Source organism: Lactuca serriola, chromosome 5 (genome assembly GCF_051521515.1).
Source record: "Lactuca serriola cultivar US96UC23 chromosome 5, Lser_US96UC23_V15, whole genome shotgun sequence".
Classification (NCBI taxonomy): Eukaryota; Viridiplantae; Streptophyta; class Magnoliopsida; order Asterales; family Asteraceae; genus Lactuca; species Lactuca serriola.
In genome coordinates this window covers 342,223,050-342,367,228 of record NC_136412.1, presented here as the reverse complement: position 1 = coordinate 342,367,228, position 144,179 = coordinate 342,223,050, and the positions used below count along the sequence as shown (strand labels likewise).

The window sequence follows — 144,179 nt, the reverse complement described above, 5'->3', positions numbered from 1 at the left end:
TTAACGGAAAATACAAATATATATTAAACTACTCTTAAATCATTCAGTATATACCCACAGTAGGACTTAAACCTTCGACCGCAAGGAGAGAGGACAACACCGGATACCACCGGGTTAGAAGCTTTTTGGTAGCAATTAAGGATACATATACAGTTTCTTAAAGAGAAATTAAATATCTTTTTATTTCTCATTTTAATTATCTTCCTATTTCTTATCTATTTGAAATATGACAAATGTTCTCAAATATAATTAATTTTATTAAATATGACATATATATATATATATATATATATATATATATATATATATATATATATATATATATATATATAGGAAGATAAATAAGAAGAAATTACAAAAAGATATTTAATTTCTCTTAAAGGAATATAATATATCGAGATAAGATAACTCGAAAACCTTATAAACAACACTTTAGGGAAATTACACGCGGTTTGGGGTTATTTGCGTAGTTGGTCCCTAAAAAGATTTTTTAATTCGGATGGTCCTGCTTTTGTTGCACGTATGGTCCCAGGTCGATATAGAAAGACAGTTTTACTATTTATTTTATTTTACTTTTTGTTATTTTATTTATTTTTTTATAAAAGATAATGCAAAAGGGGCCCACCTTACCCCTTATCTCTTCCAACTATTCTTTTCTTAAACAACCACCATGTACCATCATTCTTCACCTTATACCTCCACCATTCCCATCGGGAACACACCATCTTCACCCTTCTTCCACTCAATAAACACCTTCTTCATCCACCCTCTACTACCACTAACCACCCAATATAACCTTTCTCCATCTCTATTCCCACCTCCCTAATCATCCTTCATCCACCTTAACACCACCTTCATTTATTGAATCTAGCCAAAACAGAACCCACTGCACAACCATCGTCGAAGACCCTACACCACCTTCCTTTCCACCATCTTTCTCCCTGTCACCACCATTGACCCTTTCATATTGATCCCCTATTCTTGTGTTACTACTGACCTGGAGTTTCAAATCAGAACAAAAAATTAGAAAGGGGAAGGAGACCTGCTATCGATTCAAGAAGATACAAAAGTGTCGATTGAAAGTGAGAAAAAAAAAGAGGGAAAACAAGATCAGTTTGAGTGGTGGAGAGAAAGAAGGTGAAACCTGTGATCGACTTAGAGAGGAGTTGAGATATTTGGTATCGATCGAATGTTGAGAAAGAAAAAGGGGTTGATTTAAAGAAACAAGCAGCACCAAATCAAAACCTACATGTGAATTGTTTTTTTTTCTTAAGGGAAGTTTCGAGCAAGGGCTTTAACGAAAGCACTCTATGGCGATTGGATACTTCATAAATTCTGAACACCTCTGAAACAAATCCATGGAAGCAAAGAGATAGTAATTGAGGCTCATAAAAACCACAATTCTAGTTGCAATCGACCAGGGGGATGTAAGCGACCGTGAAAAGGCGAGAGGAAGGAAGGGTGGTGGAGGCAGCGTAGGAGATGACGATAGATAAAAGGGAAGAAAGGGAGAGGGTTATGGGTTGTTCTTCAATGTTGGAGATATATAGCAAGAAGGGGAAGGATACGAGGATCATGGGGTAAAATTGGCAGTCGATGGTGGCTATAGAGATGTTTCTGGCAGGTGGGAGGAGATGCAGGTAGTAGACGCGATGTAGGTGGAAGAAGAGACAGAGTGAAGAAGAAGGGAAAGAGTCATACGACGACTTTTTTTAGAACCGGCAATTTCAGGGCATTTTTTTAATATATGTTTGTTGTTTTTAATATATTAATAATATAAAACGAGTAAAAGAAAAGTAAAAAATATTTAATAAGGGTAATATAGTCTTTTTACTTTGAATAGCACCAAACGCGTAACAAAAATATATAATGACTTTCCGAGTTAAAAAAGAAGTTTAGGGACCAAATATACAGATTATCCTAAATCATAAGGACCATTTGTGTAATTTACCATAACACTTTTATGAGTAGAAAGGAAGTAACGAATACTTAATGATTTTCTTTTATCTAATAGATGAACTGTTGAAAATGTCATAAGACAACAAGGTCAACACGCAAATTGACCAAAATATCATGATTTTCTCGCGAGAAAATAATACCGAATTTAAACGTTATGGAGAAAGTGCCAAGATTGACACAGACGGAAGAACGACGAAGTGAAATCAAGGAGCGCACACAAAAAGAAATTCCGCCGTGAGGATCAACGGCCGTCGATTCAACCTCCGCCGCCTCCTCCTCCTCCGTTGTCCGACGCTAATTCCGGTGTCTCCATATTTGTGACGCATTGCGAGCTTTTTAACGTACATATTATATAATTTCAACGTCAATTACCTTTGCAATAGTTTGACATTTGCATTCCTGTTGCGAGACCTAGTGGATCAAATGGATGAGTTCGGTATGTTAGCGAAAGATTTTGGGTTTCGGCCTCAAGGAAAATCTGCTCCGATGAAATCGATTGGTGGAGATCGCCGGAGCCGAAATTCACCCTCATCAGCAACATTCGCTGCCGATGGGAAGGATATTTTTAACGACGTCTTTGGCGGTCCGCCTAAATACACCAACAGCAACTCGAAATCGACATCTTCAATGTCTGATTTCGATTACGATTCGATTTTCAAGGACTCTGTATCGCCTAGTAATAATGAAACTAAAACGAAACCTACGTCTTCGAATTCGCCGGTTTATGATAAGCCTGTGTATGATGACGACATTTTCGATGGATTGCCAGGGATAAAGAGCACGCCGGTATCTTCTTCTTCCCCGAGGAGGTACGATGATAACATTTTTGCATCAATGAATAGTTCACCGCCTAAACCGAGTCCACAGAGTGGTCATTTTGATGATCTATTTAGTAGTTTAGGACGAACAGAGAAGGCTCAACCGAGCAAGAATCAAAGTAATAAGAGTCCAGGTGGTTTTGATGATTTGATCCCTGGCTTCGGAAGCGGCAGTCCTGCATCTGGTACCAGGTATTATGCTTTGCTTAAGCAGTTGTTCACTTAATGCTTACTAATGAACTACTCGTTTATACATATTAATCAATTAGTTTACCTCGAGCATAAAAAGCACAATCACTAATATTATGAAAATTATTTGTACTTGGCTTTGAGATTGTATAACCATCAAGTGCCATTGATGTATTATGTATAGTTTGGTTGTCCAAGGAATCAGTCATTGAAGTTAAATCAATATTTGGGACTAGAAACCTATATGAGTAGCCGAGTAGGATTATGTATTTTAGCTTTACGAATGAAGGTATTTGTTTGTATCTAGTAGCCCCATTTGAGAACAGTGTCCTAAGCTTGTCAAAAGTTACCATATTTGCAGAACATGTTGAAATCAATGGCACAATTCTGACCAGGCACCCTGGGTTTCTCAGGTGCAGAGCCACTGACTACCCCCTTTGCATCTATGGCACAATTCTTAAAGCATTTGTTTCTTCATACTAGCTACTAGTGCATTAGATCACATGTCAGGGAATAAAGATATATTAAGCAATCTCTTTTTCTTCAGTCATCCTCCAATTAACATAGCCAGCAGCACCACTATTTCTGTAGGTGAGTTAGTCTCAGTAATCTTAATCCAATATAAGTTTGTCCAATTTTCTTTACACTCCTACCTTTCTTGATAGGCTTTTATCTATAAGCAAATTTACTGAAGAAATTAATGGCTCCATTTTATTTCTCTTCATTGTTGTGCATTTCAAGAGATTGGGAACTCTTGAATAATGGGAACATGCCATGAGCTTCATGATCTGTGTGAGCTGGATGCTCCATCTTATACATAGCCCACAAGGCCATTCATCCTTGAAAATTTTATAGAAACTCCAACCAGGAAATGGTTCACTTTATGTCTTGCATTTTAAGTCATTTTTAGATGGGTAATTGTACATCTTATCCATCTAGTAAGTCTTGGTTTCACAATCCTTTTGGTATTGTTCATTTTGATCTGTTGAAACCATCGGTGGTTCTAAATATATATATTTTTTTACGTTGGATGATGAACTTTCGTGTTACCAGGTTCTATATACTTCATTCTCGAGCTGATTTTTTTTTTCTTTTTGTTAAATGTTGTACATATGTTCAAAATCAATTGGGACTCCAAATTAAAACTTTTTGTAGGTTGTAGCAACAGAACAAAGGAATACTTTCCAAGGGATTTAAGAATTTCATAAACATGGTTGGGGGGATATATTAATCATCTTTTGCATACACTCACATCTCCCTAGATATAGAAGATCGGTGTGAAATTTGAACTATCTCAAAATCATGACACCAAATATGAGTTTGTTGGTGAGTGTTGCAAGACTGTTAATCATCTTAACTGCTATCGATGATTTATGTTTTAACTGATATAATTATGAGAGTGTAAGTATGCAACATGTAAATTCTTTTGTTTCACGTAAGTTTCTGATAAAAGTATGAAAGTGCATTAACATGGTTATCTATTTTCATACTTTTAGTTGTATGAGTAGTCAAAGATATTGGTGACAGATGAATAATCTGAGCTGGGTATTATACTTTTGTAACAGATGGAATTCAGATCCAAGCCCAAAATCAGCTATCAAAAGAAAGGAAAAATCCAATGCAACAGATGACCCATTTGCAGTGCTAGAATCTATGTCAACCCCTATTGCTTCAGCTTCATCCCAGGGTCTTTTCACAGATCCACTAGAAGAGATAAGCAGAATTAGTAAATCCAAGAGCACAAAAAAAGGTGGGGATGTGTTTGGTGACATAGACTCCCTTAATGGTTTGAATAAATCTTCTTCACCTTCATCCGCAAAGGAGACAAATAACAGGGGAAAGGGTTCAGAAGAAGGCTCCAGTATAGGCAGTGCACGAAGCTCTATAGAAGAATCATTCTCACAGAAGTCACCTTTTGAGGATCATCAAAGCGTCTTTGACATGCCAGCTGTTTCTAGAAACTCTCCCACATCACATACCGAGACAAACTCTCAGGCGGGCCCATCCCCAAAATCAGAACATGGCGATGACATATGGCTGACTGTGTCAGAGATCCCTCTGTTCACAGCGGTTACTAAAGCTCCACCACCTTCAAGACCCCCTCCTCCTATACCAAGTCCAAGGCAATCATCTTCTCCGTTAGATGAGCTTGAAGGTTTTGTAAGGGAAAAGGAACACATGAATGCTTCTAGAAGTAAAGAAGAGGAACAAGAGAAAGAGAGGGTGAGGGAGAAAACCAGACAAGCTGTAGAGAGGGCTACAAGGGAAGCTCGTGAAAGAGCTGCATCTGAAGCTCGGTTAAAATCGGAAAGAGCTGCTGTTCAGCGAGCTCAAGCTGAGGCTCGTGAGAGGGCGGCTGTTGAGGCTAAGGGAAGAGCAGAAAGAGCTGCTGCTGAAGCCAGAGAAAGGGCTTCAGCAGAAAAAGCCACTTCAGAGGCCAAAGAGAAAGAAGCACGTGAGAAAGCTGCTGTTGCAAAGGCTCAAGCAGAAGCAAGACGTCGAGCAGAGCGTGCTGCTGTTGAAAGGGTCACTGCCGAGGCTCGTGAGAGAGCCGCTGCAGAAGCTCGAGACAGGGCTGCTGCCGCTGCCACCGCCGCTAAGGTGAATCAACAAAAGAATGATAACGATCTTGATTCCTTTTTTAACATGGGTTCCCGACCAAACAGTGTGCCAAAATCAAGGACATCTTCTGTGAGTAGCAAATGATATACATTTTTTTTTTTTATAAAATAAGTAATATTTAGGAAACGATTGTTGGTTATGATTATCTGGTGTATGTAATAAATACATAGGACTCTGCAACTGATCCACTATCTCAGGAGAGACGAGCACCAGAAGTGGCCCACAGGGCTTCTTCCAGTGCTGGAGCTCCTTCCAATGTGAGGAAAACATCTCCCACCACCAATTTTGTTGATGATCTTAGCTCAATTTTTGGAGGTATAATTTCATTACAAGTTAGCTCTGTGAGGGAAAAACTTTTGACTAACACTGAAGCGTTGTTATTCAAAAAGCTGCTACGCCAGGTGTAGAATTCCAAGATGTTGAAGGGGGGGAAACTGAGGAACGAAGAAGAGCTAACATGGAAAGAGACCAACGCATCGAGGAACGAGTGGTAACATATTTTCATGATTTATTTTCAATGACATTATCTGAAGTGGAATGAAGAATGTACATGTGGTTTTTGTTTATAGGCTAAAGCACTGGCTGAAAAAAATGAGCGAGATATGCAATCTCAGAAGGAACAGGAAGAAAGACAAGTGAGTATTGTATTTGTATTGTGCACACGTACACATCTCCTATTTTATTTTGTTGCATCTTTATTTGGTTTTCTGACTCTCTGTATAACCTTTGAATGGTGTGTTTATCTCAACAGAGGATTTCTGCAACTTTAGATGTTGAAATCAAGCGTTGGGCTGCAGGGAAGGAAGGAAATCTGCGAGCAATGCTATCAACATTACAATATGTATATGTCTCCTTATCTAACTTTTTTTTTTTTTTATTAAGAAATAAGACATCTTAATTCTGAGATTTCCATTCCAGGTTCTTTGGCCTGAATGCGGTTGGCAGGCTGTTTCATTGACTGATTTGATCAGTGGTGGGAGTGTTAAAAAAGCATATAGAAAGGCTACTTTGTGTATCCATCCTGATAAAGTGCAGCAAAAAGGAGCTACTCTTCAACAGAAATATGTTGCCGAGAAGGTTTTTGACCTCCTTAAGGTACTCTACTGTTACCCTATTTTCTGATATGCTTCTATTATACTTGGATTAACATTAACATGAATGATATTAGGAGGCTTGGAACAAGTTCAATTCAGAGGAGCTCTTTTAGTCTCTCATACAGTTAATCCGTAAAAATATATACACAATCTTCACGTGAGCTGGGATATCATTGTACATGTATGTGTGTTCATTGTTGCATATTGATCGTATGCAAAAAGGTGATGCTATCTCTTCTTCCTTTTTTTAAACTTTTTTGCATCTCTTTCGAGATTCTGGTGTTAATTTTCATATAAATCTTCAGGTACATTTCTTCTTGGATTTCATTTTTTGTTTTTCTAATTTAATTGTATAATTTTTCCCCCTTTTAGTCCTATTCTTTTGTTCATCGATTGACCTAGGATGATAGAGATTACTAATTCCATAGGATGGATAGCTCTTTATTTCTTTTATTTTGTTATTCAATTTATATGGATTGTTCATATCATCAGTTAACACGAATTTTATTGTAAGGCATGTACTTTTAAAATCAACATTTAAGAGTTTATGTTATAAATTTAAAATCAGATAAAGGGATTTGGTTATCAAAACTCAATTTCTGTTTACGTCATGGGATCATTGATTATATAGACTTCTGATAAAAATTATTAAATATTAATATAAAAAAATTAAATCGACTAAAAAAAATGCAATTTGACTTGCAATTTATAATAATGTCGTACATTTTGCAAGTGCTAAGTAATGATGAATAAAGTTAACAAATTAAAATCAACTTAACCTATCGTCATTCTTTGTATCTTACTCAAAACTAAATTCATAATAATGATAATCCTATGGGACAAGTTTTTTAAACCGAAAGATTTTTAACACAAGTGCTCAAAAGATACTGGTTTTTTAGATCTCGGTTAAATTCCAAAACATTGCTTTGCAAGATGATTATTGTGACTAAATAATCAGTTAGTTTAAATACGTATCAATAACTAAGATTATTTTCACATCTGTTTTCAATAATTGGCTTTCTGTATTGCTTCTTTATTTATAGGGCTTTTGCTAAAATTAATTATCAATCCGTATCGGCATTACACAATCCGTAAGGTTGTATGGGTCGTGGGTCGGCATATGGGCACACACATTTTGTGAACGGCCGTTGTTAATAATTAGATAATTCAGGATGGCCAACTTTTTAATTAGTTATCACCAAATGACCATGCGATTTGCAAATAATGGTATGCAAGTTTCCAAAACACCTTTCTAACAAAGGTGATAAAAGGGAACTCGTGGATAACTTGCGGTTTAATGTGTGGTTTCTCATGAGTAGGCTCCCCCGTGACTAATTTCAATCTTTCCTCATGCAACTTTCCCACCATGTTAACGAAAAGTAGTTCGATGATAGTCAACCAAGTACCCCCTTTCGCCAAATCCCATATTTTTAGTCTTCTACAATTAGGTTGAGTTTCAACGAAATGGACCAAACTTTCTTGGAATAAATTAACAATATTAACGACTAGGAAAATTACTAACAGTTGCAATACCAAACTTCCTACTTTTCAAGTGGTTTGACTACTTCAAACAGTTCAACGAATAAGCCAATTTATGTTTGTTACCCAGATGTTCATCTTGATCCCGAGATGACTATGAAAGCATGTTGGGGGGATTTTAGGTGTTGCAAAAAATGGATGTCACTATATCTATATGGATCCTACGTACCTAGACTATTATGAAAATGCACCTTGCAGTAATCATTAAGGTGCTGTTTGTTTAAAAAAAATTTAAAAAAAAAAACAATCTCTTCTAACCATTTATTGTTGCGCCGCGCAGCACACGTGCAACACTCGACCCTTCGCATCTGTTTGTTTTTCAGAAGATTTTTGACTTAAAAACTGCTACGCGTGTGCTGCGTGCCGCAAAACTTGACCCTCTGCTTCAAACCTCTTCACGTCTTACTTTAACTTATTGCACAAGTCTACAAATGTTAAAAAACAAACAAACTTTTTATTATATGCTGCAGCCGTTTGGTCCCCTTCTTCTGCTACAAAGGGTTGCAAAGACGGTAGAAGCCTTCATACATTTTCACTTCTAAAAAACAAACGGCACCTGAGTGTCCAACTTCCTGCTTGCCAAACTCCACAACCTCTACAACTTTCTTGGAAGATACACTACGGTGTCAATACCTACAACATACCCCTCAGAGAAAGAAGGTTGTTACCTATGAAATTTAGGCTATCGTATATTAGCTCGTGGATAATTCGCACCAACGGATTTCCAACAGAATACGGACAACATAAAATCACTGACGGAATATGGACAAAAGTGAGTTTGATCTGATTTAACCAATTTACTGGAAACCGTTATCAACGAAATTGCAATGTAATAGAGATGAAATGTGGTTGACCTTGTTTAACCTTTTTACCAACGGAACCTTTTACCAATGGAATTTCTATCACTAATACGTCGGTAATTTTAATTTATTTTAAAAAGGTTGAAAACTTTTAAAACATTACAGTAAAAATGTCAAATACATACAGTTGTCTCATACAATTACAAAGTTTTTACATACATAAAGCTAAGAAATATCACCGGATGGATTACAAGACACATTGAATTGTCTTTTAGACATCTCCATTTGTTCTTGTAATTGCTCTTGTACTTGTCGCACGTTAGAAACTTCCTCACAAAACCTTATCACCTAAAAAATGATAAGACTGCCATATATAATTGGTAAATATACTTAACTTTTAAACCATAATGACAATATACTTTAGTTTATTATAAATTCAGTTCATAATACCAACATACTACTTAACTTTTAAAACATATGTACTTTCATTTATTATCAATTTAACTCATCATAACAACATACTACTTTAACTTTTAAACCATAATATCAATTTACTTTAGCTTATTATAAGAACATGTTATCAATTTAATCCATAATAACAACATATTGCGGAACTTTTAAACCATAACAGCAATGCATTATAGTTTATTAAATAACATGTTATCGATTTAATCCATAATAGTAACATACCACAAAACTTTCCAGATTTGAATGCTCTCCCTGAAAGTATCTCTTTACTTAGCCATACTGTGTATCAAAAACATGCTTTGGCCGGGGATTGAACCCTGACCAAAGCTTTTGGGGGCAGGGGCAATTGACTTTCCACTTTGGCTGCTAAGCCTCATTAAAAAACATGGTATTTCAAATGCTTTTGACTTAAATGTTTTCCATTTCCTAATTATTATTATTATTTTTGTAATCTAACGCTCGGAAAATGAAGAAAATGTTGGTAATGTTTAGGTAATTAGCGGAAAAGACAACACGTAAATGTTTATATGAGAGAGGTATACATATAGGTTTGTTCATAGATTGAGCAATCATATATGATTAGGACAGTTGGTGACGGAAGAGGTGGTGGCGGTGGTATAAGTGGCGGATGTAGCAGTAGCGGGGTCGGGTGGTGGCGGAGGAGAAAGGAACGGACAACGCTATATAATCATTTATGATTATAACTTACCCGTCGCACCAGTACGCTAGAGAGTTAGAACAACAGATGTGAAATATGGTTGAATCTCAAGAGTGACCTCCTAACAGATGGCTCATTTTTCTTAATCCTCATATAAAAACACCACTGATTTTTAAATTCTTTCCAAGAAAAACAACGAAAGATGAAAAAAAATATATATTACTCAGAAAAACCATAGAAATAGTTTATAACATAAAGTCAATTCTGGATTTATAGATCCATATCGACTCTTTCTTATTAGAGACGGCTTTAGTCAACATAACAAGGACATCAGCATCCAATGCAACATCATTCAACTTTGTAGAGGTCAGATCGTCTAGGAATTGGAAGAGTTTACATCATTCAACTTTATAGAGGTGAGTCAGATCTGTCGTTTCAGCAACAAAGTTTTACATCATTACAAACAAGTAGTCTCCTATTAATAGGAATCGCTGAAAAAGTATTCCAACCCAAAATACAATTCAAAGTCAATATTAGGGCTAAATGTGAAAGTATTGAAACCTTACAGAGTCTTAATATGGTAAGTAATATGAAAAAACAAATAAAAGAAAAATATCTTAATAGGTTGTGAGGGTAGAAACAGAAGTCATTCTACTTCGCTGAAACCATGTAATAAATTTTGAATAGTGTTGTAGTTTGTGAGGGTAGAAACAGAAGTCATACAAGCATTGGATTTTTTAAGCAAGTTGTGCAATGGGTTGTTGAGTAGTTCCACCAGCTAAGAAAAGGATTCACACATTCTGACAGAATTGGAATTCGAGATTCCTTTTCAAGACATGTTTGACTGACAAGACATGTTTGAAAATCATAGCTATGAATTAGAATTGTGGATTCCGGTGGATTTGGAATTCAAGATTCCATTCAATGGTGCATTTGGTCTGTCCAATTCCTTCGAATTTCATATTTGATGGACTTGAACCATTCATAGGGGCCGGTGGAAGGATTTCAGTTACATTCTTCCTTTTTTATTAAATGACCAAAATTCCTTTTGTTATATAGTTAGATAGAGGGAGGACCTTTGATAATGCAAAGACTTGAGAGTGCATGCCGTTTTGATCACAGTTTAACTTTGGACTTGATCTTTCCATTATTAGAGAGAGGAGATCACTGACCTGTGAGGAGAAAAATGGTTTATTTCAAATATTAGCAAAATATTGTGTGAACGATTAAAAACACAAAAAAAAGTAACAATTAAGTTTAGGTTCATCCCTGGCACCAACCTTGTTAAAAAAATGAATGATTACTTTCAAGTAAAATGATTTTTTCCCCTTATCTTCATCTTCCCAATCTCCTTACTCATAAATCATAAAAACCAAACCACACTCAATCAAAACCCAAAACTTAAACCAAAATCAAGATCTAAAAAATCTAACCTCATAATCTTTTTATTTTGATGCTCATGTTTTTTTTTGCAATTTGTTGGTACCCCGGATCTTCATTTTGTTTTAGTTTTAGTTTAATCTTTGGTTTTAAGGTGGAGATTGAGGAATTTTATTATGGTTAGGTGATGAAGGAGAAAGAGATAGAGGCTAAATAGTAATTTTACTTGGACTTCATGGACAACTTGTAACACCATCAACGTTAGGGACAAACCTTCCAAAAAAGCTATACTTTATAGACCACTTGTGCAACAAATGAAACATCTAGGGACAAAATTGTAATTTACTCTATAAATAATAGGGACATGTGACCTGGCAATAACCAAGATCAAAGTTGTAGAAAGAGTAAGCCAACAATAGATCATGCAAAAGGCGAATTTTTGGATTATCATCACCCTCATGGAAACGACAATGACCTGTCAATCCTTACCATTAAAAAAAATACTTAAATTTTTTTAAAGAAAAAAAAACAAAAATTTTAAATAATTTGAAATGTATGGTACTTTTCACACCAAATCTTTCTCTACAAGATAAAATTGCAATAAATATAATATGTTGGGAGAAAGAAAATTGAAGGGCAAAATAGTTATTACCTGCCATTGATTTTTTTGAAAGTCATGTACTCTGATGTTTTAACCGAGACAATATACCACCTCTCTGCATATGTCGAATCGTATAAATAAGATCCCAATAAAAATTCCCAAACCTGGAATTACATGTCATTAACAGATTCAGTTAAAATTAGCCAAAAGGGTAAAAGCGTAAATTGTACCAAACTATATAAACCTCTTTTCGCAAGCTGTATTCCACCTCCCCAAAAAATATTCTCTTTTTTAAAGCATTAGGATCCATGACTAGGCCTTCATAATCCAAGAAGTTTGACCACTGTATAACATATATAGAAATAACATTACTTAATATTTTTCTATTAACTTTAATGAGTATACAAAATTGCATCGAAAAGCAACGTACTTTACTCATTTTACCAATTTAGGCAATGTAAACTATTTTTTACACATAACAATGCAAGTATTTTTTTAACCCATAATAGCAACATACTTATAATTTTTTACCAATAGAAGCAATGTACTTTGTTTTTTATTAATCAATATTGGCATATTGCTATTATTCGTAAAGATCATAAGAGTATTGGCATAATGAGTGCAGAATTGTAAGTATGATATGATTGGTTAAAAATTGCTATCGTTGGTAAAAATAAAGTATATTTCCTATATTGGTAAAAAAGAATGAGGCATGTTGCTATTTCCTGAAATTTACCCTAAAAAAATAAACTAAAAACAAATGTGAGTTCCTCTTCAACCACCAAAGGATGCTTTAGCGATAATTTATCAAACTGCCAAAATAAATGAAAAATTATTTTGTCATGAGAGTAACAAATATATGAGAGAAAAGCCTGATTACTTTTTATTGAAAGTAGCTTTTCTTAATTATAAATTTCACATCAATACCTTTTAATTTAAGTGAACTTTTAACGTAAAAAAGAAAAGAAGGGTTATGAAACTTTAAGACATCATTATCCAGGTAGCACTTTATCAGTGCAGCACATACTGAAAAAAGAAAAGAAGGGTTATGTAAGGAACTGTAAACAACTTTTTTTTCCTAAATTCAGTTGGATATGCGAACACATCAGATGTTGTAAGAAAGATTTAAAGTACAGATTCAAGAACCTGGATGGAAATATATAAAGGAAAAAGGCAGAATTTTTTGGGAACTACAGGGGGCATTTTGAGAGGCAGCTGAGCCAATTGTTTCTCCTCCTTTCATTTTGACCATAATTTTGACTTTGGGTATTTTTTAAGTAGCAATACTAACAATTTGTCCCACATAGCATAGGATATGAATTCTAGCCTGAAAGATTCAATAATATCACACAGAATATATTCTTTAAAGTATCGAAAGCTAAAAGTGCTGAAGAAAGTTTTGTAAACTGTTACCCTTAAGTAGTTCTTGCCTCTTCACATTGTTAAACAGTCTTTTCTCTCATACCACCAGATGACTTCACTGCATTTATAACACTGCAATAACCACACACTAATAGAACATCAACAAGCCTTACTTATTGAAAAATACATAAATTTATCATATACTCTATTATGTAATCATGGAACACAGTAGGTCACAACTCCGCCATGTCATCCAACAGTTTCAAGTTGAGACTGCTTATACTTACACATCCAATGGATAGAAGTTAATTTCAAGACTTCCAACAACAACACTTGCAATCAGGTTTTCATGGGACACTGCTACATCCCCCTTACTATGTAGGGAAAGGAATAAGTAGAAAGAAAAGATTCAACTTTGGTATACTTGAAAAGAAAAGGCATAAGTGAATAAAAAGTAGAAACCTTCCGTGTCCCATTGCACTTCACCGCATCCGAAGCTGCAAGATTGGGCATTAACTGCAGTTTAATACATTTGAAGCATAAAGAAAGATGATTTAAAAACTCTGAGAATATAATAGGGGACAAACCAAGGGTGTCATATAAAAGGACAAGGATGTATGAAATGCATGCATGATCAACAACTAGCCACTCTGGTCTGTTGATAAAGTATAGACTAATAAGGGATCCTGCTGCTGCAATGTTATACATTTGAACTTATAAGACACAATATAACAAGGAGAAATTGTACCCTTGTTCTACCACTACCACAGCAACAAATTCAGTAACTATGGTGATGAAATGTAGAGCAAAACAAGAGGGTTTACATAGAATTGAAATCTAGATGATGATTGAACAAACTACTATCAATTCCTAACCTTCGTGAGTGTCCTTCAAAACATAATCCACATTAACCCCATGTGTAAAACGCATCAACCACTCATGTCTCTAATTTGACAATCTTCCCCTATTAATACTAATTTCGTTTAGAGTTTTTAGAAAGCTAACTACATAGATGCATACTCACATTTAATAAATTACTTGATAGCCAAACCACCATAATTCCTCTATGGATATGCATCTTAGAGAGAGAGTTACCAGTAAAAAACTCCCTGACTAAGAAGGTGATGTGGTGTTGCACCTTTTTATTTTTCTAAGAGACTATCAAACAATGAAAAAAGAAAAAAGAGTAGTTACATTTGTCAAATAATGAAAAAAAAAATACAAGCCACAATTTTCAACATACGTTTCATTGCCACATCAAACCCTCCAAGAGAAGCATATCGCATGTGTCTGAAGAGGGTAATAACGTAAAACAAATTTATAATTCGAGGTAAAATCCTATAATTAGTAAAAATGGATTAATAGGTTAGATATCAAAAGTATAGTGCTATATGAGAGAGTATAAAACTATAATCCATAAGAATTTAATCATACAATGTCATACCTGAAAAAAAAAACATTAAAAAAATAGGGACATTGAAAGCATAATGCTATAACTGAAAGTTGTAGTGCTACTATTAGGTAGGTTTTTCAAAGCATAATGTTTTAACAAGAAAAGCTTAAAATAAAATGCTATTTGTAACAAAAATCAAACAAGTTTTCAATGTACAATGCCGTAATAGGAAAAAAAATTGAAAGTAAAATCCTATAGACAGTAACCAATATCAAAAATCTTTAGATTTTCAAAGTAATATCAAAGTACAATATCTTAGAAGGAAAAAAAATTATAATTTAACAGGTTAAATTGTAAATTTATAACTTTTGAACTGCAATGTCTTCATAAACCATTTATCAAAGAACAATATCTAAATAGGGGAAAAAGGTAAACAAGTGTAGATTTTCAAAATGAAATGACTTAAGACAAAAAGTATATTATCTTAATAGATTTGATACTGAAAGTATAATGCTATATATGAAATTATAATGCCACAACCGGTTCGATTTTCAAAGAAAATTTTCTAATAGCAAAATAAATAATATATAATAATTTAAACTGGTAACCATAATCAAAGTGCATTGTCTTAATAAGAACGTAAAATTAAAATGTCCTAATGGGAAAAATTAAAATGACAATCACTCACAGATAGGTCCCTTCATGGGACACTAATATAGCAATGCTTTTTTCATTATTACACTATTAGACAATTTGCATCCATATTAATTATTAAGTAAGTAGAGTTTGGTTTTGTACCTTTGACAATTTAGTGACCACTGGCTTTTTTTTTCCAAATTGCTAGGAGCTCTTGACTGCTTTGGTTGTCCTATTAACATAACCATGAAAATAAGATGTGTCAGATGATAATGATTGATACATGTAAAAACAACATAAATTCGGATTGGTTATGCAACTTTACAATCTTCATATACTTATGTCAGCAAAAAACCAAGGTAGCCCTACAAACTTGATAATTCTAATCTTGAAAAAGATATTAGTTTCATCCTTATTTTCATCTGAAAACTGCAATTCCAAGTGATCCATTACTAATTAAGGATGATACAGGAATTTAAGCATCAAAAAGATTTTATACAAGTTGTAACAACTAAAATAAGTTGTTGAGTAGTTCCACCAGCTAAGAAAAGGAATCGCGGATTCCAACAGAATTGGAATTCAAGATTCCTTATCAAGACATGTTTGATTGACAATTAAGACAGAATTCAGTTCTGTCGGATTTCTTGAAGTATCATTTTTGAAAATCGCAGCTATGAATTAGAATTGTTGATTCCGGTGGAATTGGAATTCAATATTCCATTCAATGGTGCATTTGGTTAAAAATTTGGACCGGATTCAACTCTGTCAAATTCCTTCGAATGTGATATTTGATGGATTTGAACCATTCATAGGGGCCGGTGGAAGGATTTCAGTTACATTCTTCCTATTTTATTAAACGACGAAAATACCCTTGTTCTATAGTGAGATAGAGGGAGGACCTTTGATGATGCAAAGAGTTGAGAGAGTGCATGCCTTTTTTTATCACAGATGGATCTTTGGACTTGATCTTTCCATTAAAGTAAGAAAACACCAGAAAGCTTATGATTTATCTTTCATGATTGATGAACAACATTATTAGTGAGAGGAGGAGATCACTGTCCTTTGAGGAAAAAAAATGTTTATTTCAAATCTCCTTACTCATAAATCATAAAAACCAAACCACACTCAATCAAAACCCAAAACTTAAACCAAAATCAAGATCTAAAAAATCTAACCTCAAAATCTTTCTATTTTGATGCTCATGTTTTTTTTTGCAATTTGTTGGTACCCCGGATCTTCATTTTGTTTTAGTTTTAGTTTAATTTTTGGTTTTAAGGTGGAGATTGAGGAATTTTATTATGGTTAGGTGATGAAGGAGAAAGAGATAGAGGCAAAATAGTAATTTTACTTGGACTTCATGGACAATTTGTAACACCATCAACATTAGGGACTAACCTTATAACAAAGCTATACTTTGTAGACCACCTGTGCAACAAATGAAACAACTAGATGAAAACCATAACTTTTGAAATACCACAAGGACAAAATTGTAATTTACTCTATAAATAATAGGGACATATATGTTACCTGACAATAACCAAGATCAAAGTTGTTGAAGAGAGTAAGCCAACAATAAATCATGCAAAAGGCGAATGTTTGGATTATCATCACCCTCATGGAACGACAATGACCTGTCAATCCTTAGCTTTAAAAAAAATACTTAAATTTTTTTTAAAGAAAAAAAACAAACATTTTTAATAATTTGAATCGTATGGTCCTTTTCATACCACATCTTTCTTGATCAAACCCTTCCTTTCTCCAAATTTTGTAAACCTTTTAGCCTTTTCCGGGGGGAAATACTCTACAAGATGAAATTGCAATAAATATAATATATTGGGTGAAAGACATTGAAGGGCAAATTAGTCATCACCTGCCATTGGTTTTTCTGATGTTTTAACTGAGACAATATACCGCCTCTGTGCATATGTTAAATCGTATGAATAAGATCACAATAAAAATTCCCAAACCTGGAATTACATGTCATTAACAGATTTATTTAAAATTAGCCAAAAGGGTAAAAGTGTAAATTGTACTAAACTATAAAGACCTCTTTTGGAAAGCTGTATTCCACCTCCCCATAGAATGGTTTCTTTTATGAAGTATTTGGATCCATGATTAGGCCTTCATAATTCAAAACATTTGACCACTGTATAACATATATAGCAAAAATCTGCTATTATTAATAAAGAGATATAAGAATATTGCCATAATGAGTGCAGATTTTTAAGTATGGTATTATGGGTTACCCATTGCTATCGTCAGTAAAAATAAAGTATATTTCCTATATTGGTAAAAAAAGAATGAGGCATGTTGATATTTTCTGAAATTTACCAAAAAAAAAAATTAAAACCAAATGTGTGTTCCTCTTCAACCACCAAAGGATGCTTTAGCGATAATTTATCAAACTGCTAAAATAAATGAAAAACAATTTTGTCATGAAAGAGTAACAATTATATTAGAGAAAAGCTTAATTACTTTTTATTAAAAGTAGCTTTTCTTAGAGTAAATTACGCGAATGGTCCCTGTGGTTTAGGGTAAATTACACGCTTGGTCCCTAACTTATTTTTCTAACTCGGACTGTCCTCAACTTTTAATTATGTAACCCGCTTAGTCCCTATTCTCACATTCCGTCAATTGTTTCCGTTAGACACCCCACGTGCCTTGCACGTTGGGGGTATAAAAGTCTTTTCACATTTCCAACGATCTTCAAATACTAATTTTTCATCAGGATCGAACCTAATTTAGAGTTTCTTTCAACCCTCCATCGTTTGAAGCGGTTACACCTAATCTCCTTCAAATCAAGGATGGTTCAATGCGATTGTGGGCGTGCTGCTGTAATTCGGACTTCAACTACTAACAATAATCCAGGAAGACCCTTTTACGCATGTCCAATTAAGGTATGTTGTAGTTGAGAATTTTGTAATCGTAACCCTAGATGGGGATATCACTGTATGCGATTATAGGTATTGTAACCGTGGCTTTTGAAATTGACAGGAACCACGTAAAGGATTTATTGCTTGGGTAGATGATGATGAAAAGGATCATGGTGACAGATTAACAAAGCTATACTTTGTAGACCACCTGTGCAACAAATGAAACAACTAGATGAAAACCATAACTTTTGAAATACCACAAGGACAAAATTGTAATTTACTCTATAAATAATAGGGACATATATGTTACCTGACAATAACCAAGATCAAAGTTGTTGAAGAGAGTAAGCCAACAATAAATCATGCAAAAGGCGAATGTTTGGATTATCATCACCCTCATGGAACGACAATGACCTGTCAATCCTTAGCTTTAAAAAAAATACTTAAATTTTTTTTAAAGAAAAAAAACAAACATTTTTAATAATTTGAATCGTATGGTCCTTTTCATACCACATCTTTCTTGATCAAACCCTTCCTTTCTCCAAATTTTGTAAACCTTTTAGCCTTTTCCGGGGGGAAATACTCTACAAGATGAAATTGCAATAAATATAATATATTGGGTGAAAGACATTGAAGGGCAAATTAGTCATCACCTGCCATTGGTTTTTCTGATGTTTTAACTGAGACAATATACCGCCTCTGTGCATATGTTAAATCGTATGAATAAGATCACAATAAAAATTCCCAAACCTGGAATTACATGTCATTAACAGATTTATTTAAAATTAGCCAAAAGGGTAAAAGTGTAAATTGTACTAAACTATAAAGACCTCTTTTGGAAAGCTGTATTCCACCTCCCCATAGAATGGTTTCTTTTATGAAGTATTTGGATCCATGATTAGGCCTTCATAATTCAAAACATTTGACCACTGTATAACATATATAGCAAAAATCTGCTATTATTAATAAAGAGATATAAGAATATTGCCATAATGAGTGCAGATTTTTAAGTATGGTATTATGGGTTACCCATTGCTATCGTCAGTAAAAATAAAGTATATTTCCTATATTGGTAAAAAAAGAATGAGGCATGTTGATATTTTCTGAAATTTACCAAAAAAAAAAATTAAAACCAAATGTGTGTTCCTCTTCAACCACCAAAGGATGCTTTAGCGATAATTTATCAAACTGCTAAAATAAATGAAAAACAATTTTGTCATGAAAGAGTAACAATTATATTAGAGAAAAGCTTAATTACTTTTTATTAAAAGTAGCTTTTCTTAGAGTAAATTACGCGAATGGTCCCTGTGGTTTAGGGTAAATTACACGCTTGGTCCCTAACTTATTTTTCTAACTCGGACTGTCCTCAACTTTTAATTATGTAACCCGCTTAGTCCCTATTCTCACATTCCGTCAATTGTTTCCGTTAGACACCCCACGTGCCTTGCACGTTGGGGGTATAAAAGTCTTTTCACATTTCCAACGATCTTCAAATACTAATTTTTCATCAGGATCGAACCTAATTTAGAGTTTCTTTCAACCCTCCATCGTTTGAAGCGGTTACACCTAATCTCCTTCAAATCAAGGATGGTTCAATGCGATTGTGGGCGTGCTGCTGTAATTCGGACTTCAACTACTAACAATAATCCAGGAAGACCCTTTTACGCATGTCCAATTAAGGTATGTTGTAGTTGAGAATTTTGTAATCGTAACCCTAGATGGGGATATCACTGTATGCGATTATAGGTATTGTAACCGTGGCTTTTGAAATTGACAGGAACCACGTAAAGGATTTATTGCTTGGGTAGATGATGATGAAAAGGATCATGGTGACAGATTAACAAAGCTATACTTTGTAGACCACCTGTGCAACAAATGAAACAACTAGATGAAAACCATAACTTTTGAAATACCACAAGGACAAAATTGTAATTTACTCTATAAATAATAGGGACATATATGTTACCTGACAATAACCAAGATCAAAGTTGTTGAAGAGAGTAAGCCAACAATAAATCATGCAAAAGGCGAATGTTTGGATTATCATCACCCTCATGGAACGACAATGACCTGTCAATCCTTAGCTTTAAAAAAAATACTTAAATTTTTTTTAAAGAAAAAAAACAAACATTTTTAATAATTTGAATCGTATGGTCCTTTTCATACCACATCTTTCTTGATCAAACCCTTCCTTTCTCCAAATTTTGTAAACCTTTTAGCCTTTTCCGGGGGGAAATACTCTACAAGATGAAATTGCAATAAATATAATATATTGGGTGAAAGACATTGAAGGGCAAATTAGTCATCACCTGCCATTGGTTTTTCTGATGTTTTAACTGAGACAATATACCGCCTCTGTGCATATGTTAAATCGTATGAATAAGATCACAATAAAAATTCCCAAACCTGGAATTACATGTCATTAACAGATTTATTTAAAATTAGCCAAAAGGGTAAAAGTGTAAATTGTACTAAACTATAAAGACCTCTTTTGGAAAGCTGTATTCCACCTCCCCATAGAATGGTTTCTTTTATGAAGTATTTGGATCCATGATTAGGCCTTCATAATTCAAAACATTTGACCACTGTATAACATATATAGCAAAAATCTGCTATTATTAATAAAGAGATATAAGAATATTGCCATAATGAGTGCAGATTTTTAAGTATGGTATTATGGGTTACCCATTGCTATCGTCAGTAAAAATAAAGTATATTTCCTATATTGGTAAAAAAAGAATGAGGCATGTTGATATTTTCTGAAATTTACCAAAAAAAAAAATTAAAACCAAATGTGTGTTCCTCTTCAACCACCAAAGGATGCTTTAGCGATAATTTATCAAACTGCTAAAATAAATGAAAAACAATTTTGTCATGAAAGAGTAACAATTATATTAGAGAAAAGCTTAATTACTTTTTATTAAAAGTAGCTTTTCTTAGAGTAAATTACGCGAATGGTCCCTGTGGTTTAGGGTAAATTACACGCTTGGTCCCTAACTTATTTTTCTAACTCGGACTGTCCTCAACTTTTAATTATGTAACCCGCTTAGTCCCTATTCTCACATTCCGTCAATTGTTTCCCGTTAGACACCCCACGTGCCTTGCACGTTGGGGGTATAAAAGTCTTTTCACATTTCCAACGATCTTCAAATACTAATTTTTCATCAGGATCGAACCTAATTTAGAGTTTCTTTCAACCCTCCATCGTTTGAAGCGGTTACACCTAATCTCCTTCAAATCAAGGATGGTTCAATGCGATTGTGGGCGTGCTGCTGTAATTCGGACTTCAACTACTAACAATAATCCAGGAAGACCCTTTTACGCATGTCCAATTAAGGTATGTTGTAGTTGAGAATTTTGTAATCGTAACCCTAGATGGGGATATCACTGTATGCGATTATAGGTATTGTAACCGTGGCTTTTGAAATTGACAGGAACCACGTAAAGGATTTATTGCTTGGGTAGATGATGATGAAAAGGATCATGGTGACAGATTAACAAAGCTATACTTTGTAGACCACCTGTGCAACAAATGAAACAACTAGATGAAAACCATAACTTTTGAAATACCACAAGGACAAAATTGTAATTTACTCTATAAATAATAGGGACATATATGTTACCTGACAATAACCAAGATCAAAGTTGTTGAAGAGAGTAAGCCAACAATAAATCATGCAAAAGGCGAATGTTTGGATTATCATCACCCTCATGGAACGACAATGACCTGTCAATCCTTAGCTTTAAAAAAAATACTTAAATTTTTTTTAAAGAAAAAAAACAAACATTTTTAATAATTTGAATCGTATGGTCCTTTTCATACCACATCTTTCTTGATCAAACCCTTCCTTTCTCCAAATTTTGTAAACCTTTTAGCCTTTTCCGGGGGGAAATACTCTACAAGATGAAATTGCAATAAATATAATATATTGGGTGAAAGACATTGAAGGGCAAATTAGTCATCACCTGCCATTGGTTTTTCTGATGTTTTAACTGAGACAATATACCGCCTCTGTGCATATGTTAAATCGTATGAATAAGATCACAATAAAAATTCCCAAACCTGGAATTACATGTCATTAACAGATTTATTTAAAATTAGCCAAAAGGGTAAAAGTGTAAATTGTACTAAACTATAAAGACCTCTTTTGGAAAGCTGTATTCCACCTCCCCATAGAATGGTTTCTTTTATGAAGTATTTGGATCCATGATTAGGCCTTCATAATTCAAAACATTTGACCACTGTATAACATATATAGCAAAAATCTGCTATTATTAATAAAGAGATATAAGAATATTGCCATAATGAGTGCAGATTTTTAAGTATGGTATTATGGGTTACCCATTGCTATCGTCAGTAAAAATAAAGTATATTTCCTATATTGGTAAAAAAAGAATGAGGCATGTTGATATTTTCTGAAATTTACCAAAAAAAAAAATTAAAACCAAATGTGTGTTCCTCTTCAACCACCAAAGGATGCTTTAGCGATAATTTATCAAACTGCTAAAATAAATGAAAAACAATTTTGTCATGAAAGAGTAACAATTATATTAGAGAAAAGCTTAATTACTTTTTATTAAAAGTAGCTTTTCTTAGAGTAAATTACGCGAATGGTCCCTGTGGTTTAGGGTAAATTACACGCTTGGTCCCTAACTTATTTTTCTAACTCGGACTGTCCTCAACTTTTAATTATGTAACCCGCTTAGTCCCTATTCTCACATTCCGTCAATTGTTTCCGTTAGACACCCCACGTGCCTTGCACGTTGGGGGTATAAAAGTCTTTTCACATTTCCAACGATCTTCAAATACTAATTTTTCATCAGGATCGAACCTAATTTAGAGTTTCTTTCAACCCTCCATCGTTTGAAGCGGTTACACCTAATCTCCTTCAAATCAAGGATGGTTCAATGCGATTGTGGGCGTGCTGCTGTAATTCGGACTTCAACTACTAACAATAATCCAGGAAGACCCTTTTACGCATGTCCAATTAAGGTATGTTGTAGTTGAGAATTTTGTAATCGTAACCCTAGATGGGGATATCACTGTATGCGATTATAGGTATTGTAACCGTGGCTTTTGAAATTGACAGGAACCACGTAAAGGATTTATTGCTTGGGTAGATGATGATGAAAAGGATCATGGTGACAGATTAACAAAGCTATACTTTGTAGACCACCTGTGCAACAAATGAAACAACTAGATGAAAACCATAACTTTTGAAATACCACAAGGACAAAATTGTAATTTACTCTATAAATAATAGGGACATATATGTTACCTGACAATAACCAAGATCAAAGTTGTTGAAGAGAGTAAGCCAACAATAAATCATGCAAAAGGCGAATGTTTGGATTATCATCACCCTCATGGAACGACAATGACCTGTCAATCCTTAGCTTTAAAAAAAATACTTAAATTTTTTTTAAAGAAAAAAAACAAACATTTTTAATAATTTGAATCGTATGGTCCTTTTCATACCACATCTTTCTTGATCAAACCCTTCCTTTCTCCAAATTTTGTAAACCTTTTAGCCTTTTCCGGGGGGAAATACTCTACAAGATGAAATTGCAATAAATATAATATATTGGGTGAAAGACATTGAAGGGCAAATTAGTCATCACCTGCCATTGGTTTTTCTGATGTTTTAACTGAGACAATATACCGCCTCTGTGCATATGTTAAATCGTATGAATAAGATCACAATAAAAATTCCCAAACCTGGAATTACATGTCATTAACAGATTTATTTAAAATTAGCCAAAAGGGTAAAAGTGTAAATTGTACTAAACTATAAAGACCTCTTTTGGAAAGCTGTATTCCACCTCCCCATAGAATGGTTTCTTTTATGAAGTATTTGGATCCATGATTAGGCCTTCATAATTCAAAACATTTGACCACTGTATAACATATATAGCAAAAATCTGCTATTATTAATAAAGAGATATAAGAATATTGCCATAATGAGTGCAGATTTTTAAGTATGGTATTATGGGTTACCCATTGCTATCGTCAGTAAAAATAAAGTATATTTCCTATATTGGTAAAAAAAGAATGAGGCATGTTGATATTTTCTGAAATTTACCAAAAAAAAAAATTAAAACCAAATGTGTGTTCCTCTTCAACCACCAAAGGATGCTTTAGCGATAATTTATCAAACTGCTAAAATAAATGAAAAACAATTTTGTCATGAAAGAGTAACAATTATATTAGAGAAAAGCTTAATTACTTTTTATTAAAAGTAGCTTTTCTTAGAGTAAATTACGCGAATGGTCCCTGTGGTTTAGGGTAAATTACACGCTTGGTCCCTAACTTATTTTTCTAACTCGGACTGTCCTCAACTTTTAATTATGTAACCCGCTTAGTCCCTATTCTCACATTCCGTCAATTGTTTCCGTTAGACACCCCACGTGCCTTGCACGTTGGGGGTATAAAAGTCTTTTCACATTTCCAACGATCTTCAAATACTAATTTTTCATCAGGATCGAACCTAATTTAGAGTTTCTTTCAACCCTCCATCGTTTGAAGCGGTTACACCTAATCTCCTTCAAATCAAGGATGGTTCAATGCGATTGTGGGCGTGCTGCTGTAATTCGGACTTCAACTACTAACAATAATCCAGGAAGACCCTTTTACGCATGTCCAATTAAGGTATGTTGTAGTTGAGAATTTTGTAATCGTAACCCTAGATGGGGATATCACTGTATGCGATTATAGGTATTGTAACCGTGGCTTTTGAAATTGACAGGAACCACGTAAAGGATTTATTGCTTGGGTAGATGATGATGAAAAGGATCATGGTGACAGATTAACAAAGCTATACTTTGTAGACCACCTGTGCAACAAATGAAACAACTAGATGAAAACCATAACTTTTGAAATACCACAAGGACAAAATTGTAATTTACTCTATAAATAATAGGGACATATATGTTACCTGACAATAACCAAGATCAAAGTTGTTGAAGAGAGTAAGCCAACAATAAATCATGCAAAAGGCGAATGTTTGGATTATCATCACCCTCATGGAACGACAATGACCTGTCAATCCTTAGCTTTAAAAAAAAATACTTAAATTTTTTTTAAAGAAAAAAAACAAACATTTTTAATAATTTGAATCGTATGGTCCTTTTCATACCACATCTTTCTTGATCAAACCCTTCCTTTCTCCAAATTTTGTAAACCTTTTAGCCTTTTCCGGGGGGAAATACTCTACAAGATGAAATTGCAATAAATATAATATATTGGGTGAAAGACATTGAAGGGCAAATTAGTCATCACCTGCCATTGGTTTTTCTGATGTTTTAACTGAGACAATATACCGCCTCTGTGCATATGTTAAATCGTATGAATAAGATCACAATAAAAATTCCCAAACCTGGAATTACATGTCATTAACAGATTTATTTAAAATTAGCCAAAAGGGTAAAAGTGTAAATTGTACTAAACTATAAAGACCTCTTTTGGAAAGCTGTATTCCACCTCCCCATAGAATGGTTTCTTTTATGAAGTATTTGGATCCATGATTAGGCCTTCATAATTCAAAACATTTGACCACTGTATAACATATATAGCAAAAATCTGCTATTATTAATAAAGAGATATAAGAATATTGCCATAATGAGTGCAGATTTTTAAGTATGGTATTATGGGTTACCCATTGCTATCGTCAGTAAAAATAAAGTATATTTCCTATATTGGTAAAAAAAGAATGAGGCATGTTGATATTTTCTGAAATTTACCAAAAAAAAAAATTAAAACCAAATGTGTGTTCCTCTTCAACCACCAAAGGATGCTTTAGCGATAATTTATCAAACTGCTAAAATAAATGAAAAACAATTTTGTCATGAAAGAGTAACAATTATATTAGAGAAAAGCTTAATTACTTTTTATTAAAAGTAGCTTTTCTTAGAGTAAATTACGCGAATGGTCCCTGTGGTTTAGGGTAAATTACACGCTTGGTCCCTAACTTATTTTTCTAACTCGGACTGTCCTCAACTTTTAATTATGTAACCCGCTTAGTCCCTATTCTCACATTCCGTCAATTGTTTCCGTTAGACACCCCACGTGCCTTGCACGTTGGGGGTATAAAAGTCTTTTCACATTTCCAACGATCTTCAAATACTAATTTTTCATCAGGATCGAACCTAATTTAGAGTTTCTTTCAACCCTCCATCGTTTGAAGCGGTTACACCTAATCTCCTTCAAATCAAGGATGGTTCAATGCGATTGTGGGCGTGCTGCTGTAATTCGGACTTCAACTACTAACAATAATCCAGGAAGACCCTTTTACGCATGTCCAATTAAGGTATGTTGTAGTTGAGAATTTTGTAATCGTAACCCTAGATGGGGATATCACTGTATGCGATTATAGGTATTGTAACCGTGGCTTTTGAAATTGACAGGAACCACGTAAAGGATTTATTGCTTGGGTAGATGATGATGAAAAGGATCATGGTGACAGATTAACAAAGCTATACTTTGTAGACCACCTGTGCAACAAATGAAACAACTAGATGAAAACCATAACTTTGAAATACCACAAGGACAAAATTGTAATTTACTCTATAAATAATAGGGACATATATGTTACCTGACAATAACCAAGATCAAAGTTGTTGAAGAGAGTAAGCCAACAATAAATCATGCAAAAGGCGAATGTTTGGATTATCATCACCCTCATGGAACGACAATGACCTGTCAATCCTTAGCTTTAAAAAAAAATACTTAAATTTTTTTTAAAGAAAAAAAACAAACATTTTTAATAATTTGAATCGTATGGTCCTTTTCATACCACATCTTTCTTGATCAAACCCTTCCTTTCTCCAAATTTTGTAAACCTTTTAGCCTTTTCCGGGGGGAAATACTCTACAAGATGAAATTGCAATAAATATAATATATTGGGTGAAAGACATTGAAGGGCAAATTAGTCATCACCTGCCATTGGTTTTTCTGATGTTTTAACTGAGACAATATACCGCCTCTGTGCATATGTTAAATCGTATGAATAAGATCACAATAAAAATTCCCAAACCTGGAATTACATGTCATTAACAGATTTATTTAAAATTAGCCAAAAGGGTAAAAGTGTAAATTGTACTAAACTATAAAGACCTCTTTTGGAAAGCTGTATTCCACCTCCCCATAGAATGGTTTCTTTTATGAAGTATTTGGATCCATGATTAGGCCTTCATAATTCAAAACATTTGACCACTGTATAACATATATAGCAAAAATCTGCTATTATTAATAAAGAGATATAAGAATATTGCCATAATGAGTGCAGATTTTTAAGTATGGTATTATGGGTTACCCATTGCTATCGTCAGTAAAAATAAAGTATATTTCCTATATTGGTAAAAAAAGAATGAGGCATGTTGATATTTTCTGAAATTTACCAAAAAAAAAAATTAAAACCAAATGTGTGTTCCTCTTCAACCACCAAAGGATGCTTTAGCGATAATTTATCAAACTGCTAAAATAAATGAAAAACAATTTTGTCATGAAAGAGTAACAATTATATTAGAGAAAAGCTTAATTACTTTTTATTAAAAGTAGCTTTTCTTAGAGTAAATTACGCGAATGGTCCCTGTGGTTTAGGGTAAATTACACGCTTGGTCCCTAACTTATTTTTCTAACTCGGACTGTCCTCAACTTTTAATTATGTAACCCGCTTAGTCCCTATTCTCACATTCCGTCAATTGTTTCCGTTAGACACCCCACGTGCCTTGCACGTTGGGGGTATAAAAGTCTTTTCACATTTCCAACGATCTTCAAATACTAATTTTTCATCAGGATCGAACCTAATTTAGAGTTTCTTTCAACCCTCCATCGTTTGAAGCGGTTACACCTAATCTCCTTCAAATCAAGGATGGTTCAATGCGATTGTGGGCGTGCTGCTGTAATTCGGACTTCAACTACTAACAATAATCCAGGAAGACCCTTTTACGCATGTCCAATTAAGGTATGTTGTAGTTGAGAATTTTGTAATCGTAACCCTAGATGGGGATATCACTGTATGCGATTATAGGTATTGTAACCGTGGCTTTTGAAATTGACAGGAACCACGTAAAGGATTTATTGCTTGGGTAGATGATGATGAAAAGGATCATGGTGACAGATTAACAAAGCTATACTTTGTAGACCACCTGTGCAACAAATGAAACAACTAGATGAAAACCATAACTTTTGAAATACCACAAGGACAAAATTGTAATTTACTCTATAAATAATAGGGACATATATGTTACCTGACAATAACCAAGATCAAAGTTGTTGAAGAGAGTAAGCCAACAATAAATCATGCAAAAGGCGAATGTTTGGATTATCATCACCCTCATGGAACGACAATGACCTGTCAATCCTTAGCTTTAAAAAAAAATACTTAAATTTTTTTTAAAGAAAAAAAACAAACATTTTTAATAATTTGAATCGTATGGTCCTTTTCATACCACATCTTTCTTGATCAAACCCTTCCTTTCTCCAAATTTTGTAAACCTTTTAGCCTTTTCCGGGGGGAAATACTCTACAAGATGAAATTGCAATAAATATAATATATTGGGTGAAAGACATTGAAGGGCAAATTAGTCATCACCTGCCATTGGTTTTTCTGATGTTTTAACTGAGACAATATACCGCCTCTGTGCATATGTTAAATCGTATGAATAAGATCACAATAAAAATTCCCAAACCTGGAATTACATGTCATTAACAGATTTATTTAAAATTAGCCAAAAGGGTAAAAGTGTAAATTGTACTAAACTATAAAGACCTCTTTTGGAAAGCTGTATTCCACCTCCCCATAGAATGGTTTCTTTTATGAAGTATTTGGATCCATGATTAGGCCTTCATAATTCAAAACATTTGACCACTGTATAACATATATAGCAAAAATCTGCTATTATTAATAAAGAGATATAAGAATATTGCCATAATGAGTGCAGATTTTTAAGTATGGTATTATGGGTTACCCATTGCTATCGTCAGTAAAAATAAAGTATATTTCCTATATTGGTAAAAAAAGAATGAGGCATGTTGATATTTTCTGAAATTTACCAAAAAAAAAAATTAAAACCAAATGTGTGTTCCTCTTCAACCACCAAAGGATGCTTTAGCGATAATTTATCAAACTGCTAAAATAAATGAAAAACAATTTTGTCATGAAAGAGTAACAATTATATTAGAGAAAAGCTTAATTACTTTTTATTAAAAGTAGCTTTTCTTAGAGTAAATTACGCGAATGGTCCCTGTGGTTTAGGGTAAATTACACGCTTGGTCCCTAACTTATTTTTCTAACTCGGACTGTCCTCAACTTTTAATTATGTAACCCGCTTAGTCCCTATTCTCACATTCCGTCAATTGTTTCCGTTAGACACCCCACGTGCCTTGCACGTTGGGGGTATAAAAGTCTTTTCACATTTCCAACGATCTTCAAATACTAATTTTTCATCAGGATCGAACCTAATTTAGAGTTTCTTTCAACCATCCATCGTTTGAAGCGGTTACACCTAATCTCCTTCAAATCAAGGATGGTTCAATGCGATTGTGGGCGTGCTGCTGTAATTCGGACTTCAACTACTAACAATAATCCAGGAAGACCCTTTTACGCATGTCCAATTAAGGTATGTTGTAGTTGAGAATTTTGTAATCGTAACCCTAGATGGGGATATCACTGTATGCGATTATAGGTATTGTAACCGTGGCTTTTGAAATTGACAGGAACCACGTAAAGGATTTATTGCTTGGGTAGATGATGATGAAAAGGATCATGGTGACAGATTAACAAAGCTATACTTTGTAGACCACCTGTGCAACAAATGAAACAACTAGATGAAAACCATAACTTTTGAAATACCACAAGGACAAAATTGTAATTTACTCTATAAATAATAGGGACATATATGTTACCTGACAATAACCAAGATCAAAGTTGTTGAAGAGAGTAAGCCAACAATAAATCATGCAAAAGGCGAATGTTTGGATTATCATCACCCTCATGGAACGACAATGACCTGTCAATCCTTAGCTTTAAAAAAAATACTTAAATTTTTTTTAAAGAAAAAAAACAAACATTTTTAATAATTTGAATCGTATGGTCCTTTTCATACCACATCTTTCTTGATCAAACCCTTCCTTTCTCCAAATTTTGTAAACCTTTTAGCCTTTTCCGGGGGGAAATACTCTACAAGATGAAATTGCAATAAATATAATATATTGGGTGAAAGACATTGAAGGGCAAATTAGTCATCACCTGCCATTGGTTTTTCTGATGTTTTAACTGAGACAATATACCGCCTCTGTGCATATGTTAAATCGTATGAATAAGATCACAATAAAAATTCCCAAACCTGGAATTACATGTCATTAACAGATTTATTTAAAATTAGCCAAAAGGGTAAAAGTGTAAATTGTACTAAACTATAAAGACCTCTTTTGGAAAGCTGTATTCCACCTCCCCATAGAATGGTTTCTTTTATGAAGTATTTGGATCCATGATTAGGCCTTCATAATTCAAAACATTTGACCACTGTATAACATATATAGCAAAAATCTGCTATTATTAATAAAGAGATATAAGAATATTGCCATAATGAGTGCAGATTTTTAAGTATGGTATTATGGGTTACCCATTGCTATCGTCAGTAAAAATAAAGTATATTTCCTATATTGGTAAAAAAAGAATGAGGCATGTTGATATTTTCTGAAATTTACCAAAAAAAAAAATTAAAACCAAATGTGTGTTCCTCTTCAACCACCAAAGGATGCTTTAGCGATAATTTATCAAACTGCTAAAATAAATGAAAAACAATTTTGTCATGAAAGAGTAACAATTATATTAGAGAAAAGCTTAATTACTTTTTATTAAAAGTAGCTTTTCTTAGAGTAAATTACGCGAATGGTCCCTGTGGTTTAGGGTAAATTACACGCTTGGTCCCTAACTTATTTTTCTAACTCGGACTGTCCTCAACTTTTAATTATGTAACCCGCTTAGTCCCTATTCTCACATTCCGTCAATTGTTTCCGTTAGACACCCCACGTGCCTTGCACGTTGGGGGTATAAAAGTCTTTTCACATTTCCAACGATCTTCAAATACTAATTTTTCATCAGGATCGAACCTAATTTAGAGTTTCTTTCAACCCTCCATCGTTTGAAGCGGTTACACCTAATCTCCTTCAAATCAAGGATGGTTCAATGCGATTGTGGGCGTGCTGCTGTAATTCGGACTTCAACTACTAACAATAATCCAGGAAGACCCTTTTACGCATGTCCAATTAAGGTATGTTGTAGTTGAGAATTTTGTAATCGTAACCCTAGATGGGGATATCACTGTATGCGATTATAGGTATTGTAACCGTGGCTTTTGAAATTGACAGGAACCACGTAAAGGATTTATTGCTTGGGTAGATGATGATGAAAAGGATCATGGTGACAGATTAACAAAGCTATACTTTGTAGACCACCTGTGCAACAAATGAAACAACTAGATGAAAACCATAACTTTTGAAATACCACAAGGACAAAATTGTAATTTACTCTATAAATAATAGGGACATATATGTTACCTGACAATAACCAAGATCAAAGTTGTTGAAGAGAGTAAGCCAACAATAAATCATGCAAAAGGCGAATGTTTGGATTATCATCACCCTCATGGAACGACAATGACCTGTCAATCCTTAGCTTTAAAAAAAATACTTAAATTTTTTTTAAAGAAAAAAAACAAACATTTTTAATAATTTGAATCGTATGGTCCTTTTCATACCACATCTTTCTTGATCAAACCCTTCCTTTCTCCAAATTTTGTAAACCTTTTAGCCTTTTCCGGGGGGAAATACTCTACAAGATGAAATTGCAATAAATATAATATATTGGGTGAAAGACATTGAAGGGCAAATTAGTCATCACCTGCCATTGGTTTTTCTGATGTTTTAACTGAGACAATATACCGCCTCTGTGCATATGTTAAATCGTATGAATAAGATCACAATAAAAATTCCCAAACCTGGAATTACATGTCATTAACAGATTTATTTAAAATTAGCCAAAAGGGTAAAAGTGTAAATTGTACTAAACTATAAAGACCTCTTTTGGAAAGCTGTATTCCACCTCCCCATAGAATGGTTTCTTTTATGAAGTATTTGGATCCATGATTAGGCCTTCATAATTCAAAACATTTGACCACTGTATAACATATATAGCAAAAATCTGCTATTATTAATAAAGAGATATAAGAATATTGCCATAATGAGTGCAGATTTTTAAGTATGGTATTATGGGTTACCCATTGCTATCGTCAGTAAAAATAAAGTATATTTCCTATATTGGTAAAAAAAGAATGAGGCATGTTGATATTTTCTGAAATTTACCAAAAAAAAAAATTAAAACCAAATGTGTGTTCCTCTTCAACCACCAAAGGATGCTTTAGCGATAATTTATCAAACTGCTAAAATAAATGAAAAACAATTTTGTCATGAAAGAGTAACAATTATATTAGAGAAAAGCTTAATTACTTTTTATTAAAAGTAGCTTTTCTTAGAGTAAATTACGCGAATGGTCCCTGTGGTTTAGGGTAAATTACACGCTTGGTCCCTAACTTATTTTTCTAACTCGGACTGTCCTCAACTTTTAATTATGTAACCCGCTTAGTCCCTATTCTCACATTCCGTCAATTGTTTCCGTTAGACACCCCACGTGCCTTGCACGTTGGGGGTATAAAAGTCTTTTCACATTTCCAACGATCTTCAAATACTAATTTTTCATCAGGATCGAACCTAATTTAGAGTTTCTTTCAACCATCCATCGTTTGAAGCGGTTACACCTAATCTCCTTCAAATCAAGGATGGTTCAATGCGATTGTGGGCGTGCTGCTGTAATTCGGACTTCAACTACTAACAATAATCCAGGAAGACCCTTTTACGCATGTCCAATTAAGGTATGTTGTAGTTGAGAATTTTGTAATCGTAACCCTAGATGGGGATATCACTGTATGCGATTATAGGTATTGTAACCGTGGCTTTTGAAATTGACAGGAACCACGTAAAGGATTTATTGCTTGGGTAGATGATGATGAAAAGGATCATGGTGACAGATTAACAAAGCTATACTTTGTAGACCACCTGTGCAACAAATGAAACAACTAGATGAAAACCATAACTTTTGAAATACCACAAGGACAAAATTGTAATTTACTCTATAAATAATAGGGACATATATGTTACCTGACAATAACCAAGATCAAAGTTGTTGAAGAGAGTAAGCCAACAATAAATCATGCAAAAGGCGAATGTTTGGATTATCATCACCCTCATGGAACGACAATGACCTGTCAATCCTTAGCTTTAAAAAAAATACTTAAATTTTTTTTAAAGAAAAAAAACAAACATTTTTAATAATTTGAATCGTATGGTCCTTTTCATACCACATCTTTCTTGATCAAACCCTTCCTTTCTCCAAATTTTGTAAACCTTTTAGCCTTTTCCGGGGGGAAATACTCTACAAGATGAAATTGCAATAAATATAATATATTGGGTGAAAGACATTGAAGGGCAAATTAGTCATCACCTGCCATTGGTTTTTCTGATGTTTTAACTGAGACAATATACCGCCTCTGTGCATATGTTAAATCGTATGAATAAGATCACAATAAAAATTCCCAAACCTGGAATTACATGTCATTAACAGATTTATTTAAAATTAGCCAAAAGGGTAAAAGTGTAAATTGTACTAAACTATAAAGACCTCTTTTGGAAAGCTGTATTCCACCTCCCCATAGAATGGTTTCTTTTATGAAGTATTTGGATCCATGATTAGGCCTTCATAATTCAAAACATTTGACCACTGTATAACATATATAGCAAAAATCTGCTATTATTAATAAAGAGATATAAGAATATTGCCATAATGAGTGCAGATTTTTAAGTATGGTATTATGGGTTACCCATTGCTATCGTCAGTAAAAATAAAGTATATTTCCTATATTGGTAAAAAAAGAATGAGGCATGTTGATATTTTCTGAAATTTACCAAAAAAAAAAATTAAAACCAAATGTGTGTTCCTCTTCAACCACCAAAGGATGCTTTAGCGATAATTTATCAAACTGCTAAAATAAATGAAAAACAATTTTGTCTTGAAAGAGTAACAATTATATTAGAGAAAAGCTTAATTACTTTTTATTAAAAGTAGCTTTTCTTAGAGTAAATTACGCGAATGGTCCCTGTGGTTTAGGGTAAATTACACGCTTGGTCCCTAACTTATTTTTCTAACTCGGACTGTCCTCAACTTTTAATTATGTAACCCGCTTAGTCCCTATTCTCACATTCCGTCAATTGTTTCCGTTAGACACCCCACGTGCCTTGCACGTTGGGGGTATAAAAGTCTTTTCACATTTCCAACGATCTTCAAATACTAATTTTTCATCAGGATCGAACCTAATTTAGAGTTTCTTTCAACCCTCCATCGTTTGAAGCGGTTACACCTAATCTCCTTCAAATCAAGGATGGTTCAATGCGATTGTGGGCGTGCTGCTGTAATTCGGACTTCAACTACTAACAATAATCCAGGAAGACCCTTTTACGCATGTCCAATTAAGGTATGTTGTAGTTGAGAATTTTGTAATCGTAACCCTAGATGGGGATATCACTGTATGCGATTATAGGTATTGTAACCGTGGCTTTTGAAATTGACAGGAACCACGTAAAGGATTTATTGCTTGGGTAGATGATGATGAAAAGGATCATGGTGACAGATTAACAAAGCTATACTTTGTAGACCACCTGTGCAACAAATGAAACAACTAGATGAAAACCATAACTTTTGAAATACCACAAGGACAAAATTGTAATTTACTCTATAAATAATAGGGACATATATGTTACCTGACAATAACCAAGATCAAAGTTGTTGAAGAGAGTAAGCCAACAATAAATCATGCAAAAGGCGAATGTTTGGATTATCATCACCCTCATGGAACGACAATGACCTGTCAATCCTTAGCTTTAAAAAAAATACTTAAATTTTTTTTAAAGAAAAAAAACAAACATTTTTAATAATTTGAATCGTATGGTCCTTTTCATACCACATCTTTCTTGATCAAACCCTTCCTTTCTCCAAATTTTGTAAACCTTTTAGCCTTTTCCGGGGGGAAATACTCTACAAGATGAAATTGCAATAAATATAATATATTGGGTGAAAGACATTGAAGGGCAAATTAGTCATCACCTGCCATTGGTTTTTCTGATGTTTTAACTGAGACAATATACCGCCTCTGTGCATATGTTAAATCGTATGAATAAGATCACAATAAAAATTCCCAAACCTGGAATTACATGTCATTAACAGATTTATTTAAAATTAGCCAAAAGGGTAAAAGTGTAAATTGTACTAAACTATAAAGACCTCTTTTGGAAAGCTGTATTCCACCTCCCCATAGAATGGTTTCTTTTATGAAGTATTTGGATCCATGATTAGGCCTTCATAATTCAAAACATTTGACCACTGTATAACATATATAGCAAAAATCTGCTATTATTAATAAAGAGATATAAGAATATTGCCATAATGAGTGCAGATTTTTAAGTATGGTATTATGGGTTACCCATTGCTATCGTCAGTAAAAATAAAGTATATTTCCTATATTGGTAAAAAAAGAATGAGGCATGTTGATATTTTCTGAAATTTACCAAAAAAAAAAATTAAAACCAAATGTGTGTTCCTCTTCAACCACCAAAGGATGCTTTAGCGATAATTTATCAAACTGCTAAAATAAATGAAAAACAATTTTGTCATGAAAGAGTAACAATTATATTAGAGAAAAGCTTAATTACTTTTTATTAAAAGTAGCTTTTCTTAGAGTAAATTACGCGAATGGTCCCTGTGGTTTAGGGTAAATTACACGCTTGGTCCCTAACTTATTTTTCTAACTCGGACTGTCCTCAACTTTTAATTATGTAACCCGCTTAGTCCCTATTCTCACATTCCGTCAATTGTTTCCGTTAGACACCCCACGTGCCTTGCACGTTGGGGGTATAAAAGTCTTTTCACATTTCCAACGATCTTCAAATACTAATTTTTCATCAGGATCGAACCTAATTTAGAGTTTCTTTCAACCCTCCATCGTTTGAAGCGGTTACACCTAATCTCCTTCAAATCAAGGATGGTTCAATGCGATTGTGGGCGTGCTGCTGTAATTCGGACTTCAACTACTAACAATAATCCAGGAAGACCCTTTTACGCATGTCCAATTAAGGTATGTTGTAGTTGAGAATTTTGTAATCGTAACCCTAGATGGGGATATCACTGTATGCGATTATAGGTATTGTAACCGTGGCTTTTGAAATTGACAGGAACCACGTAAAGGATTTATTGCTTAGGTAGATGATGATGAAAAGGATCATGGTGACAGATTAACAAAGCTATACTTTGTAGACCACCTGTGCAACAAATGAAACAACTAGATGAAAACCATAACTTTTGAAATACCACAAGGACAAAATTGTAATTTACTCTATAAATAATAGGGACATATATGTTACCTGACAATAACCAAGATCAAAGTTGTTGAAGAGAGTAAGCCAACAATAAATCATGCAAAAGGCGAATGTTTGGATTATCATCACCCTCATGGAACGACAATGACCTGTCAATCCTTAGCTTTAAAAAAAATACTTAAATTTTTTTTAAAGAAAAAAAACAAACATTTTTAATAATTTGAATCGTATGGTCCTTTTCATACCACATCTTTCTTGATCAAACCCTTCCTTTCTCCAAATTTTGTAAACCTTTTAGCCTTTTCCGGGGGGAAATACTCTACAAGATGAAATTGCAATAAATATAATATATTGGGTGAAAGACATTGAAGGGCAAATTAGTCATCACCTGCCATTGGTTTTTCTGATGTTTTAACTGAGACAATATACCGCCTCTGTGCATATGTTAAATCGTATGAATAAGATCACAATAAAAATTCCCAAACCTGGAATTACATGTCATTAACAGATTTATTTAAAATTAGCCAAAAGGGTAAAAGTGTAAATTGTACTAAACTATAAAGACCTCTTTTGGAAAGCTGTATTCCACCTCCCCATAGAATGGTTTCTTTTATGAAGTATTTGGATCCATGATTAGGCCTTCATAATTCAAAACATTTGACCACTGTATAACATATATAGCAAAAATCTGCTATTATTAATAAAGAGATATAAGAATATTGCCATAATGAGTGCAGATTTTTAAGTATGGTATTATGGGTTACCCATTGCTATCGTCAGTAAAAATAAAGTATATTTCCTATATTGGTAAAAAAAGAATGAGGCATGTTGATATTTTCTGAAATTTACCAAAAAAAAAAATTAAAACCAAATGTGTGTTCCTCTTCAACCACCAAAGGATGCTTTAGCGATAATTTATCAAACTGCTAAAATAAATGAAAAACAATTTTGTCATGAAAGAGTAACAATTATATTAGAGAAAAGCTTAATTACTTTTTATTAAAAGTAGCTTTTCTTAGAGTAAATTACGCGAATGGTCCCTGTGGTTTAGGGTAAATTACACGCTTGGTCCCTAACTTATTTTTCTAACTCGGACTGTCCTCAACTTTTAATTATGTAATCCGCTTAGTCCCTATTCTCACATTCCGTCAATTGTTTCCGTTAGACACCCCACGTGCCTTGCACGTTGGGGGTATAAAAGTCTTTTCACATTTCCAACGATCTTCAAATACTAATTTTTCATCAGGATCGAACCTAATTTAGAGTTTCTTTCAACCCTCCATCGTTTGAAGCGGTTACACCTAATCTCCTTCAAATCAAGGATGGTTCAATGCGATTGTGGGCGTGCTGCTGTAATTCGGACTTCAACTACTAACAATAATCCAGGAAGACCCTTTTACGCATGTCCAATTAAGGTATGTTGTAGTTGAGAATTTTGTAATCGTAACCCTAGATGGGGATATCACTGTATGCGATTATAGGTATTGTAACCGTGGCTTTTGAAATTGACAGGAACCACGTAAAGGATTTATTGCTTGGGTAGATGATGATGAAAAGGATCATGGTGACAGATTAACAAAGCTATACTTTGTAGACCACCTGTGCAACAAATGAAACAACTAGATGAAAACCATAACTTTTGAAATACCACAAGGACAAAATTGTAATTTACTCTATAAATAATAGGGACATATATGTTACCTGACAATAACCAAGATCAAAGTTGTTGAAGAGAGTAAGCCAACAATAAATCATGCAAAAGGCGAATGTTTGGATTATCATCACCCTCATGGAACGACAATGACCTGTCAATCCTTAGCTTTAAAAAAAATACTTAAATTTTTTTTAAAGAAAAAAAACAAACATTTTTAATAATTTGAATCGTATGGTCCTTTTCATACCACATCTTTCTTGATCAAACCCTTCCTTTCTCCAAATTTTGTAAACCTTTTAGCCTTTTCCGGGGGGAAATACTCTACAAGATGAAATTGCAATAAATATAATATATTGGGTGAAAGACATTGAAGGGCAAATTAGTCATCACCTGCCATTGGTTTTTCTGATGTTTTAACTGAGACAATATACCGCCTCTGTGCATATGTTAAATCGTATGAATAAGATCACAATAAAAATTCCCAAACCTGGAATTACATGTCATTAACAGATTTATTTAAAATTAGCCAAAAGGGTAAAAGTGTAAATTGTACTAAACTATAAAGACCTCTTTTGGAAAGCTGTATTCCACCTCCCCATAGAATGGTTTCTTTTATGAAGTATTTGGATCCATGATTAGGCCTTCATAATTCAAAACATTTGACCACTGTATAACATATATAGCAAAAATCTGCTATTATTAATAAAGAGATATAAGAATATTGCCATAATGAGTGCAGATTTTTAAGTATGGTATTATGGGTTACCCATTGCTATCGTCAGTAAAAATAAAGTATATTTCCTATATTGGTAAAAAAAGAATGAGGCATGTTGATATTTTCTGAAATTTACCAAAAAAAAAAATTAAAACCAAATGTGTGTTCCTCTTCAACCACCAAAGGATGCTTTAGCGATAATTTATCAAACTGCTAAAATAAATGAAAAACAATTTTGTCATGAAAGAGTAACAATTATATTAGAGAAAAGCTTAATTACTTTTTATTAAAAGTAGCTTTTCTTAGAGTAAATTACGCGAATGGTCCCTGTGGTTTAGGGTAAATTACACGCTTGGTCCCTAACTTATTTTTCTAACTCGGACTGTCCTCAACTTTTAATTATGTAACCCGCTTAGTCCCTATTCTCACATTCCGTCAATTGTTTCCGTTAGACACCCCACGTGCCTTGCACGTTGGGGGTATAAAAGTCTTTTCACATTTCCAACGATCTTCAAATACTAATTTTTCATCAGGATCGAACCTAATTTAGAGTTTCTTTCAACCCTCCATCGTTTGAAGCGGTTACACCTAATCTCCTTCAAATCAAGGATGGTTCAATGCGATTGTGGGCGTGCTGCTGTAATTCGGACTTCAACTACTAACAATAATCCAGGAAGACCCTTTTACGCATGTCCAATTAAGGTATGTTGTAGTTGAGAATTTTGTAATCGTAACCCTAGATGGGGATATCACTGTATGCGATTATAGGTATTGTAACCGTGGCTTTTGAAATTGACAGGAACCACGTAAAGGATTTATTGCTTGGGTAGATGATGATGAAAAGGATCATGGTGACAGATTAACAAAGCTATACTTTGTAGACCACCTGTGCAACAAATGAAACAACTAGATGAAAACCATAACTTTTGAAATACCACAAGGACAAAATTGTAATTTACTCTATAAATAATAGGGACATATATGTTACCTGACAATAACCAAGATCAAAGTTGTTGAAGAGAGTAAGCCAACAATAAATCATGCAAAAGGCGAATGTTTGGATTATCATCACCCTCATGGAACGACAATGACCTGTCAATCCTTAGCTTTAAAAAAAATACTTAAATTTTTTTTAAAGAAAAAAAACAAACATTTTTAATAATTTGAATCGTATGGTCCTTTTCATACCACATCTTTCTTGATCAAACCCTTCCTTTCTCCAAATTTTGTAAACCTTTTAGCCTTTTCCGGGGGGAAATACTCTACAAGATGAAATTGCAATAAATATAATATATTGGGTGAAAGACATTGAAGGGCAAATTAGTCATCACCTGTCATTGGTTTTTCTGATGTTTTAACTGAGACAATATACCGCCTCTGTGCATATGTTAAATCGTATGAATAAGATCACAATAAAAATTCCCAAACCTGGAATTACATGTCATTAACAGATTTATTTAAAATTAGCCAAAAGGGTAAAAGTGTAAATTGTACTAAACTATAAAGACCTCTTTTGGAAAGCTGTATTCCACCTCCCCATAGAATGGTTTCTTTTATGAAGTATTTGGATCCATGATTAGGCCTTCATAATTCAAAACATTTGACCACTGTATAACATATATAGCAAAAATCTGCTATTATTAATAAAGAGATATAAGAATATTGCCATAATGAGTGCAGATTTTTAAGTATGGTATTATGGGTTACCCATTGCTATCGTCAGTAAAAATAAAGTATATTTCCTATATTGGTAAAAAAAGAATGAGGCATGTTGATATTTTCTGAAATTTACCAAAAAAAAAAATTAAAACCAAATGTGTGTTCCTCTTCAACCACCAAAGGATGCTTTAGCGATAATTTATCAAACTGCTAAAATAAATGAAAAACAATTTTGTCATGAAAGAGTAACAATTATATTAGAGAAAAGCTTAATTACTTTTTATTAAAAGTAGCTTTTCTTAGAGTAAATTACGCGAATGGTCCCTGTGGTTTAGGGTAAATTACACGCTTGGTCCCTAACTTATTTTTCTAACTCGGACTGTCCTCAACTTTTAATTATGTAACCCGCTTAGTCCCTATTCTCACATTCCGTCAATTGTTTCCGTTAGACACCCCACGTGCCTTGCACGTTGGGGGTATAAAAGTCTTTTCACATTTCCAACGATCTTCAAATACTAATTTTTCATCAGGATCGAACCTAATTTAGAGTTTCTTTCAACCCTCCATCGTTTGAAGCGGTTACACCTAATCTCCTTCAAATCAAGGATGGTTCAATGCGATTGTGGGCGTGCTGCTGTAATTCGGACTTCAACTACTAACAATAATCCAGGAAGACCCTTTTACGCATGTCCAATTAAGGTATGTTGTAGTTGAGAATTTTGTAATCGTAACCCTAGATGGGGATATCACTGTATGCGATTATAGGTATTGTAACCGTGGCTTTTGAAATTGACAGGAACCACGTAAAGGATTTATTGCTTGGGTAGATGATGATGAAAAGGATCATGGTGACATGGTGACAGATTAACAAAGCTATACTTTGTAGACCACCTGTGCAACAAATGAAACAACTAGATGAAAACCATAACTTTTGAAATACCACAAGGACAAAATTGTAATTTACTCTATAAATAATAGGGACATATATGTTACCTGACAATAACCAAGATCAAAGTTGTTGAAGAGAGTAAGCCAACAATAAATCATGCAAAAGGCGAATGTTTGGATTATCATCACCCTCATGGAACGACAATGACCTGTCAATCCTTAGCTTTAAAAAAAAATACTTAAATTTTTTTTAAAGAAAAAAAACAAACATTTTTAATAATTTGAATCGTATGGTCCTTTTCATACCACATCTTTCTTGATCAAACCCTTCCTTTCTCCAAATTTTGTAAACCTTTTAGCCTTTTCCGGGGGGAAATACTCTACAAGATGAAATTGCAATAAATATAATATATTGGGTGAAAGACATTGAAGGGCAAATTAGTCATCACCTGCCATTGGTTTTTCTGATGTTTTAACTGAGACAATATACCGCCTCTGTGCATATGTTAAATCGTATGAATAAGATCACAATAAAAATTCCCAAACCTGGAATTACATGTCATTAACAGATTTATTTAAAATTAGCCAAAAGGGTAAAAGTGTAAATTGTACTAAACTATAAAGACCTCTTTTGGAAAGCTGTATTCCACCTCCCCATAGAATGGTTTCTTTTATGAAGTATTTGGATCCATGATTAGGCCTTCATAATTCAAAACATTTGACCACTGTATAACATATATAGCAAAAATCTGCTATTATTAATAAAGAGATATAAGAATATTGCCATAATGAGTGCAGATTTTTAAGTATGGTATTATGGGTTACCCATTGCTATCGTCAGTAAAAATAAAGTATATTTCCTATATTGGTAAAAAAAGAATGAGGCATGTTGATATTTTCTGAAATTTACCAAAAAAAAAAATTAAAACCAAATGTGTGTTCCTCTTCAACCACCAAAGGATGCTTTAGCGATAATTTATCAAACTGCTAAAATAAATGAAAAACAATTTTGTCATGAAAGAGTAACAATTATATTAGAGAAAAGCTTAATTACTTTTTATTAAAAGTAGCTTTTCTTAGAGTAAATTACGCGAATGGTCCCTGTGGTTTAGGGTAAATTACACGCTTGGTCCCTAACTTATTTTTCTAACTCGGACTGTCCTCAACTTTTAATTATGTAACCCGCTTAGTCCCTATTCTCACATTCCGTCAATTGTTTCCGTTAGACACCCCACGTGCCTTGCACGTTGGGGGTATAAAAGTCTTTTCACATTTCCAACGATCTTCAAATACTAATTTTTCATCAGGATCGAACCTAATTTAGAGTTTCTTTCAACCCTCCATCGTTTGAAGCGGTTACACCTAATCTCCTTCAAATCAAGGATGGTTCAATGCGATTGTGGGCGTGCTGCTGTAATTCGGACTTCAACTACTAACAATAATCCAGGAAGACCCTTTTACGCATGTCCAATTAAGGTATGTTGTAGTTGAGAATTTTGTAATCGTAACCCTAGATGGGGATATCACTGTATGCGATTATAGGTATTGTAACCGTGGCTTTTGAAATTGACAGGAACCACGTAAAGGATTTATTGCTTGGGTAGATGATGATGAAAAGGATCATGGTGACAGATTAACAAAGCTATACTTTGTAGACCACCTGTGCAACAAATGAAACAACTAGATGAAAACCATAACTTTTGAAATACCACAAGGACAAAATTGTAATTTACTCTATAAATAATAGGGACATATATGTTACCTGACAATAACCAAGATCAAAGTTGTTGAAGAGAGTAAGCCAACAATAAATCATGCAAAAGGCGAATGTTTGGATTATCATCACCCTCATGGAACGACAATGACCTGTCAATCCTTAGCTTTAAAAAAAATACTTAAATTTTTTTTAAAGAAAAAAAACAAACATTTTTAATAATTTGAATCGTATGGTCCTTTTCATACCACATCTTTCTTGATCAAACCCTTCCTTTCTCCAAATTTTGTAAACCTTTTAGCCTTTTCCGGGGGGAAATACTCTACAAGATGAAATTGCAATAAATATAATATATTGGGTGAAAGACATTGAAGGGCAAATTAGTCATCACCTGCCATTGGTTTTTCTGATGTTTTAACTGAGACAATATACCGCCTCTGTGCATATGTTAAATCGTATGAATAAGATCACAATAAAAATTCCCAAACCTGGAATTACATGTCATTAACAGATTTATTTAAAATTAGCCAAAAGGGTAAAAGTGTAAATTGTACTAAACTATAAAGACCTCTTTTGGAAAGCTGTATTCCACCTCCCCATAGAATGGTTTCTTTTATGAAGTATTTGGATCCATGATTAGGCCTTCATAATTCAAAACATTTGACCACTGTATAACATATATAGCAAAAATCTGCTATTATTAATAAAGAGATATAAGAATATTGCCATAATGAGTGCAGATTTTTAAGTATGGTATTATGGGTTACCCATTGCTATCGTCAGTAAAAATAAAGTATATTTCCTATATTGGTAAAAAAAGAATGAGGCATGTTGATATTTTCTGAAATTTACCAAAAAAAAAAATTAAAACCAAATGTGTGTTCCTCTTCAACCACCAAAGGATGCTTTAGCGATAATTTATCAAACTGCTAAAATAAATGAAAAACAATTTTGTCATGAAAGAGTAACAATTATATTAGAGAAAAGCTTAATTACTTTTTATTAAAAGTAGCTTTTCTTAGAGTAAATTACGCGAATGGTCCCTGTGGTTTAGGGTAAATTACACGCTTGGTCCCTAACTTATTTTTCTAACTCGGACTGTCCTCAACTTTTAATTATGTAACCCGCTTAGTCCCTATTCTCACATTCCGTCAATTGTTTCCGTTAGACACCCCACGTGCCTTGCACGTTGGGGGTATAAAAGTCTTTTCACATTTCCAACGATCTTCAAATACTAATTTTTCATCAGGATCGAACCTAATTTAGAGTTTCTTTCAACCCTCCATCGTTTGAAGCGGTTACACCTAATCTCCTTCAAATCAAGGATGGTTCAATGCGATTGTGGGCGTGCTGCTGTAATTCGGACTTCAACTACTAACAATAATCCAGGAAGACCCTTTTACGCATGTCCAATTAAGGTATGTTGTAGTTGAGAATTTTGTAATCGTAACCCTAGATGGGGATATCACTGTATGCGATTATAGGTATTGTAACCGTGGCTTTTGAAATTGACAGGAACCACGTAAAGGATTTATTGCTTGGGTAGATGATGATGAAAAGGATCATGGTGACAGATTAACAAAGCTATACTTTGTAGACCACCTGTGCAACAAATGAAACAACTAGATGAAAACCATAACTTTTGAAATACCACAAGGACAAAATTGTAATTTACTCTATAAATAATAGGGACATATATGTTACCTGACAATAACCAAGATCAAAGTTGTTGAAGAGAGTAAGCCAACAATAAATCATGCAAAAGGCGAATGTTTGGATTATCATCACCCTCATGGAACGACAATGACCTGTCAATCCTTAGCTTTAAAAAAAATACTTAAATTTTTTTTAAAGAAAAAAAACAAACATTTTTAATAATTTGAATCGTATGGTCCTTTTCATACCACATCTTTCTTGATCAAACCCTTCCTTTCTCCAAATTTTGTAAACCTTTTAGCCTTTTCCGGGGGGAAATACTCTACAAGATGAAATTGCAATAAATATAATATATTGGGTGAAAGACATTGAAGGGCAAATTAGTCATCACCTGTCATTGGTTTTTCTGATGTTTTAACTGAGACAATATACCGCCTCTGTGCATATGTTAAATCGTATGAATAAGATCACAATAAAAATTCCCAAACCTGGAATTACATGTCATTAACAGATTTATTTAAAATTAGCCAAAAGGGTAAAAGTGTAAATTGTACTAAACTATAAAGACCTCTTTTGGAAAGCTGTATTCCACCTCCCCATAGAATGGTTTCTTTTATGAAGTATTTGGATCCATGATTAGGCCTTCATAATTCAAAACATTTGACCACTGTATAACATATATAGCAAAAATCTGCTATTATTAATAAAGAGATATAAGAATATTGCCATAATGAGTGCAGATTTTTAAGTATGGTATTATGGGTTACCCATTGCTATCGTCAGTAAAAATAAAGTATATTTCCTATATTGGTAAAAAAAGAATGAGGCATGTTGATATTTTCTGAAATTTACCAAAAAAAAAAATTAAAACCAAATGTGTGTTCCTCTTCAACCACCAAAGGATGCTTTAGCGATAATTTATCAAACTGCTAAAATAAATGAAAAACAATTTTGTCATGAAAGAGTAACAATTATATTAGAGAAAAGCTTAATTACTTTTTATTAAAAGTAGCTTTTCTTAGAGTAAATTACGCGAATGGTCCCTGTGGTTTAGGGTAAATTACACGCTTGGTCCCTAACTTATTTTTCTAACTCGGACTGTCCTCAACTTTTAATTATGTAACCCGCTTAGTCCCTATTCTCACATTCCGTCAATTGTTTCCGTTAGACACCCCACGTGCCTTGCACGTTGGGGGTATAAAAGTCTTTTCACATTTCCAACGATCTTCAAATACTAATTTTTCATCAGGATCGAACCTAATTTAGAGTTTCTTTCAACCCTCCATCGTTTGAAGCGGTTACACCTAATCTCCTTCAAATCAAGGATGGTTCAATGCGATTGTGGGCGTGCTGCTGTAATTCGGACTTCAACTACTAACAATAATCCAGGAAGACCCTTTTACGCATGTCCAATTAAGGTATGTTGTAGTTGAGAATTTTGTAATCGTAACCCTAGATGGGGATATCACTGTATGCGATTATAGGTATTGTAACCGTGGCTTTTGAAATTGACAGGAACCACGTAAAGGATTTATTGCTTGGGTAGATGATGATGAAAAGGATCATGGTGACAGATTAACAAAGCTATACTTTGTAGACCACCTGTGCAACAAATGAAACAACTAGATGAAAACCATAACTTTTGAAATACCACAAGGACAAAATTGTAATTTACTCTATAAATAATAGGGACATATATGTTACCTGACAATAACCAAGATCAAAGTTGTTGAAGAGAGTAAGCCAACAATAAATCATGCAAAAGGCGAATGTTTGGATTATCATCACCCTCATGGAACGACAATGACCTGTCAATCCTTAGCTTTAAAAAAAATACTTAAATTTTTTTTAAAGAAAAAAAACAAACATTTTTAATAATTTGAATCGTATGGTCCTTTTCATACCACATCTTTCTTGATCAAACCCTTCCTTTCTCCAAATTTTGTAAACCTTTTAGCCTTTTCCGGGGGGAAATACTCTACAAGATGAAATTGCAATAAATATAATATATTGGGTGAAAGACATTGAAGGGCAAATTAGTCATCACCTGCCATTGGTTTTTCTGATGTTTTAACTGAGACAATATACCGCCTCTGTGCATATGTTAAATCGTATGAATAAGATCACAATAAAAATTCCCAAACCTGGAATTACATGTCATTAACAGATTTATTTAAAATTAGCCAAAAGGGTAAAAGTGTAAATTGTACTAAACTATAAAGACCTCTTTTGGAAAGCTGTATTCCACCTCCCCATAGAATGGTTTCTTTTATGAAGTATTTGGATCCATGATTAGGCCTTCATAATTCAAAACATTTGACCACTGTATAACATATATAGCAAAAATCTGCTATTATTAATAAAGAGATATAAGAATATTGCCATAATGAGTGCAGATTTTTAAGTATGGTATTATGGGTTACCCATTGCTATCGTCAGTAAAAATAAAGTATATTTCCTATATTGGTAAAAAAAGAATGAGGCATGTTGATATTTTCTGAAATTTACCAAAAAAAAAAATTAAAACCAAATGTGTGTTCCTCTTCAACCACCAAAGGATGCTTTAGCGATAATTTATCAAACTGCTAAAATAAATGAAAAACAATTTTGTCATGAAAGAGTAACAATTATATTAGAGAAAAGCTTAATTACTTTTTATTAAAAGTAGCTTTTCTTAGAGTAAATTACGCGAATGGTCCCTGTGGTTTAGGGTAAATTACACGCTTGGTCCCTAACTTATTTTTCTAACTCGGACTGTCCTCAACTTTTAATTATGTAACCCGCTTAGTCCCTATTCTCACATTCCGTCAATTGTTTCCGTTAGACACCCCACGTGCCTTGCACGTTGGGGGTATAAAAGTCTTTTCACATTTCCAACGATCTTCAAATACTAATTTTTCATCAGGATCGAACCTAATTTAGAGTTTCTTTCAACCCTCCATCGTTTGAAGCGGTTACACCTAATCTCCTTCAAATCAAGGATGGTTCAATGCGATTGTGGGCGTGCTGCTGTAATTCGGACTTCAACTACTAACAATAATCCAGGAAGACCCTTTTACGCATGTCCAATTAAGGTATGTTGTAGTTGAGAATTTTGTAATCGTAACCCTAGATGGGGATATCACTGTATGCGATTATAGGTATTGTAACCGTGGCTTTTGAAATTGACAGGAACCACGTAAAGGATTTATTGCTTGGGTAGATGATGATGAAAAGGATCATGGTGACAGATTAACAAAGCTATACTTTGTAGACCACCTGTGCAACAAATGAAACAACTAGATGAAAACCATAACTTTTGAAATACCACAAGGACAAAATTGTAATTTACTCTATAAATAATAGGGACATATATGTTACCTGACAATAACCAAGATCAAAGTTGTTGAAGAGAGTAAGCCAACAATAAATCATGCAAAAGGCGAATGTTTGGATTATCATCACCCTCATGGAACGACAATGACCTGTCAATCCTTAGCTTTAAAAAAAATACTTAAATTTTTTTTAAAGAAAAAAAACAAACATTTTTAATAATTTGAATCGTATGGTCCTTTTCATACCACATCTTTCTTGATCAAACCCTTCCTTTCTCCAAATTTTGTAAACCTTTTAGCCTTTTCCGGGGGGAAATACTCTACAAGATGAAATTGCAATAAATATAATATATTGGGTGAAAGACATTGAAGGGCAAATTAGTCATCACCTGCCATTGGTTTTTCTGATGTTTTAACTGAGACAATATACCGCCTCTGTGCATATGTTAAATCGTATGAATAAGATCACAATAAAAATTCCCAAACCTGGAATTACATGTCATTAACAGATTTATTTAAAATTAGCCAAAAGGGTAAAAGTGTAAATTGTACTAAACTATAAAGACCTCTTTTGGAAAGCTGTATTCCACCTCCCCATAGAATGGTTTCTTTTATGAAGTATTTGGATCCATGATTAGGCCTTCATAATTCAAAACATTTGACCACTGTATAACATATATAGCAAAAATCTGCTATTATTAATAAAGAGATATAAGAATATTGCCATAATGAGTGCAGATTTTTAAGTATGGTATTATGGGTTACCCATTGCTATCGTCAGTAAAAATAAAGTATATTTCCTATATTGGTAAAAAAAGAATGAGGCATGTTGATATTTTCTGAAATTTACCAAAAAAAAAAATTAAAACCAAATGTGTGTTCCTCTTCAACCACCAAAGGATGCTTTAGCGATAATTTATCAAACTGCTAAAATAAATGAAAAACAATTTTGTCATGAAAGAGTAACAATTATATTAGAGAAAAGCTTAATTACTTTTTATTAAAAGTAGCTTTTCTTAGAGTAAATTACGCGAATGGTCCCTGTGGTTTAGGGTAAATTACACGCTTGGTCCCTAACTTATTTTTCTAACTCGGACTGTCCTCAACTTTTAATTATGTAACCCGCTTAGTCCCTATTCTCACATTCCGTCAATTGTTTCCGTTAGACACCCCACGTGCCTTGCACGTTGGGGGTATAAAAGTCTTTTCACATTTCCAACGATCTTCAAATACTAATTTTTCATCAGGATCGAACCTAATTTAGAGTTTCTTTCAACCCTCCATCGTTTGAAGCGGTTACACCTAATCTCCTTCAAATCAAGGATGGTTCAATGCGATTGTGGGCGTGCTGCTGTAATTCGGACTTCAACTACTAACAATAATCCAGGAAGACCCTTTTACGCATGTCCAATTAAGGTATGTTGTAGTTGAGAATTTTGTAATCGTAACCCTAGATGGGGATATCACTGTATGCGATTATAGGTATTGTAACCGTGGCTTTTGAAATTGACAGGAACCACGTAAAGGATTTATTGCTTGGGTAGATGATGATGAAAAGGATCATGGTGACAGATTAACAAAGCTATACTTTGTAGACCACCTGTGCAACAAATGAAACAACTAGATGAAAACCATAACTTTTGAAATACCACAAGGACAAAATTGTAATTTACTCTATAAATAATAGGGACATATATGTTACCTGACAATAACCAAGATCAAAGTTGTTGAAGAGAGTAAGCCAACAATAAATCATGCAAAAGGCGAATGTTTGGATTATCATCACCCTCATGGAACGACAATGACCTGTCAATCCTTAGCTTTAAAAAAAATACTTAAATTTTTTTTAAAGAAAAAAAACAAACATTTTTAATAATTTGAATCGTATGGTCCTTTTCATACCACATCTTTCTTGATCAAACCCTTCCTTTCTCCAAATTTTGTAAACCTTTTAGCCTTTTCCGGGGGGAAATACTCTACAAGATGAAATTGCAATAAATATAATATATTGGGTGAAAGACATTGAAGGGCAAATTAGTCATCACCTGCCATTGGTTTTTCTGATGTTTTAACTGAGACAATATACCGCCTCTGTGCATATGTTAAATCGTATGAATAAGATCACAATAAAAATTCCCAAACCTGGAATTACATGTCATTAACAGATTTATTTAAAATTAGCCAAAAGGGTAAAAGTGTAAATTGTACTAAACTATAAAGACCTCTTTTGGAAAGCTGTATTCCACCTCCCCATAGAATGGTTTCTTTTATGAAGTATTTGGATCCATGATTAGGCCTTCATAATTCAAAACATTTGACCACTGTATAACATATATAGCAAAAATCTGCTATTATTAATAAAGAGATATAAGAATATTGCCATAATGAGTGCAGATTTTTAAGTATGGTATTATGGGTTACCCATTGCTATCGTCAGTAAAAATAAAGTATATTTCCTATATTGGTAAAAAAAGAATGAGGCATGTTGATATTTTCTGAAATTTACCAAAAAAAAAAATTAAAACCAAATGTGTGTTCCTCTTCAACCACCAAAGGATGCTTTAGCGATAATTTATCAAACTGCTAAAATAAATGAAAAACAATTTTGTCATGAAAGAGTAACAATTATATTAGAGAAAAGCTTAATTACTTTTTATTAAAAGTAGCTTTTCTTAGAGTAAATTACGCGAATGGTCCCTGTGGTTTAGGGTAAATTACACGCTTGGTCCCTAACTTATTTTTCTAACTCGGACTGTCCTCAACTTTTAATTATGTAACCCGCTTAGTCCCTATTCTCACATTCCGTCAATTGTTTCCGTTAGACACCCCACGTGCCTTGCACGTTGGGGGTATAAAAGTCTTTTCACATTTCCAACGATCTTCAAATACTAATTTTTCATCAGGATCGAACCTAATTTAGAGTTTCTTTCAACCCTCCATCGTTTGAAGCGGTTACACCTAATCTCCTTCAAATCAAGGATGGTTCAATGCGATTGTGGGCGTGCTGCTGTAATTCGGACTTCAACTACTAACAATAATCCAGGAAGACCCTTTTACGCATGTCCAATTAAGGTATGTTGTAGTTGAGAATTTTGTAATCGTAACCCTAGATGGGGATATCACTGTATGCGATTATAGGTATTGTAACCGTGGCTTTTGAAATTGACAGGAACCACGTAAAGGATTTATTGCTTGGGTAGATGATGATGAAAAGGATCATGGTGACAGATTAACAAAGCTATACTTTGTAGACCACCTGTGCAACAAATGAAACAACTAGATGAAAACCATAACTTTTGAAATACCACAAGGACAAAATTGTAATTTACTCTATAAATAATAGGGACATATATGTTACCTGACAATAACCAAGATCAAAGTTGTTGAAGAGAGTAAGCCAACAATAAATCATGCAAAAGGCGAATGTTTGGATTATCATCACCCTCATGGAACGACAATGACCTGTCAATCCTTAGCTTTAAAAAAAAATACTTAAATTTTTTTTAAAGAAAAAAAACAAACATTTTTAATAATTTGAATCGTATGGTCCTTTTCATACCACATCTTTCTTGATCAAACCCTTCCTTTCTCCAAATTTTGTAAACCTTTTAGCCTTTTCCGGGGGGAAATACTCTACAAGATGAAATTGCAATAAATATAATATATTGGGTGAAAGACATTGAAGGGCAAATTAGTCATCACCTGCCATTGGTTTTTCTGATGTTTTAACTGAGACAATATACCGCCTCTGTGCATATGTTAAATCGTATGAATAAGATCACAATAAAAATTCCCAAACCTTGAATTACATGTCATTAACAGATTTATTTAAAATTAGCCAAAAGGGTAAAAGTGTAAATTGTACTAAACTATAAAGACCTCTTTTGGAAAGCTGTATTCCACCTCCCCATAGAATGGTTTCTTTTATGAAGTATTTGGATCCATGATTAGGCCTTCATAATTCAAAACATTTGACCACTGTATAACATATATAGCAAAAATCTGCTATTATTAATAAAGAGATATAAGAATATTGCCATAATGAGTGCAGATTTTTAAGTATGGTATTATGGGTTACCCATTGCTATCGTCAGTAAAAATAAAGTATATTTCCTATATTGGTAAAAAAAGAATGAGGCATGTTGATATTTTCTGAAATTTACCAAAAAAAAAATTAAAACCAAATGTGTGTTCCTCTTCAACCACCAAAGGATGCTTTAGCGATAATTTATCAAACTGCTAAAATAAATGAAAAACAATTTTGTCATGAAAGAGTAACAATTATATTAGAGAAAAGCTTAATTACTTTTTATTAAAAGTAGCTTTTCTTAGAGTAAATTACGCGAATGGTCCCTGTGGTTTAGGGTAAATTACACGCTTGGTCCCTAACTTATTTTTCTAACTCGGACTGTCCTCAACTTTTAATTATGTAACCCGCTTAGTCCCTATTCTCACATTCCGTCAATTGTTTCCGTTAGACACCCCACGTGCCTTGCACGTTGGGGGTATAAAAGTCTTTTCACATTTCCAACGATCTTCAAATACTAATTTTTCATCAGGATCGAACCTAATTTAGAGTTTCTTTCAACCCTCCATCGTTTGAAGCGGTTACACCTAATCTCCTTCAAATCAAGGATGGTTCAATGCGATTGTGGGCGTGCTGCTGTAATTCGGACTTCAACTACTAACAATAATCCAGGAAGACCCTTTTACGCATGTCCAATTAAGGTATGTTGTAGTTGAGAATTTTGTAATCGTAACCCTAGATGGGGATATCACTGTATGCGATTATAGGTATTGTAACCGTGGCTTTTGAAATTGACAGGAACCACGTAAAGGATTTATTGCTTGGGTAGATGATGATGAAAAGGATCATGGTGACAGATTAACAAAGCTATACTTTGTAGACCACCTGTGCAACAAATGAAACAACTAGATGAAAACCATAACTTTTGAAATACCACAAGGACAAAATTGTAATTTACTCTATAAATAATAGGGACATATATGTTACCTGACAATAACCAAGATCAAAGTTGTTGAAGAGAGTAAGCCAACAATAAATCATGCAAAAGGCGAATGTTTGGATTATCATCACCCTCATGGAACGACAATGACCTGTCAATCCTTAGCTTTAAAAAAAATACTTAAATTTTTTTTAAAGAAAAAAAACAAACATTTTTAATAATTTGAATCGTATGGTCCTTTTCATACCACATCTTTCTTGATCAAACCCTTCCTTTCTCCAAATTTTGTAAACCTTTTAGCCTTTTCCGGGGGGAAATACTCTACAAGATGAAATTGCAATAAATATAATATATTGGGTGAAAGACATTGAAGGGCAAATTAGTCATCACCTGCCATTGGTTTTTCTGATGTTTTAACTGAGACAATATACCGCCTCTGTGCATATGTTAAATCGTATGAATAAGATCACAATAAAAATTCCCAAACCTGGAATTACATGTCATTAACAGATTTATTTAAAATTAGCCAAAAGGGTAAAAGTGTAAATTGTACTAAACTATAAAGACCTCTTTTGGAAAGCTGTATTCCACCTCCCCATAGAATGGTTTCTTTTATGAAGTATTTGGATCCATGATTAGGCCTTCATAATTCAAAACATTTGACCACTGTATAACATATATAGCAAAAATCTGCTATTATTAATAAAGAGATATAAGAATATTGCCATAATGAGTGCAGATTTTTAAGTATGGTAATATGGGTTACCCATTGCTATCGTCAGTAAAAATAAAGTATATTTCCTATATTGGTAAAAAAAGAATGAGGCATGTTGATATTTTCTGAAATTTACCAAAAAAAAAATTAAAACCAAATGTGTGTTCCTCTTCAACCACCAAAGGATGCTTTAGCGATAATTTATCAAACTGCTAAAATAAATGAAAAACAATTTTGTCATGAAAGAGTAACAATTATATTAGAGAAAAGCTTAATTACTTTTTATTAAAAGTAGCTTTTCTTAGAGTAAATTACGCGAATGGTCCCTGTGGTTTAGGGTAAATTACACGCTTGGTCCCTAACTTATTTTTCTAACTCGGACTGTCCTCAACTTTTAATTATGTAACCCGCTTAGTCCCTATTCTCACATTCCGTCAATTGTTTCCGTTAGACACCCCACGTGCCTTGCACGTTGGGGGTATAAAAGTCTTTTCACATTTCCAACGATCTTCAAATACTAATTTTTCATCAGGATCGAACCTAATTTAGAGTTTCTTTCAACCCTCCATCGTTTGAAGCGGTTACACCTAATCTCCTTCAAATCAAGGATGGTTCAATGCGATTGTGGGCGTGCTGCTGTAATTCGGACTTCAACTACTAACAATAATCCAGGAAGACCCTTTTACGCATGTCCAATTAAGGTATGTTGTAGTTGAGAATTTTGTAATCGTAACCCTAGATGGGGATATCACTGTATGCGATTATAGGTATTGTAACCGTGGCTTTTGAAATTGACAGGAACCACGTAAAGGATTTATTGCTTTGGTAGATGATGATGAAAAGGATCATGGTGACAGATTAACAAAGCTATACTTTGTAGACCACCTGTGCAACAAATGAAACAACTAGATGAAAACCATAACTTTTGAAATACCACAAGGACAAAATTGTAATTTACTCTATAAATAATAGGGACATATATGTTACCTGACAATAACCAAGATCAAAGTTGTTGAAGAGAGTAAGCCAACAATGAATGTTTGGATTATCATCACCCTCATGGAACGACAATGACCTGTCAATCCTTAGCTTTAAAAAAAATACTTAAATTTTTTTTAAAGAAAAAAAACAAACATTTTTAATAATTTGAATCGTATGGTCCTTTTCATACCACATCTTTCTTGATCAAACCCTTCCTTTCTCCAAATTTTGTAAACCTTTTAGCCTTTTCCGGGGGGAAATACTCTACAAGATGAAATTGCAATAAATATAATATATTGGGTGAAAGACATTGAAGGGCAAATTAGTCATCACCTGCCATTGGTTTTTCTGATGTTTTAACTGAGACAATATACCGCCTCTGTGCATATGTTAAATCGTATGAATAAGATCACAATAAAAATTCCCAAACCTTGAATTACATGTCATTAACAGATTTATTTAAAATTAGCCAAAAGGGTAAAAGTGTAAATTGTACTAAACTATAAAGACCTCTTTTGGAAAGCTGTATTCCACCTCCCCATAGAATGGTTTCTTTTATGAAGTATTTGGATCCATGATTAGGCCTTCATAATTCAAAACATTTGACCACTGTATAACCTATATAGCAAAAATCTGCTATTATTAATAAAGAGATATAAGAATATTGTCATAATGAGTGCAGATTTTTAAGTATGGTATTATGGGTTACCCATTGCTATCGTCAGTAAAAATAAAGTATATTTCCTATATTGGTAAAAAAAGAATGAGGCATGTTGATATTTTCTGAAATTTACCAAAAAAAAAATTAAAACCAAATGTGTGTTCCTCTTCAACCACCAAAGGATGCTTTAGCGATAATTTATCAAACTGCTAAAATAAATGAAAAACAATTTTGTCATGAAAGAGTAACAATTATATTAGAGAAAAGCTTAATTACTTTTTATTAAAAGTAGCTTTTCTTAGAGTAAATTACGCGAATGGTCCCTGTGGTTTAGGGTAAATTACACGCTTGGTCCCTAACTTATTTTTCTAACTCGGATTGTCCTCAACTTTTAATTATGTAACCCGCTTAGTCCCTATTCTCACATTCCGTCAATTGTTTCCGTTAGACACCCCACGTGCCTTGCACGTTGGGGGTATAAAAGTCTTTTCACATTTCCAACGATCTTCAAATACTAATTTTTCATCAGGATCGAACCTAATTTAGAGTTTCTTTCAACCCTCCATCGTTTGAAGCGGTTACACCTAATCTCCTTCAAATCAAGGATGGTTCAATGCGATTGTGGGCGTGCTGCTGTAATTCGGACTTCAACTACTAACAATAATCCAGGAAGACCCTTTTACGCATGTCCAATTAAGGTATGTTGTAGTTGAGAATTTTGTAATCGTAACCCTAGATGGGGATATCACTGTATGCGATTATAGGTATTGTAACCGTGGCTTTTGAAATTGACAGGAACCACGTAAAGGATTTATTGCTTGGGTAGATGATGATGAAAAGGATCATGGTGACAGATTAACAAAGCTATACTTTGTAGACCACCTGTGCAACAAATGAAACAACTAGATGAAAACCATAACTTTTGAAATACCACAAGGACAAAATTGTAATTTACTCTATAAATAATAGGGACATATATGTTACCTGACAATAACCAAGATCAAAGTTGTTGAAGAGAGTAAGCCAACAATAAATCATGCAAAAGGCGAATGTTTGGATTATCATCACCCTCATGGAACGACAATGACCTGTCAATCCTTAGCTTTAAAAAAAATACTTAAATTTTTTTTAAAGAAAAAAAACAAACATTTTTAATAATTTGAATCGTATGGTCCTTTTCATACCACATCTTTCTTGATCAAACCCTTCCTTTCTCCAAATTTTGTAAACCTTTTAGCCTTTTCCGGGGGGAAATACTCTACAAGATGAAATTGCAATAAATATAATATATTGGGTGAAAGACATTGAAGGGCAAATTAGTCATCACCTGCCATTGGTTTTTCTGATGTTTTAACTGAGACAATATACCGCCTCTGTGCATATGTTAAATCGTATGAATAAGATCACAATAAAAATTCCCAAACCTTGAATTACATGTCATTAACAGATTTATTTAAAATTAGCCAAAAGGGTAAAAGTGTAAATTGTACTAAACTATAAAGACCTCTTTTGGAAAGCTGTATTCCACCTCCCCATAGAATGGTTTCTTTTATGAAGTATTTGGATCCATGATTAGGCCTTCATAATTCAAAACATTTGACCACTGTATAACATATATAGCAAAAATCTGCTATTATTAATAAAGAGATATAAGAATATTGCCATAATGAGTGCAGATTTTTAAGTATGGTATTATGGGTTACCCATTGCTATCGTCAGTAAAAATAAAGTATATTTCCTATATTGGTAAAAAAAGAATGAGGCATGTTGATATTTTCTGAAATTTACCAAAAAAAAAATTAAAACCAAATGTGTGTTCCTCTTCAACCACCAAAGGATGCTTTAGCGATAATTTATCAAACTGCTAAAATAAATGAAAAACAATTTTGTCATGAAAGAGTAACAATTATATTAGAGAAAAGCTTAATTACTTTTTATTAAAAGTAGCTTTTCTTAGAGTAAATTACGCGAATGGTCCCTGTGGTTTAGGGTAAATTACACGCTTGGTCCCTAACTTATTTTTCTAACTCGGACTGTCCTCAACTTTTAATTATGTAACCCGCTTAGTCCCTATTCTCACATTCCGTCAATTGTTTCCGTTAGACACCCCACGTGCCTTGCACGTTGGGGGTATAAAAGTCTTTTCACATTTCCAACGATCTTCAAATACTAATTTTTCATCAGGATCGAACCTAATTTAGAGTTTCTTTCAACCCTCCATCGTTTGAAGCGGTTACACCTAATCTCCTTCAAATCAAGGATGGTTCAATGCGATTGTGGGCGTGCTGCTGTAATTCGGACTTCAACTACTAACAATAATCCAGGAAGACCCTTTTACGCATGTCCAATTAAGGTATGTTGTAGTTGAGAATTTTGTAATCGTAACCCTAGATGGGGATATCACTGTATGCGATTATAGGTATTGTAACCGTGGCTTTTGAAATTGACAGGAACCACGTAAAGGATTTATTGCTTGGGTAGATGATGATGAAAAGGATCATGGTGACAGATTAACAAAGCTATACTTTGTAGACCACCTGTGCAACAAATGAAACAACTAGATGAAAACCATAACTTTTGAAATACCACAAGGACAAAATTGTAATTTACTCTATAAATAATAGGGACATATATGTTACCTGACAATAACCAAGATCAAAGTTGTTGAAGAGAGTAAGCCAACAATAAATCATGCAAAAGGCGAATGTTTGGATTATCATCACCCTCATGGAACGACAATGACCTGTCAATCCTTAGCTTTAAAAAAAATACTTAAATTTTTTTTAAAGAAAAAAAACAAACATTTTTAATAATTTGAATCGTATGGTCCTTTTCATACCACATCTTTCTTGATCAAACCCTTCCTTTCTCCAAATTTTGTAAACCTTTTAGCCTTTTCCGGGGGGAAATACTCTACAAGATGAAATTGCAATAAATATAATATATTGGGTGAAAGACATTGAAGGGCAAATTAGTCATCACCTGCCATTGGTTTTTCTGATGTTTTAACTGAGACAATATACCGCCTCTGTGCATATGTTAAATCGTATGAATAAGATCACAATAAAAATTCCCAAACCTGGAATTACATGTCATTAACAGATTTATTTAAAATTAGCCAAAAGGGTAAAAGTGTAAATTGTACTAAACTATAAAGACCTCTTTTGGAAAGCTGTATTCCACCTCCCCATAGAATGGTTTCTTTTATGAAGTATTTGGATCCATGATTAGGCCTTCATAATTCAAAACATTTGACCACTGTATAACATATATAGCAAAAATCTGCTATTATTAATAAAGAGATATAAGAATATTGCCATAATGAGTGCAGATTTTTAAGTATGGTAATATGGGTTACCCATTGCTATCGTCAGTAAAAATAAAGTATATTTCCTATATTGGTAAAAAAAGAATGAGGCATGTTGATATTTTCTGAAATTTACCAAAAAAAAAATTAAAACCAAATGTGTGTTCCTCTTCAACCACCAAAGGATGCTTTAGCGATAATTTATCAAACTGCTAAAATAAATGAAAAACAATTTTGTCATGAAAGAGTAACAATTATATTAGAGAAAAGCTTAATTACTTTTTATTAAAAGTAGCTTTTCTTAGAGTAAATTACGCGAATGGTCCCTGTGGTTTAGGGTAAATTACACGCTTGGTCCCTAACTTATTTTTCTAACTCGGACTGTCCTCAACTTTTAATTATGTAACCCGCTTAGTCCCTATTCTCACATTCCGTCAATTGTTTCCGTTAGACACCCCACGTGCCTTGCACGTTGGGGGTATAAAAGTCTTTTCACATTTCCAACGATCTTCAAATACTAATTTTTCATCAGGATCGAACCTAATTTAGAGTTTCTTTCAACCCTCCATCGTTTGAAGCGGTTACACCTAATCTCCTTCAAATCAAGGATGGTTCAATGCGATTGTGGGCGTGCTGCTGTAATTCGGACTTCAACTACTAACAATAATCCAGGAAGACCCTTTTACGCATGTCCAATTAAGGTATGTTGTAGTTGAGAATTTTGTAATCGTAACCCTAGATGGGGATATCACTGTATGCGATTATAGGTATTGTAACCGTGGCTTTTGAAATTGACAGGAACCACGTAAAGGATTTATTGCTTTGGTAGATGATGATGAAAAGGATCATGGTGACAGATTAACAAAGCTATACTTTGTAGACCACCTGTGCAACAAATGAAACAACTAGATGAAAACCATAACTTTTGAAATACCACAAGGACAAAATTGTAATTTACTCTATAAATAATAGGGACATATATGTTACCTGACAATAACCAAGATCAAAGTTGTTGAAGAGAGTAAGCCAACAATGAATGTTTGGATTATCATCACCCTCATGGAACGACAATGACCTGTCAATCCTTAGCTTTAAAAAAAATACTTAAATTTTTTTTAAAGAAAAAAAACAAACATTTTTAATAATTTGAATCGTATGGTCCTTTTCATACCACATCTTTCTTGATCAAACCCTTCCTTTCTCCAAATTTTGTAAACCTTTTAGCCTTTTCCGGGGGGAAATACTCTACAAGATGAAATTGCAATAAATATAATATATTGGGTGAAAGACATTGAAGGGCAAATTAGTCATCACCTGCCATTGGTTTTTCTGATGTTTTAACTGAGACAATATACCGCCTCTGTGCATATGTTAAATCGTATGAATAAGATCACAATAAAAATTCCCAAACCTTGAATTACATGTCATTAACAGATTTATTTAAAATTAGCCAAAAGGGTAAAAGTGTAAATTGTACTAAACTATAAAGACCTCTTTTGGAAAGCTGTATTCCACCTCCCCATAGAATGGTTTCTTTTATGAAGTATTTGGATCCATGATTAGGCCTTCATAATTCAAAACATTTGACCACTGTATAACCTATATAGCAAAAATCTGCTATTATTAATAAAGAGATATAAGAATATTGTCATAATGAGTGCAGATTTTTAAGTATGGTATTATGGGTTACCCATTGCTATCGTCAGTAAAAATAAAGTATATTTCCTATATTGGTAAAAAAAGAATGAGGCATGTTGATATTTTCTGAAATTTACCAAAAAAAAAATTAAAACCAAATGTGTGTTCCTCTTCAACCACCAAAGGATGCTTTAGCGATAATTTATCAAACTGCTAAAATAAATGAAAAACAATTTTGTCATGAAAGAGTAACAATTATATTAGAGAAAAGCTTAATTACTTTTTATTAAAAGTAGCTTTTCTTAGAGTAAATTACGCGAATGGTCCCTGTGGTTTAGGGTAAATTACACGCTTGGTCCCTAACTTATTTTTCTAACTCGGATTGTCCTCAACTTTTAATTATGTAACCCGCTTAGTCCCTATTCTCACATTCCGTCAATTGTTTCCGTTAGACACCCCACGTGCCTTGCACGTTGGGGGTATAAAAGTCTTTTCACATTTCCAACGATCTTCAAATACTAATTTTTCATCAGGATCGAACCTAATTTAGAGTTTCTTTCAACCCTCCATCGTTTGAAGCGGTTACACCTAATCTCCTTCAAATCAAGGATGGTTCAATGCGATTGTGGGCGTGCTGCTGTAATTCGGACTTCAACTACTAACAATAATCCAGGAAGACCCTTTTACGCATGTCCAATTAAGGTATGTTGTAGTTGAGAATTTTGTAATCGTAACCCTAGATGGGGATATCACTGTATGCGATTATAGGTATTGTAACCGTGGCTTTTGAAATTGACAGGAACCACGTAAAGGATTTATTGCTTGGGTAGATGATGATGAAAAGGATCATGGTGACAGATTAACAAAGCTATACTTTGTAGACCACCTGTGCAACAAATGAAACAACTAGATGAAAACCATAACTTTTGAAATACCACAAGGACAAAATTGTAATTTACTCTATAAATAATAGGGACATATATGTTACCTGACAATAACCAAGATCAAAGTTGTTGAAGAGAGTAAGCCAACAATAAATCATGCAAAAGGCGAATGTTTGGATTATCATCACCCTCATGGAACGACAATGACCTGTCAATCCTTAGCTTTAAAAAAAATACTTAAATTTTTTTTAAAGAAAAAAAACAAACATTTTTAATAATTTGAATCGTATGGTCCTTTTCATACCACATCTTTCTTGATCAAACCCTTCCTTTCTCCAAATTTTGTAAACCTTTTAGCCTTTTCCGGGGGGAAATACTCTACAAGATGAAATTGCAATAAATATAATATATTGGGTGAAAGACATTGAAGAAACATAAATTACCATCCAATGCCTTTGATAAGAAACATAAATTACCAGAAAACATTGGTCAGTTAACACTACTTAAAATAAAGAACATACAATACAAAAAGAAATAAGAAGATCTTACCACAGCAGACAAAACTTGGCCGGGATATGGACCTTTCACGAAGGCTCCATCAAGTCCAAGAAAGTCCCTTCTTCCCGCTGCAAAACCTCGCTTCAAAGCTCCAATGCAAACATAGATACGCCTGAATGTTCTTGTCTCAACAGTTGGATTCGCTTCACTTTCAACATCAATTTTAACCGTAGTATCTGGGTTACGTGCTTGTACCTCTAAAACATAGTCCCTTAACAACTTGTATTGGCTGGCATAATCTCCTTGAACATGCTTTAAAGCTTGCTGCTTTGCCCTAAAAGTTTTCATATGCGAAATGTCCATCTGGTACTCACGTTGGAGTTGCTCTCGTAAAGCCCTAATAGGAATCTTTGGGTTTGTCTCAATAACTTGTACTATATGCTCTGAAAGGAACTTATAGTCACATGCTTTGACTTTCCTTGTTTGTAGACATCGATGCTCCTTCGTGTATGTCTTAACCATCCAATCTATGTCACGCTTCCACTTACTACAATATATAACCCATGGGCATTTCTCTTCTTCATTAGTAGCAAGATTTGGTATAGTGCCCTTACATACAAACCTAACCCTATTCTTATCATTTTTCTCTAATTGTATTTCCCTTCTTGTCCTTATGGAATGTAGTTTCACTTGTGTCTTAAAGTCCTTAGATGAACTGAAAGTTTGAAAAATGTAGAAGGGCTCACTAACCAAAGCTGCATCATTTTCATAAGCCCTCTGTATGGCCCTAATAGTTTTCCTTCGCTTACCATCATTTGCCTCATCTGATGAAGACCCAGACAACAAAACCTCTGTGTTGATCACTTCTAAGTCATCTTGTTGTGTATCTTCAAGTACATTACTTTCAGAAGAACCTCCAACCCATTCTACATCCTTGTCAATGTTCATATGGAAATCTTTCATATCCACATCAACATCGTGTATGAGATTGTCCTCATCAATAAAAAAATCACTATCTTCACTCTCACTATCATCATCAAACTCATCATTTCCACTGCCATTGTTGTGTCCACTACCATCATAATCATCGTCATTCTCTACATTCATTTCAAATTCAATATGGTCGACCAAAGATGGTTCTTTGTCCAAATGACTATCATTCTCAACTTCTGTTAGGTCTGGAACACTCTCATGCTCAATTGGAGAGTCATTCCACTCCAAAAACAACTGTTTGGAGCAAGCTGGTGGCTCTTTAATTTCAACAATTTTAACCTTACTAGGGGGGGACATAGAATAAGTATGTAAATTTGTTTTCCCATGCTCAATATATACATCTATTAGCTTATGGTTAGCAACATACGTACCCAGATGATGAACATCCTGATCTGAACCCAAAGCAAATAACCCAAAATCCAAATCGCCAAATGGTCTCAGGAAATGATAATAGAGTAGTGTTTCGTCTGAATCAATATGCCCAAGTTCCTCCATAATCTCGTCAATGTCGTGAATGGAAAAGGTGTCAATGTCTAGTAAATCAACATAATTTTGTTTGCCTTTGATGTACTTTCTTCCAGGGAACTTTGTAAACTGTCCACCATGGTGTAATCGGACAGAGAATATCGTCGGATGTCCGGCTGTATATTCACGGAAAGATTGGTTAGTCACATTTTTCTTTTTAAGTTACTAACTGATTGAGGGAGTAAACACTTACCATATCTACGAGCAACGTCAATCTCGTCCATGGTAGCACGTATCCTCCAAGGCGCCATCGTCGTTTTCAAATATAGGGTTCTTTCGATCAAGGGTTTTCAAAGGGTTTTCAAAGGTTTTGTCTGTGAAGCTTGTGTCTGATCACGTTGATCAACGATACGTCCTTTTTTTTCTTGGCGGTATAACATTGGATATGTGAAAAGACTTTTATACCCCAACGTGCAAGGCACGTGGGGTGTCTAACGGAAACAATTGACGGAATGTGAGAATAGAGACTAGGCGGGTTACATAATTAAAAGTTGAGGACAGTCCGAGTTAGAAAAATAAGTTAGGGACCAAGCGTGTAATTTACACTAAACCACAGGGACCATTCACGTAATTTACTCCTTTTCTTAATAATGAATTTCACATCAATAACTTTTAATTTAAGTGAAATTTTAACGTAAAAAAATAGATTGATTGAATTATACACCATATGAAAGCATTTTTTATCAAGTAGGACATAGATATAGACACAAATTTCAGGAACTTTAAGGCATCATTATCCAGGTAGCACTTTACCAGTGCAGCACTTATTGAAAAAAGAAAAGAAGGGTAATGTGCCTTATATAAGGAACAATAAACAACCTGATATAAACTTTTTTTTCCTCAAATCAGCTGGATATGCTAACACATCAGATGTAGTAATAGATTTAAAGTACAGATTCAAGAATAAACCAATATTGAATTCTTATTTTTATTTTTTCACTTCGAAACCAATATTAAATTCTTATTTTCATTTTTTCACTAGAAATAAAATGAATTTGGTTCCTATGGGGTTAATTTGTTCCATTTTAATGTATGTAATATTTTATGGCATGCCAAACATTATAATGGAATTGTACTATTGTCTAGTTAAAATTATGAAGTTGCATTTTGTACTATCTAAATTTGTTAATTGCTACCAAAAAAATTTACCATTTTGATCAACTTCTTTCAGCTTCTCTTTAATCTGCATTGACAACTGAAGAATCCCAGGGGTCTTCATGTTTACCAAATGACTGATAACATTTTTTTTAATGTTTAAAAGAAAAAAAAAAGATTGACTAACATTTCTTTATCAAAGGATGCTGCCATTGCTTTCCCATACCAGTGATAATAAATAAATGAAAAATAATAACTTTTTCATTAAGACAAAGCCTAATTATTTTTGAAAAAATAAATGAAATTTACTTTTAATAATGAATGACCTCAAGAGGTACCCTCAGGGACTTTATTGGGAACTACAGAGGGCATTTTGAGGACACTGGATCAATTGTTTCTCCTCCTTCCATTTTGACCATGATTTTGACTTTGAGTATTTGACCATGACCATCAAAAACTCTGACTAATGATTGTCTTCTGAATTACTTCTGAAACACGGATAATATACATCAATATTGCTTTAAATGCAAGAAATAGCAATCTACTTTCATTTTTTTCCTAATATATTTGGAAAAAGAACCTTAACTTGAAGTTTCTTACTCCTTGATATTTCCAAATGAGGCACCAAAGTACACATCAATACGATCTGGTTGGACCTTTTATATATCTGATGTGTGCCATAGAAGGATAAGATATGCATAACTGAAATGAGCATAGGCAGCATTAGAAAAAATAATGGAGAAACAATTGGCATTTTATAAACCAATTTGAGACTGCTGATACTTACACATCCAATGGATAGAAGTTAATTTCAAGACTTCCAACAGCAACCTTTGCAATCAGGTTTTCATAGGAAACTGCTACATCCCCCTTACTATGTAGGGAAAAGAATAAGAAGAAAGAAAAAAATTCAACTTTGGTATACTTGCAATCTGGTTTTGGTGGACGAAAATGGTGATGGTTGTTACTACCCTAAAAAGCACCAATTCATATGCAAATAAATCAGTAATCAAATGCCAGAAATCATGAAAGATTACCTAAACTCATGTTACTAGAGGTGTTTAGGTATAATAAAGAGATAAAGTTAGCGAAAATTCAGACACTAAATTGTGATTCAACAAAAGGATTTGAAGTTACCTGAGTAATAAGTTTTAAAAATGATACAAGCTTAGCTTAACCCAAGTTGCTGATGGAAGAGAAAGTCATTATTAGCTCATAAGCTAGAAGGTTGTAGCATCATTTCAGTAAAGAATCTTATCAATGCACTCAACAAGAAATGATTACCCATCACATCATACCACTATCAGAAGAAATTCTCAGCAACTGAAATGTCAAAGTGATTATTTTGCACAATACAGAGTCTTAATGGTAAATTTTATAATGCAATATATGAAAAAATAATTAACTAATACGAAAACATGTTTAGTCTTTCTAGGTACGGTAAAATAATAAAATTACAATGTTGTTTGATTATGAAAATATTGGTACCCTGGATCTTAATTTTGTTTTAGGTTTAGTTTAATTTTTGGGTTTTGGACTTCATAGACAATTTGTAAGAACATCAATACCAGGGACAAACCTTGCAACAAAGCTATAACATAGACCACTTTTGCATGTATATTGTTAAGCAATTAACAAAGTATAGCTTGGTTTTTTACCTTGGCTTCCGTATAGATGAAGGTGCTCAACTCCTCCCACAAAAACCTTTTTGCCTTATAGCATTCTACTTTGCTGAAACCATGTAATAACTTTTTATTAGTATTGTCGTTTGTGAGGGTAGAAATAGAAGTCATTCAAGCAATCATTTGGTTGAAAATTTGGACTGAATTCAATTCTGTCAAATTCCTTCGAATTTCATATTTGATGGACTTGAACCATTCATAGGGGCCGGTGGAAGAGTTTCAGTTACATTCTTCTATTTTTATTATATAAGCAAAATACCCTTGTGAGAAAAAAAATGTTTATTTCAAATATTAGCAAAATATTGTGTGTATGATTAAAAACACAAAAAAAAGTAACAATTAAGTTTAGTTTTGTCGCAAGGTTCATCCCTGGCACCAACCTTCTTAAAAAAATAATTATAAAAAAGAATGATTACTTTCAAGTATAATGATTTTTTCCACTTATCTTAATCTTCTCAATCTCCTTAGTCCTTACTCATAAATCATAAAAACCAAACCACACTCAATCAAAACCCAAAACTTAATAAATGCAAAAGGCGAATGTTTGGATTATCATCACCCTCATGGAACAACAATGACTGTCAATCCTTAGCTTTAAAAAAAATACTTAAATTTTTTTTAAAGGAAAAAACAAACATTTTAAATAATTTAAATCGTATGGTCCTTTTCATACCACATCTTTCTTGATCAAACCCTTCCTCTCTGCATATGTCGAATCGTATGAATAAGATCCCAATTAAAATTTCCAAACCTGGAATTACATGTCATTAACAGATTTTGTTAAAATTAGCCAAAAAGGTAAAAGTGTAAATTGTACCAAACTAAAAAAAAAACCTCTTTTTAAAAGCTGTATTCTACCTCCCCATAGAATAATTCTATTTTTTAAAGCATTTGGATCCATGACCAGGCCTTCATAATCCAAAATGTTTGACCACTGTAGAACTTATATAGCAATGTGCTTATATTGTTACCCAATAAAAGCAATATTAGCATATTGCCATTATTCGTAAAGAGATAAGAATATTGCCATAATGAGTGCAGAATTGTAAGTATGGTAATATGGGTTACACATTGCTATCGTCAGTAAAAATAAAGCATATTTCCTATATTGGTAAAAAAAAGAATGAGGCATGTTGCTATTTCCTGAAATTTACCCTAAAAAAATTAAAAACATATGTGTGTTCCTCTTCAACCTCCAAAGGATGCTTGAGCCATAATTTATCAAACTGCGAAAATAAATAAAAAAAAAAAACAATTTTGTCATGATAAAGTAACATTTATATGAGACTAAAGCCTAATTACTTTTTATTAAAAGTAGCTTTTCTTAATTATGAATTTCACAATATGAAAGCATTTTTTATCAAGTAGAACTTTAAGACATCATTATCCAGGTAGCACTTTATCAGTGCAGCACTTATTGAGAAAAGAAAGTAAGGGAAGAATAAACAACTGTTTACTGTTTTTCCTAAAATCAGTTGGATATGCTAACACATCACATGTAAGAATAAACAACTTTTTTTCCTAAAATCAGTTGGATATGCTAAGATATCAAGGCATGCTTTCTATATATAATATCCAACTTTCCTATCATTTTATTTCAGTCTTCTACTTTTAAAACTCTACCCAGTTTTAGCAATGCCCTACATATACACACTGCTTACTTAAATTTGTTAGAGTACAATGTCTTAACAAGCAAAAAATTGAAAGTAAAATTGCTATGAATAGGTAGATTATTCAAAGTATAAGGTCAAAATTAGAAAAAAAAAATGGAATTACAATGCTATAATTGGTTAGAATTTTAAAGCACAATGAATGCCCTATTAAGAAAAAAGTTGAAAGCACAAAGCTATAAAGGGATAGACATCTAAAAGTATATTGTCCTAATAGAAAAGTAGCTATAAGTATGATGCCATAATTGGATAAACTTTCAAAGTACAATGTAATAAGAAATTAGTTGAAAGTACAACACTATAATAGAAAGAAATGAAATTAGGATGCTATAAAACACAGATGAACAAAATAATGGTGAAACAATTGGCATTTTATAAACCAATTTGAGACTGCTGACACTTACACATCGAATGGATAGAAGTTAATTTCAGGACTTCCAACAGTAACATTTGCAATCAGGTTTTCATGGGAAACTGCTACATCTCCCTTACTATCAAACCAAGAAAAGAAAAAGCATAAGTGAATAAAAAGTAGAAACCTTTTGTGTCCCATTACACTTCACCGCATCCGAAGCTGCAAGATTGGGCATTAACTGCACGCAATTCTATGACAAATGTAGTGCAAAACAAGGGGGTTTACATAGAGACTATCAAACAATAAAAAAAGAAGGTGATGTGGTGTTGCACCTTTTTATTTTTCAAAGGGACTATCAAACAATAAAAAAAGAAAAATGAGCAGTTACATTTGTCAAATGATGAAAAAAAAAATTACCTTATCAGGAGTTTCCTTGTGTCTATCAGAGTACACATTCATCAACTTCTTTAGCTGAATGTTGTGCATAATTCTATCCTACAAAATGCAACAAAACTCTTGCATTGGCTTTGATTGATGAAAGTACAATATCTTAATAGATTTGATACTGAGAGTATAAAGCTATATAAGAAATTATAATGCCTCAACCGGTTCGATTTTCAAAGAAAATTTTCTAATAGCAAAATAAATAATATATAATAATTTAAACTGGTAACCATAATCAAAGTGCATTGTCTTAATAAGAACGTAAAATTAAAATGTCCTAATGGGAAAAATATAATGTCTTAATAATGACAATCGCTCACGAATAGGTCCCTTCATGGAACACTAATCTACCAACGCGTTTTTCATTATTACACTATTAGAGAATTTGCATCCATATTAATTATTAAGTAATCAGCAGAATGGAGTTTGGTTTTGTACCTTTGACCATATATTGACCTTTGGCTTTTTTCTATTTTTTCCAAATTGCTAGGAGCTGTTGACTGCTCTGATTGTTCTATTAACATAACCATGAAAACTGCAAATCCAAGCAATCCATTACTAATTAAGGATAATAAAGGAATTTAAGCATCAAAAATATTTTATACAAGATGTTACAACTAAGTATTTCTCATATGTTTTTTAGGACCAAATCACACAAAATTGCCTGATAAATCTCATGGATATTTTATTATACCTTGACAGGGGGTTGCTAGGTGATTCTTGGTTCATTATGATTTCCCCTGCCTTCATGTTTGTTTCTAAATAAAACGTATAAAAACTAAATCTATAAACAAGAAATTATAAAAAGAAAACTTATTTTTTGTTACATATATAACCCCCTCACATTCACTGATGTTTTTTAAACAAAGGTATGTCAAAATTTCGAAAAGCTAGGCTTACCAAGACTTACCAAATACAAGCATTCATATTTTGATGTTGGGATCTGTTTTTTGTATTCCACTTTGAATGATTCTGTATAACCTACACAAACATATCATTGTTAAATATTAATAAGAGTCATAATTCTAGAAAGTATAATTTTGTTATGGGAAAATAAATTAGTAAACATAACAGATCCTTCAGTAGCATAGTCACAGTTCAACATATGTGAATCAAAGAATGATGATTTCACAATATTGAATTTTTAACAAATATGAAGAACAACCATGACATAGCCAAAAAAAAAGGATTCGACTAAAACATGTTGATCTGACATAAGAAAAGTGACAGAATGAATGGCATTCTCTTACAACCAACAAAAACAGATTTTATAGAAGAAAAAAAACAGCAAAAAGACGACGAAGAACCCAACAAAAAGACCAAAAAAACCACGGAGACACACTCAGTAGTTTCCTTCTTTTCTAAGTTAAAATGAATCTATCTGGTGCAGTTACTTAAACCTATAACATCAGAAAAACCTGCCATCGAAAAGCTGAATAAGAAGGGTAATACTAGAAGTAGAAACCCAAAAAAAAGAATAAAAAACAACAATTAACCTTAAATCGAAAACTTACAGCGATCTTGACAATTTTTGTGAGTCACCTGTAAAGGATCAGGGTGTCTGGGTCTCCTTGGAGTGGAATTGCAGAGATCGCTATTGGTCTCCGGGGGGTTTGGGCAGCGGAATGGCTGAAGAACAAACGGTATAATGACCCAACCCTTTCGAGTTTCGAGTTTTAATTATTAATCCGGCGAAAGAGGGAGCTGGGTTATATTTGCGTCTGTTGAAAGCGAAACGACTGAAGAACGTAGATATAAATGCGCGAATCCCAAACCAGACTCTTTGGATTTCCAACGGTTATTTATTTTTAAAAGCTTTCCGAAATTATAGATTAATTTCTTAAGCTGTTTAATTTCTGTTTTGTTTAATAAAAGAACTTTAATTTATTAATAGTATATGTTTTATATTAAATCATATATAATAATATTTAGCGTGGAATTAAAGATTGCATATTTTGGTACTATTAAAAATTAATTCTTTATAATAAGATTTAAACCTAAAATCACTTGTATGTATAATTTACATTTTCTTTCATAAATTGGTACTAACCTTAATTTATGTTTTATATTAAAAATTAATCGACTTGTAAAACCTTTTTTCTTAAATTGGTATTAAGACCTCATATTAAAATTGTTAAAAATGTAAGCAAATACTGAATTCATAAGCAAATGATTATTATTAACTTGTTTAATAGTATTTCATTAAACTTGAGTTATATGTCAATGTTGAATGGATTGAGTTAAATCAAATAAATTTATGGGAAAATTGTAAAATCATGGTTGTTATTTTTTTATGATGTTGATCCAAAAACAATTGGATTTGCATCTGTGGTTTTAATTTGATTTTTTTTTTTCTGATTATTTGTTCCTTGGAAAATTGAAAGGGCTTGAAATAACTATTTTGCCATTTTTTATTTTTTTATTTTCTTTAAATTTAAAAGAGCGACAAAAATACTCTCTCTCTCTCTCTCTCTCTCTCTCTCTCATGTTTTTTTGGTATAATCGTGTATTTTATTTTGGGTCATGACTGTAGCAAAAGGTTCCTCTTCACTCTGAATCGATCCTAGATACACCTCAAGAAAATCGAGACCCACCCTTTATTCGACGAATCAACTATTTCCCTTCTCTTTATATAAATAGGATCAACTTCGTGTTTCTTGGTTGCAGGTCGAAATCAAAGAACATGTATTCCTTTCTTTTTTTTCTCTCCCCTTTGTGTGTCTCACCCTCCTTGAAAGCCCTATCACAATTCCATCTTTACCCCTTTCTTTTTCAATTTGCAAGAAAAAGGTGTTGATGACGTTGATTGGTGATGATGTGTAACAAGCAATGTTGTAAAACTCGTCGAGTACTCCCTCAGCCCCTTACCGAGGCGAGTTACAGAATTTGAGTACCCCCGATCGGCCCCTTACTTAAGCGAACAGTGTTGTAAAACTCGGCCAACTCAGTGATTAATATGTATAATATACTTAATGATTTATTATTGAACACACACACATATGATTATTACTATATATATATATATATATATATATATATATATATATATCTTGAACTTTCAGTAATTATTCACAATGTTAGACCATTGTGTGTTTTTCAGTTTTGGTGTATTCACATGTATCTTATTTATTCCAATCAACTTATAATTTTAACATATATAATTCCCTAAAAAAATTTCTACATGAATTACCGAATCCGAGTACTCCCCGAGTACTAGCTACTCAACAGTCGGCCAAACAGGTACCGAGTAGCGAATTCTACAACCTTGGTAACAAGTAGAGGTTCAATGGTGGCTGAAATATGGCTTTGTGCCTTGTTCCTCTCATGGTCTGGGTTGAGTCTAATATTTATGTGGGTAAAGGCACCTCATATACTCTTATGTCCTATGGAATCGATAATTTTTCCTACGGAATCGAGAAAGTTGGTCATCAGGTAGCTACGAATCGAGAATCTGTCCTTTAGGTTAGCCTATCGATAATCTGTCCTACGGAATCGAGAATGTCCTGTTGGTCAGCCTACCTAGCGAGAAGTTGTGTTATCCAAGTAGTCCTATTGAAAAAGAAAGTAAGGGCATAAGCAGAGAGAAAATCCCGAGTATTACTCTTTAAATAGATGATAAAAGAAAAAATGAAATTTTTATTTGACAGATTGGGAGTTAATCACACTAGAAATGATATATATTACACACGTAATGGTGGAATGCTGCCGGAAAGCTATCTTTTCGGAAAAAAAGATACGTTCTCTAAGCGTAGAGGTCTGAATTTGTGAAGGTCAATTCCTAAGCCAATCCAGCCTTTGACTTATACTCCCCCACAAATAATATGAATTCTCATGTAAATAAGGATGAACTGCTTAATAGTTTTCCTATTAACAGTCTACCTGTGAATAGTTTCCCTCTTACTGATTTAAAAGAAAGTCTGATTTCTGAACAACTTAAAGTTCAATCAGCTAAAGATGCTATTATGGCGTTATATTTCTGTTTTTTCCAGAGCATACTTACTTCCAAATATATGAATTTATAATGAGCAATTCAGCGAAGAAAATGTTAATGTATGTCTTTCAATCTCTCGGGTTATCAAAAATGTTACGTTTTTCAACCCCAAATTTGTTTGAAAATACCAGGTTCAAGGGTGGGTTGCACCATTGCTTGGATGTTCTCGCCAGGACCCCGTATAAAAAAGTAATAGAATTTATAACATAGGTATGTATGGGCACTTAATCATATTTATTAGCTTAGGGATTGGTTGTATTGTCTGGTACAACTTTATACTTGGAGTACAAGAAGTAGCACCTCCAGGAATCTTAGTACCGAGAGAGCTTCCGTATGATTCTTTCAAGGATGTTTCATTTGATATAGCCCCCTTTATGAAAATGAGTTATGTGGAGTATAAGTATATATCAGATCAAGTGTTATCCGCCTTTGATAATGTCTATGTGTTCAATGAAATCCATCTTCCTAGTGGTAACATAACAATGCTGAAGGTAGCAATGCTAGGGTGGCCCTTGGTTTAGGGATCATAGTAGCAGCCTTTCTCGAAATGGGTGTGATGTCATATTCATCTCCTCTTGATTTAGAATTAATAAGTACTTTTCAAGTTCAAGAATTACAAGAAATAATAGTAAAAAGATGAGAAACAAACAAGAAACAATTCAATCCAAATCTTCTTATAAGTTGACTATGATATGTGCAAGATCTTTTTATTATTCTACAATTTCTAGTTCACTAGTTAAGATATAAGAGGATATTGATTTTATGTGTAATGATTTAAAAAGCACTCAAAAATATAATCTTTCTAAGAAAGAGTTATGTAATCTTCAACATATATTGCTTTCAGGTTTTTACACTCTATCTCCGCTAAGGCTCGGGAGAATAAATAAGGATGATCTACTAGAGTTTTTATTTGCAACGCTACCTGATTTTCCTAACTTAACGTTTTATCCAAGTAAAGATAGTTCACACTATATAGTAGTTTTTCCATAAAAAAAAAAAAAAGAGGATGTCTTGGTGTTCATGACATTGAGTATCCATTTCTATCGTTTGACTTATGGTTATGTGCCCAAGGAGAATTACATATTATTAGATAGGTTAGGTCTCTTTTATTCTGGTATTCAAAACATGGGTAAGGTGACTGGACTGTACCAGATTAACATGGATCCATCATTACAACTGATTCCTGAGAGTCTGGTTTTAGATGGTGTTAAGTCCTTTGTTGGGGCACATTCGGTTTGTTATAAGTTGGTTAGTAGCTTTCTAAATCTCGAGACATTTGATGAGGATGGTAGAAAGATATGCTTCAGTTGTATGCCAATTGTTGGAGAAATCACTAGGGTCTTATTCAATATTACCTTAATGGAGTTCGACCGGAAGTTCAGCCATAAATATTCAGGGATTGCATTTGAAAGATTCATAGGTATGGTCTTTATAGCATGTGCTAATGATCTAAGAATCGATGAATATCAAGTATTTGATATGATACAAGATCTCGGGCTGTCTTGTTCAATCGAGTATACAGAACCAAGTATGTGATATGATACAAGATCTCGGGCTGTCTTGTTCAATCGAGTATACAGAACCAGGGCTAGAGCCTCTCTATTGTCGCAATAGGATGGTTGCTCTGGACTATGAGGATAAGGTTGTCATGTATAATCCTACATATTAGTAGGGGTGACAACAATTTAAGATAGGGAAAAAACATGTTGGTGCATTTCCATAGTTTATTTACTAGCTGGAGAGAGGAAGGGTCTCTATCTATCTATTCATATACGTATCAACAAATGTGGATCGGTCAATTGCCCCTGACCAGCAGCGGAAAGGAGGAGAAGACTCTAGAGGTTTGTCCCAAGTCATGCGAACACTCGCTGTAATCATGCCCTACCGATGACAACTCAAGATTGGCAAGCATGTCCATCCGACTACTCATGGAAGCTTTGAAGTTCTCCATGCGAAGTGGGTCTCCTTCACTTTACTAGAAGTTTTTTGATGCACGAGGAATTCTCTGAGAAAGGATTGGTAAGTAAGCATTCAGTGTGATTGGGGATAGGTTGGGACTGGGAATCGACCCTTACCAATGCTATCAAGAATAAGGATCTTCTATGAGAAATCCATGAGAGTGACTGCCAACATGAATGACTAGTATGATCAACTGTTCTTCTGAGAAGTGGGCAACTCATGGAGTTTAGGGATTTCATGCTTGGGATTACAACGAGATATCAGGACTTTTATGCAGTTCATTGAGTCTCCACTTTCTTGTACTAGCTGACTAAAGGCGAGCTACTTTTGAATTCTATAATTAACTAAGCTCTATCCATAGATAGTGTTCCCCACTATAAACAAATGCCAACCCATGAATAAGGATCTATTTACTTGTATTCTTTTCCTTTAATAGTTTATAATATGATCTTACCAATTTGAAAGCGAGCTAGCGAAGTACCTCTTAGGAAAGCAGGTTATAACAAGCCAGTTTAAAAGTATGCTCTTGGGATGTTTCCCTAGGAAGGAATATTGATAAGAGCTGGTGTTTTTCCTGCAAGTTTGAATGCCATTAAGCATTCCCTAGTGCTTATTCACCATCTAAAATTCTCAGCTCCATGTATAGTAAAACTATTAAGGTTACTTCTTTAATAAGCTTTTTCAAATTGTATAATAGCTAACCAACCGCTTAAAGTGGACTGCAACTGTACTTATTAGCTTTCCTCCAACGATACTACAGATGGAATAGCTTCCCAGGCATTAAAGGATAAGCTTGACTTAGATTCAATTAATAGGGCATTTGCCTCGTCACTTGAATAAGCGGCAACCCCTTAGTGGCACAAGCCTCCTTTCCGGAGCTGTAAAGGAACTTCATTCCCATCTATTTGGCTCTTACCCGCTCCGACCAGGGGTTACCAATTCGTTACCAACAGCTTTCTTACAAGAAAATTTTATATCATGGGCTTGAGGTATCACCGTATATATTTCCCTGTTTCGTACACATAGCTTTTCCTATCTCTTTTTAGCATTCCTTCTCTATAGCCTATGTCTATCTTCTGTTAATTCCTATTCTCTATCTGGTCTAATCGGCTAAGTCTTCTATCTATTTCGATGTAGTCGATGTCAGACTAGGAAAGCCAGTAAGGTCAAGTGTATTGAAGTTCTACTAATTCACTTACTAAGGAGCGTAACGAGCAAAATCTAAGGAGCTATAGTGTTGTTTCGGTTTTAGCCTTAGATTCTTTCTTTTTAGCATTCCTTATTAATCCTTTGTCCAAATGACTATCATTCTCAACTTCTGTTAGGTCTGGAACACTCTCATGCTCAATTGGAGAGTCATTCCACTCCAAAAACAACTGTTTGGAGCAAGCTGGTGGCTCTTTAATTTCAACAATTTTAACCTTACTAGGGTTGGGGGACATAGAATAAGTATGTAAATTTGTTTTCCCATGCTCAATATATACATCTATTAGCTTATGGTTAGCAACATACGTACCCAGATGATGAACATCCTGATCTGAACCCAAAGCAAATAACCCAAAATCCAAATTGCCAAATGGTCTCAGGAAATGATAATAGAGTAGTGTTTCGTCTGAATCAATATGCCCAAGTTCCTCCATAATCTCGTCAATGTCGTGAATGGAAAAGGTGTCAATGTCTAGTAAATCAACATAATTTTGCTTGCCTTTGATGTACTTTCTTCCAGGGAACTTTGTAGAATTCTAAGCGCACGTCTACGATATTAAAACTAGCATATAAACGTTTCGGAGTGATAAGGATGATTTGAATATCTATCGTGAATGAGGATCTAATTTCACCTTATTCGGTGTATAGATCAAAAATGGTGAGAACAAGAAGTGGAGTTGGAAATGCTGATGAAAACAGGAATCAACCACCAGTGATTGAGCAAATATCTGTCGTAGCAGCAGCACCTAAGCCAATAACAATGACTGGTGTAGAATTGATGATTCAAACGATGTTGGATCGTCAAATGGAGGAGACTAGGCAGTTGCTTCAACAGAATCGTGAAGAACTGTCAATTCAAGTGGAAGAGCCCGAATTTGATGAAGGGCACTCGGAAGGTGGAAACTTCAGTGGGTCTGTTGGTCAAGCCAACCCACCGATAGTTAGGCAAAACAACCATGATGGAAGGAATAATGGAATGGGATGCAAGTACAAAGACTTTCTAACTTGCAAGCCATCGACCTTCAATGGAAAGGAGGATCTGATTGGAGTGATGGATTGGATCTCCGAAATGGAGTTAGCCTTCATGACTTGTGGCTGCAGAGGCAAGTTGCAGACTATCTATGTAGTGCGTCAGTTCCGAGGTGGAGCCGTTCATTGGTGGAACACTCTAGGGAAGACTTTAAGCTCTAATGAGCCACTGCAATTGTCATGGGCAGAGTTCTTGGTGCAGTTCAAGCGCAAGTTCTGCCCGGCTCAAAACCTGTTGGAGTTAGAGAACAAGTTTCTGACATTGACGAAAGGCAGCATGTCAGTTGATGAATACACTAATAACTTTACCGATAAGATGGAGTTTGCTTTACGCATCGTGCCAGATGAGCTGACAAAGGTTGACCGATACGCAAAAGGACTCCCATGGGAGTACGAGGTGCCGGTACGTCAGGCACATACTCTAAAGGCAGCTATCTGGGCTGCCAAGTCTGTTGAGAACATGATTAAGGGGAGAACCACCGACAAGGTTGAGGTTGGTGAGAAGAGAAAGTTTGAGGGAACATCTGGTTCCGGTAAGAAAAGCAAATTTTCGAAGTCTGATTCGAAAAAGTTTGGTGGAGGAAAAGGAGGCGAAGCGAAGTGGTGTGATAAGTGTAAGAAAAAGCACTTTGGAAAATGTAGTGAGGATGTAACCTGCTACAAGTGCGAAAAATTGGGCATTTTGCCAATGAGTGTCCGAACAACAAAACGATGTGTTTTGGTTGTAATGAAGAGGGGCACATTTTGAAAGACTGTCCGAAGAAGAAGGAGGCAGCTAAGCCCAACATTCCACCAAAGCCGAAGGCGAGAGCCTTCCAGACGACACTTGAGGCTGCGAAAGATGAAGCTGATGTCGCTTCAGGTGCCTTTATTATAAACGAATTATCTGCTCAAATTTTGTTTGATTCTAGAGCCAACTACTCCTTTATTTCGCATGAGTTTGGTAGAAAACTAATTTTGCCTGTTGATAGACTAGATAATGCTTTATTAGTCGAAGTTGCTAGTGGCAAGTTTGTACCTGTTAGCCATCGTATGAAAAACATCTTAATCAACCTTAATGGGAATAAGTTTCACGAGGAATTATTACCTATCGAACTTAATGGTTTCGACATCGTGTTGGAAATGGATTGGCTTAGCGCCAATGATGCCGAAATTTTATGCAAGAAGATAGTAAAAGTAAACCCGCCTGGAAAAGATTCGTTTATGGTGTATGGGGACAAACACAGAGTAAATTCTGGAATTGTTTCCCTAATGAAAGCCAGGAAGTGTTTGACCAAGGGATGTACATCATATCTAGCATTCGTGATCGATGCTAAGAAGGAAAAGAAGGTGATGCAGAGTATACCAGTGGTGTGTGATTATCCGGAAGTATTTCCCGAAGATCTTCCTGGATTACCACCTGATAGACAAATGGAGTTCAGAATAGACTTGCTACCAGCGACCACGCCAATAGCAAAAGCACCTTATCGATTAGCACCGACGGAGATGAAGGAGCTGATGATGCAACTTCAGGAGTTATTGGACAAAGTTTTCATTAGAGCTAGTTCATCACCCTGGGGAGCTCCGGTGTTATTCGTAAAGAAGAAAGATGGAAGCATGAGAATGTGCATCGATTACAGAGAGCTGAACAAGGCAACAATAAAGAATAGATACCCATTGCCAAGGATTGATGACCTGTTTGATCAATTGCAAGGTTCGAGCTATTTCTCGAAGATCGATCTTAGGTCAGGATATCATCAGCTAAAAGTGAGAGAGCAGAATATCGAGAAGACTACGTTCAGAACACGATATGGACACTATGAGTTCTTGGTTATGTCGTTTGGACTAACCAATGCTCCAGCAGCATTCGTGGATTTAATGAATAGGGTTTGTAATCCGTTCCTTGATAAATCTGTGATAGTATTCATAGACGACATTCTGATTTACTCGAAAAGCCAAGAGGAGCATGGAAGACACTTGCGAGAAGTGTTAGAAGTCTTGAAGAAGGAGAAACTGTATGCAAAATTCTCCAAATGTGATTTTTGGATTCGAGAAGTCCAATTCTTGGGTCACGTGGTCAACCAAGAAGGGATAATGGTTGATCCAGCAAAGATTGAAGCTGTAATGAGGTGGGAACAACCGAAAAGTCCCACGGAGATCCAAAGCTTTTTAGGATTAGTCGGATATTACCGAAGGTTTATCCAAGGCTTTTCTTCGATTGCTACTCCATTAACAGCTTTGACCTACAAAGGAGCTACTTATGCTTGGAGTGATAAGCATAAAGAAGCATTCGAGAAGCTAAAGAAGAAGCTATGTGAGGCACTGATACTTTCTTTACCCGATGGAGTTGAAGACTTCGCTATTTATAGTGATGCGTCTGGGGTTGGATTGGGTTGTGTTTTGACCCAAAGAGAAAAGGTGATAGCATATGTGTCTCGACAGCTGAAGGAGCATGAAAAGAATTACCCGACTCATGATTTGGAGTTGGCAGCGGTAGTTTTTGCTCTGAAAATATGGAGGCATTACCTCTATGACACGAAGTGTAAACTTTTCACTGATCATAAGAGTCTCCAATATCTCTTTAATCAGAAAGAATTAAATATGAGGCAACGACGCTGGTTAGAGTTACTCAAGGACTACGACTGTAAGATACTTTACCACCCTGGTAAAGCTAACGTTGTTGCTGATGCTCTCAGTCGGAAAGTCAATGTTGAGAGAAAAAGGCCAAGAGCGTTGAGAATAGAAGTTGTATCGACAATTGTGGAAAGTATAAAGAAAGCTCAAGAAGAAGCTTCTGAAAAGAATGACCGGAAGGAGGAACGTTCGGGCAAAACGTTGGTGTTTGATACAAACGGTCATGGACTGAAGGTATTCCAAGATCGTATTTGGGTACCTAAGTCAGGAGGAATAAGATATCTTCTGATGGAAGAAGCTCACAAAACCATGTACTCAATTCATCCTGGCGGCACTAAAATGTATAGGGACCTGAAACCCTACTACTGGTGGCCGACGATGAAGCTTGATGTTGCAAAGTATGTGGCCGAGTGTGTGACTTGTGCAAGAGTCAAGACACAACATCAGAAACCATATGGGAGTTTAGAGCCTTTACCTGTGCCTATGGGTAAATGGGAAGACATTGCTATGGATTTTGTCACTAAACTACCCCGAACAAGGAATGGTCACAACATGATTTGGGTGGTCGTTGATCGATTCACTAAAAGTGCGCATTTCATAGCATCCAAGGAGAAATGGTCTATGGATAAGCTTGCGAATTCTTATGTGAAGGAAATTGTGAGGCTTCACGGTGTCCCGTTAACGATTGTATCGGATCGTGATAGCCGTTTCACCTCAAGGTTTTGGAAAAGTCTACAAGAGGAAATGGGTACCGGGTTATGTTTAAGTACAGCTTACCATCCGCAGACTGATGGTCAGAGCGAAAGAACGATACAAACACTTGAAGATATGCTGAGAGCATGTACCCTGGAATTCATAGGTAAATAGGATGAACATTTACCTTTGGTAGAATTTTCCTACAATAATAGTTTCCACTCGAGCATAAAGATGACACCTTATCAAGCTTTGTACGGAAAAAAGTGTCGTACGCCGTCTTGTTGGCTTGAGGCTGGCGAAAAGCAGTTTATGGGACTCGAGATAGTCCATTAGACTGCTGAGAAGTTGAAAGTGATCAGGGAAAGAATGTTAGCAGCTCAAGATCATCAAAAGAGCTATGCTGACAAGAAGCGAAGATCAATGACTTTTGAAGTTGGAGATTTGGTTTTGCTTAAAGTCTCGCCGTGGAAGGGACTTATAAGATTTGGTAAAAAGGGAAAGTTAAGTCCAAGGTTTATTGGACCGTTTAAAGTTCTTCAGAAGGTTGGGAACCAAGCTTACAAGCTCGAATTACCCAAAGAACTGAATGGAATTCACAACACTTTTCATGTGTGTTATTTGAGGAAGTTCACGGGAGAAGTTCCCGATATAATTCCAATTTCTGAATTGAAAATTGATGAAAACAAGAGGTTAATGGAAGAACCAAAGACAATTGTTGACCGAAAGACTAAGAAACTTTGACGCAAGATGGTCGAATTAGTGCTTATTCGTTGGAAACATTCGAATGGGCCAAATCTCACCTGGGAAACGGAGAGTGACATGTTGAGTTGCTATCCGCATTTATTTGTCGATGTGTGATTCCAGGGACGGAATCATCCTAAGGGGGAGAGAATTGTAACACCCGCGTTTCCAGGCTAGGCATTTTCGTTGATGTAATAGTCTAGGTTAACCATTGTAACTCTTTTTGGAGTATTAATGATGAAATATTTGAGTATTATGTGAATTATGTGTTTATTTTATTAATTATTATAATTTAATGAATTAAGAATAAAATAAGCGTCAAATTTGAAGTGTGATATAAGCCCGATATCTTTGCATAAAGTTGTAGTGGCCGAAACGAGGTTTTCGAATATATATAGAACGCCCAAATCTGACTTCGTATGAGGAAGTTATGAATTTCTGAAGTTTCGACTTAGCGGTATGCAGCCCGAAATACTCGATTTGAGATCGAGTGGTTTTTAGCCGAAAAAATCTAAACGAGAATCGAAGATCTCGTTGTTAGTAGCGAAACGATGAAAAGTTAGGCGAGAACGGACGTCGGACGAAGAAGTTATGAATTTATAACGAAGTTTTTATGTCCGGGCCTACTAAAAATAAATAATAAAAAATAAAGTCAAAATTAGCCGACGGAGTCAAAACGAAAGTTGTAGACACCTACGCGTGGATATAAAGAACGTTGAAAACGGAGTTCGTATGACGAAGATATGAATTTTCAAAGTTTATTAAATAATTAATATTTAAATTTATTTATTATGTCCGATATTATCCGAAGAGGACTCACCGGACTCATCCTGGCGTACGCCCAGCGTACAGCGAAGCATGACACGCCTCACACTCGAGTTCTTCGGATGACGCATGCAGTGACGATTTCAGAGGCGTACGCCCCGCGTAAGGCTGTACGCCCAGCGTACTGCGAGGCCTTAGCCTCCTATAAATAGGATGTGAGGGTTCCGGGCATATTTGCTCAATTCTTCTCTTTTTCGTGCCGAAGCTCTGCGTGTAAACCCCCGATGCCATCCCGACACCCCGGATCTCATATCCAAGTTAAGAAGGAAGTTTTACGCTCCCGAGATCCCGAGGAGTGCGATTCCCGAGTCGAAGCTCTGCCCGCGAGGAGTTCGATTTTTGTGAAGATCTTCCAGATCTGCCGAAGAATACTACTTCTATAAGTCGTCGTGCTGTCCGATTATCTTCTGATCAAGTGAGTGTGTGGTTACTTTCTTCTAACGCATAATTATAAAGTATTTTATATAAAATACGTGGTATGTGTATATTTTGTTGTTATATGTGTGAATGTATATTCACTTTCTTCTATCTCATAGATCTGATTTATTCTCTATGAAATACGTGTTATGTGGGTGTGCCTCATCTGTTATGTGGAATATGTATTGAATAAGAATGCTATACAGGTTTTAAACTATGTATAAAAATATATATTTTTATCTACTAATATGTTGGGTAGAACATGGGTAGATAGTTGACGTGTGATAAACAGATGAAATGCCTCGATGTTGTTTTTGATTCAGTCATCTAGCGGAGTTTAGATGATGACCACATACTTTTCTAGACAGTCGTGTGGAACGCTAGCAGGCTCGCCACCTGTAGGTGTTAATGAACTTGGGTGTTCATTTGTTGTACTCCATCCCCCTCATGGTTGCCTTATTTGACTTATATTGCTGAGGAACCCCCGAAGCATGTGTTGTCGCCCCGATGAAATATTCTTAGACTAGGTCCCTTATGTTAGTTGTCTTAGGGACGTAAAGTGAGAATAACGGGAATGGGTAATTGGATTATTGTTGGTTGGTGGAAATTAAATATAATTATTTATTGTGAGTTGAAAACCCTATATGCTCACCAGGCTCCCAAGCCTGACACACTCAGTTTATTTGTATTACAAGAAGTGGCGCAAGGGCATAAGATGGATGAATCATCAATTTGTTTTGTTTACAAGTCTGTATATGTATATATTTGTTGAACGACTTGTAATGTTATCGTTTATGCTTTATGCTCTGTATCGGAACATGACATCCCGAGTTTTGATTACATAATGAAAATACATTTCTTTATGAAATGCGTTGGAAAATATTATTTTATCATACTTTGTTTTTGGGAATAAATTCCGCAACTCTTTCAAATCAAAAGGATTTACTCTGAAATTATTTTAAAAGCATAAATGAAAACCGGTCTTTTCTGGCCGAGATTTTGGGGATGTCACACACTGTATGCTCATTCCCTATATTCTATATCCGACTATTCCACTTGAACCATATTAGTCAAGGAAGTAGGACAGTCTTAGTGAAATTACCCTGGGGAAGAAATTATCAGCTCCTATTGATTCTAGGTTATATGCTGACAGTTCTATTGACAACGAAGGATTTAACGATCGTAAGGGCTCTATCAAAAAGAAGGAGATAGGGAAAGGCACCGCTAGGTTATATGCCAACAGTTCCATTCCTTCTTACGACTATCGGTCTCAGTTGCAATACTTGTACATGAAAGGCAGTGAAATACCATGAAATAGAAAGAGGATTGAATTTCTCACTTTAATACCGATCTATCGAATTGTATACCTTCAATATCAAACTTCTCCGAGCAGTTCTAATGCCATACCGATGGAATTCCTATCCAGTAGTAAACTTCGACAGCAAGGACCATTTCACTTGTCTAGATGGCCACATCTAAACTTATACTTATATGCAATATCGAAATAAGTCGGGTAGTGCCCGCGATGGACTTGTCTTTCCGGCTAAGTACTTGACTTCAAAGACAGCTAGCTAGTTTCATTCAAGAAAGAGGATTTGTACCAAAATAACAAGCTTTCTACCCCTTCTAGTGAGTTATTAGCATCTGGGAGTTCTAGCGACTGACTTGCCCGCATTTCTTGCCTTAAAGGTTTCATTGCTCTAACTAGGCTATCCCACAGAAATAAGTCAACTAGAAGGCAAAATCCACCTAGTCAAAATGGCAGTGACGGACTAATGTACTTGAGCCTATTTTCTCAATCGATAAATGTCATTCTTTTATGCGCTTTCTCGCTAACAAGCCAAGTAGTCCCTAGTGGGCTATCCGTCATTAACTCGAAGAAGTGCAACAAGACCAATATCGAACTGGGATTGCCTCTCTTTCAATCTTCGAAAGTTACTTTGTTTCCCTTTCTAATGCAATATCTTCAATCAGGTCTGTACGAGTGACAGGAAGAATTCAGCTAGTTGCCATCCGCTCTGTCCCAATCTTCAGTCAATGATTGAGTCCGAACTCACCTAAAATGACGTAGAAGGGCAAATCTACCTAGTCAAAACTCTTGTTTAGAGGAGCCCCTGAAATTTTGAAAGCTTCCTCGCCTTCACCGTATGAGTTCAGGGTGCTTTCCTGGCTCTCCTTCACTCATATTTATCTACGACATTTGGCGTAAGATTCTACTATTTTCAATGACAAATTGTCTATACTACTTGAAAAGGAGAACCTGTGGTTTGATTGAATCCAATGCCCCGCAAACCTAAGGGTTCCTCCCTCATAGCACAGTCCTATGGCTTCTTAGAGAAGGGTAAAGGCACTCATAGCAAGATGAAAAACAGCAAACAAAAAACTCTAATCACTGGAAGGAAGCTAGGCAGGAGCCATTTAAAGCTTCGAGTTACCTCAGCTTGAGAGCGCTAGATAGAAGGAGTTCAAATGCATTCGATCCCCTATATAGATCCAGACGAGAAGACGCAAAGATTCTATTATCATCTGTACTGCCTTTTGCATCTTGCTTGAAGGTTCTAGCAGACGAAGACGGAAGAAATTGATCTAGTTATCTTTGTCTCTATCCTCTTTCTAAAGATAGATAAACAAGGTTTTTCTCACTACTGGCAAGAAGCCTTAAGAGAAGAAGCTCTTTCTAGTGGAAGAGGTTGGTCAAGCACATCAAAGGCTGGGTTTTTAGTAGTTCAGGGTAGCCGAGAGCCCAGTAAAGAACTTTTATCTTACTAGGAGCAACTAAGCCCCTACCTATATAGTCAAGAGGGATGGAGCCCCAAAAGAAGTAAGGCTAGTCAATTTCCAAGATTTTAGTAGCTCAGGAAAGGTTCCCGAGATTGGAGTGGGTCTATTAGCACTAGGACAGACCGTTTAGAAGGACAGTCAAAATTCGGTGCGTTGGTTAACGACTTCCGAAGTGACTAATCGTAGCCAACTTATTCAAGATCTATACTTTCTCTTATTAGAAAGAATATGTATATTATTGCGGAGATGAAAGAAATAGACGAAAAACTAGAGATGGGAGAAGTGAGCCCTGAAAGAGAAGGAGAGGAAGGAAACTAAGGGCTAACCCGACACCAACCCAATAGAGCTAGCCAGCAAGCTCAAGCTAAGAGATGGGTCAATCTCCATGACCTTATCTTCTTCAAGCCCTTAAGGCTAAGAAGTCAATTAGCGGTCTAGGAAGGCTAAGAAGGCAACTAGCTGCTTAGTGAACTCCTCACCTGGGGTGACGATATTCTGATTCAAGCTCTGAACCAAATCTAATTCTTTTCTTCCTTTAAGCATCAAACTTCAGATTTGAAGGCCTTTCTACTGCAAAAAAAAAAAAAAAAAAAAAAAAAAAAAAAAAAAAAAAAAAAAAAAAACACTTGAATTAGATCTACGAAATGATCGACTCAAATAGATGGTCATCATAAGCTCTTTCTTTTCCTCCTCTTCTAGTTCTATTAATCAAAAGGCCATCATGGACCAAGATACAAAGGGATCAATCTTTTACACCGATGTATCATACTCTCTCGACCATGTCATCATAAGAAAAGACTGCAAAATCTTTCCGAAGTGTTATAAAGAGGGAAGGCGCGCTACAACTAACATAACATGTCACAACTGGCATTTTGCTAGGATATTCTATTCCCATGTAAACGTCATCCACTATAAAAGGCTTGTACTCTAAGTGAATATTATACTCTATTCTCATTCAAATACATCTCATATGTTCAAATAAGGGTTGGAAACCCTAGAAATCCTGACTCAAGTTCATTATGGACTAGGATTCTCTTATTGGGTCTAATGGACCAATAAATCTCCAACTTCACTATCTTGGGCCTAAGAACCCTAATTGGGCTCTAAATGGACCACATTCATAAATCTATAGCATTTTGGACCATTTGGGCCTTGAATGATTCATTCTAGCTCTAATGGGCCATAACAACTCCAATCACCCTAAAGAGCCATAAGACTACCTAATGTGCTTTTATTGGGCCATGAACACACCTAAAGGCCCAATGGGCTGAAAACTATTTATTGGGCTTCACAAACTCAAGCGACACCAAGAGTGGGCCAAGCAAATTCAACTCCATTTATCTTAAGCCCAATTCTCGGCCCATGAAAAAAAGGGGAAAGAAAAGATCAAGGGAGGATTTAGGAAGTGATGACAACACATAATTGTCTAGCATACTTCTAGATAATCACAAACATCCATGAGATCTTTACCCTCCATGCAAAAATTTCTCTTCCCCTCTCCTCTTTATTACTCACGGCCATTAGGGCCTTCACCACACACTTATTTTACCTACAAATCTCTTAAGGAAAGCTCTCAAGAACACTCTTACATTCTCCTCTAAATTTTCGAGAATTAGAGTATACTTCAAGAGATTCTTCTTCAAGATCATCAACTTTGAACCATCTAAGTTCAAGATCTACTCAAGAAAGCTTGCTAGGATTAAAAATCTTCTTCTACTTCTTCATCAAAACCGATCCATCACCCCAAGGTGAGTTCATACCCCCTATTTTCGATTTTTACTTGGTTTTGGGGGAGAATACAAGTTTCTTTATGTAGATCTATGTGTATATGCATGAATATGTGTGTTTTTCATAACTTATTTGTTGATTATGCGCTATTTACTTCATAAATCTAAAAATATGTTAAGAATATCAAGCTTATCACTTGGATCTACATGAAAACCTTGAGAAAAGTATATGTTATCAGATATAATACATGTAAACTTGTAGATCTGAGATTTATACACTTAAAATAGGAAAAATGAGTGTTGTGTTCAAAGATCTATAAACTAAACTCAAAATACAACCCTTGACAGAAAAGTTTTGGTCCAATCTCGGACTGTTTTGACCAACTTAATGACAATGTTTTTCAAAACTGTTTTACATGCAAAAAGTTCAGGTTTACAGCTTTAAAATGACTACTCTCACGTTTTCATACGATTTTTCTACAATTTTTGTCGAATTTTACAAAACTGCCTATCAGATTTGAAATAATTTTGGACCAGCCTGTGAAGGTGAGCAATTTCACACTCGTTATATAGGCCATTAAAAATTATGAGAAAAATTCCACACTTCTAGAATTTATGGATCCAAATTTCAACTTACGATGCTTTTTCTACAAATTTTTCAATAACTAGGTCAGAAAAGCCAAAAATGATATTTTTGACAAAATTGGGTTTAAAATGTTATTTTTACCACAAACTAGTCATAAACACAAGTTTTGAACAAAATAGGGGCTAAAGTGTTATTTTTTTTACATAATTGGGCCTTAATTGTAAATTTTTGGCTTATTGGGTGAAGAACGTTATTTTTACAAAAAAAGTGGGTCTTTTATGCTATTTTAGTGAATACTTGAACCAAAACCAACTATAAACTAACAAACGGATTAATTTTGATCATTTTTAGGTTATTGGGCCTTAGTGGCCCATTTATATGTTTGATAGGTTGTGTATACTATTTGCGTGCTATTTGGGCCTATAAATACCTTACATGTGAAATGGGCCTTAGTTGTCCTTTTACATATATTTTGGGCCCATGTTATGTAAATCTCATTCCTATTAGTTCTTGAAATGAATCACATGTTTAGCGATGCCTTAGTGGCTCACTTACATGGTTCGTTGGGCATGGAATGAGTTTTATACGTTTATCTTCGCGTAAATTCGATTAAGGATCTAGTGAGTCTTGTCGGTTGGCACCTCTGAGTGTACAATCGTAGCCTGTAGTTATAATCATAGTCTCTTGGAAGGAGAGCAGGGTTTTGTGTATAGATCTATACGGGGATGACACCCCGCACCTGAGCTGTTCGCTACAGTTAGACCACATCGGCCTAGGGTGACTATAACCTTATTCTATTTTTCAGTCAACATTCACTAATGCCAAGACAAGCGAAATTATCAGTATAACGAATGCTCCCACGGTATTCATGGACCCTAGGAACCGAGTTTTCCCAACCATTCCTAGTCAACCATTTCATTATTTTTCATTAATAACATACTCGTCTGCTCACGAAGCAAGAATAAAACACTGTTAACACCTACGACCAGCCTTGGAAAGCATCAAAGCCGGAGAATATCGCGGACAAAGCACTGCGTGGATTTCTTACCACCCTCAAACAAATAGCCAAAGCGAACGGATCATTCAACCACTCCAAGTCTGGGTGTTTGAATTCAACAAGTCATGGGATACCCAGTTGCCCTTGATTGAATTCTCATACCATAACAGCTATCGCATGAGCATCAAGGTTGCTCCTTTCGAGGATTTTTATGGTCGTAAATGCAAATCACTCGCCAGTACTCTCACGGGACCAGACAACCGTTTGCAAAACGACAGAGAAGATAATCCAAATCAGAACTCGACTTCAAGCATCACGAGACAGAAATAAGAGCTATGCTGACAAACGGCAAGGACCCCTGAAATTCCAAGTCGGGGATCGGGTACTATTGAAAGTCCCTCACTGGAAAGGAATGATTCGCTTTAGGAAACAGGTAAAATTGAACCCGTGATACATCGGACCTTTCGAGATTTTTGCCCGAATTGGTCCAATAGCTTATAAGCTGCAGCTACCTTCTGAACTCAGCAACGTACACCCCGTATTCCATGTTTCGAATTTGAAAAAGTGCTTATCTGATGAAACTCTCGTCATTTCTTTAGAAGAGATCGAAGTAAACGAGAATCTCCTGTTCACTAAAGAGCCAGTCAAACGGAGCTCGGTTAGTTTCTGCTAGACAAGAAATAGAAAAACATAACCAATACAGGGAACAAGAGAATACCAGACCATATGTGCTTTTGCGCCATGACAATCTCACTCAAATTACAGGAACCTGCACATATTAGTACAGTATAACGGGTCCCCCGGTCAAAACCACACATGCAAGTTTCCCTGCATGTGGCTCGTTCGTGCTTTTCTATTCCGCTTTGCCACCTATTATATTAATATAGTCCCGTTCGGTCTGCCTTTATTCATCTATACCAGTTGCCACGCACGAGCCCATAGAAAGGATTTCAGCGCCCCTCTCCAAATAAGAAGCAGAACACGCCATCACCTACAACCCTTTCCTCAGTCGGGGACTTCTACAAAATGAAAACGGGCAGCATCGCCGTATGCTCCACTTTTGTTGCCCTGGTTTATATCCCAGAGTACTCCTATCGCCGATCTGTCACCCAACCTACTTAAACAACCTAAAGGTTTGGTCTCGTTGATCGAGGTCATTGTATCAATCAAAAATAAACCAACTAACCTATGTAGATAGTATGTCGGGTCGAATCCACAAGGAGTTTGTGGTCAAATTATGTGTCAAAATAGTCAATGGAAAATAGATTACTTGTAATCGTGACAAAAAGCTTAAAACAAAGATTAACCAAAAAAAATACTTGAAACTTTATTAGTTAAAACAAAACTTTAAATGAGAAAAGTAAGGTACACCCAGTTCAGTTGTCAGACAATTCAGATTCATGCACTTTCTTTCCTAAAATCCTAGTTCAATTACTTAGATGTAATTGGGGTTTATGATCTTGAAACACATAATCTTGGGTACACAATATGTTCATTCAACTAGTTGTTTTACTCCCTATGTCTAGTTAGATTAAGAACAATGAGTGAATTGATAATAAAGTGTCTTGTAACTACCTATTACAATATTAAGATTTAATATCACAAGTTGGAATAACACATGTGGATTCAACCCATTGTCTTTGTTCCTAAACTACTTGAACTTGGAACAATTGGTGAATTGACAATGCATTATCTTGATTATGACATCAAACAATTCATACAAACCAATTTCAATTATTATTACCAAAAGATTATCATATGAAACATAAAATAACAATTGAGATTAACTAGAATCAATTAATAATCAAGTGTGTTCATCCAAAAGTCCTAAACATCCCTGAAAGTAACCCTAATGATTTAGCCTTACATTGAGTTCATAAAAACACTAACTTGGATGAAATAAATAAAACTCATCATCGAATTCATTAACAAACTCAAAATCATCCAAAAAATATAACCTAATGATTATCAAAAATACGAAAAAAATAAACTTTGGGGAAGGAGTAATCGTTTCTGAAAATTACTAGAATTGATGAGAATCACCGGTTGAATGATCTTCAAATGTTGCTTGATGATGAATTGAATTGAATCTTGCCTTGAATCCGGATGGAAATGGAATGGACTTGTATTTCCAAATGTTTCCAAGGGTTTAGAAGCCTCAAAAACGCAGGAAAAAGATCTCAAAATCGGAGGTTGGAACCCTCCAAATTGCAGGAAAATCGTCGGGGCTAGGCTGGAATCCGATTAGGTTTTTTTCTTTAAATAGGATAAGATTGACACATAAAAACGTATCGACGTCCTGGGACGCTAAGAGTGCCATATGACGTTGATGCGGGACGCTAAGATGGATGATGAACTCCCATTCTACCAAAATTCCATGTTAAAAAAGGGCGTCCTATGCATGGGTCAGAGTCCCAGGACGCTTATGTGGGACGTTGACGAAAGATTATTTTGTCATTCTTCCTTCCGCAAACTTCCAAGTTCGATTCTTTCGTCCGCACCTTCCCACGTAGTATCTTGCTTCATTTTCCATGCATTTTCTATTAATTTCTTCTAGATTTCATTCCTGCAAACTTCATCCAAAACATAATCAAAGTAGGCCCATTCTTGGACAATTATACATCAATTCAACAGATTTATGACAATTTAGTATATTCACAAAATAAACTTATCACCCGGCTGCGATTCCCTCCGGTCCGTTCCCGGGTTGGATTAGGGGAACATCTGAGCGATTTCCTTCGCGGATCCACACGCGCTTACAAGGCGCACAATAAGAATAAGACCAATAGAGACTTCATAAGGGACCATTTGAGCTGCAGATCGTAATGCTCCTAGAAAGGCATATTTCAAATATAGAGGAGTGAAAGTTCCCAACAATCAATAAATTTTTCGTTTCCTTATATGAACCGTACGAACACGTCCTTTGTCACCCCCACCGCGCTTACGACTCTATACCCCAATCCAACTTTCTCTGGCCCTGGTCCTTCCTTTCTATTCCCCGGTAAGCAGACCGTAGGAGCATGGGGGGTATCTGCTTCTGACTGATAGAATCTCTCTTTTGTCCCTCCTGACCGAACCCGCCAAAAAACAAATAAATAGATAAAGTTTTGATTGTCGGGAGAGTTGCGTCGGAGACATCTTTATCTGAGGAGGAGGCTTCGTCGTCCGACTCTTCATAAATGATGTTAGGATGGGCCGGCCCATCCTTGGAATCCTAAAAACAAGAGAGGGAACATAATCACTTTCTTTCGGTGACATATCTAATAAGACTGAATAGGATTTTAAGAGCTGTCACAATCATTCACATCCATTTCAGTAGGCAGGAAGGGCATGGAAGCTACCGTTTCTAGAATGCGAGCAAGCTAGCTTGTTGACTCTCCTAGTGGTTTGTCGACAAGGAAAGGGGCCTTCGGGAAGCGACTAGTCGCTTCTGGAGAAGATTCTAGAAGGCCGACCACTACATAGAGAGATCCATATACCAGTCATGAGTGATAGCGAAGCCTAGAGAGGCAGAAGCAGTAGCTTCTAGGACGAAGTCGAGCCACTAGTGGAGTGGCCAAGGAGGCCTACTATAGCGATACTGGATTAGTAACCGGTGAAATCCCCCAATCAAAATTGAAGTGAACTATTGAACAATGTGATTGATTAGACAAGTACCAAGGCTTTCAGTAGACTTCTTTCATTTCCGAATTTGCTTGCGACAAGTCCTAACATTAGTATGAGTTTGTTGACTGTGTAAGGGTGATCCATCTTGATGATGAATTCCACGATAACAAGAAATAGAAATTAATCATTCGATGTCTGCTCATTCTCCCCTCTTCAATTCCCAATTAACAACATGATCTTGACCTATCATTTGTTCAATTTGGTCGATCTGATACTTAGTAAATTCTTTTATCTTTATGTTCCCACTGATACCTAATCGATAACGAAGCAGAATGACTTTTTTTTGGCCCAATTCCATCTATTTTTGTTGAGGAAATTCTAACTTGTTCATCGGTAACTGATCTAGCTCCTAAAATATATAACATTCTTGATCCTTCCTTTTACTAGTCTTCTCGGCTGGAATAAAAAAAAGATTCTCCGCTCTGTGCCTACTCCTTCTTCTCCTTTAGGATAGGATCGTCGTTGGTCCTTTTTCGCACCACCACTAGAAAACTGCACTTTAATGACGCGCAAACAATGACACGCAGTGATTTACGATACGCATTTGTGGGCGCCCTAAAAATAACGTCCGTTTTTAAAAAAAATGAAGGATAGAGGACACGCATTTTTGCGTTCCCTAAAATTAATGTCCAATAAAAAAAATTAAGAACACGGAGGGTTCCAATGTTAAAATGAGTGTCGTGTAGAGATGTCGCTTTATATTTTATTTAATGAAACACACGTTTTCTTCTCTCGTAGCTTGGGGGGAAATGAAAATCACAAAAGTTTGAAAGTCCGCCATTTTATCCTCTACCTTGTTTCCATCGCTTTTCTCTCACACATATCAATACCCAGAAAAACCCTAATATCATCACCACTCTCTTTTATCGCACAACTAAAATCTTCACGAGTTCTTTAATTTCACTCCTAGGGTTATTTGATGGCTCTTGTTTGGTTAATTCCCTATACTGAACCGAGAGTCAAAACCTTGCATATGTATTCAGCTTATCGCCTTAAGCAACTGTTATTTCATCCTTCATTCACCTTATCGTCGTTGCATTGCTACCGCCACCAAATTTCCTCTTCCCTTCTCGTAGTTGCTAGTTATTCCACTACCTTATCTGCTTCTACTCGTAACAAGAAAAAGCTAAACTGAAAAGATAATTCCATTACTGGTACTTGTAACATCCCGAAATCCAGGTAAAGCTATTATATCCTTCCATTTTGTCAACTTGTCAAAAATGGTCCTTGTGAGAATTCTTGTAGCAAATGAGTACGCTGGGTGTACTAGGGAGTACGCTGCGCGTACTCATGCGCTTAATTTGGACGCGGACTCGCCTGGGTACGCTGGGCGTACCCAGGGTTACGCTGGGCGTAATGGGTCCAGATGCAAACCCTAATATTTGACTTGTGCACTATATAATGGATGCTAAGGCTCATTTCTCAACCTCCATATCAGTGAGTAAAACCCTAAGAGAGCCTCCCAGTCGTCCTTAGCTTGAGAGTGAGTGTTTTAGAGCTAAAAGTACCTTGGGGTGTGTGTGTGTGTGAAGAAGAAGGAGAGGAGCTTGTGGAGGCTAGAGCTTGAAGTGCAAGTTTGGATCTGAGATCTACAGAGGAAGGAGTTGCATTTGGAGGTATAAAGTTCAAAACTCTCCTCTTCATTTTGGTTTGATGTTTCATAGACCATTTTAGGGTTAAAAGTCCCAAAGGTGGAGACTTTATGAGTGTAATGCGCTCCATGGACCTAGATTTGTCCCATTTCAGTGGTATTTGTGTTATTAATCCATAAAGTTTCCATCTTGGTCGCGGATATGAGGTTATGCATGAGTATTGAGCTTTCTAGTGTTAGGAAGTGGAGTATTATGGGTGTTAGTGACTTGTCCAGCCATGCAAAGGCTTAAAGTCGCCAACTTTATGGATTAGAAGGGTTATAAATGGTCAGATCTAGAAGTAGGACGTGGGTCTTAACGGATTAAGACCCCAAAATGCTTAGAGTCTGAAACTAGGAATTACGCTGGGCGTAATCCCAGTACGCACGGCGTAAGGGTTCGCGCACCCCGCTTTCTGTGGAGGCACCGGGTACGCCCAACGTACATGTGTGGTACACGCAGCGTAACTCGGGGAGTTGACTTTTGTTGACTTTTAGGGTTTGGTCAACTTTAGGGTCTTTGAGCCATGAGAGGGGTAAAATAGTCTTTTACCCTTCTAAGAGCACTAAGAAGAGGAATAGTCTAGCCTTGAGAGATGTATTGATTTAGGGTGTTTATTTCATATGATTAGGCGGAGGCTAGACCCAATTTTACAGAGTTCGAGCTTTACCGAGTTACCCGAGGTGAGTCTTCTCACTATACTTTATCTAGAGTGGTAATTAGAGTTATGTGACAGAGTAATTGTATGTTTTTGCATGATGTGATTTCTATGTGCTTTATGCTAAGTATGTTACAGATTTTACAGAGTTAGGACCGGAAGGTCCACAGAGTTAGGGCCAGAGGGCCCACAGAGTTATGGGACTGGAGGGTCCCATAGAGACACATTGACCAGAGGGTCAAATAGAGTTACAGCCTCGAGTGGCTAATATATGTTGTGTGTCGTATTTTGGGGAACTCACTAAGCATTTATGCTTACAATGTTGTGTTATGTGTTTCAGGTACCAGTGAGGATCGCGAGAAGGCGCCGACTTGATCAGTACACACACGAGGAGTTTTTACATTATGATCTTGGGATGTGATATTGTGGTTTGACTATGTGATACAATGGTGTTTTTATAACAATTATGAATGAAAATGTGTTTTATAAAATGTAAAAAATTATTTGAAAATTCGGGTGTTACAAGTTGGTATCAGAGCCTTCGTTTGAGGGATTCGGGTACACCTTCGGGCGTATTTGAACTCAAACTGAGGATTTAGGAGATTTTCAAAACAAAATTTACAAAATTTTCTCAAGAGTAAAAAGTTTTTGAAAAGAGCAGAGCAGAGCAGTGTGTACGATCAGCCAGCGCGCGAACGGTGATTTCCCAAAATAGCCTTACATTATGAGTTATGAGATATGTTATGATATGATATGCATGCTAGAGTAGGCTAAGTATTCTTATTAGGACTAGAGTGACCTGATTTATGATGCCTTAGCCTAGGGATTTTGCTGCTATGAGATGCTTGAGAGTGAATAGATAGCAGCGAAGAGCTTATGAGAGATCTACTTGAGAGTAGACTGTGCATAGAGAGAGAGTAGAGTACTTGGGATTTGGGATCCTAGGAGGAGGACTTAGGGTGAATATTGATGCGGTGTGGACGGTAGTATTAGGCCCGTACTACCGAAGGCACCAGACAGTGTGCAACCCAAGTAAGAATCCTTAGGGTACCAGGGATCAAGTAGGATTGGGATATCGAGTGTGTGTAAACTCGAGCGAGTCTCTGATATTTTGTGTTGTATTTCAGAGAGACATCATGTTGGGGACATGCCACAAACCAGGGTCTAGTGAGGGGGTGTGAGCGATGAGGACCTCCGCCAGATGATTCATGATGAGGTGGCTGCTGCCATCCGCGCTGAGATTCCAGAGACGTTCGAGTCTATCACGACCACCCTGATCGAGACTTTTGATGAGCGTTACGCTGCTCTTACTGATGTTGCTGTTGCTGCAGCCACTGCGGCCGTTGTTGCTGCCAGGCCGCAGGGGGTGACGCGTTGCTATACCGGGAGTTCAGCAACACGAAGCCACCAGAGTTTGATGGGACTCAGGATCTGATAGCTGCAATGAGATGGATCTCTGACATTGAGGGGTGCTTCTACACATGTTCATGTCCGGAGCATCTGAGGGTTCGGTTCGCGCTGAACCAGCTTCGCTTGGGCGCTGAACCAGCTTCGCTTGGGCGATGTTCCATGAGAGGGCGATGTTCTGCCCTGAGCACGTGTCTTCTAAGCAGGTACGTATGAGCCGGTATTTGAGCATTTTGAGGAGAGACATCCGCGAGTTCGTGGCGAACTCGACGTACCAGACATTTGTCGAGCTTCAAGCAAATGCCCGGAAGAGGGAGATTGAGCTAGAGACTCGGGCCAAGGAGGAGGCGGAGTCTCAAAGGAGGGATCGACGACCGGTGCAGTCCCAGCCAGCCGCCAAGCGGGCTAAGCCCATCGATTCGAGATATGGGAACCAGAAAGGCCGCACTTGTGGTGTAACATCCCGGAATATCAGGAGTAGAGTTGAAGGGCTAAAAGTGTAAATGGGAAAGGGAAACTCGGCGAGTAGGGTCGCGACTCTGGTCGCGTGTTAAGTGGCCAACTCGGCGAGTCGCAGGATGGACTCAGCGAGTAGGCACTGAGTGGAGAAAACCCTAATTTCGGAAACTGCTATATCCCCTTACTATGTAGGAAAAGGAATAAGTAGAAAGAAAAGATTCAACTTTGGTACACTTGAAAGAAAAGGCATAAGTGAATAAAAAGTAGAAACCTTTCGTGTCCCATTATACTTCACCGCATCCGAAGCTGCAAGATTGGGCATTAACTGCAGTTTAATGCATTTGAAGCATAAAGAAAGATGATTTAAAAACTCTGACAATATAATGGGGGACAAACCAAGGGTGTCATATAAAAGGACAAGGATGTATGAATATGCATGCATGATCAACAACTAGCCACTCTGTTCTGTTGATAAAGTATATAGACTATTAAGGGATCCTGCTGCAATGTTATACAATTGAACTTATAAGACACAATATACCAACAAGGAGAAATTGTAGCCTTGTTCTACCACTACCACAGCAACATGGTGAATAAATGTAGAGCAAAACAAGAGGGTTTACATAGAATTAAAATCTAGAGTTGATAAAAAAAATGTACACTGAGTTAGGTATATAATTTTCTCTTGAGTTGATGATTGAACAAACTACTATCAAATCCTACCCTTCGTGAGTGCCCTTCAAAACATAATCCCCAATAACCCCATGTGTGCAACGTATCAACCACTTATGTCTCTAATTTCAAAATCTTCTCACATTAAACTAATTTTGTTTAGAGGGTTTAGAAAGCTGACTACATAGATGCATACTCACATTTAACCAATTACTTGATAGCCAAACCACTATAATTTCTCTATGGATATGCATTTTAGAGAGAGTTACCAGTAAAAAAATCCCTGACTGAGAAGGTGATGTTGTGTTGCACCTTTTTATTTTTCAAAGAGACTTTCAGACAATAAAAAAAAGAAAAAAGATCAGTAAAATTTGTCAAATAATAAAAAAATTACCTCGCCAGGAATTTCCTTGTGTCTATCACAGTACACATTCATCAACTTCTTTAGCTGAATGTTGTGCATAATTCTATCCTACAAAATGAAACAAAACTCTTGCATTGGCTTTAATTGATGACTACGAGTCAAAATTTCTTAATAGCAAAATAAGTAATATATAATAATGTAAACTGGTAACCAAAATCAAAGTGCATTGTCCTAACGGGAAAAATTAAAATGACAAGCGATCCATGACTAATTAAGGATAACACAGGAATTTAAGCATCAAAAAGATTTTATACAAGATGTAACAGCTAAGCATTTCTCATATGTTTTTTAGGACCAAATCACACAAAATAGCCTGATAAATCTCATAGATATTTTATTATACGTTGATACAGGGTTGCTAGGTGATTCTTGGCTCAATATGATTGCCCCTGCCTTCATGTTTGTTTCTAAATAAAACGTATTAAACTAAATCTATAAAAAAGAAATCAGAAAAAGGAAACTTAATTTTTGTTACATATATAACCCCCTCACATTCACTGATGTTTTTTATACAAAGGTATGTCAAAATTGGTCTGTTAGTACTTGGTATGTGCTGTCATGTATTTGAAAACCTAAGCTTACAAAGACTTACCAAATACAAGCATTCTTATCTTGATGTTGGGGTCTGTTATTTGTATTCCATTTTGAATGATTCTGTATAACCTACAAAAACATATAATTGTTAAATATTAATACCTTGATACAGGGTTGCTAGGTGATTCTAGAAAGTATAATTTAGTTATGGGAAAAAAAACATAAAAGATGCTTCAGTAGCATCGTCACAGTTCAACATATATGAATCGAAGGATGATGATTTCACAATATTGAATTTTTAACAAATATGAAGAACAACCATGACATAGCCACAAAAAAAAGGATTTGACTAAAACATGTTGATCTGACAAAAACAAGGCTTCCATAAGAAAGTGACAGAATGAATGACATTTTCTTACAACCAACAAAACCATATTTTATAGAAGAAAAAAAAACAGCAAAAAAAGGACGAAGAACCCAACAAAAAGATTAAAAAAAAAAAAAAAAAAAAAAAACCACGGAGACACACTCTGTAGTTTCCTTCTTTTCTAAGTTGCAATGAATCTATCTGGAGCAGTTACTTAAACCTAAATAACATCAGAAAAACCTGCCATCGAAAAGCTGAAGAAGAAGGGGTAATACTAGAAGTAGAAACCCAAAAAAGAATAAAAAACAACAATTAACCTTAAATTGAAAACTTACAGCGATCTTGACAATTTTTGTGAGTCTCCTGTAACGGATCAGGTTGTCTGGGTCTCCCTGGAGTGGAATTGCAGAGATCGCTATGGGTCTCCAGGGGGGTTTGGGTAGCGGAATGGCTGAAAAACAAACGGTATAATGCGCAATTACTGACCCAACCCTTTCGAGTTTTACTTATATCTCCGGCGAATGAGGGAGCTGGGTTATATTTGCGTCTGTTGAAAGCGAAACGACTGAAGAAGAACGTAGATATAAATGCGCGAATCCGAAACCAGACTCTTTGGATTTCCAACGGTTATTTATTTATAAAAGCTTTCCGAAATTATAGATTAATTTCTTCAGCTGTTTATTAATTTCTGTTTTGTTTAATAAAAGAACTTTAATTTATTAATAGTATACGTTTTATATTAATCCTATATAATAATATTTAGCGTGGAATTAAAGATTGTACATTTTGGTTCTATTAAATATTAATTCTTTATAATAAGATTTAAACCTAAAATCACTTTTATGTATAATTTAGGTTTTCTAAAATCACTTGTAACACTTTTTTTTCTTAAATTGGTATTAAGACATCAGATTAAAAGATTAATTGTACACAAATACTGATTCATAATTAATTGATTATTATTAACTTGTTTAATATTTCATTAAATTTGAGTTATATGTCAACGTAGAATGGATTGAGTTAAATCAAATAAATTTATAGGAAAATTGTAAAACCAGTGTGGAATGGATTTAGTTAAATCAAATAAATTTATGGGAAAATTGTAAAATCGGTGTGGAATGGATTGGGTTAAATCAAATAAATTTATGGGAAAATTGTAAAACCGATGTTTATGGTTGTTATTTTTGTATGATTTTGATCCAAAAACAATTGGATTTGCACCCATGTTTCTAATTTGATTTTTTTTTTTCCGTGAATTTTGGTTCCTTTGGGAAATTGAAAGGGCTTGAAATAACTATTTTGCCATTTTTTATTTTGATTCTTCTATTTTCTTTAAATTTAAAAAAGAAAAAAAAAATACTCTCTCTCTCTCTCATATGTTTTTTTGGTATAATCTTGTATTTTATTTTCGGTCCGTTTGTAGCAAAAGGTTTTTTAAAGGGATAATATCATTGATGCCTTACAAACTTTTCTTAATTGATTTAATTGGTCCCTCATTTTTTGTTTTCTAGAGCCATAAAACCCCTTTACCTGCTAAAAAGGGTAGTAAGCTTGTTTTGGTCCGGTTTCACATGTAAACCCTTCTTTCTCTCCTCTATTAATTATTCATGTGAAGAGCAACTTCTTCTTTCTGAAACGATCCTAGATACACCTCAAGAAAATTGAGACCCGCCCTTTAGTGAACGAATCAACTATCTCCATTCTCTTTAGATAAATAAGATCATTGTTTCTTGGTTGCAGGTCGAAATCAAAGAACATGTATTCCTTTCTTTTTCTCTCCCCACTGCGCCTCTCATCCTCTTTGAAAGCCTAATCTCACTTCCGTCTTTACCTTTCTTTTTTTCGATTTGCAAGAAAAAAGTGTTGATGACATTGATCTATGATGATGCGTAACAAGTAGAGGTTCGATGGTGGTTGAAAGATGGGTTGGTGGTGGTGTCCGGCTTTGAGGAAAATGATGAACGAGGTTTGGCTTATAGTGGGTTTCAGTTACAATGAGATGGGATTTGGTTGATGCAATCAGGGTGAAGACTGATCGATATGACTTATCAAGATGATATGGTGTAAAGGTGATGCTTTAGTGGTTGCATGGGGATGGACAATGGGTCGGAGATGGTGAAGTTGCATGTGGTTTTATGAAGATAATAAATATAAACGGTTCTAGAGTCAATATTAGAGGTTGGAAGATGGTGGGTTTTTTATTGCAAGTTTAATGACATAGATATGGGAAAGGTTGTCCTATTGGCTTGTGAAGTTGAAGACGATGAATGCTTAAGATGATAACTAGACAAAAAGTTTACATGGTTACCCCTTCACAATTGAGTAGAAGGATGTTTTCAACCATTATATTGGAGATGAACCTAGTTACCCCTTCACAATTCAGTAGCAGGACGTTTCCAACCATTATATTAGAGATGAAGGATATTTTAAAACATAATATTCAAACAAAAAAAAAACACGGATGACCAACTAAAACAAATCATGAAAGTTTGATGGGCAATAATGACATTAACCTTGTTTAAAACTATTTATATGAGCAATAGGTTGTCATTAACGTTTTTTATTTGTTTTTTTTGTTGTTAGAGTTTGGGGATTTTCTAATGGAAAAGGTTTAATCTCGAATTTGTTTAAACTATATTTAGTGTTGAAGGGTTTAATCCAAGGTTCTAAATAACATTAAGCGTGACTTAAGGCGACAATTATATATATATATATATATATATATATATATATATATGATTATGTTATTTTGTTTTTACTAACTATTGTGTGCCAGAATGCATAGATCTGGACCACCGGATGAATAGAATTAACAATCATGATCTGAGGGTCTATGATATTACAATAGGGTAGCATGTATCATATAATCACACAAATTTCAGCAAAAGGGTATTTTGGTCAATTAACCTATTTTAAAAAAGGAATTTTTTGGATTTTAAGGGATCATTAATTCCCTTATTTTTTAAAAGTCTGAATTTTTTAAATTAATTATAATTAAATTGTAATATTACTTTTAATAATAACTGATTTTATTCTGTCAGAATGACAAAAAGTCAACAATAAACTAGTAAATATATTTGCGATTTTATTCTTGTAGAATATTGTTTCATTCAAGATACTTTTTATATTAAACATGCTGAAAGAATTATACAACATATTATCAAGAATAACATTTTCTAAAGAATATAGATTTTATTCTTTAAGAATCACTATTTACATTAATCAGTAAAGAAAAAGACTATAAATAATTATTACAATCACTCTAAAAAAATTATGACTAATAATGGTTTAAGGATTACATTTATTCTTGAAGATTAAAACTAAAAATGGTTAAAAAAGAAAAAAAAAACATCAAAATCTAACAAAAACACTACTCTATTCCGAAAGAATATTATTGTTAAGGAACAATTTATAAATTCTGACAGAACACATTCTGTTAGAATACAATATCGTTCTCCATGTTTTCTTTATTTTTCACATTAATGGCAACCTCTTTAAAATCTAAATTCACAAGGAAAACATAATCAACTTTCAAATATTAAAATTTTGAGTGCATTAAATAGAATAAAACAATAAATTCTAATAGAATCTGATATAAATTCAAATAGAATATAACTATAATTTCTACAAACCAACATTAACAATCATCCATAAAATTGCAATGTATATTATTTTGAAAGAATGTAAGGCTTCATTATTTAGGATGTCATTCTATAAGAATCAATACCAATAACAAGAATAGAAACCAATTTTATTTTGACAGAATTGGTTACGGTAAATCACTTCTTAAGGTGACAAGGAATTCAAGATTCTATTATGACAAAATTAGAATTCGATATTCCATTCTATTAGAATGATCGACATTAAGATGCATTAAAAAAAACCTAACAATCTAAATAGAAAAAAGACTATGAAATTAAAATAGCAGGATACATAGAATGCATAAACATATATACTTATATGTTGGTTAAAAAACTGATGATTGTGTTCCAAAAACAAAATCAAAAAGCAATTAGATTAAAATTTCATAGACGAGGGTTCATTTTAATTAAATTTAAATAAAGTGTGCAAAGTAAATGAGTTACACAGGAGGTTATACCTCCTATGTTCAGTTTCCATACGATCGGAAAAAAAAGCATAAATGGTTTTGTGGCTTCGGTTTTGTTTGACAATGGTAAAAAGATAATCAAAAAATGTTAAGGAGATACTTAAAGCCGATGAAGGTGGTGGTTGGCAGTGGTGGCTGGTTGTTTGAAGCAGCGACAGTGGAGAAGACGGGGTGAAACTGTGAAGCCGATTTCTTTTTCTTTTGTAGGTGAAGAATACATGAGATAAAAGAGAGAGATTAGGTCAAACCTAATTATTTTGTTTCCGTAATTAAAGGGATTTAATTAAATGATCCCAATAATTGAATGTGTCAAAAACCCAAAAATACCCTTATTCATTTAATAAATTATTCAATTATTTGCTAAATTTTGATTGGTGCATTTAGGAACACAATATTTGCTAGAAACATTTGAACCTAGCTCTTTTCTCTCTCTCTCTCTCTCTCTCTCTATATATATATATATATATATATATATATATATATAGTACTATTATTCATCTTTATATACATATATGACTTAAGACGGTATTTTGTTAAAGTTTGGCAACAAGTACAGGCCTTGGAGTCATGGTGAAGCCAAGTCGAGCTTTTTAGAACCTTGGTTTAATTTCAAGCTTTTTTAGGTTCAATATTCAGCATAAAGGTTGAAGTTTGGGGAATTAATAAACCGAGGAGTTGGTATTTACTTAGGTTTTGAATTGTTTTTTATAAAAATATCAATAATAGTAATATATTTTTTGGTTGGGGACCTTGGATGCACAAATAAATGTTCAATGACCATATAAGTATAAAAAAAATTGTTTTGGGTAAAAAAAGAAAAGATGGTTGGATTTTTAAAGTACATTGTCTTAATTGGAAATAAAATAAAATTACAATGTCCTCGAAGGAAAAACTGGCTGTAACTCTACAATATGTAAAAAACGAATAAGTTACATTTTGAAAGTATAATACTATATTTGATTTACTTTTAAAACGATGTCATAAAATGAAGTACAATGTCTTAACATGAATAAAGACTGAGAATAAAATGTTATAATTGGGAACATAATTAAATAGGATTGAAGGTATAGTATTTTAACTAAAGTATAATGTTGGTTATTTTGATAACCAAAACATAAACACAGAAGCATAAACATTGGATCTTTACTCTCGAATTTGATTAAAAGAAAACTTAAACATGAAAGAACGGTTACATACCTAATTTCATTATGATCTTCGGATCTGAATAGCAAGGGTTGGGTTTTCCAATTGATCTCAAGAGCTCTCTCTAAAATCCCTCAACAAACCCTAAACGAATTTCCATGTGTATTTTGTGTGTGTTGATTTGATCATCATCACATGTATTTATAAATGAATATAAACCCTAATGTGAGAGATGAAAGGGATCCTGTGGATCTTGAGTCAAACCGGGAACTCAACCCACAAGGTAAGTAAATATTTTATAAATCGGTCCATCAATGATTTATATTCTCGCCATAATAACTGGATTTAATAATAACATTATATATATGATGTGGTCCCATGATTATCTAACAATCTCTCACTAGACCACAAATATATAAATGCGTGTATAACTGTATAAGCGCTTTAATTAATGTTATCATAATATTGGTACCCTTAAACAATCTCGTCCACTAATCATAATAGTATAGGATCAAAGCGGTATTCGTTACAATTTACGTAACTAAACCTATCAGTGGTCACATATACATATATAACTAACAACATAGATTAAATATGATGTGTAGTTTTAAAATCTAAATAGATTTCCAACGAGTTCCTTTTAACTAGAAGTAAGATCAAACTTCAAATAAGTGCAACTAATAAAACCGATTTCTTAATTTTATATAAAAAAACATAATTGTTGTTAAACAACACATAAAACACCATAAAACTCCCACTAAATCCAAATATCGCACCAACGTGTGTAGTATGCTCATGAAAGACCTAGGGATTACCCTTTATGAGCGAATCCGATTTTATGGAGTTTGATCATATGTGTTATACATATTTCCATTTTGCACTACTATATTAACAGAAGGAAACTTGAAGTCAATATGCTTTAACTTAATAGAACTTATGTTATTGGAATATAATATTGCTGACTTATTATCACAAATTTAGTGGTTTTCAATATCAATAATGTGTAGCCTTGTGACATATTTCCGCAACTATATTCCATGCTAGAAATTATGTTGCCATTATGGAAGAAGCTACCGGAGTCTATACCATGAAATGGCTTATCATGCTAAAATCTAAAAGTATCCTGATATGGATCAGTAACCATTTTGGCATCTAATAAAATTATATTCTTAATAAAAAATGATCTCCAAAAGATCAGAATTTCATATAGTTGAGCATATACCATTTTGTTATATATAGATATCTTAAAATCTATTTGGTTGCTTTCTTATGATCCAAACTTGAGTTGCGTAGATATCTGCCGAAAACCAGAAAGATAAATTTACTCCCACTTAATTCGTGATACACAAAATCATCTACTGTATTTACCTCAAAACCAAAAGAGATAAAAATTGATGAAAAATGTGTACCATGCATATGATATCCAAAGTTGAGGTTGTTGAGGTTGTGTATTCTGAATAGGAGATTGAATAACTGTTGGGTTTTGTGTACTATAACACTCATATGGTGAACATACAACCTTAATAGCTTTGGATCTGATTTTTATCTAGTTATACCTGCAATAAAATTTCCAAAGCATGAAGCCTACAACTAGCATACAATTTTGGTACATGAATAATAAAACTAGTTAGAATAATATCTCTTTATTGTAGCTTGTAGTTTTTGCCTTTCAAGCGCTTAACATCTCAAGTGTGATGCCTCAAATGTTCACAAACACCATGAACAAAGGAGGACTTTGAGAGAGAGTATGGAGCACACAAAATCGATTATATGACCTCTTAGAATACTTGTGTCAACCAATTTTGGCTAAGGGGTAACATTTATGTAGTGTAGGATTCCAAGAGTCATGGTTAAACCCTAATCCATACACTTGGGTTATGATCCATATCTCATGTGGGCTAACTTTTATGGATACTTACATAAACTTAGCCCATCTTGGATCAATAGCCCAAACAATATATATGTCACTGATTTACATAATCAGTCCCCGTTAATTTAATTAGTCTCTTTTGATCACTAAATTAATTTCAAATTAATTCTTGATCAATACTAATCAAATATTATGATTTCACAATTAATATATTATACTTTTAATATATTAATAAATCATAAATAACCTCTTTCTCAAATATCCATCCTATCAGATTGTTCTGGTGAAGGCAACCCAAATGGACCATGCTACTCTCGGGTCAAGTACATACAAATTATAGTTATGAGCTTAGACACATAGTCCAACAGTCTCCCACTTGGACAAGTCTAATAACTATTATTGCAAGTACAAATCCAAAATCCCGACTAGCAATCGTAGCTCTCAAAAGCCATTGTCGAACTCTGACCTAGTCAAATGACGCATCCATTAGATAAGGGATCATATATTCCTCCATTCTAGATATCGTATGAACTGAGACATGGATTATAATCATTCTCTCTGTTCATGTGTTGTTTCCCAATTTCTGATTTAGGACAACCGACTAATTGAACAAATCCAATTAGTCCATGCTTGGCCAAGTATATAGGGTTGTCATCACTAAATCATCACGGGGCCCGCAGATATCGCTTTTATCCCACATTGGATAAAAGGAATGGATAAACTTCGACTCAAATGCTTTCTTGTACTTACTCATCAAATCACACACAACAATATGTTTTATAACACCAAGTTATTGGTGTGTTTACATATGTCAATGTACAACCGACTTGTAAACTACAACTCACATGTCTTGGTTTCAAGAATATAAGATATTATCGTCTCACAATCACTCGTGATAAAATCCATGAAGTGATTCAAATGAGCGTGGGTTTAATCCAATACTGAAATCTTATTACAGGAGTACTCATGAACACTGCAACAGACTTGTGATATGTCTAAACAACTTTAGACAATCTACAGACCCATTCATGACAGTCTAGCTTCAATACCTACTTCCAAAGTATGATCGAATGTGGATGGTTTGAATAAACTAGTTATTCGGTAAGTCAAAACATGCAAAGTGAAACACAAGAATAATCGAATCCAATATGGTCTCAAAACTTTTGAATATAAATAAAACACTTTTTATTTAATCACCATATTGATTACACATTATTCATTGTATAATGTTTCGATTTATCAACTAAAAACTTGAATTAAAACAATAGTTATCCCATGCTCCAAGCATGCACTCTATGTTTATCTATGGTCCTTACTTTGTGAAATAGATCAATTGTAAACATTTCCAATGACACTCATTTCACAATTCCAAATCCTTATCGTAAGTGTAAGAATACCAAGTCCTTGCCACTTACTGTAATCTGTTAGATTCTAAGCTTATATGCAATGATCCTTTTGTAATGACTATGTACACAAGTCACAGTGACTTTTCCAATTACAAAACTTTCCATTAGAGATTGTTACAAGACAATGCCATAAATATGAAGTCTCATATTCAAAGCACATTCCTTTGAACATCCTTCTTGCATAAAAGTTTCTAACTTATTCATATATTCTTGATATCCAACTCCCATTATGGAAACTTTTCCATAATTGCCATTTGACTATCCATTCTTAATAGAACTTGTCTATTCAGAATTATATCAATATGGTACATTCATTACTATACTTCCAATTGCCCACAAGTGACCAATCCTTAGTGAACCTTGGATTGTCCTTAGCAATTGCTTAACAACTTTAGTTATATACAGTTCTGGTCCATTTCCCTCTTAATGCCCTAGGCATTTGGAAAATTCAAAACACATAAATATTATAGCATATGCAATCGGTCCTATACCCAAAGCATATGAGACACGATTCATAATGTCTTACAAAAGGACCTGATACTTTACCAGTATCTTGCTATAACATTTCCATATATGGAATTTCCTTATGTCGAATATTTTCAACATAACATTCATATATGTCCTTGACTAAATTTGATTAAAATCTCACAATCTAATCTTTTAGATTTGAAATGAAGTATAAGTTCCTCTCCCTTAGTTATAGCAAAAAAAAACTTTTCAAACCCTGCAACTTTGCGAATTGAAACCTTTGTTTTCTATAATTAACATTGCTAACTTGCAATACTTCACATAATAATCATGCTCCCACTATCATGATAATTATATTTTTACGAACATAACACTTATGCTCCCACTAGCTTTGACATCTACTCAGAAATCAGCTAGACTTCTAGAAATCAATACTTTATTGACTTTCTTACCAAAGTTCAGATTTCTGATACGAGATGCTTCGATAAGCCTTTATCTAAGCTCATACACCTTTTATTAGAAAGCTCATATGTGTGTCTAAACTATTCATAACTTACAACAATAAGTTCCGAATGTTCAAACTATTTTCCATTTCTCACAATTCGAACTATAAAGAGGGATGTTGTAATCATAATCGAATTTGAGAATGCAAATATCACAATTGCTATCTCCTTAAAATCTACTTAGTGAAGGTGTTTCCTCACAATCATTTTCATGAAGCGGAGAGAAACCTTATGACACTTAGATTTTATGGTGTATGTGTTCCTATCCATGTGACTTTGTCATAACCATAATCACAAGATAAGGTTAGTGACAAATCTCAAAAGTATATGGACTAAACTTGTTCAATCTTAATTTCTTGCCACATGACAGCTCAAGGGCCTACCATTGCTTCCAAGTTGTTATACAAACAATTGAGTACTCATATAACTCACATGCATATTCAACTTTAACTGGAATGGGTACGAAAACAAAATATGTCAACACAATAGGTTACAAAGTCGTGTGCTAGTGATTAACAATATGTTTATTCTTGATTAGTTCTTGAAGCTTTTCAAGATCTTTAAGACTTCCACTGACCTCTTGACATATAAGATTCTCTTTGTCAAGAAACATTACTTGATAAACAAATGTTCAAGAGTTAGTACGTTTCTTATCAAGACAAAACACTTCACACAATTGGTCTTAGTTGGTCTTTGTCTTATCCAATACATCACAACTACCAATCTCAAATGTGCATGAGCAAAAACTTGTCTACTCCACATTTTATAATGTGTTATAAACCTACTTAGGACATGTAACTTAAGGCACAATCTTGGAGTATGACTCTAAGACTTGATTTTGGAACGAAGTATGATTCACCTTAATTGATTTAACCATTACAACAATTCCTTATTCCTCTTCTTAGTCATACAAGTGCACTAAAGTGTCCTTAGAGGATCAATTGTGATATGGTTTTCATAATCATTAAGATGATAATAAAACAGGATACTAAAGTATTCTCCTTTCCTTTCATATTGGAGAAACTTTTATCTTCTGCCTAATTCGATTCCTTTTATTCGTTCTGCTATACATTGAAACTTTTCCAATGGTTCATAATTACACTTAATCTTGTAAGTATAACCATATTTACTAAACCTTAGTAAATCATGAAGAATAGTCTTATCGTTCTTTGTGGTGGACCTGACCAGTGCACAACCAAGTGTACCCGATTCCCTAGTCCTTCATTTGACTCACATATACATGTGAACAAGGAATTAGTCTTAATTTCCCAAAGACGAAGGTTCTTATCCATCACACAATACGATTTGCACGATTCCAAGTTTATAGATAATTGAAACTTGGGTGATGAGAATCTTTCCTTATTTGGTAAATTATGACACTACCACAAACGAAAAAAATCAAATCCATATTGCTAAAAATAGAAACATACAAACATCAATTTTCACAAATGCCATTGCAAGGAAATATAAATAAGATATAATCAAAATTTCTCTTTATTTATAAAATGTGGATAACCTTTACTTACACCGCAAGTACATGTGAAAACTATGTTTCTAGATATTCCTAAGCAATCTATCATAACTCCTAAGCAGTAGCTCATAAATCCGATCATCGAACCATGCAATCGAAATCCATCTATTCGCGATCAAACCCAGCATGCTTTTCCTTTAAGCTTCCTTTGATCATACAAAACATCAAAATGTAATCTTATCACATCATGTATTAAGAATCTGTAAATAGGAACTTAATAGAGTTAGATAGTTGACTTACCTGAAATAGAAATATGCAATCTGATTCTTCCATCTCTTAGATCTCTCAGGTAGTCAGGGCAGCTTCGCAACCAATACCTCTTCTCTTGGCAATAGAAACATATGGACTCTTTGGGAATGGTACATGAGACAATCTCAGACTTAGCCTTTCCTTTTCCCTTAAAAAGAGAAATCTTTTATGGACTTCCAATGTTTCCATTGTCAATGTCCATGGAAGTTTGAGAAGTAGATCTTCCAATCAAATTTGCTTTACCAGTGTGCCACAATCATTGTTGATTCTGCAGCAATTAGCAAATATGTAAGATCAATAAAGGTCACGTCGCAGTCTGTCATATAGTAGTCTTTAACAAACTAACTATACGACTCAGGAAGTAATTGAAGAACCAAGTCAACAAACAACTTACTTGACACAACTTCCTTGACATGTGCACACACAGACCTTCCATCTTGGTGTCGGTTTGCCAATAGGATTTGAGTGACCTTGAAATTTCCAAGTCTTTGAACTTGTGGGTTAAGGAGAACTATTGGATGAGGTGGAGGAAGTGAAGTTCCACTACAGTACTGTAACACTCGTGTTTCTAGCCTAGCCATTTATATTGAGGTGATAGTCAAGGTTAACCTTTGTAACTCATTTTGAAGAAATTAAAAAGGAATTATGTGAATTCTATGTGTTTTATGTGTTTTATGCTTAATTATTAGGGTTTAATTAATTAAGAATAAAAATAAGCGTCAAAATTAAAGTTTTAGATAAGCCCGATATCTTTACATAAAATTGTAGTGGTCGAAACAAGGATTTCGGGGATATAAAGAATACCAAAATCCGAGTTATAACGAAGAAGTTATGACATGTCGAAGTTTCGCGACAAAACCGGCACGGTGCTGAATGTCGTAAAAAGTGAGATTTTGATAAACTACTTTTTAGACTTAGTGGTCTAAACGAAAGTCGTAGTATTCGTTAAACCGAGAAGTTCGATAAAAAGAACGCCCAAATCTGACTTCGTATGAGGAAGTTATGATTTTTCGAAGTTTCAGCTTAGCAGTAGACAACTAAAAACTCGAATTTTAGATCGAGCAATTTTTAGCCGAAACAACCTAAACGAGAATTGAAGTTCTCGTCATTAGTAGCACAACGGTAAAAAGTCTGATGAAAACGGATGTCGGATGAAGAAGTTATGCATTTTTAACGGATTTCCTGTCCCGAACTGTTAAAAATAATAATATAAAATTAAAGTCAAAATTAGCTGACGAAGTCTAAACGGAAGTTGTAGAGCGTTATTTTAGCTACGCGTGCATATAAATAACGTCAAAAACGGATCTCGTATGCGAAAGTTATGGATTTTAGAAGTTTTGGCGCGAAAATCGAGAAAATTCGCATAGTCATGTTTTGCCACGTCACCTTCGCTGAAAGAGTGCCACATGTCCTGCTGAGTCACCGAGCTGCTGAGTTATGCAAAGCCACGCGTCGGATTCTGATTTGACCGAAGGGAGGTCCAATCTGAGGCTCGCATATGGACCGAACCTCGCACCCCCTAGCTCCGAGCCTCACACATGGGTCATGACTCCGCGGTCCAATCAGCAAGTGCCACTGAGGCCCTCGCACGTGCTGACCACCTGCGCACCGGAACCGACTTCGGACACACGCTTCAGACCAATCACAAGAAGCCAGCAGCCCCTTCGCACATGCTACCCTCATGCGAGGCACCCCCTGCGAGACCTCTCAGCCGTCGGATCAGGAGCCTCTCAGTCATTGGATCAGGACTTCGGACCCTATAAATAGAAGGGTACCTGCGAAGGCTCTCATGTGAGTGTATAGTCACTTTCATTTTACACATAGATATGAAGTATTTACCTTATAATACATGCTATGTGTAAATATATTAATTGTTTATTTGAGGTGACTGTCGAGTTGATGTTTTATACAAGTTTTAAACTGTATAAGTATTTTTGTCTACAAATATGTTGGGTAGAACATGGGTAGATAGTAATGTGTGATAAAATAAAATTGATGAGAGGCCTCAATGTGTTTTGAGATTCAGTCATCTAGCGGAGTTTGGATGACGACCACGGACTTTCTAGACAGTCAAGTGGGAAACATTAGCAGGTCTGCAACCTGTAGGTGTTAATGAACTGAGAGTGTTCATTCGCTGTACTCCATCCCCCTCATGGTTGCCTTTAGGACATGTATGGCTGAGGAAATCCCTTAGCAGTAGTGTCCATCCCGATGATATTCTTAGGCCAGGTCCCTTGTGATAAGTGTTTAGGGACGTAAAGTGAGGATAACGGGAACGGGTAATCAGGGTTATTGTTAATTGATGAACTTAGTAAGTTTATTATTATTATGGGTTGAAAACCCTATATGCTCACCAGGCTCCCAAGCCTGACCCACTCAGCTTTTTTTGTTACAGGTAGTGGACCCCGAGCATAGTCAGAGGACGACGAGAGATTTTTGGATTATAGGCCAGTAGTTGTAAATAACTGTTGAAAGGCTTATAATGTCTTGTTTATGCTTTTGATCTGTATCAGAACATGACATCCCGAGGTTCATATATATATATATATATATATATATATATATATATATATATATGTAAAATATATACCTTCTTAATGAAGGGTTTTGATAAACTTTTATCATATGTTGTTTGGGGACCAATTCTGCAACATCTTTTAAAAAGATTTCTCTGATTTTATTTTAAAAAACATAAATTAAATCGGTCTTTTATGGCCGAGAAATTAGGGGATGTCACAGTTGGTATCAGAGCATTAGTTTAAGCGAACTAAGAAATTGTAGAATTTCTAGACTTGAACTTAGAATGCTAAGTGATGATTGTGAGATAAGTGTTTACCATATTTTAAACACGAGCACTAGTTTATTTTAGGGAAGATGCCTAAAATGTCCTTATGTGCTAAATGCTATGTGTTTGCCATGTGTGCCATTATTTGTTCGGATCTATGGTCTGTTGCCGACCGGATTTGGAAACCTTATGTGTGTAGGATTCTAAGCGTATGATTATGAGATTAGAACTAACATGTAACCGTTTCAGAGTGATAAGGGAATTGACATGTCTAACAAGGATAAAGACCTAAATTCGCCTTATTCGTTATATAGATTGTAATGGCCAGAACTCGTAGTGGAGCTGCAAATGCAAACGGAAACAGGGATCAATAGCCTCAACCTCAAGTAGTTGAGCAAGTACCTGTTGTAGGAGCTGCACCTGAGCCAATGATGATGGCTGGGGTATAAGCAATGATGCAGATGATGTTAGATCGCCAAATGGAGGAGACAAGGCGATTACTACAACAACATAAGGAAGAGACTACGATGCATGTTGAACAACCCATATTGAATGAAGGGCAATCAGTAGGAGGGAACTACAGTGGGACTCATGGTCAAGCCAACCCACCGATAGTTAGACAAAACAACCAGGATGGAGGAGTTGATGGACGCGGATGCAAATACAAAGATTTCATGGCATCTAAACCGCCGTGTCTATCTGGAAGTCCGACACCGGTGGAAGTCATGAATTGGATCTCCGAAATGGAGACGATGTTTGAAAGTTGAGTGCAGCAACAAACAAAAGACTGCACTTGCAATTCCTCTGTTAAAGTCTGGTGTGTTGAGCTGGTGGCAGTTACTAGCTGATTCGATGCCTAAGGGTGAAGCTAGTAAGATATCTTGGAAAGATTTTGTGGTACAAGTGAAATTGCAGTACTGCTCTGAGCAGGATCTTCTGGAAATCAATAATGAGTTCCAGAATTTAAAGAAAGGAAAGATGAGCGTTACTGAATACGCTGCTAGTTTTATGGAAAAGATGAAGCTAGTTCCTTATCTAGTTCCAAATGAACTCTCTAAGGTCAACAAGTTTGCCCTCGGATTACCAGCGGACTTTGGTCTGATGGTTAAGCAAGCAACCACTTTGAAAGCCGCCATCTGGGCTGCTAAGAATGTTGAGGTTCAGATCAAAGAGAAGGGTCTGGAGAGGGCAGAAGTTGGTGAAAAGAGAAAATTTGAAGGAACTTCAGGTTCCAACAAGAAAAGCAAATTTTCTAAGTCCAAGAAGTTTGGAGGAGGAGGAGGTAAAGCAAAATGGTGTGAGAAGTGCAAGAAAAAGCACTCTGGGAGATGTAGTGAGGAGGTGACTTGCTTCAAATGTGGAAAGACTGGGCATTATGCCAACGTGTGTCCATCCGACAAGAGGGTATGTTTTGAGTGCCATGAAGTAGGGCATATTCTTAAAGACTGTCCAAAGAGGAAGGATGCAACAAAGCCCAATCTACCACCAAAGTCGAAGGCGAGAGCCTTTCAGATGACACTTGAAGCTGCAAAAGAAGAAGTCGATGTCGCTTCAGGTACCTTTCTTGTAAACGAATTGCCTGCCCAAATTTTGTTTGATTCTGGAGCCAATTACTCCTTTATATCGCATGAATTTGGTAGAAAGCTAACTTTGCATGTAGATAGGCTAGTTAATGCCTTATTAGTCGAGATTGCTAGTAGCAAGTTTGTACCTGTTAGCCATCATATGAAAAACATCCTCATTGACTTGGATGAGAATAAGTTCCACGAGGAATTATTGTCTATCGAGTTAAATGGATTCGACATAGTTTTAGGAATGGATTGGCTTAGCGCCAACGATGCAGAAATATTATGTAGAAAGAAGATAGTAAAAGTAAACCTGCCAGGGAAAGAGTCGTTTATGGTGTATGGAGACAAACCCAGAGTATATTCTGGAATCATTTCCCTAATGAAAGCCAAAAAGTGTTTGGCCAAGGGACGTACATCATATCTAGCGTTCGTGATCGATGCTAAGATGGAAAAGAAGGAGGTGCAGAATATACCGGTGGTGTGTGATTATCTGGAAGTCTTTCCCGAAGATCTTCCCGGATTGCCCCCTGACCGACAAGTTGAATTTCGTATCGACTTGTTACCAGGAACGAAGCCCATAGCAAAAGCACCCTATCGATTAGCACCAACAGAGATAAAAGAACTTATGACACAACTTCAGGAGTTATTGGACAAAGGTTTCATTCGACCCACTTCATCGCCCTGGGGAGCCCCTGTGTTGTTTGTAAAGAAGAAAGACGGGAGCATGAGAATGTGCATCGATTACAGAGAGCTGAACAAAGTGACGATAAAGAACAAGTACCCGTGGCCAAGGATCGATGACCTGTTCGACCAGTTACAGGGTTCGAGCTATTTCTCGAAGATTAATCTTAGGTCGGGATACCATCAACTAAAGGTGAAAGAGTAGGATATCGAAAAGACTGTGTTTAGAACAAGATATGGACACTATGAATTTTTGGTTATGTCGTTCGGACTAACCAATGCCCCAACAACTTTCATGGATTTGATGAATAGGGTTTGTAAACCATTCCTAGATAGATCCGTGATAGTATTCATAGACGACATCTTGATTTATTCGAAAAGCAAGCAGGAGCATGAAAAGCATCTACGTGAAGTGCTAGAAGTCCTGAAAAAGGAGAAGTTGTATGCAAAGTTCTCCAAATGTGAATTTTAGATTCAAGAAGTCCAATTTTTAGGTCATGTGGTTAACCAAGAAGGAATAATGGTCGACCCCAGGAAATATTGAAGTTGTAATAAAGTGGGAACAACCAAAAAGTCCTACGGAGATTCGAAGCTTTTTAGGATTAGCTGGATATTACCGAAGGTTTATCCAAGGCTTTTCTTCGATTGCTACTCCATTAACAGGTTTGACCCACAAAGGAGCTACTTATGCTTGGAATGAGAAGCATAAGGAAGCCTTTGAGAAGTTGAAGAAGAGATTGTGTGAAGCACCGATTCTTTCGTTGCCTGAAGGAGTTGATGACTTCGCAGTTTATAGCGATACATCTAGATTTGGGTTAGGTTGTGTTCTGACCCAAAGGGATAAGGTGATGGTGTATGCATCGAGGCAATTGAAGGAGCATGAAAAGAACTACCCCACTCATGATCTGGAGTTGGCAGCGGTAGTATTTGCCCTAAAGATATGGAGGCATTATCTTTATGGCACAAAGTGTAAAATTTTCACTAATCATAAGAATCTCCAATATCTCTTTAATCAGAAGGAATTGAACATGAGGCAACGACGCTGGCTAAAGTTACTCAAGGACTACGACTGTGAAATACTTTACCACCCTGGTAAAGCAAATGTTGTTGCTGATGCTCTCAGTCGGAAGGTAAACCTTGAAAAGAAAAGGCCAAGAGCGTTGAGAATTGAAGTTGTCTCGACAATTGCGGAAAGTATAAAGAAAGCTCAAGAGGAAGCTTTAGAGAAAAATGACCGAAAGGAAGAACGTTTGGGCAAAACGTTAGTGTTCGGTACAAACAACCTAGGGTTGAAGGTATTCCGAGATAGGATTTGGGTACTTAAGACGGGCGGAGTAAGAGATCTTCTGATGGAAGAAGCTCACAAGACCATGTACTCGATTCATCCCAGCAGTACAAAAATGTATAGGGATAAAACCCTATTATTGGTAGCCGACGATGAAGCTCGATGTTGCTAAGTATGTAGCCGAGTGTGTAACTTGTGCTAGGGTTAAGGCACAACATTAGAAACCGTATGGGAGTTTAGAACCTTTACCCGTACCCATGGGTAAATGGGAAGACATCACCATGGATTTTGTGACTAAACTGCCCATAACAAGGAACGGCCACGACATGATTTGGGTGGTCGTTGATCACTTCACTAAGAGTGCACATTTCATAGCAGCCAAAGAGAAATGGTCTATGGATAAACTTGCGAATTCTTATGTGAAGGAAATTGTGAGGCTTCACGGTGTTCCGTTAACGATTGTGTCCGATCGTGACAGCCGTTTTACCTCGAGATTTTGGATGAGTCTACAAGAGGAATTGGGTACCAAGTTGTGTTTGAGTACAGCTTACCATCCGCAAACCGATGGTCAGAGTGAACGAACGATTCAAACATTGGAGGATATGCTCAGAGCATGTACCCTAGAATTCCAAGGTAACTGGGATGAACACTTACCTCTAGTAGAATTTTCCTATAATAATAGTTTCCACTCAAGCATTAAGATGACACCTTATCACGCTTTGTATGGGGAAAAGTGTCGAACGCCATCATGTTGGCTGGAAGTTGGGGAAAAGCAGTTTATGGGACCTAAAATAGTCCATCAGACTGCTGAAAAGTTGAAAGTGATAAGGGAAAGAATGTTAGCTGCTCAAGATCGACAAAAGAGTTATGCTGACAAGAAAAGAAAACCGATATTCTTCGATGTTGGAGATTCGGTTTTACTTAAATTCTCGCCGTGGAAGGGACTTATAAGATTTGGTAAGAGAGGGAAGTTGAGTCCAAGGTTTATTGGACCATTTAAAGTTCTTCAGAGGATCGGGAATCAAGCTTACAAGCTAGAGTTACCGGAAGAATTGGAGGGTATTCATAACACCTTTCATGTGTGTTACTTGAGAAAGTTCACGGGAGATGTTCCCGACATAATTCCGATTTCCGAGTTAAGGTTGGATGAAAACAAGAGGTTGATTGAAAAACCAGAGGCAATCGTTGACCGTAAGACTATGAAGTTGCGACGCAAGATGGTCGATTTAGTGCTTGTGCATTGGAAACATACGAATGGACCAAATCTCACTTGGGAAACGGAGAGTGACATGATGAGTCGCTACCCGCATTTGTTTGGTGATATATGATTCCGGGGACGGAATCATCCTAAGGGGGAGAGAATTGTAACACTCGTGTTTCTATCCTAGGCATTTATATTGAGGTGATAGTCTAGGTTAACCTTTGTAACTCATTTTGAAGAAATTAAAAAGGAATTATGTGAATTCTATGTGTTTTATGTGTTTTATGCTTAATTATTAGGGTTTAATTAATTAAGAATAAAAATAAGCGTCAAAATTAAAGTGTGAGATAAGCCCGATATCTTTACATAAAATTGTAGTGGTCAAAACAAGGATTTCGGGGATATAAAGAATACCAAAATCCGAGTTATAACGAAGAAGTTATGACCTGTCGAAGTTTCGCGACAAAACCGACACGGTGCTGAATGTCGTAAAAAATGAGTTTTTGATAAACTACTTTTTAGCCTTAGTGATCTAAACGAAAGTCGTAGTATTCGTTAAACCGAGAAGTTCGATAAAAAGAACGCCCAAATCTGACTTCGTATGAGGAAGTTATGATTTTTCGAAATTTTAGCTTAGCAGTAGACGGCTAAAAACTTGAATTTTAGATCGAGCGATTTTTAGCCGACACAACCTAAACGAGAATTGAAGGTCTCGTCATTAGTAGCACAATGGTAAAAAGTCTGACGAAAACGGACGTCGGATGAAGAAGTTATGAATTTGTAACGGATTTCCTGTCCCGGTCTGTTAAAAATAATAATATAAAAATTAAAGTCAAAATTAGCCGACCAAGTCTAAACGAAAGTTGTAGAGCATAATTTTAGCTACGTGTGCATATAAAGAACGTCAAAAACGGAGCTCATATGCGAAAGTTATGGATTTTAGAAGTTTTGGCGCGAAAATCGAGAAAATTCGCATAGTCATGTTTTGCCACGTCACCTTCGCTGAAAGAGTGCCACGTGTCCTGCTGAGTCACCGTGCTGCTGAGTCATGCGAAGCCACGTGTCGGATTCTGATTTGACCGAAGGGAGGTCCAATCCGAGGCTCGCATATGGACCGAACCTCGCACCCCCTAGCTCCGAGCCTCACACATGGGTCACGACTCCGTGGTCCAATCAGCAAGTGCCACCGAGGCCCTCGCACGTGCTGACCACCTGCGCACCGGAACCGACTTCGGACAACGCTTCAGACCAATCACAAGAAGCCAGCAGCCCCTTCGCACATGCTACCCTCGTGCGAGCCACCCCCTGTGAGACCTCTCAGCCGTCGGATCAGGAGCCTCTCAGCCGTTGGATCAGGACTTCGGACCCTATAAATAGAAGGGTACCTGCGAAGGCTCTCGGTTACTTTTGGAGTTTTGCCATATTTAGCCCTTTTCTTCATATTTTCATCTTAAAATCCCCCAAAGCCCCGGTATCGATTATAAGCCCCGGAATACGCCACAAAGTGCCCGAGAAGCCCGAACAATTTATCTTTTCGGTTTCGAAGCCCGACTTTTGCAAAGTCCGGTTTCTCAATAAAACTCTCGGTTTTATTAGAAACGATCGTTTTAGGAAACGAATTGCTGCCCGATTACCACCTAATCATGTGAGTGTATAGTCACTTTCATTTTACACATAGATATGAAGTATTTACCTTATAATACATGCTATGTGTAAATATATTAATTGTTTATTTGAGGTGACTGTCGAGTTGATGTTTTATACAAGTTTTAAAGTGTATAAGTATTTTTTTCTACAAATATGTTGGGTAGAACATGGGTAGATAGTGATGTGTGATAAAATAAAATTGATGAGGGGCCTCGATGTGTTTTGAGATTTAGTCATCTAGCGGAGTTTGGATGACGACCACAGACTTTCTAGACAGTCTAGTGGGAAACATTAGCAGGTCCGCAACCTGTAGGTGTTAATGAACTGAGAGTGTTCATTCGCTGTACTTCATCCCCCTCATGATTTGCTTTAGGACATGTATGGCTGAGGAAACCCCTTAGCAGTAGTGTTCATCCCAATGATATTCTTAGGCTAGGTCCCTTGTGATAAGTGTTTAGGGACGTAAAGTGAGGATAACGGGAACGGGTAATCAGGGTTATTGTTGATTGATGAACTTAGTAAGTTTATTATTATTATGGGTTGAAAACCCTATATGCTCACCAGGCTCCCAAGCCTAACCCACTTAGCTTTTTTTGTTACAGGTAGTGGACCCTGAGCATAGTCGGAGGACGATGAGAGATTTTTGGATTATAGGCCAGTAGTTGTAAATAACTGTTGAAAGGCTTATAATGTCTTGTTTATGCTTTTGATCTGTATCGGAACATGACATCCCGAGGTTCATATATATATATATATATATATATATATACATATATATATATATATATATATATATATATAGGGTTTTGATAAACTTTTATCATATGTTGTTTGGGGACCAATTCCGCAACATCTTTTAAAAAGATTTCTCTGATTTTATTTTAAAAAGTATAAATTAAATCGGTCTTTTTTGGCCGAAAAATTAGGGGATGTCACAAGTATGAAGAAGGTGTTGGGTTTTCTATGCATCAAATACACTCTAAAACTAGGCAGTGGAAAAATCGAAACAACGATATACCTAAGTGTACATGCATCATATGGATCTATGGCTTCATGCTAATTACATCAACCCTAGAAAACTAAAACATAAGTAAGAAAACATACCTCTTATGTAGCCCTTGATCTCCATGCTTGAGATCTTGAACCTCCATGAAGTTGCTTGGATGAAAGGATCCAAACCAGAATCCCTCTAATGGTATCACACCCAATGACACCAAAGAGTGGAATAAAAATAACTAGGAGAAGGGTCAATTTCACAGACCCAATGGGGATAGAAATCATCCCTAAGAGGGGGAGGAAGAAGGGTTGGCGAATACTTCAAGCCAAGGTGCAAGGAGGAATGAAATCCCTAAGGCCCTATTTATAGCCTTGGATGCCTCCTTAGGTTTAGTACTCCTTCCCATGTGGGATGGGAGCATAACCACGAAATTTCACTCCTTTCCCATGTGGGATGGAGTGATTTTCATCCAACCCTAATTTCATAAGGGTTCCTGAACATTCCTGATTAACCAACTATCGGTTAATGAACATTCAACCCTTCAATTAATTAAACTGATAATTAATTCCCAAAATATATTTCCAATTAGTTTCTAATTAATTATCAACCATAATAATTAATAAACTAATTTCTCCTTTATTTATTCTACTCAATTTGGGTCTTGAGGGAAACCCAAAAGGACCATGCTATTATTAGAAATATTACTGAATTTGGGTCTTGATGCAACCCAAATGGATCATGCTACTCTTGGATCAAGTACACACTAATTATAGTTAGGGGCTTAAACACTTAATCCAACAATAACATTATCGATCACTAATTCATAATTTGCATACTATCGAAAGCAATAATAGGAATTAATATTGATTCCTCCTTAAGGACAATGTTTTAACCTTGTTTCTCCCCCAAACTCAACATTCTCAAAGAATGTTGCTCTATCCAAAAAAATGCAAGGTCAATATCCATGCAATTGAGAACTAACATAATGCCTTCTTTATATTCCTTAAAGTTAATCTTATTGAGTACATGAATCATAAATGGGATCAATGTTAGCAGATATAATATCATAATTCAAACATAAGAAAATCTATTTTATGCTCATTAATCCATAAATCGTAATCAATAAATTTAATTTATGACATATTTACAAGGTATCGACACAACATTAATATCAAGTCTTTGGCAGTAATACTAACTTGCAAGAGATAACTTTGTTTTAGAGATAAACATTGACAATAAATCATGTCAATTAACAAGCCTCTCTTTAGATTGACTTATTAATCACATGGAACCAAAAAAAATCACCACATATATGTTTATTCGGCCAAATATTAGTCTACCTTTGGGTCGGCTAATACCCACATTAATAAACACATAAACTATATATTTTGATAATAAGAATTGACAATATATCATGTCAATTAACAAGCCCCTCTTTCGAGTGACTTATTAATGACATGTAACCTAAAAATTGTCGCATATTTATCACCAAACATGTATTTATCCAGCCAAATATTAACCTACCTTTGGGTCAATTAATATCTGCATTAATAAACACAAACTATAAAATTTAAGTTCTCTGTAAATTAATTTTCATAAAAATGATCACTTTGATGATATATTGTGTCAATTAATTTACTATGAAAATAAATAAACGTGTCATAATTGTAGTTTATTGACAATTAACCTGAAATATTTTGAATGTGTCTACCTTTAGGTCGAACACGGTGCACATAAACAATATCATATAAAACTTTAAGTATTTATAACCAAATTGATTAAAATAATAGATATCACTTTGGTAACAATATTATATTAATCACTAACCAGACATGATATTTATAAAACAAAATATTATTTATTAGGTTTTAGATAAGAAATTGCAACGATAGCAGAAAATCAACATTATCAAAATATGAAGATTTGTTGCAACGAATATATCGTGGGAATTTAAAACATCTCAAAAGCACTATAAAATGTTTGAACTTAAATGAAATGTAGTACATCGATAATATAAAATATAAAACAAGTGTGATATGCTAAATACCGATTTTGTTATTTGACCATTTAGAATTTATTTTATAAAAACCAAAATTTGATTTAATCTCTTGTTTCAAATTAAAGTCATGTGTAATATGACAAATACACATAAGTGGCTATATGATCCGGAAAAACCCAAAATAAATGTCAAATCCAAAGAGACTTGTAGGAATTGAAATTGAGTGCTTGAAGAAAGAAGATTTGAAAAATCAACTCGATTGTTCGTAAAATCAATCTGATCATTGGCATCATCATTATCACCGTGAGGAGGATCATCCGAAACCTTTGTGGTCACGTTGAGACAACTTGTAGCTTAAAATGTCATTAACCAAATGAGTTGTATCATCTTTCACACAAATATATTGCAACATAAAACGCAGAACATATAAACTTTTAATATCCAATACGACAACAATAACTAATTCATGCATGACTTCAGGTCCCAAAAATAAAATAAATATACATGTGAACACTGCCTCAGAATATATCAGATTTGAAGAAACAAAAAGGTTTACGAAATTACACCACAAACATTACATGAATGTGTCATTTTTATACATGTAGAACTGCCAATGGGATTGACAACCCACATAAAGCAAACTGATTTCATTATGAAAAATAAATGAAAACAAAATTTGCTAATGCCATAAAAACATATATGGCTAATCTCACATACCTTTCCTATAGTTTCGTATCTTTACTTACAACAAGAAATTTTAAAAAAAAATTAAAAAAAAAAAAACTTATCAATATTTTATTAGAAGGAAAATGGCACACATAGTTTGATAGTTACATCAAATATCAGTGTTCTAAAAGGCGCGCCATGACGTGAGGAGTGACTTCGCTATTACAAAAAGCTTCATAATGTTGCTGTTAGGCGTGGCGCGTGGCAAGACGTGATATGGTGTGTTATGGCGCGTTATGGCGTGTTATGACGCGTGTTTTTTCGTTTGAGACACAATTTTTTGCTCTTTGTTATTTCTTTTCAAATCGGAGATACAAGTATTGTGGTTTTTGTTAACTTTTTGTTATTAGTTATTGATCTAACACTTCTAAAAAGTAGTTATATTTAATATAAATTTATATTTATATGGTAATATAATTTTAAATTAATACAAAATCGCCGCCTTACATCACGCCTTAAAAAACGCCGTGGCTCGCCATGGCTCGTTAAGCTTGAGGCTTGGCCTTGCCGCCACGCTACGCCTCACGCCATTTAGAACCTTGTCAAATATGCATCACATATACAAATTGTCTACCGTACTGGAATTTTTAAAAAATAAAGCAACATGCGGATTTATACTTGACAGCTCAAACAAAAAGCTGCTAAATAGTACAAGCAAATTGAAGATTTTAAGTAAAATAATGATTCAACCGTACAAGCAAAAGCTCATATACATATGATTGCTTTGAGTTTTCAAGCATGACATTAACCAAAATTGCCTTTTTAGAGTCTTTCAGTTTGACAGGTCAAGAAACAAACAGGTAGGGTATATATTTGTATATTTTAAATGTTGGATTAGTGTCTAAGTCCATAACTATTTTGGTATGTACTTGACCCGATGGTGCATGATCCTTTTGGGTTGCCTTCACCAAAGCAACTTGATAGGATGAATTATGGAGAGAAAGGATTAATTATGATTTATTAATATATTATGAGAATAATATATTAAAGGAGAAATCATATTGTTTAATTAATATTAGTCAAGAATTAATTGATAATTAATTTTGTGGCTAAAAGAGATTAATTAAACTTAAGGGACTGGAACTGTAATTATAAGATAATTGCATTTGAGCTATGGATTACCTTGGAATAATAGGTTGGACGAATTCTATGGGGAAACCCATTAGAAATCGTCCAATGGATATTCTAAAAGGGTCCATGGGCTGCTTAGGGCTTAAGCAGCCAAATTAGGGTTTCCTAGTTGAAAACCCTAATAGCCTACATGTATATATAGTACCCTTATGCCCCAAAAACGTGGCTAAGAGTTCATCTAGGGTTTTGGACGTTCTTGGGCAGCCTCCTCTCTCCTTATTCTTCATCCTCTTGCTTTTGGTGTTTGTGAACAATTAGAGGAGTGACACTCGTGACTCTAAGCTTTCTAAAGTCATTACAAGGAGGATTTGAGATTGTTATTACTACATAACAATCAAGGTAAGATCTAAAAACCCTTTCACATGTTAATATGATTAATTGTATGCTAGAACTAGGGTTTAAAGTTTTGGATGAATTGCATGTACAATAGAGAAACCTAGATCCAAACATTAGGGTTCGCATGAGCACATAGGATGTTCTTATGGCTAAAACCCATCATTAAATTCACAAGTAATAATTCATATTAAACCATAGAGGTTGAATAATGAAAACCCTACTAAAATGTAATCTCATTATTCTATCTCTCCTGATCCATGAATTAGAAACATTATCAAAACCAAGAAAAGAGTCATATTAACTAAATAAGGAACAAACAAGTATGTAAAATTCACAAACTAAATTATGAGATCTAAAACTAACTAAAAATATTTTTGAGATCTTAAATCAATAAAAAAAAGTTTCTACTAACAGATTCGAGTAGGCTCTGATACCAATTGTTGGTTATTTTGATAACCAAAACATAAACGCGGAAGCATAAATTTTGAATCTTTAATCTCGAATCTGATTAAAAGAAAACTTAAACATGAAAGAATGATTACATACCTGATTTCATTATGATCTTCGCATCTGAATAACTAGGGTTGGGTTTTTCAGTTGATCGCAAGAGCTCTCTCTAAAATCCTTCAGCAAACCCTAAACGAATTTGCATGTGTATTTCGTGTGTGTTGATTTTCTCCTCTTCACATGTATTTATAGATGTATATAAACACTAATGTGAGAGATGGAAAGGATCTTGAGGATCTTGAGTCAAATCGGGAACTCAACCCACAAGGTAAGTAAATATTCTATAAATTGGTCCATCAACAATTTATATTATTACCATAATAACTGGATTTAATGATAACATTATATATATATATATATATATATATATATATATATATATATATATATATAATGTGCTCCCATAATTATCTAACATATAATACTAGAATTGGTAAAATTTTCAAACTAGGATGTCTTATAGGAAGAAAACTTTTGAACGTATAATGTTATAACTAGTAACCAAAATCAAACAATAATATATTTTTTTCAAAGTATAATGTCTTAAGACGCTAGATATTAAAAGTTCAATGTCTTAATATGTTAGATGTTGAAATTATAACGCTATAACTAAAAGTATAATGCTAAAACTTTTTCAAAGTATAATTACTTAATAAAAAAATTAAGTATAATGCTATAACCAGCAATCAAAATAAACAATTTTAAAATTGCAAAATACAATGTCTTATAGGTTTGATTGTTAATGTATAATGTTATAATGGAAAATAAATTGTTATTATTGTTTATATTTTCATAACTTTATAAGAAAATAATTAAAGCTACAATGTCTTGATAGGTTATATATCGATAGTATAATGCTATAATCAAACATGTTGGATTTTAATGCCTAAACATGTTATATTTTTAAAGTGTAATGTTATATATAGTTACCTTTTCTAAAGTATAATGTTATATAGCTAGATTTCTAAAATATAAATAGATACATCTTTTACTTGTTTTTCAAATTTTCAGTATGACAGTAAATTGGAATAATGTTATATATAGTTACCTTTTACTAGTATATGTCTAAACAGAAGAATATATAAACATATAATATCCTAATTAAAAAATATTAGAAGTAAAAACCAACTTAAAATTTTCTAAACATAACAACAAAAAGTAATTATAATTACAATATCTTAATAGGAAAAAGTGAAAGTATAATTCAACTATTGGTAATCAAAACTAAATTCTAGATTTTCAAAATACAAATGTCTAAATAGGACAAAAACAAAAGTACAACATTTTAAATTTTAATAGGTTGGACTTTGAAAGGAAAAATATTAAAACGGAAAGAATAACAGTGTAATAATTTGTAAGAATTTAATTTTAAATTTTTTAAATAGAAAAAAAACTTTAAACTACATTGTCTTAATCTAAAAAATAAAATGTATAATGAAAAATTTTGTAACATATCAAAAAGTTTTTTATTTTAATAGTAAAATATCTTAAAAAGGGAAAAATACTAGAATATCTTAATATCCTAATAGGTTAAATTTTAAAAGTGTAATGTTATAATTGGTTAGATTTTCAAAACACATTGTCTCAATGGGAAAAAATTAATGTAGAATATCTTAATAGGTTAAAAATTCTAAAGTTTAATACATTAAATGAAGTATAAGTGTATAACACCACAATTGGTTAGATTTTGGAAGTACAAAAACAAGTTAACAATATAATTTGTTGACGGGAGAAAAGGTAACATAAAACAAACAGGTTTAGTGTTTCAAGGTACAACGTTTTGATCATCTAAAAAAATTACAATTTTGTAATAGTTTAATGGTATAAGGCTATAACTAAAGTAAAATACTAGAAATTGTTCTATTTTAAAGTACAATATCTTAATATGTTGGAGATTAAAAGTACAATGCCTCGCTTACATTTAATGTTAATTACCTTATATGTAAACTTTGTGAGTGTGCATATTATCTTAGCTATGACTTAAGGGTTTCTTGCAATGTTAGGAAGCCATAATTTCTTTGTTTGGATACTCTCTCACGATGACTATGTGAGACACTTCTCATTTTATCAATTTATGACTTTTGAGGTTGAAATATGGGATTAACTTAGAAAAGGGTTAGAAGCACATTGTATTGTATCTACATACACTTTTTATGACTATAATGTTATTTTGGTTAGGACTAAAATAATGATATTTTTATTACAACTAAAATGATGATATTTCGATATGACTAAATGATGATTTATGATTTATACTTTTATTTGAGAATGACTTATGGTTTATTAATGACACGTGATTAAAGATTTCCAAGAGTTAAAGACTTTCCTACTCATAAATTATTAAAGACTCAACTTTTATTAAAAGTTTTACAAATGATTTTGGGGATTTCTCATTGGTGAAAGGATAATATCAATTTCTTTGACACGTATTCAAGTGATAGTAGCAAATGAAGACTTGGAGGACAACTTGGATTTTAGGACACATTGTTGTGTGGTTACTTAAATTATTGTTTTTATGTTTTGATTGGCTAACTCTCCTCTAAAGTACTTCTAAAATGGGTACTTGTTAGGTGCATTTCATGCACCCATTTTGTAGCTTTATTCCATAAAAGTGTATTGCATTTATGTTTAAACTCATGCATTTTGCATGTTTTACGGGATTTTTCATGAGGCAATTTCATTCACACATTTTTGTAATATTTCAGGGACTTTTGGAGGTAGGATATTGTTGGAGGAGGTAAATAAGAGTTGCGGACAAAATTTTGGGACTTGCGAAGCACCGAGGAGCAAGATATCAAAGAAACGAAGATTTGGGCTTTACAGACGTTTACACGGCTGTGTAAATGGAAGCCTTGCATTTACATGCCCGTGTAAATGTAGATTTCTGCACAGTGTATTTTTGCATCTACGCGGGCACGTAAACGACAGTGTTAATTTACGCGGGCCGTGTAAACGTAAATGCGAGTTTTAAAGCAGTTTTTCACCATTCTTAAAGAGAGGGGGGGGGGGGGGAACCGATTTTTTTCTTTAGGGGTCGACTTTTTGAGTAGAGAAGGCGATTTTCTTAATGATTTTGGAGTTAATTAACACTTGGGAACATTTGATTTCACTTTGTAAGAACTTTAATTTCATTTTCTAGATTTGTGATCTTGTTCTAGTCATGAGTGGCTAGAACCCTAGTTTCTCCAACTTCATGTCTTGACTTTTTAGTTGTGATTTCAATCATGTGATTTGATATTTGCTTCTAATTCCTACCTAGTGAATTTGATTTTGTTTCAATTGAATGTTTGGTTCTAATTGTGATTCTTGTTGGCCATTTGAATTAGGGTTAGGTCATTCAAGTTATCTAATTGCAAAATCCGTAATTGTTTTGTGAATTGGACTAAGTAACAAACACTAAATTGATTTCTATTGAATGAATTTAGTGTAAATCTTATTCACATACTCTTACACTCCCGATCTTGTGATTAGTATTGGGTGTTGTTGGGAACATTCACATAATTCTTATTGCAACCTTTTGATTTCTATCTAAGAGCTTGTTTAGACTTAAATTTGAAGGTTAGGTTATTTTCAAAGAGTTTGTTTTGAATCTGACAACTTGGTGAATGGGAAGTGTTAGAACTTGTTAACACTTTCAAGTACCAACTTAGGTGGAATTGAGTAGATATCATTTCATCCTTGGAATCACATTACTAGATTGTCTTGCATATAGTTGGAGTTCTCACAAATCGTGAATTTGTTTCATTTAATTGATCATTTACTTATTTCTTTATCCTATTGTTTAAATCATTGCATACCAACACCCTATTTATGTGACAATTATTGTACCTTCCGCAAAAAGTTATAAACATTTGTTCCGTGTCTCTGTGGATCGACCCTACTTACTTTGTATTAAATTTTTAGTACAAAGTAGTAGTGTTTAAGGAGTTATTTTACCCCTTTATTTGTTGGGTTTGACACGCCAAACAAATTGGCGCCGTTTCCGGGGACACGGTGTTACTAATTGTTTATGCCAAGCATTTTGTGAGCACGTACATCTAAAAAAAACATAAAAACGTCATGGAAATGAACACTCCTTACATTAAAGACCAACTTTCTGAGCTATCCCAACTAGTTATGATGATCGAAAATGACCTAAGTGTGCAGCCCCCACCAATTCCTTACGATTTTTTCACTCAAAATGGACCAAATACCAACATGTGTCCATATTTACAAGGAGAATGGGAAGAAATAAAAAAAATGGGAAGTTACTACTCGCCAAACCAATGGAGTTATGATCAACCACAACATGATCAATGGTGGGACAACAACCAAGCTTGGGGAAACAACCAATACCAAAACTCATACCAAGCTTGGGGAAATAACTAATACCAACAAACTCCACAGTTCCAACAACCATATCCTCCACCTCCTCAACAACCTGAAATGTTGAGCATGTCCTTGGAAGTCATTGTCAAAAGCATTATCACTACTACCCAAATCTTCCAAAAAACAATCAAAGCTAGCCTCAAAAGCTTAGAGCAACAAATTGCACAACTTACTCAATCTGTGAATATAATGGAAGCTCAAGGCAAATTACCATTGCAAACTTCTTGGAATTCTTTATCTTCCTTCGTAGATCATATGGTGATCCAAATGATTAGTCATGGTTTGTGTCATGAAGATTAAAACAAATAATTACACATCATGGTTCTTCATCTTTTTTTTTCTGGGTTTTATAGTGATGGGATTCTTCATTTTCTTTCATGGGTTCTTCTTCTTGTTCTTGTTAGTTGCTTTTGATGTTCTTAAAGTTTAGAATAAAATAAATAATCATATAAAAAACTAATAATTCTAGATTAGAAAAATCAATTTCAAAATATATTTTTTATAGTGTGCCACATGGACAGTCCTATGTGGACACAAATAGGTATCAAACCCTATTTTACCAGCTATAGCATGTCACAATAGGTACAACTTTAATGGTACTTTCCGACATAAGCCCTGTACTTTCCGACATAAACCCTACACGGGCTTTATTTTTGTGCACATAAGCTAACTTGTTTTTTTTAAGTTTATTGCAATTTACACAAAAGTAATTTATTGTAGCTTATAAGCTTAGCTTTTTGATAAGCTATTTGAGATAGCTTATTGATAAGCTAGCATTAAACACTACCATAATATTAGGGAGTTGTGGTTTTATACGACAACTGGTTGTGGTTGAGTTAAACCAAGCAAAACTAACAGGCATGATCAACTGAAGCTTTGACCTCAACAGCTGAAGATGAGCCACTGATTCCCCCGCTATGTGCCACCCTTTTCTTGGCATCTTTAGCCCAACCCATGAGTAGTGGTTTTATATGCTCCGCAAATATTGCTGACTTGAAATTAGTTCCCATCTACAACATATCATCATCATCATCATCATCATGACACCAGATCAGCATTAAAGCATAAAAATTCAGATATTGAAACATGTACAACAATAACATACCTGTGTCAGTAGAGCATAAAGTGGTAGAGTGCTATAACTGCACAAAACCTGAATGAATACCCTGAAATAAAACGACATGATATTTTTTAGTAAATGGTTTATGTTATTTTACCAGTATAAGTAGTTTACTTTACCCAATGATGAGTCGCGGGATAATGTAGCACAGTTTCCCCATGATGCAAGAGTCAAAGCCAAATTGAAGCTATTACAGAAATGAAAAGCATGAGATGTCAATTTTTTTAATGTGTTTCCAAAGAAGAGAAACATATGCGTACATACGTACCCATATCCAGAAGAGGAATGCAATCTCAAAGGAATTTTGAAAGAGGATGAAATGCATTAAGAAAAGAAGGATTCTTGGCTGGTTAAACCAAAAGTGATCATCCTTGGGTTCTATCAACACTTTGTGGCCTTCTTCGGCTATATGTTTCTCAGACACCTCATAAGCCAACTGAATAATTATGTGCTCCAGCTTCGTTCCCACAGCTAGTAGAAGCTGAAAATTTTACAAAAACATTTTTCTGTTAACTCATTTCACTCAAATTGACTTCTAACTTATGGGGACTACTTACAATGAATGGGGCAAAAGCTATCCAAAAATATGTATGCCAACCTGCAAAAAAACCCAAGAGTCAAAAACCGTTAAAAGTATACAACAATCATCCCTTCTTTCCTTTCTTCATCAATGTCATTACATACCATTAATGTTCATCAACAAGAATATGACCACGAATAACCACAGATACCAGCTGCAAACAACAAAATCAGAAATTAAAACCCTTGTGCATCTATGTAAAAATGTCTTTTAAGAAATAAAGAAACCACTTGCCTGATCCCAAGGGCTTCTTTAAAATCATCTTCCAGGGCGCGTATCATGTACTTGTGAAAATTGAACTTCGGGACCCCCTTGCAATGATTCTATCAAACAAACGGATATAATACACAAGTATTACAAATAATACCACCTCATTCTTCCACTTAACAAATTCATTCATCCATATAAGACATAACATCCTACAAGTCAATGAAGCATATATTTTATGTGGATGAATCAGAATTTTATTAGCTCTCTTTGAGTTAGATCCTTACTGTAATAAATCCCAAACGCAGTGCCACATAATCTGACTTGGTCACAGACCAGTAAAATTGCTTGAAGAAAGAATGCTGTAATGTTCTCAAAAAATAAAAGTCAGAAAAAAAAAACAAACAAATCTAGCAATTCAACGATTTTTTTTCCATTTAGTTCTATTGGGGTAACTATGTCCACATAAAATGTTACATGGATAACATCTTCTTTTCTAGACTAAATAAAAAGTTTGAACAACTAAATGACCGTTTTACTCCAACACTCCAACAAACAATTTTCACATTATTAATCAATTTTAGCGTGGGAAGGGCTGGGAGCAAAAAAGTAGGGCAAATAGATAAAGGGAAGAGTCGCCATCAGATGTCAGTATACATTAAGTCAAGTTTTTTGGTTTAACCCGTTAAGGCATTATGTTCAGATTAGGGACTGTTTCTTTTTTACTTAACGAGCTTAATGGGTTAAGCACAAGCACTTAATCTGGAGAGCTAATACATGTATGTTTCTTTTTGACTTAATCAGAACATAAAAACTTAACTGTTTATTTTTTATTTAACATGCTTAATGGGTTAAGCACTTAATCTTCACAGCAATATATGATTATTTTTACTTAATAAGGACAGAATGACTTAATGGGTTAAGCTATATATGATTGTTTTTTACTTATATAATCAATGACGCTACTTACCAGCCAGCCTCGGATGGCTGAGCTTCCTCCAATACCCAAGAATCTGTTCTTGAAGAAATCATCAGCCTCTTCAACAAAGCTCACTTTCCGCTGCAAAACTGTAGAGCATCGTGATTATAAGTTTAACTCATAACAATGTGTGTAGCGTGTGAATATATAAAACCTAAATAGTTCAAATCTGTCTGTATTTTTAGTCTAAATTTTTAAAATTTGATGTGAATATATAAACTCATGATTCCCAAAAGTTGTCTTTGCTCTATGAGGATGTTACCTTTAAGCATTCTCTGTAAATGATCAAATTACCCTCAATAAAAAAATTTATATTTCTTATTTCTTATTATGCTTTTGACATTTAACATTTTAACATGGACCCACCCACGAATCAATAAAGAACCCAAAAAAATCTTGATGATCAAATTAGATTTTTACACACAAATAAATTTGATGATCAATTCAAGAACCCTAAAAGTGGTGTTCCATAAATGTGATGATCAATCAAGAACCCTAAAATTCCATAGTGGATCAGGAAAACTTCTTCTTTGGTACTACCTAAAACGGACCATCAACCAGAAAAGATAAATGCTCTGTTAGCAACAGTTTTCTGTAGCAAAATCGAATAGAGAGAACACGACACAAATAATGGGTGCTTTTGGAATTTTGAAGTGATTTAAATAGAAAGGGGACGGAGATGCAGTCGTGCTTAATTCCTTCTGCAGCGTTGACTTCTGGTGGTGTTTAAGACATGGTGGCTGGGGAAGATGAAGTAGTTAGGATTCAATAGCTTGGTGATTTTCTGGTAGAGGCAAGGACGTGGGAGGGGCGATGGAGGGTCGATGACGGTGTTTGGGTTTGAACTGTTATGGGTTTAAACCGAAAAAACCGGAACGGGAACGGGAACGGTGAAATATATAGAACGGGGTCTGGGTTTAAAAATTGGTTTTATCCGAATTTTGGGTAATTTGGGTTTGGATCCATCGGGTCCGGGTAAATCGGGTCTAAAATCGGAACCGGTATTAGGAACCGGAACCACTTTTAGGGAGGGAACCAGTTTTTTGAGACGTTTAAAAGATACATATCTTTTAAACTATAAATTTTCCATTTTTAGTTTTATATTCATTGACTTACAGTCCCTAAAGTCGAGATATCAAAGCTGAAAGTTTTTAATTTTTCAGTTTTTTTGAATTTTGTGAAAGTTTAAAACATGCATATCTAATTCGTTTGAAGTCAGATTGGCATGTGTTTTTTTTACAACTTGTAGTTTAGAGTTTCTACATGAGTTTAGACTATAATTTTGTCATTTTGGGATTAATATTCAATGATTTACAGTCCCCCGAAGTTGGGATATCAAAACTGAAAATTTTCAATTTTTCAACTATTTGTTTTTGCACCTTGTATTATGTGAAAATGTTAACACATGCATATCTCATTCGTTTAAATTCGGATTGACATACAGTCTTTTCTAGAGTGTAGTTTAGAGTTTGTATATGATTTTAGACTATAATTTTGTCAATTTTGGTTTCATATTCAATGAGTTACAGTCCCCCAAAGCCGGGATATCAATATGAAAATTTTCAAAATTCAACCAATGAAATATTAAGTAATTATCAAAAAATTCCGGTTTTTTCGGATTTTCCAGTTCTAAACCCACTTTATCCGGTTCCAACCTACTCACTTTGATGTTTCCGGGTTTTTCAGTTCTAGAGCCACTTTACCCGGTACCATACCCAGAACCGACCGGAACCAGTTCTTATATACCGGTTCGGTTCCCGGTTCTACAAAATCCTGTTAACCGGTTCCGGGTTTTCCGGGTCCGAGTCCATCCAGTCCGGATTTGGACCCACTTTCATCCCTACTTTTAACAAAATGTTTATTCATGTGATAAAAAAATGAGTTTTAAAAAAAAGTTAGGATTAGTTTTTGTGATGATAAAGTAATATGTCAATAAATTAAAAGTTGTTTCGTATAAAATAATCTTTTTAAAGCTACTTTTGGTTAGACCAAAGGGTATATTCATCTTTCACGACTAACTTTTTAATTATTATGTCAGTTTTTCACTTACTTACCTTTCACCTATCAAAAGCCAGAAAATAGTCAAATTTCACTACCTTTCAACACCTTTAATTTTTTTAAATATATTTTATATAAACTTATATTCGTTTTGTAAGGAATTAAAAACCATTAAGTTTAATATAATTTTTTTTTTAATTTTTTAGTATATATATAATTTAATAAATATTTAAAAAAAATAATAAAAAAATGTTAACCAATCATACAAGGAGAGAAAGGGCAGGGTAGCCTCCCCTCACCCTTACCCGCACCGTAGGGGTGTCATAAAAAACCAAAACCGAATAACCAAACCGAACCAAATGAAGTTTGGTTCATTTGGTTCGGGTTATTTGGTTTTCGGTTAATTTGGTTTGGTTAACCGAATAAGGATACCTTATTTGGTTTGGTTTTGGTTAAATTTTCATTGTTTTGGTTAAACCAAAAAAAAACGAATATATATATATATATATATATATATATATATATATATATATATATATATATCAACATTTTATTTATAAATTTATTGATTAGTTACTAAGATTTCCATGACTTTCTCAATTATTAACCAATAAAAAGTTATAATTGTTTTATATTTTGTATTAAAAAGCAAAAACAAATTAATCAAATAACTTTTAGTTGTTTCTTTCATTTTCATATACGATTAAAGTTAAATTAACTTATCTCTACAACTTGAATATAATATTTTATATATTAATGTAGTTTCTTTGTTTGGTAATAGTTAAATAAGTTTTTTTTCTTTTAGTTTAATATTTATTTTTACGTGTTGAATTTTATTCAGTTTAACCGTTAAACTGAACCGAATAAACCATAACCGAATAAACCGAAACCGATTAAACCGGATCTTATTTGGTTTGGTTATGGTGAAATTTAAAATGTAAAAAAACCGATAAAACCGAACCGTATTAACCGAAAACCGAAAAACCAAACCGAATAACACCCCTACCCGCACCCCTAAACCGCGGCGACAGTGTAGTGTTCCGGTTGCAGTTCAAATTCCCGCAAACCTCTTTCCATTACATACCCTCTAGCCTTAAAAAACCAAAAACAATTTCAAAAAGTCAAATATCACATGTTTTTTAAAATCTATTTTTTTAAAGCTAATCGAAAAAATATTTTAAAAAATATTTTTCAATTTGCCAAACATTTTTTTTTGATTTATTGGTTTTTCAAAAAAACAATAAATCAATAAGCTATTTTCAAAAACAACCCAAACCCTCATAAACCATAAAAGGGGAGGAAGAGATGAAAGAAGAAGTTAACTGGGAGCAAGAGTCGATGGAATGAACTCAATGAAGGGTGGGTGGGGTTTAGGTTTAATAGGATTTTTTATTTAAAATTAAAATGTTTTTTTTTTTATTAATTTTAAGTAAAACATAAAAAATGAAAACTAATAAAACAATATTAAAGTGTAAAATTGTAAATTTAGATCAAATTTATAGAAAAATAAAACCATAACCAAATACATAATTTGAAATCATAAGTACCATGTATAACAAAAAAAAATTATGGACAAAACTAGAAACACCAATGACCATTTATATAGTTTTGTCTTTTTTTCTAAAATAAAAAAAATAGATATAAATATGATGAAGTTACAAATTTAACATTTTTAGTCTATAGTTTTTTTTTCAATTGGGTTGAAGAGAATCTAATCATTTTACACGTATTTAATAGAAATTCATAAATGATAACAATCCCGAAGATCAAACATATGACTGTTGAAAACTACAAGCACATAAATTTTTGGAAATTTAGATAGATGTAAAACACAAAAACACAAACTATAATTTATTATTATGAGATTTTTTAATATGGGACACATATAAAAAATATTAATTATGAAAAATATTATAATAACTAAATATGAAATGCAGGGTCGGTCGAAACAGTAGGCAATCCGGGCGACCGCCCATGACCCATGTCTCAAAGGGGTCCAAATTTTTTAGGTTTTATAGTGTATATATATAAAAAAAATATTATCCAAATGATTTTTAGGGTCTAAAATTGGTTTAAACTTAAACTAGCTCAAAAGATAAACAATTTGGATTGTTTGTTATTGTTAATTGAACGCGTTTATAATGAAAGATAAATGATATATTTTTTAATCTTTATTAAATTTGTCTTTAAGAGACCATTTTTTCGTTTTCCACAGGTCCCATATATATTTGGATCGGTCCTAATAAAATGTATTAATTATAGAAAATATTGTCATATTTTTAATGAACATTTAATTTTTTATTAAATTTGTCTTTAAGGGACTATTTTTTCGTTTTTCATAGGTCCCATATATATTTGGATCGGTCCTGATAAAATGTATTAATTATAGAAAATATTATCATATTTTTAATGAACATTTAATTATGGTTGATACATTTTTCATAAATAATATTTTTTATATGTTTGTTTAAGGTAGAGTAGATATTAGGAAATTCATATTTTAAATAATAATGATTAGTCCATGTGTTATATTTAGTTTATCTTTTGACGTCAGCATCATCTTCCATGTTTTAAATTTGGATAGATGTAAACAAACGACGATGACCAAACTATGATTTAGTGTACTTTAAATAAAATATTAATCTATTGTAGTATAAGTAGTTAGTCTTATAGGTTATATACTTATATGTTTATTAACTCTTTTATTTTTTAACGCATAACGATTAAAAATTATAAAAGATTCAACTTACTAAATAAACATATAAGATTTGTAATCATTAAATTGTTTTATTGATTTAAACTAAAAAATTAATAATATAAAAATTACATCACTTCTAATTAAAAAGCATAAACCTAAATAATAAATAGAAATAACTAGTTCTTGTCGACTATTAGCTTAGTTATCCTCCTCAATAAATGAAAGTTTTTTTTTGCCACATGTCATCTTCTCCTTCATTTGGACACATGACATTTTCTAAAATTTTTTAATTTTCTATTTTTCACTTGTCATTTTATTGTATTTTCATTTTATTAAATTAAATTCCACATTTAATATGTATGGTAATATATATGTAAGATATTTATTAGAAATGATTTATATACGTAATGTATTCAATGTATTAAAGTCTCATTAATTTTAATAATTTAAATTTTTTCTTATTTTTCTTATAAATTCAAACTTCTCAAATTGTTAAAATTTCATATTTAATTTTTTTTAAATAAACCCATGTAATACATGGATCTCACACCTAGTGTAAATATATTTCACAAAATCTAAGCCAATGTTGTGTGTTTCTCGATTAGGTAGTTTCCAAAGATTATATTAATATTATTAGGAATCGGATTCTCTTTTTTTTCATAAGATGGTTGAATATTGGTTTCATCATAATTATATATAACATCATTTTTGTCTTCTAAAACTATATTATGTAATATGATGCAAACATATATTATGTTTCTTATATTATTATTTTTGAAGACAATGTTCGTGATGGATTTTTCACACTGTCAACATTGCCTAAGGACACCAAAGGTTCGTTCCATATAATTATTTATAAATTTTTGTGTTGCCTTAAACTTTATTCGTTTATAATCTTATTGATATGGGAATTGACAGAAGTAGCCCACTTAGAATATATCCATCAGCTTAATAATACATGTGTTTGTATCATACTCCATTAACTTCAAGTGAGTATTATTTTTGTAAAATTTAGTTGATTATTGATGACTAGTCAAGAACATTGATATCATTATTTGAATTGACAACACAAAAGAATGAATGCATTCTTATAGAATTATCGTAGGTGCTCATGATCACCTTGGATTTATTGGCATTGTCATGTAGGGATGTGTATTTGGACCGAGTACCGAAAACAGAAACTCGGACCAGACCGACCTGTATTTGGATCGATTCTCGGGTATCTATTTTAGCATAATTCGGTTATCGGGTTATTCGTTATGGGTTACCCGAATAAAGGTCGATTCTCGGGTATCTATTTTAGCCTAATTCGGTATCTATTTGGGTCGATCCCTATTGACACTTGTGTATTGTTGATCGAAGTTTCACATCCCTACCCAATACCGATCATCGGAAAAATAGTCTTGTGCAGGACTATCAAAATTTTAAAAGGAAAAGGGAAACGAAGGGTGAAGCTGGAGTCGGGCCGGGCTAGATCGCTCCTATGCAGGGCTTGGAATTTTTTTTCAAGATTTAACTCCAAATCGTTAGGATTTATTTATATAATAAATCTACTTCCTATTTGATGGTAATCTGTAATAATCTGGTTTGTTAGAATATTTGGTTATTAGTCGACTTCAAATATTAATGCTAATATCTTGCATATGATGATATGAATTTTGGTAAAACGGAAACCTTTTTTATTTTTATTTTTATTTTTATTATTATTATTATTATTATTATTATTATTATTTTTGCTTTAAGTATGTTTGACCAGGCTATAATGTAACTTAAATATATCCATTTTGTAATTATCTCAAATAAATTAATGGTACTGACCTTTGGATCACTAATTCACTATAGCTAGAGATTTCTTTATGAAGTTATTTTAATTAGATATATTAAACTACGCATGTATCAGTCAAACCTGTGTGGATGTCTTTTTATAAAAAAAATAGAAAACTAAAAGTAGGTTGGTCGACAGATCGAATGATAGATAGACATGTAACAATCCGATATTTTATATCCCTAACAAGTTACCCTTTTAGATATCCCGACAGGAAGACACTCAAATCATGAAGTTCATTAAAAACATGCGTTCTTTAAGCGATTAACATCTGCTAAATTTGTCAAAAAAATCTATATCAAAGTAGACCGTTTCAACCATTAATAATTTATGACACGTCATAATTAACCCTTACCTTGTAGGGTATCAAAATCATCTTCTGTGATAGATTCTTCCCAACGCTCCCATTCTCGCATCTACTCCATTATAATGAATTGAAGAATCATGAATGTTACAAGCAAAAATTAAAACATTGATTGAAAGGAATCGCACACAAAAGATTTTGTCGTGGATAACAATTAGAGGACTCGTACAGCTAAATTGTCGTATGACTGTTATGTACATTAATCATCTTTTTTGTCATACACGGGAATTTAATTGTACTTGCCCTCTAATTGTTATGTATGATAAAAATATGTTGTGTGCGAATAATTCTCTTATTGAACCATGCATGTACTAACTAACCTTCACCTCTCCAAATATAACGGTGATGACAGAAAAGGTCACGTGAACAACCGCAAGAATAAAAATGAAGATGTGTAGATGATGCAACGCCTCAAGAGATAGTAGCGGGACCTTTTCCTGACATATTAAAACAGAAAGTGAAAGAAGCAAAAGCTATAAATTAAATGTTTATTGTTCATGCATGGCATGGATCATGAGATCATCTAATCTTCAATATATACGGAACAAAATGCATCTGTCATAATTAATCTAGAAAGAAATTTTTCAAGAAACCAAATAATGATATTAAAGATTGATCTAAATTAATTACCTTTAGAGCACAATAGCCCATGGCTGTTGTTTCTTCAGCAAGCAGATGACGAAGATGAGATGTACCCTGTAACTTGTCTCTTTCACTCAACGAGCATGGGAGAAGATGGTCGACTATACTCTTGTTCACACAAATCTTGATGATTTTAGACTGGAACACGGTTAACAGAAGCGAAATAAACCCCAACAGCATCAACTCTGCACCCACCCACATTAACAAAGATTCAACAAACTAGCTTAATTAAACCAAACAATATATATACGAGGATCGTCGGTGTCAAGAATATGGTATATAAAACTAGAACAAGAAAAACCTTCTTTGATCTTTTGCAGGGCTTCAAAAAGGGGCTTTTGATCTGCCTTCTTCAGTTTCTGCACACAAAGCCAATGGTTCATGATTGAACAAATATTAGTTTGATTCCAATCCACATGCAAAGAAAAACGAAAAACAGACCTCGCCGGTGTAATGGAGTAGACGTTCGACAGCGATGGAAATTCCAACGATGACCGTACAAAGGGCGGCGACAACCCATGTGGGTGTGAACTCAAACGAGGTCCCTTCTAAACCACCCGCCATTGATTCAGTTCAATCACGCCAAATCAGCACAGTAAAATCACTGAAACACCAGTTTCAGCAGCCAGTAGGGGGGTTTTCAGATTTCGTGAAGCTTCTTGCTCTGAGGGGTTGCTTATATGGAGTAGTCCTTGATCGATACTCTCGGTGTATATATAGTTGATCTCAGGGTGATTATGGGCCAGGGGGAGATGAACAGATGTGGGCTACCTAGATGAACAGTAGAGAAGTATGTGGCGAAATGGAAATTAAAGGAAAATGTGTGCCAAACAAAAGTGAGTGAAGCTATCGCTGTTTTTGGAACTTCGAATTCCGAACATTCTCAAGGGAGTGTAAAAAAATGCATGCATTTTGCCGGAAGAGGGGATACAAACGGTTACCCTTTTTGTTTGGACAAACGTTTTATTATTCTTTTACCATACAGTCAAAGATAAAACTTTTATTTTACATAAGACCAAATTACATATGGTCCACGTGCTTGACATAACATACCATAATTGGTCCATATAATATTTTCTTGCAAAGATGGACCCTAAGTTTGAAAACCCTTGCAAAAATGGTACTTACCGAGGAACCACGTTACATTTGTATCGTTAATGGTTGAGGTGTGCTTTACATATAAGGGCATTTCGGTCATTTCACTTGCACCCTTACCGGTCATATAAGTATTCAGTTAAGAAACCATAATCATCATTTAAGCAACTACAATTACCCATATATGTAAATCTGCCAATAAAGTGACATCATTTGATACCAAAATTGTAACATCCAGATTTTCAAATCAAATTTTTTCATTTTTAAATCCATAGAAAACAGTTTTCATAAAAACTATCTTAAGAAAAAAGTCATAATGTTAAATACAATTCCACATCAAAATATCAGATTGTCCCAAAATATCAAATAACAAAATCTCCCGACGAATGTATGTGACAACCCGAAACTTTTTCCGTTTTCTGTTATGCATTTCCGTTAATGAAATTTCAGATCCGTTAACTTTCCGTCAAAATTTTGGTTTAATAAAATAATCTAGTTATCCTTAAATAAATTGTTTACGATTCGAAACCAAAAATCGCGCATGAACCTGAAAATCTCGAAAATCAACATTTTTGGTCTAAAGGGGATTACGACCGTAAACTAGGTTTACGGCTGTAAACTGGTTTACGACCGTAAACCCTGTTTACGGTCGGTGATGAGTGGCCCCCACTTTCACCCTATAAATACGATGCCTCCGACTTCATTAGGACGTTTTTCTGGCCGCATTCTCTCCTCCTCTCTCTAAGGTTCTTCAACCGTAAACTCCTTAAATCGCATTTAAGCTCCGGGAAACATCGAAAAACACCTTTTGGAGCACTTTGGAGCGTTTGGAATCACACCTCGCATCGAAATCAACATTCAAAACCTCGTTTTCTGAGTTTACGCTCCGAGCTTCAAAGACCGTAAACTCAGTTCTTGAGTTTACGGCCGTAAACTCAGCCACCTGCTGAAACCGTAAACTCATTTTCAGAGACCGTAAACTCGAGTTCTAAGGCTGTAAACTCATTCCTTCGATTCAAACAAGTCTCGGTAACATTCCTCAACCAAATTCAAGTGTTTTCCGACACTTTATTCATCGAAATCGCTAATTTAGATGCATATATGTATTTATTTGACAATAGGATTTTGTTAAGTGTCACGTGCAACAACTCGGGAACCTTCTTTTCAGTCAACAACTCCACGCAACAACTGTGAGTTCATACCCTTACATTTTTCCGTATTTTTAAGGTTTTCGGGGGGGAATACAAGCTAAACATAATTGTTTTTCTTATAAGCTAAACATAAATGTTTTCAGGAATATACATAAAACTTATGCAAATTTCATACTTTATTTCCCTTTTGTACTATGTTGAGCATAAGGGACGTTTTCACTAAAATTGCATAGTTTTTGCCGGACACGCTATTCGCTATGTTATTCATGCAAACTATAATCGGTATAGTTTGGGATTTCTCTAAAAACTTATCAAGCATAGAAACTTCTCTACTAAACATATGCACTGGAACAGAAACCGTTTACAGTTTATATCACTGTTTTTTCATGATTTTCATAACTGTAACTTATCACTATACGCGGTATACATTCGGATTGTCACTACGGTAGAACGCTACTGCATCACTTGTAAACTAGATTGTACGATACTGTGAGGCGCTACTTCACTACTGTACCTTTAGGTGTACAAGGATAAATCCTACCACTTTATAACCAGAGTCTCCTGGAGGGAGAGCGTGAGATTTGTGAATAGATCTATTCGGGACTGACAATCCCACATCTGGACTGCTAGCTACAGTTAGGCGGGCACGCCTGAGATGTATAAATGTCATTTAACATCAACGCCTGAAGAACGTTGAAAAGGTCACTAGTCATATCAAGCATGGTTATACGACTTACATTATGTATAAATCACCGATAGTTTACCAACCTAGTTTTCTTCAATAGTTCTATTTATACCAAATAAAACTAAACACACTATGCATACTGGCCGAGCCAGGGTTTTCAAAACCGAATCATTTACGTTATGATTTTACATTTAAATACTTATACTTCATGATTAGCTTTAGCTAGTCGCACGAAGTAGAATTTTGCATACCTCTATTATCTTTCAGAAACGAACATTCATGGTTGTATACGAAATCGATAACACTACGTTTTTCACTAAAGAAAATATCGGATTTTCTTGAAACTACACAACCTTTCGACTCGCTCATCAACAAGTTTTTCATTACAAATTACTGCTTATGAACTCACCAGCTTTATGCTGATATTTTTCAAACTGCTTGTATTCTCAGGAAATCAGTAGACATGTACTTGCTGGATTTTCGAGGAACCGAAGCATTTAGAGTTTTTATGTTTTTACAATGCAAAACTATTGGATGTAATTTAAACTAAGTTTCAAAACAGATGTAAACGTTTTTATCTAAGTATTCACTGTAATGGTTGTGTTGCTATGATTGCTTTATGTGACATCCCCATTTTTACGGCCGGAAAAGACCGATTTTTGTTTATGCTTTATAAAAATCAGAGTACTTCTTTTAATAAAAATGTTGCGGAATTTGTTCCCAGAAAAACATGATAAATACGTTATTAAAACATTTTCGAAGAAACGTTTTTTATTCATTTTAAAATGTTTGGGATGTCATCGTTAATACAGAAACATAAGCATAAACAGAACTTACATTTATTTACACTAGTGATCTACATCTCTTTAAATCTCTCAGTGTAATGTGACTTCATATCAACACCTGTGATATAAATAAACTGAGTGGGTCAGGTTGGGAAACCTGGTGAGTACATAGGGTTTTCAACCCACAATAATATAATTATTATGCTTAAACAATCAAACAATCAACCCAATTACCCATCCCCATTATCTTCTTTATTCTTAAGGATCTACCCTAAGAATCAGCCATTCCTCGTTCATACATTCCTAAGGATCATCCTAAGGAATTGGCACAAAGTCCATCGTCACCGGGGTTTAGGCACTAAGGTTGCATAGTCGTCAGAATTTATACAATAGGCACTAAGTCTGCATAGTCGCCAGGGTTTTGGCACCAAGTCTGCATGATCACCAGGCTCTAGGCATCAAGTCTGCATGATCACCAAGGTTTAGAGTACACCGAGTGAACACATCGTTCACAACACCTACAGGTTGCGAGCCTGCTAGTGTTCCACTGGACTGTCTACAATAGTCCGTAGTTGTCATCCATACTCTGCTGAATGACGGGGACATAGTTTGGGAAAAAGGATTCTCACATCGTACACCTCTCACCCATACCTCATAGTCTATATCACCTCTCAACTCATCGTCCAACTCACATTTCATCTATTATATCTACCCATGTTTTACCCCAACATTTTCGTAGATATAAAATACATATATAGTTTAAATCATTTAAAACATGTATAAAATCTTTCACCGAGCATAGACAGCAAGTAAACAGACAATATACACACATAGCACGTAGTAAATACTTTATATCTATGTGTAAGTTGAAGGGGACCATGCACTCACCTGAAAGGTGGTGACTCAGCACTCAGACAGCGCTTCGATTGTAACACCCGGATTTCCCAGGTATTATTTTTATTCTTTTATTTTTTTGGGTGATGTGATGTAGCACCCGGTTCCTGGTACGTAAATCTTATTTGAGTATTTCCCTTCTTTTAGCCTTGGACTCGGCGAGTCATAGGTCCGACTCGCCGAGTGGATGCAGGACCCGGGACACGTTTAAGTTGGCGACTCGGCGAGTCCATATCCTGGACTCGGCGAGTCACAGCTGTTGGATGAAACCCTAAGTTTTAGGGGTTTGCACCCTATTTAAACGATTTATCCGCCCCAACCTCGCCCCCATTCACCCTCAGAGCCCTGTATCTCTCTCTAGCCTTGCTTC

The 144,179-nt window shown here is 34.6% G+C and overlaps 5 protein-coding genes and 1 long non-coding RNA gene across 13 annotated transcripts; 1 reads left to right on the top strand and 5 right to left on the bottom strand.

The window, feature by feature from the left end:
* The first annotated feature begins 567 nt into the window (after positions 1–567).
* Positions 568–7,195, top strand: LOC145055415 (auxilin-related protein 1-like). Of its 2 annotated transcripts, XR_013685179.1 has the most exons (9): positions 568–2,969; positions 4,532–5,657; positions 5,759–5,903; positions 5,978–6,078; positions 6,158–6,223; positions 6,340–6,429; positions 6,507–6,683; positions 6,757–6,904; positions 6,988–7,195. XR_013685179.1 is itself a non-coding variant. In XM_079003732.1 (8 exons), exons 1-8 carry the CDS (start codon positions 2,383–2,385, stop codon positions 6,793–6,795), a joined length of 2,331 nt encoding a protein of 776 aa, XP_078859858.1. In that variant the 5' UTR covers positions 568–2,382; the 3' UTR covers positions 6,796–7,195. The 2 variants fall into 2 exon arrangements, 1 of the variants encoding a protein (XP_078859858.1); XM_079003732.1 differs by having other exon boundaries at positions 6,757–7,195.
* A 3,240-nt stretch (positions 7,196–10,435) lies between these two features.
* Positions 10,436–14,186, bottom strand: LOC145052051 (uncharacterized). The gene is made up of 6 exons (XR_013683952.1): positions 14,078–14,186; positions 13,953–13,987; positions 13,275–13,622; positions 12,373–13,154; positions 12,180–12,292; positions 10,436–11,319 (listed from the first exon to the last, which is right to left on the bottom strand). It is a non-coding gene; the product is annotated as an uncharacterized LOC145052051 (long non-coding RNA).
* Positions 14,187–53,506: 39,320 nt separating this feature from the next.
* LOC145051058 (uncharacterized) lies at positions 53,507–55,479 on the bottom strand. Its single transcript, XM_078999205.1, has 6 exons — positions 55,473–55,479; positions 55,330–55,403; positions 55,146–55,247; positions 53,834–53,879; positions 53,691–53,764; positions 53,507–53,608 (listed from the first exon to the last, which is right to left on the bottom strand). Exons 1-6 carry the CDS (start codon positions 55,477–55,479, stop codon positions 53,507–53,509), a joined length of 405 nt encoding a protein of 134 aa, XP_078855331.1.
* Positions 55,480–58,455: 2,976 nt separating this feature from the next.
* Positions 58,456–60,428, bottom strand: LOC145051057 (uncharacterized). The gene is made up of 6 exons (XM_078999204.1): positions 60,422–60,428; positions 60,279–60,352; positions 60,095–60,196; positions 58,783–58,828; positions 58,640–58,713; positions 58,456–58,557 (listed from the first exon to the last, which is right to left on the bottom strand). The coding sequence occupies exons 1-6, from the start codon at positions 60,426–60,428 to the stop codon at positions 58,456–58,458; spliced, it is 405 nt and encodes a 134-aa protein (XP_078855330.1).
* Positions 60,429–61,920: 1,492 nt separating this feature from the next.
* Positions 61,921–98,878, bottom strand: LOC145055414 (uncharacterized). Of its 7 annotated transcripts, none has more exons than XM_079003728.1 (16): positions 98,613–98,878; positions 97,969–98,039; positions 97,347–97,424; positions 69,802–69,872; positions 69,330–69,426; positions 68,865–68,942; positions 68,632–68,697; positions 67,281–67,648; positions 67,096–67,173; positions 65,878–66,471; positions 65,528–65,712; positions 65,327–65,442; positions 65,050–65,228; positions 63,839–64,877; positions 62,179–63,761; positions 61,921–62,007 (listed from the first exon to the last, which is right to left on the bottom strand). In XM_079003728.1, exons 14-16 carry the CDS (start codon positions 63,894–63,896, stop codon positions 61,948–61,950), a joined length of 1,701 nt encoding a protein of 566 aa, XP_078859854.1. In that variant the 5' UTR covers positions 63,897–64,877; positions 65,050–65,228; positions 65,327–65,442; positions 65,528–65,712; positions 65,878–66,471; positions 67,096–67,173; positions 67,281–67,648; positions 68,632–68,697; positions 68,865–68,942; positions 69,330–69,426; positions 69,802–69,872; positions 97,347–97,424; positions 97,969–98,039; positions 98,613–98,878; the 3' UTR covers positions 61,921–61,947. The 7 variants fall into 7 exon arrangements, with proteins under 7 accessions (XP_078859854.1, XP_078859855.1, XP_078859853.1 ...); XM_079003729.1 differs by having other exon boundaries at positions 63,839–65,228; positions 65,878–65,926; positions 66,399–66,471; XM_079003727.1 differs by having other exon boundaries at positions 63,839–65,228; positions 65,341–65,442.
* Positions 98,879–129,268: 30,390 nt separating this feature from the next.
* On the bottom strand, positions 129,269–139,937 carry LOC145055413 (MLO-like protein 1). Its single transcript, XM_079003724.1, has 14 exons — positions 139,641–139,937; positions 139,501–139,558; positions 139,188–139,384; positions 138,878–138,994; positions 138,549–138,609; positions 131,664–131,761; positions 130,981–131,055; positions 130,721–130,809; positions 130,591–130,640; positions 130,464–130,504; positions 130,175–130,387; positions 130,026–130,093; positions 129,892–129,952; positions 129,269–129,796 (listed from the first exon to the last, which is right to left on the bottom strand). The coding sequence occupies exons 1-14, from the start codon at positions 139,761–139,763 to the stop codon at positions 129,638–129,640; spliced, it is 1,410 nt and encodes a 469-aa protein (XP_078859850.1). The 5' UTR covers positions 139,764–139,937; the 3' UTR covers positions 129,269–129,637.
* Positions 139,938–144,179: the final 4,242 nt, after the last annotated feature.

Bases quoted from the DNA above. Each gene is read 5' to 3' on its own strand.
- LOC145055415 (XM_079003732.1), top strand. From the start codon at position 2,383: ATGGATGAGTTCGGTATGTTAGCGAAAGATTTTGGGTTTCGGCCTCAA. The intron at 6,079-6,157 runs GTAACATATTTT...TTTTGTTTATAG, and splicing joins AACGCATCGAGGAACGAGTG to GCTAAAGCACTGGCTGAAAA. The intron at 6,224-6,339 runs GTGAGTATTGTA...TTATCTCAACAG, and splicing joins AGGAACAGGAAGAAAGACAA to AGGATTTCTGCAACTTTAGA.
- LOC145051058 (XM_078999205.1), bottom strand. The intron at 55,248-55,329 runs GTATGAAAAGGA...TTTTTTTTAAAG, and splicing joins GTTTGATCAAGAAAGATGTG to CTAAGGATTGACAGGTCATT. The intron at 53,880-55,145 runs GTAACATATATG...ACATATGCACAG, and splicing joins TTGATCTTGGTTATTGTCAG to AGGCGGTATATTGTCTCAGT.
- LOC145051057 (XM_078999204.1), bottom strand. The intron at 58,829-60,094 runs GTAACATATATG...ACATATGCACAG, and splicing joins TTGATCTTGGTTATTGTCAG to AGGCGGTATATTGTCTCAGT. The intron at 58,558-58,639 runs GTATGAAAAGGA...TTTTTTTTAAAG, and splicing joins GTTTGATCAAGAAAGATGTG to CTAAGGATTGACAGGTCATT.
- LOC145055414 (XM_079003728.1), bottom strand. From the start codon at position 63,896: ATGGCGCCTTGGAGGATACGTGCTACCATGGACGAGATTGACGTTGCT. The intron at 63,762-63,838 runs GTAAGTGTTTAC...GTGAATATACAG, and splicing joins TGACGTTGCTCGTAGATATG to CCGGACATCCGACGATATTC. The intron at 62,008-62,178 runs GTAAGATCTTCT...TTCATCTTGTAG, and splicing joins GCCAAGTTTTGTCTGCTGTG to AGTATTTCCCCCCGGAAAAG.
- LOC145055413 (XM_079003724.1), bottom strand. From the start codon at position 139,763: ATGGCGGGTGGTTTAGAAGGGACCTCGTTTGAGTTCACACCCACATGG. The intron at 131,056-131,663 runs GTAAGTAGCGTC...AGAACATTACAG, and splicing joins CAGCCATCCGAGGCTGGCTG to CATTCTTTCTTCAAGCAATT. The intron at 129,953-130,025 runs GTAAAGTAAACT...GTTTTATTTCAG, and splicing joins ATCCCGCGACTCATCATTGG to GGTATTCATTCAGGTTTTGT.